General features: G+C 39.8%; 5 protein-coding genes and 4 long non-coding RNA genes across 9 annotated transcripts; 6 read left to right on the forward strand and 3 right to left on the reverse strand.

The window, feature by feature from the left end:
* The first annotated feature begins 3141 nt into the window (after nt 1–3141).
* Nucleotides 3142–4125, forward strand: LOC306996633. The gene is made up of 4 exons (XR_013797136.1): nt 3142–3331; nt 3492–3661; nt 3742–3843; nt 4089–4125. It is a non-coding gene; the product is annotated as an uncharacterized lncRNA (long non-coding RNA).
* A 466-nt stretch (nt 4126–4591) lies between these two features.
* On the forward strand, nt 4592–6344 carry LOC306996863 (uncharacterized protein; the record flags this gene model as incomplete). The annotated part of the gene is made up of 6 exons (XM_079609766.1): nt 4592–4684; nt 4827–4971; nt 5623–5760; nt 5837–5911; nt 6000–6103; nt 6225–6344. Exons 2-6 carry the CDS (start codon nt 4914–4916, stop codon nt 6342–6344), a joined length of 495 nt encoding a protein of 164 aa, XP_079465892.1. The 5' UTR covers nt 4592–4684; nt 4827–4913.
* A 4602-nt stretch (nt 6345–10946) lies between these two features.
* On the forward strand, nt 10947–11564 carry LOC306997657. The gene is made up of 3 exons (XR_013797422.1): nt 10947–11014; nt 11112–11292; nt 11450–11564. It is a non-coding gene; the product is annotated as an uncharacterized lncRNA (long non-coding RNA).
* Nucleotides 11565–11595: 31 nt separating this feature from the next.
* Nucleotides 11596–12842, forward strand: LOC306996690. Its single transcript, XR_013797150.1, has 4 exons — nt 11596–11696; nt 11785–11956; nt 12387–12539; nt 12709–12842. It is a non-coding gene; the product is annotated as an uncharacterized lncRNA (long non-coding RNA).
* A 3602-nt stretch (nt 12843–16444) lies between these two features.
* On the reverse strand, nt 16445–18325 carry LOC306996864 (uncharacterized protein; the record flags this gene model as incomplete). Its single annotated transcript, XM_079609767.1, has 7 exons — nt 16445–16645; nt 16716–16832; nt 16935–17154; nt 17245–17388; nt 17478–17641; nt 17993–18140; nt 18249–18325. 7 exons carry the CDS (start codon nt 18323–18325, stop codon nt 16445–16447), a joined length of 1071 nt encoding a protein of 356 aa, XP_079465893.1.
* A 29084-nt stretch (nt 18326–47409) lies between these two features.
* Nucleotides 47410–48717, forward strand: LOC306996865 (uncharacterized protein F54H12.2-like; the record flags this gene model as incomplete). Its single annotated transcript, XM_079609768.1, has 1 exon — nt 47410–48717. One exon carries the CDS (start codon nt 47410–47412, stop codon nt 48715–48717), a length of 1308 nt encoding a protein of 435 aa, XP_079465894.1.
* A 6639-nt stretch (nt 48718–55356) lies between these two features.
* Nucleotides 55357–57841, reverse strand: LOC306996867 (uncharacterized protein; the record flags this gene model as incomplete). Its single annotated transcript, XM_079609770.1, has 3 exons — nt 55357–56086; nt 56167–56526; nt 57832–57841. The coding sequence occupies 3 exons, from the start codon at nt 57839–57841 to the stop codon at nt 55398–55400; spliced, it is 1059 nt and encodes a 352-aa protein (XP_079465896.1). The 3' UTR covers nt 55357–55397.
* Nucleotides 57842–71769: 13928 nt separating this feature from the next.
* LOC306996817 (uncharacterized protein) lies at nt 71770–101725 on the reverse strand (the record flags this gene model as incomplete). Its single annotated transcript, XM_079609719.1, has 13 exons — nt 101663–101725; nt 100985–101563; nt 100653–100864; nt 100326–100544; nt 97764–98205; nt 80527–80846; nt 80289–80427; nt 79934–80125; nt 79303–79326; nt 77132–77328; nt 74070–74218; nt 73298–73436; nt 71770–71975 (listed from the first exon to the last, which is right to left on the reverse strand). Exons 2-13 carry the CDS (start codon nt 101056–101058, stop codon nt 71770–71772), a joined length of 2313 nt encoding a protein of 770 aa, XP_079465845.1. The 5' UTR covers nt 101059–101563; nt 101663–101725.
* A 16800-nt stretch (nt 101726–118525) lies between these two features.
* Nucleotides 118526–119647, forward strand: LOC306997625. The gene is made up of 3 exons (XR_013797408.1): nt 118526–118936; nt 119398–119429; nt 119548–119647. It is a non-coding gene; the product is annotated as an uncharacterized lncRNA (long non-coding RNA).
* Nucleotides 119648–121896: the final 2249 nt, after the last annotated feature.

A 121896-nucleotide genomic window follows, 5' to 3' on the forward strand; every position in this document is an offset into this window, starting at 1 on the left:
TGGTTGCAACGCATAAAATTAGACGAATTCGAATCTGTTTTGAGAAGCAAACTATTATGCATTATTAAACATTTACCGAAGTGTAGAATAATGTCAGAATAAAACTCCGGCCCCTCCCCACGCGCGGAATGGGCATACCATCACAGACAAAGGAATCTTGGCGCCAACAGGGTCCCACTCGTGATTGGCTCCCAGACTCAGAATGGGCGTGCTCCGGTTTCATTCATATTTTGGAGACGAGCCAAAGAAGCTCAGTTACCTTTTTCTCTAGTTCCTCATCGTTCCAGCTTCTTCGTCTTCCGCTCTTCAATTCTAGTTTACCACTCTAGTCTCTCTAACTCTTAGCTTTGACTCAACTTCAAGAGAGCCTTGCTCTCCGTTTACTTTCCGTTTCTAAGACTAAGTCTTTATTTTTATACAAGTTTAAAGCTACTTCCTTGATCCAGCGTTTTAACGAACGAAAGCTTAGCGTTTCCACCCTGCGTCAAAACGACCACGTGACCGCCACCCGGAAGCCCGCGAGATTCCAAAAAGAAACAACACGAGCACCAGACGACTTTTCCAACGACAACACAGTAGGCTAATTCTGATCTGATCTTTGAAACAAGCTAGTTAAGGTTGTCTGAGCATCCTCTGGTCTCTTGATTATTGAAAGTATCCCTTGAACTGTGTACTCTCTCTCTCTCTCTCATACCTCACTCTCATATCTCTCTCTCTCTCTCCATCTCTTTGGTTAATATCGTGTAATTATATATACACGCTACGTAATCGTTTTATACTCATTTGTTTTGTTTATGCATATTGTTATACTCTCGATCGTGTAACCTACGTACCTTTAAATTGTCTTTTATTAAACTTCATTGTAATCTTCGTCTGAAGTTGTGTTTTATGAATCCATAATCTGAAATCCCTGAAAATCCGATTTTCTATGCTACCTTTTAAAAACGCTCTACCACTATTTTAAACATTGCATAGTTTAAATATTCCCGATCTGATAATCTTGAAGGGTAAATTACCTCCATTAAATGGCCATGTGGACGTGTTTTGCTTGACAAGAACTAAACGGATCGAAGTGTTGATGTAAATATTGTATGTATACGCATTAGTGGTTAAAGTGGTATTTCCAAGTACGACTGATTAAAATCATTCCCCTTCCCTGTATGAATTAGTATCACGAGTAAATCGGATACATATTCATATAGGTTCAAGGCGGTACAAGCCCATATTTAGAACCATTTTAGAGCGTATGCAAATAATATTCATCAAAACCATGATTATTTAATTTCCCATTTGAGTGCTAATTTCCCCAATTTATACTCAAAGTCAGTATTGCTACACAGTCCTACAGCAACAGTATGTGTAAGCCCATCACCTTACCAATAATATAGAAAGTACGTAATGTACATGGCATACATTTATTCAATTTATTATTTTACTTTAAAAAAAGCTTTTTATTCCAAATAAATGCTGTTCTTTTGAACTTAATAATAATCAAATAATCCTTAAATAAATTGTACACAACTGTTGTCAACATTTGATGATAATAATAATGAATGTGTCATATGCAAATCAGAATATTAGAATGATTTCTGAAGGATTATGTGAAAAGATATTTAAACAGAATAAACATCTATTCAAATAAAAAACTTTAAAAAAAATCTAATTGTAAAAATATTTCACAATATTACTGTTTTTGCTGTATTTTGGATCAAATAAATTAAGCCTTGTTGAGCACAAGAGATGTATGATGTCTATACATAATTATCTGAGAGATTTGGGATACTTTTTGACATTTAAAACAGTAGCTTACCATATCAGCCTCTGGTGAAGATGCAGGTGACATGAAGAAACTTGAAATTGCTCCCTGGGCCCTTTGCTGTCGATCGTTCCGTTTATGGGTCTCTGTGGACGCGTGTTGTTTAACGTCGCAAACACCGCCATGGCTTATGAAAAAATCTCTCCTGCATAGTTTACAGTTTGCTTGATAGATATTTCCCCGGACTTCGCCAAGCCATGCGTTCTCAGTCTCCCATTCTTTTTTATATTTCTGTAAACGTTTTTTTCCTTTTACAAGGTGGACTAGTAAGAGTTGCCATCGTCGTTTTTCACTTTGAAGTTAAATATCCTGCCAGTGTCAATTCGCAGCCAGCCTTGATGATTCAGGTAACGTAGCAACAACCAATGACAGGGAGCTCTTACTCACTCTCATGTGATCATGCCGTTCACAGACTGCGCGCTCAGCACACAAACACATCTAACTTACTTGTGTGTTCATTATTTAATTCAGTAACTGTATATACCTTGAACAGAAATTACAAATTGCACATTTTAAAAGCCTCTCAAATCTACATGTAGCCAATACGGGACAAACTGCGTTCCGTATTGGTTTAATACGGAACATTGCTTTGATGTCTTAAATACGGGACGATTCCGTATTATACGGAACGGTTGGCAACCCTAGTTGGTGGTCTAACTTGGTTTTATTTCTCTGTGTGCTGTTGTAGTTGCACACAACCAGATCGGGAACTACCTGCTCACTGAAGATCTTCCTGCAGCCAGTCTTGATCCTCAAGTGGAATTTGATCAAATATGGTCAAATACATTTGAATTATTTTTAGGTAATTTTATGAGGCAGTTCTGAAAGCAGGGTTCACCCAAATCCTGGATTCATGTACAATTCTGGCATAAAATTGTTAAAACTCGAAAGCTTGCCAGACCTCCCGTGCCTAGTTAAGGCCTACTAAGGCATGAATTGGCCTGTGGCGGTATCGGGCATGGCTTAGCGAAGGGTCAGTTGTACCCACATCAACTCCTTATAAATCATCAAAGCCACAAATTGTGTCCACAATGGCCTGAGTCCTATTATTGAACCACTTTTTTGGTTGTTTTAATCACACATTTAGTATTTTCAATTTTGTCCCAACTTACGTCTGAATTTTCACGTTCATACAATTTACCATGATACATGTTTCAAAGTATGCTGAATTTGGCCCTAGACTGTTGGAAAGTTGATTTGGAAAAGTTCTGAAATTTATGTTACTTAAAGCATTGGCAATATATTTACCCATTATTATGAAATCATGGGTCTGCATAGAAATGGTCCTTTGTCAATTAAATTAATATTTGTCTTTGCAGAAAAAAACATGGAGAGCCTCTCTGCTATGTCTGACTCCCCTGAAATCCAGAGGGCATCATCATCATGGGCTTTCAGGCAGCAGCAAGCCTCACAAAGATGGAAGGAGGCAAGGCCATTCCACCTTAAATGCCTCATCCAAACTCAGGATGTTGGCCAACCATTTTGTAGCCATTGGTGCAAGCCTGCAGTTGTTAGGTGAGATCTCATTAATGTTCTTTCATACTTTGTAGGTTTTTAGAGTGCATCACTAATTGATGTCTTCATGTTTCGGATAAACTGCATGTTCATGGAGGAGTCAGGGCTGTTTTAAAGAGTTGGTTCAATGACTATATTGGTTCATTGATTTCGTTCCTAGATGCAGAGAGTGTCTGCCAGACCAGTGGTTCTGTGAAACCTGTGATAGCAAGACTCACAGAAGATGGCAACTCCACGATAGGGAGTCAGTCCTTGAGGGCTTTTTTAAAGCCATTCCCCCATCCACATATTTTGTTAGAGGGGAGGGAGGATACAGCTCACACGACCAAGGTAGGTAATTGCAAAACTCTTTTGTACTCTTATCTAATAAATCTAGTAGGCTAATTTTGTGTTTATCTTTCCTTTGCTAGCTTGTATTTTGCCAACGGTGAGAGTGACTCAAAAATGTCCCTGTGAAGTCCCCAGCATAACTGTGTCACCTGGCAAAGCGGTCATTTTAATTTCCATCAATGGTAATATTTCTAAACTCTGATCTTTTTTCAATATTCAGCTGTTTCCCCCTTTTTTTGCAATGAAAATAATAGTATTATAAAAACGATAGAATACATCTTGTCATTATGATAAACCAAAAAATATATACTTATTTGAACTATGCTGGTGTGATTCTACTCAAGATGTAGCCCAAGTGTCTTAAGATGTGCCAGCTGATTGTTTCTAAAAACTCAGGTATTCCATGGGTGTTTTCTTATTACCCAAGGGCGTTATGACATGCACCAGCCATTGTTTACATGCCAGCAGCAGTGGGCTCCAGAGTTCATGGACCTCATAAACAGTGGATACTGGCCAGCTTCCACCAGCTCTTCCACTTTGTATTCCCTCAAACTTTTCAGCAGTGTGAGGGAACTAAAAGTTATCGCTCAGGCACTGTCCAGACAAGCCTTGGCAAAGCTGCTGGAGCACCCTACAAAGTGTGGTGAGCGGGTAAGTGTTCACCATATTATAGAATTCTTTACCATATGTAGACATCTCCAAAGTAACATTTAATATAATGCATCTTTCAGTCAGGACCAGTGTGCGGGGTCACGCTGCAGCGCAACTTCCTCGAATTTTCATATTGTGCTTTTGAGGAAGACAGCATGCCCTGCGGTGCACCTTTCACCTGCCCTGCTTGCACCCCAGACATGCTGGCAATCTCTGTGGATGGCAACAGGAAGCTATACCGGTTTCTCCGAAGCGGAAGGTGATATTTTTTTCTTCCTCAGCTCTGACTCTTAGTTTTTTGAAGGAGCATTTATTGCAATAGACACATCTGTGTCAACATTTGTTGATGTCTTGCATAAAGCTGTGAAACAGGCAGGTTTCAAATTATTTCTTAATACAATTAGTGTGCTTTTACAGCCCAGATTGTATTTGCATTGGTGAAAAAACTGCCCTCAGCTTCAAATTACAAGGAGTATATACAGTATGTTTATAGTGTGTTTCATTTACATCACAGCTACCTGGACAAGGCAGATGTGGGAGCTCCTCGTGGACAGCAGCGAAGGAGACTTCTAGGAGGACCTTCAAGTTGGACGAAGAGGGCATGGAGGTTGCGGTGTGTCGGCATGGTTTCCTCCTTAAAGCGCTCAATATTTTCAGAGGTGAGATTATAATAAATTGTTTGCTGTTAAATGTAACTTTGTATTGTTGTTATTTGTGTATGCAGCTTATACCCCTGCTTGGTTGAGTTTCCCATTATGATGTTCTCTTCAGAATGTACAATAATAATTTTGATATCCCTAGGTGAAATCTTTTCCTACCCCATGTATCTGCACAAGGAGTTGATGAGTTTAAAGAGAACAGAAACTTATCAAAGGGAGAGATGGACGCCATTTTAGATTTACAAAAAAACAGAGATATCGTCATAAAACCTGCGGATAAGGGAAACTCTACAGTGATTCTGGACAGAGATCAGTATATTTACAAAGCTAAGAGACAACTAGCTGTGAGTGACCACTATCGGGTTCTTGAAGAACCGATATATACAGAAACCATCAGTGAAGTAAGAGAGATTTTAGAAGAAATGTGCTCTAAAAAAATAATTAATGGGGCTCAGAAAGAATATTTGACAGGTGATGGCCCACCTAGGCCCAGAAGATTTTATCTGTTACCTAAAATATATAAGGAACCCAAGAGCTGGAGTGTATCCCCTTTCAGATACCTCCAGGAAGACCTATCGTCTCAGATTGCAATAGCGAAACTTACTATACTGCTGAATATCTAGAGTACTTTCTCAATCCTCTTTCAACCAGACACCCTAGCTCGCCTGAGGGCAACTAATCCCGAGGCTCCAATGGTCAGCACGTTAGATGTCGCTGAGAGCCAGGCCCAAACAGACCAAGTGACAGCTTCCCAGGACCAAGAGGAGGATTCTTTTTTTCAATTGCTAGGTAAGTAAACCAACCTGCAATCTTATTTGAACATACGTATTTTTTTTTACAGAATTGTGAACTTTATTTTTTACAGCTTCCCTTGATTTCCCTGACAATAAAGATGGTGATCACCTCCAAGACTCATTGGAGGAGTCTTTTATGATGCAGGGTAAGTTTAAAATGGTCAGCACATTTGTAATCAGGCACTATTGTATTATCTAAATGGACCGTTAAAAGTGAATGGTTTGTTTTTACAGAGACAGATCCAGGGGCCTGTACCATGAAGGTAGCTGAACAAACTCGGGGTTACAGGATTAGTTTTGAGTTGACAAAACCAAACCGATGCAATCAGGCTTTATTGGTACCATGACGCAGCTCATCAACTTTCTGTCATGATGTAATCAAATATGGAAGCAAATGCAAAGTGAAATCTCAGATTTATTAAAGTCTCTTCAGTGATACAAAGTCTCTCACAAACTCAGTTCAAAGAGAAAAGCTGGGCGGGTGAATCAGGGACTTCGATGGTCGTGGGTGCAGAATCCAAGCAGGTGCAGAGTGCTGTGGTGATGATAATCCGTGTAATGAAGAACAACGAACAATAATCCAGGAACGGCGATCTCACAGGACAGACAGACAGGAACACCGGAACAAGGCTCAACGACATAGACAAACAATCTTATAGTGAAGAGAGAAAACTGAGCATTTATAAGAAGAGATGATGAGTCACAGCTGGTGCTGGTGCTGATTACAGATTGATGAATGAGCCTGATTGCTCCGGACACACCCACAGACACGTGGCAAACACAAAACAATAACACAGAGCACGAGACAAGAAGAAAACAGTGCATTCATGATTCGTGACAGTTTCTATGTCAACTCAGGCTTTGATCTTAACCCTCTGGGGTCTAAGGTGTTTTTGGGGTCCTTGAGATGTTTTGACATGCCCAGATATTTGTATTTTTTTCAGTTGCTTATAAACATATTAATGGCAAAGGTGTAATTACACTCTATTTAGCATGAACATGGCTAGCATAATATGTGAGCAACATGTATGTACATGTTTGCATTTTTGAGAGAATATTATTTATGCGTGGTTATTCAAAAAACTCAAACTTAAATTTTCTGATATAAGACCACAAACGACCAACTTCACATATTCCCACAATACTTTTGACTAATGGATCTTGTCGGCTAGAGTATTTACTTCAAAATGATCTGAAAATCATCCGGGCTAATCGTTCACATTAAACAATAGATTGATTTAAATTTTGTAAGACACTTTTTGTTTGGAAAGGCAATATGCAGGGGGGCGTGAATGATCCAACAAGGTCATGAATAATGTCCTCATTCACACCTGATGAGACAAAGAAGACCTGCTAATGCTGCATACTAATGACCCTTAGGTGTCACTGTGGCTACAAGAAAAAATGCAAAGACAACACACACACATATATACATACATACATACATATATGTACATGTACATACATATATACATATACCGGTATATATATATATATATATAGGCTATATATTACTACAGAATTGGAAACATCTTGAAAAAAGTGTATTTTTCCACAAACTGTATGCTTGCAAATTGTATAATATCCAAGGTAAACATTTCTAGTAATTGTGCAGTTAATTCTCATTCGTATTTTCAGAAAGTTTTGGATGTAGGCTATCCTCTCTCCAAATTTGTCACTAATAAAACACACAAATAATTTATAGAGAAGGCTTATATTGACCTTTTAAGATTTTGTTTGCACCTTGTAAATTAGGTTTTGATGTGGCAGTAAAAGCTTTATAAATAATCTATCCAAAACGAAATGTTGTCTTTCATATTTCGTCTGTAACATATGGTCTTTTATAATATATATTAGGGCATAAATGGTAATTTGCAGTTTAATATGTTGCTTATACAAATACATTTTATTTCAACGTATTCAGTTGATTTTTACTCATCTCAGTAGGCAATATAGTTTGCTAAAAGCGAAACTCACGCGAGCTGTAGTAAACAACAGCATGCGCCGTGCATTCATTCAAACACAGAAACGTGATTCAAATGTAAACAGTCTTTTGCGGTTTACAGACACCATTTCATATCGCGATTAGAACAAAGCACTTACTGATGATCTGCAGCTGGATCCGTTGTTCGGCTACTCCAGCACGTTTGAGGTAAAATTTCCAGGATTATCACGATATTATTATTCCTCACAGCGAGTGTGTTCTCCAGCTGTTGTGGGCGTTGACTGGTTTGCATGTGTTGCTTCAGATTAGAATTTGAATAGCGCGCGCGCTGTCGATGGGCGTGTCACATTAGCAGAGTAATGAGCTGGCAGAAAGATAATGAGGACGGCTGATCTCTCGCTCTTTATATATAGATTACATAAACAGAGAATATTTCTTTTAGTTTTGAATTAGAGGCATAAAGCACTCCCTGTTTACTTTCTTTATTTTACAAAAGCACAATGTTTTATTTCGATTGTAAGTGGACACATAAAAAAGTAGACATTTAACAGCTTATTTTTTCATATTTCTTAAGGCTGTATGACCAAAACTGACTGAGTATTTTAGGTCTATTTTGCTGCTATGTGAAAAAAAACGCGCAGGGGGTTAAAGGGGTGGTAAAACACAATGTCACTTTTTTAACTTTAGTTAGAGTGTAACGTTGCTGTTTGAGCATAAACAGCATCTGCAAAGTTACAACGATCAAAGTTCAAAGCAAATGGAGATATTTGCTTTTAAATAAATCCATTTCTAAGAACTACAGAAAACGGCCGCTAGAGACTACACCACATTCCTGTGGGCTTGCCGACGTCACTATGCCCAATATTTACATAAACCCCTCCTCCGAGAATATTAAATAAGGGGGGCGAGACGGAGAGTTGTTGTGTAGTAGGCTGGAGTGTTGTTGCCGCAATGCCGAGGAGACGTTGTTATTTTCATCCGGATTGCACGTCCACTTTGTTCAACCTTCCTAGGGACGAGGGAGTTAGAGAGCAATGGTTGAAATTTATTTTTAATTCGGTCCCTCTTAATTATTATCCAAATCTCGCTCTCTGTGCTGCACATTTTACGGAGGAAAACTTCCACAATCTTCGCGAGTTCAATGCAGGATTTGCAAAACGGCTTGTTCTGAAAGATGGAGCAGTTCCAACGTTAAAAACAGAAGCTGTTTACGGACCACAACCTGTAAGTACGATTTATTTTTCGTCGTTGTGTTTTCCTGTAATAGCTAGTTTGTATTGTTAATTGTACGTTGTAGCAAGGAAGTAAATAAATGACGCAGTTTGTTATATGCTCTTCATATTTAACGTTATCCGACAAACACCTAACGTTATAAACTTTTTTTAATCTCAACAACGAACTTTTAATTATTGTAAATTATTCTTTGATTATAGCTTTTATGTGTTTTTTTATCTACATGCTTTATCTACAGTTATGCTAAACAAGGTTCTGTGTTTGATTTGGCTAACGTTACTGTACTAAAGCCAATGTTTAGTGTTCGTTTGGAGGTTAATAGTTTTTACGACAGATATTTGGCTAACTTACAATCTTTCAAAACATACAGAAGTAACGGTGCCATTCAGTATTGATCACTATTGAGTATATACGCAGTCTTTACTCAAAGTAATACATTTGAGGACTGTAGGCTATTTGTTAGAACGGTTAGCCTATATTGAATTCTTGTTTATGAAGTTAATTTTTTGTGTTGTAATGATTATTACACAGTAATGATTTTTTTTAAACTCTTTTACAGTTCAAATGTATGTTTTACTCTTATTTGATCATTGATGACATAATGTCATTATTTCTTACAGACAACATCTCAGCAGGGTTCGAGTTCCCAAGAGATCCCCACTACATCTACACTCCATGAAGTTGGATGTCAGTCAGACCCTATAGAGACTGAAACTGTAGCCACAGAGATAAAGCCCAAGATGAGATCAGTGGGCACACAACTTTCAATGGGTACATTCAGCAATTTCCACTTCCGGAGCAAAGGTATGAAATACAGACATTAAATGTATATGTGTTACTTTATCATATGTAGTACTAGTACATAATTTTAATTCTAATTGTTATACAGGCTAATTATGTGCATTAGAAAGTGGCGTCACACTTAAAAAAAAAAAAAAGGTAATAGCATGGCAGATGTTTTATATTATTTAGATTAATTTTTTATTTGTTTTTGGACTTGTAGCCATTCAGGCAAAATTGTATGGTCATGATGTGGGCACTGAAACAACTGACATGTTTCCTGATGCACCACTGTCATCAACACCAGTAAGGGGCTCAATCTTTAGGCCCAGCAAGAGACCTCGTCTGGTGTTAGATGAGGAGGAAGAATCAGAATTACATGTCGAACCCCATGACTCCACATATAACCCAGATTCTGTTGTCACTCAAGAATCTGAATTGACGTAAGATATAAATACATATTTACATACATTTTAACTAATACATTTGTGTTTTCAAAATGTATATAAAATGAAAGCAACTTACTAATATTTATTCATTTTATATTGCATTAGGATAGATCCACAGCCCGACAAAAGCGATAACAAATACATTGTTTTTGAAAGCTGTCTTCGAGAGCTGTTTGTGTCATGTCCAATTTGTAAGACAAAGTGTGACGTCCAGAGCAGACGAAGGGGGACATTTGTTGCATTCACCCAGCTTTGTGAAAAGTGTAACTACCACAGACAGTGGCAGAGCCAGCCCATTGTAGGGAGTACCCCACTTGGAAACCTGCTATTGTCTGCAGCAACATATTTTACTGGTGGATCTTTTAAACAACTAGAGAAGGTATTACAATTACATTAAAATAAAAAAAAAGTACTGTGTTGTTTCAGTATAAGTACTGTATAAATGTTATTTATTTTCTATTTTCTTAGATTTTCAAGGCCATGAAGCTCCAGATGATGCATTATGTAACTTTTAGGATTCATGCCAGGAATTTCATTGAGCCTACCATAATACACAAGTGGAACCGAGATCAACTGAATCTTATTAGGCAGCTGCAAGAGGGAGGAAATGTTGCTGTGGCTGGAGATATGCGTGCTGACACACCAGGCACGTTTAGACTATAAAAAAATTCATGCTGTTTATTTTATAGTCTTTGATTTTTCATAAAATATTATGATATTGATGTTCTCAGTAACGTTATATAAATATATAATTATGATGTTTACAATAGGACACTCGATTTGGCAGCTACACCATTATGCACATGGAAACCAACAAAATTCTGGATCTTCAACTAGTTCAGGTTAATAATTCCTAAGTATATAAAATAATTTTGACACTTTCTTTAATCTGTTATTGTTTATATTCCTGTATTTGAATTGTTGTGTACCCAACAACAGAGCAACGAGGTTGGTGGCAGTTATCATATGGAAAAGGAGGGATTAAAGCGTTGTTTCGACAAGCTGGAGTGTAATGGTTTAGCTGTTGACTACATAGTCACCGATCGCCATCCGCAGATTCAGAAGTACCTGAGGGACCGCAATATCACTCAGTTCTATGACGTGTGGCACTTTGAGAAAGGTAATTATTTATCTTTGTGTATTTAATCAAATACAAATTTGATTCTTGTTAAATTAATTATGTTTAACTGTTCAACCTAACTTGTTCATTTTTATTTTTGGTGTAATTTGATTATTTTGAAATAATGATTGTACAACCAAGCTTTTACATTGTACAGGTTTGTCTAAGAAGCTTGACAAACTTTCAAAAAATAAGGACTGCGAGCTGCTGAAAAAATGGTTGCACAGCATCAAGAACCATGTTTACTGGAGTGCGAAATCTTGTTCTGGGCCCAGAAAAGGTGGCGAAGTGGAATTCACTGCACAACCACATACAAAATGTACATGTTCATGATAATCCCCTTTTTCCCAAGTGTGAGCACCCAGACAAAGTTTCAAGGGATCCAACAAAATGGTTCCAACCAGGTATGACTATATAGAGACACTAAATAAAATGACTGTTAAATCTGTTAAAATTTGTGTATTTTATTAATATTTTTTAATCTGGATACAGGATCAATAGCACTCCACAAAGTGGAAAAGCCATTATACAACAAGCGAGTTCTCAAGGACATAGAAAAGCTCAGCCACCACTTTCAGACGTCGTCACTGGAGACATTCCACAGTCTGATTTTGCGTTTTGCCCCAAAGAACGTCGTCTTCCCTTTCATAGGAATGTTGTGCAGGTAATAATCTTTGACATAATCAGTAATGCCTTATCTAATAAAACTATTTATATACATAGTTTCTAAGAATTGTGATGTAAAAAAATTTGTATTCATTATTTTATTTATATTAATGATCAATCCCTATAATAAATAATGTATTTTCCTAATAAGGCATAAAAAATTCAGTTGGCTAGAAGCATTGTCTGTGGCCCCATGTTATTATCTATGTTATGCGTAGCAGAGATATAAAGAGGTAGAGAGCCTCACCGTCTTGGTGCACACTCTCACATTTTCTTGACTGGCTGTGTGACTGTGAGCCTTTCTTGCAAGAAACTAACCATTATAATCATTGATTGAACATTTTTCTCTTATTCAGAATTTTTTATATATTTCCAACAATACAGTCTACTAATCTTTGCATATTTTATGGATTGTGCAATGGTTACAGGCTGTATCTTGCAGCAATGCACTTTAATGAAAAAAAATGCTAACCGTGAGCAAGCAACAACAACTGAAGGACAGGCTGTGTATAAATTCCTTTTTCCAAAGTCCAAAAAGGGGGAATGCACAGCAAAGCCAGTGAAAATAGACCCAACATACAGTAAGTTGTAAAATATATTTTATTTACAATAATATAAAAAAAACTATAATAAATATAAACATAAAAATATTTCTAAATATTACAGTATTTTAAATTATACAACAAAAGGAAGATTATTTATCAGTAATTCTGTAAAACCATAGAGTGTATCTGTGTTCTCTTATAACAGACTATGTCGATGACCTTATGAGCCTTCTGCTACATAAATTCTTTGTGGATCCCAAGCCATATGCTGACGAGCTGCACACAATCCCCATTCCACCTCCTCTGTCATCACAGTTTGAAAAACCCTCCAAAGAAGAGTGTTGATTGCCCACCGTGTGTCACGATTCAGTCGAGGGGTGGCCGGAACCCAACATACTGTCCAGCTGGATCAGGAAACTGCTGGCGTATCTGGCGCACAACACATGACGGGATGACAACCCTCACACTACGTCCTAGGTAGCCCCAGCACCAGCTGACAAAGCTACGATATGCCAGATACCGGAAACGCCTATGGCAGGAATAGAAAACCACAATATTGTAAATAAAACCAGTGGTATAAAGTAAACATGTATATGTGATGTGTAAATATGTTAGGTTTTGTACTATTTTGGTAGTTTTTGTCTTTAATACACAACAAATTTAGTAAAAATAATTTAATGATTATCATGGCTTGTGTATATATAATTTTGAATCTATTGTCTTTTATTTATATTATTTCACACAACATAATTTCATTAAATTTAATAAATACTTACTCCTCTTCATTTCTGCGCCTTACTGGTCCATAGTCGGCTCTGTAAATATTATTGATGTTTTGTAAAGTATACGGATTTAGGCAGTTTGGTTCGAAACCTGGATGGTCAACCATACATATAAGATGGTCTGGAATCTCCAACATTCGTTTTACAACCTAAACATTAATGTAAGACAATGAGTATATATATATACTGTACAACTAAAAGAAAAATTTCTTTTAAATATGAAAAAAGGATTTTACATAACTATAAATAAGCATATAGCATAATTTTGGTACTAGCTTATTACACTACCTTCTGTATTTCTTTGCAGCAGATGTTTTCCACTTCAGTTGGCATTTTTGCACAGTTATTACATGTACACCTAGTAGAGTAATATATATATATATATATATATATATGTATATATAAATTATTGAAAAGACTATTAATAGACAAACACTTATTATTGTTATAAATTAAACATCAACTATTATAATTGGTACAATTATATAACAACATATCTTTAAATTATGAGACACCAACAAAAAACAAACCATTCTGAAATGTCGTTTAACAGCCGTCTTTGAACAGGTTCTGCTCTGTCATCTTCACTAAAATTTTCTGGATCCGATTCTGGCTCAAATTGGTATGGTTTGATTGACGCCATTATTTCTAATACCACCACAGCGCAGACTACCGTTAAAGGTAAGGGGCGTGACGTTTCCGAAAAACGTGGGCTAGGCGGTTAGCGAATCACATCACACTGGGCCAGCTAACCAATCTGAGCCCATTGCGTATTTTTGAGGGACTGGCTTCATAGAACCCGGAAACTATCCGAGCGTTTTTACAAGGAAGGACAAAGCAGTGTGGAATAAAGGTGAAATATATGATAAATAACGCATTTTTAAAAAAACGAAGCATGAACACGTTACAGTGCACCCCACAAACACAATCAAGCCTTCGAAAAAGTCTGTTTTACCACCCCTTTAAGCTATGATTGATCCACGAGCGTGTGCACATACCAAAGTGACGTTGGCACCAAACAACCAGAGAGCGAGAGCGATATATTTTTTCCGCAGAGGAGCAAGAGATAATCATTCAGAATTAAGATGAATTTAAATATGTATTACAAGCTCGAAAAAATACGGTCTCTGCTGCCAAAGCAAGAAGACTGTTGAAAGATTGCCGATTGCGTTAATGTGTAAGCTAAACAAATACGTTCTACACTGGCTGTGCACAATTATTAGGCAAGTGAGTATTTTGACCATATCATCATTTTTATGCATTTGTTCTAACCCCAAGCTGTAAAAACTTGAATGCTAATTGGATTTAAGCATTTCAGGTGATGTGTTTTTGTGTAATGAGGGAGGGTGTGGCCTAAGGAGATCAATACCCTATATCAAGGTGTGCATAATTATTAAGCAGCTTCTTTTCCTCAGGCAAAATGGGACGAAAAAGAGATTTAACTGACTCTGAAAAGTCAAAAATTGTAAAAAGTCTTTCAGAGGGATGCAGCACTCTTGAAATTGCTAAGATATTGGGGCGTGATCACAGAACCATCAAACTTTTTGTAGCAAATACTCAACAGAGTCGCAAGAAACGTGTTGAGAGAAAAAAACGAAAATTAACTGCCAAAGATTTGAGAAGAATCAAACGTGAAGCTACCAGGAACCCATTATCCTCAAGTGCTGTCATATTCCAGAACTGCAACCTACCTGGAGTGCCCAGAAGTACAAGGTGTTCAGTGCTCAGAGACATGGCCAAGGTAAGGAAGGCTGAAATCCGACCACCACTGAACAAGAAACATAAGTTGAAACGTCAAGACTGGGCCAGGAAATATCTGAAGACAGATTTTTCAAAGGTTTTATGGACTGATGAGACGAGAGTGACTCTTGACGGACCAGATGGATGGGCCCGTGGCTGGATAAGTAATGGGCACAGAGCTCCACTTCGACTCAGACGACAGCAAGGTGGAGGTGGGGTGATGGTATGGGCTGGTATTATTAAAGACAAGCTAGTTGGACCTTTTCGGGTTGAAGATGGACTCAAAATTAACTCCCAAACCTACTGCCAGTTTTTAGAAGATTCTTTCTTCAAGCAGTGGTACAGGAAAAAGTCTGCATCTTTCAAGAAGACCATGATTTTTATTCTTTTTTTATGCTCAGCTTTATTATGAAGCAAAGCAAATGAAAATAGCTCACAATTTGACTGAATTAAAGATGTTTTATTGTGACAAGCCCTAAACAAAACATATTTAAGCTGTTCTCTGATCAGTCATCCAGCCAGTCGAGGGTCATTCAGAGTTCCACCAGTGCTGAAATTAAATAAACCAGTCAATGATTGTTCAAGAGTAATCATGTCTAATCTCTGCATATACTCTCTGTGAAGGATGATGTAAAACTTTACCTCTGATAGTACTCCTCAGAGCCTGTGGAGCACTACAAAGCACGCATTTAGATCCCTGCGTGCCCTTTTTGGAGGAGGCTGTTCAGGAGACACAGGGCAAGGCAGCATGTCAAACGTGTCCTGCTGGCTCGTGGACGCACCTGGCGCATGCACATTGTCCTGCCGGCTCGTGGACGCACCTGGCGCATCCACATTGTCCTGCCGGCTCGTGGACACACCAGACCCACTTCTAGATCAATGAAAAAGCAATAAAGAAAGAGCCAATGAATGACTGCTTTGAGTAGCAACATTACAAATGCTGTTTTAGTGCCTTGAAAACTCTTATCACTAAGAAAAAAGTTTACATAAAAAAGTCTTAGCAAATGCAGTCACACACAAAAAGCAAGTCACACCCTAGTTATGAATCTAATATTCTATACATTGATGCTAATGTTTCTCCTTCAGCTGCTCTTCCAAAACATTGAGTGTTCTAAGGTTAAATAATCATCTCGGTCATTAGATTTCAAACTGCTTACCGTGTATTTCCACCAATCCGCTCAAGCACATTCACCGCCCGCTTAGCATCGTTTGGTGTCCTCATCCTGTAGTGCTTTTCGGCTGTCTCCGGCGTGTGTCCTAACAGCCGAGCCACCGCATTCCGGTCCACCTCCGACAGGTTTTTGGAAGCGGTTTCGAACGCCATACGTGCCTCACCGCTGGTCACCGCTGGAATGTTGTATCTAGAACACAGGGCAACATTAGAATGCAAAATAACAAGCGATCCATGTGCACATTTGTCTACTTTAGATTGAGAAAAATAAATACAGATATGCATAATGGCACATACTTCGCATGGAGTCTGTACAGGTCATTGCAGGGATTGTGTATTGGCCTTCCCGAAGTCGATATAAAAAAGCGGCCCTCTGCCGCAGCGTCGTCCCCTGACCTGGGCCCTTGGAGCATCACCGGCCGAATGTGCCTGAAGTACAGGCTGAACCACTGGGAAAAATAAAAATATATTTAAAAACACACACACACGGTTATAATGTCATTCTGAATACAAACGTACAAGTTCCTGGTCAGCGGTCAGAGGAACTTCTGCGACTTGCGAGGCAGCCGTCTTGTGCTCCTTCACCGCCACAGAACAGCCGTCCTCTGTCTGGGTTCTCCCCTGCCATTCCTCAACCTGCAAACACACAAATATTCAACAACAGGTCTCACTAACAATCAAAAAACATGAGGCATTGATGAAATAAATAAAAAATTTAAGTCACTAAAACACACTCACAGTCATGATGGTTACGACACCGGGTCGCTGGAGGAGCTTGAGGATGACGACCGCCTCCAAATAATACAGCACGAGAAGGCGGTCGTTCTTCTCAAGCTCATCCCCTGGAATGGCTTTTGGACCCTGTAGTTTCCTCACAACCTCCAGGAAATCCTCAAGAGCCAAACCCATGATCGCCAAACAGTCTTCCGGCAGCTTTCCCTTCCCGTAACCATGGTACCTGAGAAATAAAATAGTAGTATTGAGCTCTCCTGCGATTTCCGTGTAATAGATCAAATGGGAGTGAAAAACATTTAATTAAAAAAAATACCTTTTTTGGGTCAACTCCTTGTTGACCTTCTTAGACATACCGGCTCTAATACCGTCCAGAGGACCCATAAAGTCTCTACAATCACTGTAGAGGCTTTTGTCCTTGGTGTGGAGGCTGGTAAACGTCACAATGTACTTCACGAACCTTAAAGAGAGAGAAAGAAATTACTGTTATAGCCAGAAGACAGCCTATCCGATAATTATCAGTTTACAGTTACATGATGTGTTTGATACGAGTACTGACCTCTTGAGACTTTTCCAGTAGTTAAGGACAGTCTGCTTGGAGAGTCGGGTCTCGTGAGTACATTGAAGTACTCTCTCACCTTCTCCACCTCCCGAACAAACAACAGGCTTGGCTCTTTGGGATCCATGTAGCGCAAGAAAGCCACATTTTCCACCTGTAATTATACATTACACATTAAAATCTGAATGTTGAACAGGTTAACGTGTGACCACAACACACATTTTATGGATAGGAACCAAAATACATTTTGGGAACAGTTTATTTAACATTCAGTACCAGTAAATTACGCATAATTAAATGCAAATAAACCTAAACTAAATCCAATACTATAGTAAGTGCATGTATTAATATTACACATTACTTAAATATATAATTACACTGTAACAATGACACCTTAAAATAAAATGTAACCTACTTTTTCTTCAAATGTATTTATTTAGTTGTCTGTGTGTGTGTGTGTGTGTGTGTGCGTGACGTTTAAATGCAACTTTTCTTTTAAAATTACCTCTTGTTTGCTTTTCATGTTGCCCAGGTCCACGCGCAAATAGTGGTAAAATCCTTCAAGAAGTGGGTGTTTGATTGAATGTTTCTTGTAAAGGCCTTTTTTTGTCATCTCCACCCGGACTTCAGAGGTCCACCTCGGTCCCCCAGTGCTGCAAAAATCAAATCAAAAAGGTGGTCAAATGATTGTGTATATGTTCAAGAGTAATCAAGTCCAATCTCTGCATCTGCTGTCTGTTAAGGATATAGTGAAACTTTACCTCTGATAGGACTCAAAAAAGCTCTCATCATCAGATGCTGGATCAGGTTCCGCTGGTTCTATAGCTGCCATCTGCATCTCTGCATCTGCCGTGGAGGTGTGAGGAACCGCACATGGAGCAGGAAGGATTCAAGGAATGTTCCTCACCACAAAACCTTTCTTTTCCATTTCCTCTAACATGCTAAGAAAAGAAAAACAGTAAATACACACACATTTGATGGAATGAGTATTGTACTGCAACACGACAAACCAGTGAGGCACAAAATAAATATTACATAAAAAATATTCACACCTAGCGAGAGGATCAGCCGCTGCAAAAATCTCCCGGATCCTCTGGTACTCCCAGAACCGTCCGGTGTGTGATAACTCGGCCATCTCCTTATTGGCCTGGATCATGGTGGTTTGTATCTCCTCCTCAGTTCTTCCCTCCATGCACGAGGTCCTGAGATGCCCAGGGAGAGTGCGTGGAGCCTTCCTGCAGAGTGGACAGAGGAAGTAGATCCTGCTGTGGAACGTGCTGTACAAAAAACAAAACAAAAAAGGTTATTTTACCACATACAAGTTAAATTAAATGTAATCAACTTAGTCTGCAGCAGAGGTTTTTTTTTCAGTCTTTATTTTTTTATATGTGATGATTTTGACATTTTATGTGATGATGATATGTGCAGTCCACCATTTTCCAACCACTTTTAACATATTGTTAAAAGTGTTTTTTTCTTTGAAACTCAGTAAAAATCTAAAGCTTTTTATCATGTTTTTTTGTTAAAATCAGAATAAAGCTCAGTTTAGAAAGATGCTGATGATTCAAAAACGTTTTCACAAACAAAGAGTTTGGCCACCATGCTTGTAATGGTGGCAGTTTTTGAATGAACAAAGAGAAGCTGCATGTAAGGACCTCTGAACTCAAATGATTATTCTTGAATAAAATAATTATCAAAATGAAAGAAACATCGTCCTCTGGCTTAAACACAAAAACACAAGCATTACCTTTTTTCACCTTGTCCTTCCATATTCACAGTATCAAATGAAGAAAATTTCCAAAGTTCCAAAACAGAAGTTGTTGTCAGCTGAAAGATTTTTAAGCTGTGTACCTGAGAAACAGTGAGTCAAAGCTTAATACTCAGTGTCTATTGTCAAACCATCCAATCAGATCTCAGCATTAAGCAGGCTCCCATCAACGTGTCAATGGCCCATTTAGATTCAGGGCAAACTGAGTTTTGTCTTATTCCTCAGAAATATATTATGCTTTTATAACATTTAAATTAGTTAGAAATTAGTAAATGTGACCAAATATTTGTAAACTGAACATAATGAGCTTCATTTAGATAGAGGCACGAAATCTCTCTCTCGGACCTTCACCATGACTGTTCCCTGCTGGTGGAATGATCTGCCTAACTCAGCCAGAGCTGCTGAGTCTGTAGCCATCTTTAAGAAACTGCTGAAGACGTATCTTTTTCGGCAGCACTTGAGCACTTGATCCAGTACTACTAACACTAACACTTTCTTTTCTATTCTAAAAAAAAAACAAAAACAAAAAACAACTTTTGATTTGTACTGTGAAGGGTTATAGCACTTGCATACTGTTGTCCTACTGCTAGTTTAATTGCTTCTATTGTTTCTCATTTGTAAGTCGCTTTGGATAAAAGCGTCTGCTAAATGAATAAATGTAAAGGTAAATGTAGATAGGAAACACATAAAAAAAAACTTGAGATTTGAATAGAAAAAGAGCAGCAGCTCTGCTGCTGGAATCATTGGCCAGGTATGTCTCTTCATTGAACCAGGGCATAACTCATCACAAACAATTTGTGTCATTCATCATTTCTTATATTATAAACCTTATATTCCTTACTTATGCAGCACTTCTGCGAGCGAGACATCAATGGCCACGAGCTCCATGGCCTCCACAAGCGGTGCAGCTCGGAAGGACTTTGCTGAGTTTGTGGCGAGATTTCCTGTTTCGCCGGAGGGTCAGCCGCCATCCAAGAGGCAGCGGGTCGAATCAGGGTTTCCTGATGACCGCATCTTCTATGACAAGTGGCGGACAACCCAGTACGCCAAGAGAGAGGAATATCTGCTGTGTAAGTTTCCGAATCCATCAATAATAGAGCATTGACACTCATTAACTCAACACAAAAACTAGGCCATTCATTTACAGTGACAAGTGATTCACATGAGTAACATTATTTAATTCTGTCTTACAGCACATTTCACGGTCCGCAGGCCTTCGGCCGCAAAGGTGGCACGGATCATCAAACAGGAGGGCTGGAAGGTGAACTGTCCTAAGCCAGTTCAAGAGGACATTGTAGGGCTGTGGACACCACCTTCGAAGGCAGCAGTTGAGGAGGACAGGTTCATCCTCCGCTGTGTGTCCGAGCAGACCTGGTCCGGCCTGGTCATCAAAGACTTTGGTGCCAAGCAAGGTTTAGGTAAGAAAACCTTTCATTTGTCTTGTAAGGGCAGAAAAAAACAATAATGTAAAATGTACATTTTAGCAGCCATGAACTGCAGCGAGAACTAAATTTACTAAATTTACAACTGTTTGTCGACATGTAATGTTTATTCATTAACTCAAAAATGTAATGTTTTCTTTATTTTAGGAGTCGTGGCAACACGGACGTTTTCTAAGCACGACGTCGTCTGTGACTACCACGGCCGGGTCATCTCAGCTGCAGAAGGGAGGGCGATGGTACAGGGGCTGCATGATGAGGCCGGGTACCTGTTCTTCTTCAAAGCTGGACAGAGAGATCGCATGCATCGAAGTACTCCAGAGCCTGGCTAGCCAGTAAAGGCCTTAAAGATGAAAGAATAATGACATGGCCCCCTTCCTCACCTGATCTAAACCCTATTGAGAACTTGTGGGTCCTTCTTAAACGGGAGATTTACAGTGAAGGAAAACAGTACACCTCTCTGAACAGTGTATGGGAGGCTGTGGTGGCTTCTGCACAAAAAGTTGATCATCAACAGACTCCATGAATGGAAGGCTTATAACTGTTATTGAAAAGAAGGGTGGCTATATTGGTCACTGAATTTTTTTTTATGTCAGAAATGTTTATTTGTAAATTTAGTTTTTTTGTTTTTTATTCTCACTTTAACAGATGAAAATAAACAAGTGAGATGGGAAAATGTTAATTTTTCATTTTGCTGCATAATAGTTCTGCACACCAAAAGTTGCCTAATAATTGTGCACACATAGATATTGTCATAAAAAGCCAAAACATAATTTTTATTTCCTAAAATATTCAGGTTTGAGGTTTATTAACAATTTGGATTGACTGAGAGAACTGTGGTTGTTCAATAATAAAAGTAATCCTCAAAAATACAACTTGCCTAATAATTTTGCACACAGTGTATATTCATGTAAAATTATGTATAGGCTATGAATGTATGTGTGTGTGAAATATAGCCTATATTTTTATAATACAAACTGCGCATGTATATAGCCTACTAATAAAGATTAATATTCATTGATTTTTAGATGCAACTCCAAACGTTCTTGGCAGCAGATAAAGACAAAATATAAAATATAATTCAAAGTAGTAAGTATTTACACACAACCTTTTATTATTTTTGTAAATATTTGATCACAAACACTTAATTGAGGCAAACCGGAAAAAAAAGAGTGAAATTCAGAAAACCAGTGGAGGGCCACTCCTCCAGAATACACTGAGTTGGCTCTGATAGGAATAAGGGACGGCCGATTATGGATGGGATTACAGGTGCTGTACAATCTGACCCTGTGCTGGCTCCTCTACGCAAGTAACACTGGGTACGTGTGAGATACATTACTATTTTAAGTTTTAAATATGGCTGACTGTATGTTCTGCAGTAGAGGGAAATGCAGTGTCCCTGTTGAAGCCAGCACACACACACAGTCTCCCACACAGAGGTCAGTTTGCAGCAGACAGAACACCAGAAACATACTTTACAACAGTTATGCTTTATATTGGCCTACTTTTATTTATTAGGGTGGAGGAAATGATGAAGACACTCTGTCTGTGTTCTGAGACAGTGGCTGAGGTGAATGCACTGGGCTTTTTATTAAGGCAAACATTTGAATGTGTGGCATAAAACAGGGACTGGCCCTTACACATTTCAGCTAGACTGCAAGGAGCCTATGGAGCTAGACTGCACACTAAATGAGCCTATAGAGACTGCACACTAAATGAGCCGGACTGTGAGCTGAGGAGGCTCCACATTTAAAAAATAAATAAATTAGAGATCAAACAGCTGGATAAAACTGATCTCAGTATGTGAACTTATTTAACCAAGTAACACTTTACCATGAATATTTATTAATGCAACTTCCTCTTGCTCTCTTCCCCCCCCCCCCCCCCCCCCCCCCCCCCAATTGAACTTGCTTTCCTCAAAGTGCTGACACAACACAGACTCGCAGAAAGTATTGTTATATCTGTTAATGTTACTATTAATTTAAAGATTCATCTCACAGAAAATAATAATTTCACATGTTCACATCATCTCTACTTGAACATTACCTAAGGGTGAAAGGACTTTCTATTAACATAATCTGCCTCATGTTCTCTAGAAGTGGAGATTGCAACATGTGTGTCTATTGCTCCAATCACTATAGGGAATCATATCATAAGATTAACCGAATAATAATAAAAAATATTTTAAATAATTCTTAACATGTACTGTATTGTATAGTAAATTTGTGACATTTGCTTTTTGAAAGAAAAAAAATGTGTTCATGTGATGTCACCCTATCAATATAGGCTATCTTAGCGGCAATTTTATAAAAGCCAGCTCTTTTATGGACATGGTGGTCGATATGTCCGGGGAACATTATTAATGAAACTATTACTCCTGCTGAGCGAGCACCACCTTGCGAATAGTTCGACAAATCCTTAGATTCTGTGCATCACCGATCGTGCAAGTATGTACCACTTGCAAAAAAACGCAACACAATACCATTTGCGGTACAGTAATAAATTCGACGTGTTAAATTCTTTATGTGCGGCTCAAGAAGTTCGCAAAGTTAAGATATTCCTTCCGCAGAAAATCTGTATCTTTCATACAAACTATCAGGAAAGGCAAGGGGATTTTGTCTGGCTAAAAACTCTTAACAATTTTCTAACAATTTGCGCTGACATGTCCACAGGATTTGGAAGAAAATGTAAAGCCATTGCAACAAACACTGGGAATTAGTTACGTCACCTATATTTTCTGTGCTTACAGCTGATTGGTCAAACTTCAGTCTGAGATCTCGAATCCAGAACTTAACCTGCCCCGGAGGAGGCTAGCCGTGCAGCGTAAGATACCATGGCAACGAACACCGATTAAAGCCGAGCTACTTTCATAGTGCCTAAAACCCAGGGTTGGCGGAAACTAAGCTGAAACATAGCTGGCTAGCCACCTAAACCGGCTTCATGGTACAGGCCCCTGGTCAGGGCATGGCTACATTGGACCTGCAAGACCTCCTGGATTTGGACTAGATTGCAGGGTAAGTGTTCATTGATCAGCACATTTGTAATCAGGCTCTATTGTATTATTATATAAATAGACCGTTAAAAGAAAATGGTTTGTTTTTACAGATCCTGCCCAGGACTCAGTGACTCAGACCTCCTGGATTTAAGTGTCTATGGGTGTATTCACACCTGCCTTGTTTGGTTCGATTTAATCGAACTCTAGTTCGTTTCCCCCCTTGGTGCGGACCTTTTGGGCAGGTGTGAATACAGCAATCGAACTCGGGTGCGGACCAAACAATCGAACCGAGACCCGGCTGAAGAGGTGGTCTCGGTACGGTTCCAAACGAACTCTGGTACGGTTCGTTTACGATGTGAACATGAACCGACCCAATTTCGGCCCAATATCAATATCGACCCAATATTGTTCATTCAAGTGTGAAAGAGAATTCCATTCCGGCGCGCTGTCTGGCCACACGATACTGTTGCGCGTCATTCTGCGCGTCGCGTGTGCATCATTGGCTGTGTTGTGCATGACACTGCATGTGTTGTTGTTGCATGTGTTGCATGTGCAGTGTTGTTCACTGAACGCGTTCATATTTTCGCTGAACTGAACGAATCACTTTTCATACAATGAACGTGAACGAGAGATTTTTCGAGAGAACTCATCTGATTTTTTGTACATAGCATAGCCTATTTGTTAGGATTTTAGTATCATAATGATTAGGCTAATAAATGCACGCAAAATTATCCGTGAACTTGATTTAAACAAATGCCTTTCAACTTGTGTGTGCAAAATTCAGAATTAAATTAATGTGCAGAAATTTGTACAAATAGAGAGTAGGATATGTAGGCCTACTATACTGTTGTTGCCATTAAAAAAGCGCGTTTCATATTTGTTAAAATATTATAATGTTATTTTTTTTTTCCATTTATGTTGATTTATTAAAAGTGAACAGCACGACCGAGATAGGATGCGCAATATGAGACATGGAGCGGGTCAGACATGATTTTGACCGTTGAAGTTGAAGTTGTCATAGAAAGCCTTTCTTTAAAGTGAATTTCGTTTTGTATAAATTGTATCTTAACCTGTTAACCTTCACCAGAGCGAGGACGCTCTGAAGCGTTTTTTTTTTTTAATAGTTCAAAGTTACTATCAGATTTAATGTTATTACCTTGACAAACTATACATCATTAAAAATATATAAGTCTCACGTTTCAGTATTTGACCACTATTGTATTCTGAGAAACTTATAAGTGACAGTTATGTCTTAATTTGTGTCAGGATTTATGTAATGAAAAAATGAGTCGATACCTTTAATATGAATTATGAGCGTCAGCTGCTCCATTCAGAAAAAAACTCCGGTGCTGTTGTCTTGAGAACGCGTGACAAAACAACGTTCCCCAGGGCTTTTGGCTCAAAAATGTGCAGATTTGGAGAAATATTGATATATTATCATAGGTTTACATAATATTTCTATAGACAGGAATAATATTTATTGAATTTATATCCAAATGCGTCGATGTATACATAAAGAGCGCTGGATACTCTGATGTACTGTGTTTTCAATCCATACAGCAGGCTGAGGGCGCCATTTGCACAGTTTTTTCCAAATATGAAAGCTCACGAAGAAGAAATAACCTGTGACCTTCCAGGACGTCACTGACATAAACAGCTAACGTTAGCTTTCAGAGATCGCTATAACATGCAGATAAAGATGTTTTGAAGACAATAAACATGATTGCAATGATATTTGATTTACCTGTGTTCTTCGAGCCATGTCAGGTATTTTTATAATAATAGATTATATGTATAATGTAGCAGTGCTAATCGGTATAGACTTTACAATAGTGCAGAATAATATCAAATCATATATTTTCTGTCTGATTTTCTTTTCTGAAGCCAAATAAGCTCATAGAAGATTATTTAAAACACTCGACTTGTACTATAAAGTAAGTTTGGAGCTCAAACAGGGTTTTAATCTCATAAATTGTCGTGTATTGATGGTGTGCTAAGCTAACATGCTAGCTAGCTCTCTAGTTGCACCTGCCATCTAGCTGTTATTTTTTATGATTTTTTTTCTAAATCGGAATGCTTACTGAAATATTTCTTTATTTAAGAAAGGCATTTGATACAGTTTCAAATGTGAAGTGAAGATTATGAAAGAAATTAGGGGGTGAAACACCGTGATTAGCCAGTCGTTAGCGATTATAATGGAGACAAAGGAAAATAATATTTATGGCCATAAGCCGGCTGGAAAGGTGTAAATGTGTGCAGGAGAGAGTGACACTGAATGGGGCTCGTTTGCACCACAAAACAATAGAGACAATAGACTGAATAGATGCTAATAGATGACAATAAACACAAGTTTGCATTTTAGAGTCAATTCAAAATAAAGTCATTTGAGATGATCTTGAAAAACATTTAACAAAATACAGAGTTTTAGACTTATCACCTTCAAATTTTAAATATAACATGGTCAGACATGTGTCTTTAGCTGGAGTGCATTTCTAGAGTGCTGACGGGCCAACTTCAATTTAATTTTCATGAAGATGTTTCATAAAAATAAATTTCTAATAACTTACACAACTTTGAAGCTATTCATAATTTTTTTTTCATTATGACAATAATTCATTCTACATTTCCAATAAAGTGCCAGGTGTCAGCTTTCAAATGAGACCATACTTGAGCTTTTAGGACCAAGGGTCAATTAATTGAATCTTCTTTAGGTTGGGTATGCTATTTCTGGGGATTTTTCAAAAGTGGCGCTGAAGGCTAACAGGTTAATTTTAATAAATTTTTCATCAACCAATTGCCTGTATTTAATGAATAGGCCGACGAAACAAATATAACGGAGGCGCCTGCGCACTCACTTGCATTGCACGTGAACTGAGCACATCCTAACTTAACGAAACTCAGTGCATGCCTCACACAGACATGACAAATACACCAAATACACAAAGCTTGAAATGTCTTTAAACGAAATAATTCAAAACGAAAAAAGAAAAAGTCTACTCTCTGATTATGTAATCCATTATTAGGCCTATTTATGTGCATTTCTCTCTATAAGCGCGTTCACACGGAGATGGCGATCGTCAACTTCATCTTTGCAGCCGAGTCGACACTTTTAGAGAAAACACTTGTTTATTAATAAAAATCAATACACGCGTCACCGGATTTACAGATGCACGCACACATATTATTTCGAAATAATGAGATATTGTGTTGAAATAACTTTATTATTAAAGGGTAACTAAACACTAAACCAACTTTTTTTAGTTAATGATCTGTAAGAATGGAGCTTCATAAATGCTGTTCATTGATTCGCGTACTTTTTTTAACATTTGAGTATAAAGTGTTTTAATTTTCAAATATATGGTGTAAAAACTACTACTATCTCTATTATTATGGACGTTTTATTATTATATGGATGTTTTATTATTATTTTAATTTAATACTGTGAAGCTGCTTTGATACAATCTGTATTGTGAAAAGCGCTATACAAATATTCTTGACTTGACGCTTCTCTGCCACGCCCCTGGTATAAAAGCATCTGGTTCCGTCAAAACCACTGTAGCGAGTCAGTGGTTGGAAATTGGAATTACGAGTATTGAAAACGATCAGGATAGCGTATTTTAGCATCTAGTTAGCGTAGCATTTACATAGTTATTTAGATTATTTCGTGTAGCCTAGGTAGTTATTTAACATAGTTGTTAGTGTTGTTAGACGCATAGTTAGTTAGTAGCATAGTATTGCATCAGTTAGAATAGTGTAGATTTTTAGCATCAGCTTTATCTGTATTTAGTACAGTGGTTAGGATGGTACGTAGGTGTAGTGTTACCGGTTGTAACAGCACTGCTGGACTGCATAACTTTCCACCAGACTTGGAAATCAGGCGGCAGTGTTTACATGCACTTGTGTGCCAAACGCTGCTCTTCCTGCGTGGACTCCACAACCGCCGGCGCGTTTTGCTGGATATTTTTTTTCACATAGCGGCAAAATATGCTTAACGTAGGTCAATAGTAATAATAATCCACTCAGATACTGGCCCCATTCTCTCTAGCGCGGCTGCTTCGCTAGCATCGTCGGATGCCGATCGCGATGCGGGAGTTAATGCGATGCGACACCGCAGTTTGAGCTAGCGGCTCGAATTGATATGGTTTTAGCTCTGTGTCCACAGACAATTCCTCCACTTCAGGGGAAGGTGGGGGAGAAAAGGCTCTGTTGCAAAGCTACTTGCATTTCTCCAGTCACTCTCCATCTTAGCGAGTCTGACAGCAGCTGTCAATCACTGTGGGTCTGTCAATCACCCGCTTAGCCCCGCCCTCGGTTCGTCCGTTGGGCTCTGCCCACTTTTCCAGCATTTTTCAAATATTGCCAGTGGGTGACCAGGGGTTTAGTTACCCTTTAATAATAGCCTACATCTTTGTTAAAAGAATTTAACAAATGAACGTGAACTTAGTTCATTTAAAAAAAAAAAGAACTATGAACATGAACTAGTTCATTATCATCTGTGTGAACTGAACTTTGAGCTAGTTCTTTTTAAGTATGAACTGGCACAACACTGATCATTGGAATGGAATGAATGAATGACTGTGTGCGCATCAGGACATTCACATAGGTACAGAGCGTTCTAATCGTGCATAAATGCTTTAAAAGCATTTGCATGAATACGAGCGAGTTCATATAATGTAACGATAGTTACAATACAAGGATGGTGGGTGTGGGGGGGTGCTGCGTTAATTTACGTTAAACTGGTCAAACTTAATCGCAAGCGTTAACGTTGACAGCACTTGTTAGCAGTATATACAATAAGAATCTCATTATTTGAATGTGTGAACATAGCCCCTCTCTATGAATCTAAACTTTATACCCACTGTCAGGATCATCCCATGGTAGGCGCACATGAGAGCATGTTCTCTCCGCCGGAACCTCTTGCAGCACATCGTCGTCTTCTCAAAATCCAAATTATAACATCGTATAGATGACATTGTGTCATATGATACTCATTAGTTTCTTCATATTGCGCTTGTAGAGAATACCACAAAAACAGTAAAAGAACAAATATTGCAGTACGAAATATCTCCAAATTTATTTTACTTTTTTTATTTTTTTTTTTATATATATATATATCTCCGAGCCTTTTTTTTTTTTGCACTTCCTGATTTCCCTACTTGAGAATCATTGTCCAATGAATGGACGACCTTAGCACACGTGTGGTTTTGTTGACACATTTTGGTTCACTTGCAAAAAGAGCAGTGTGAAAGCGAACCGTACCAAACAAAAAAACTAAAAAAATTATTTGGTCCGGACCAAAGCAAGTGAACTATCGGACTTTCCTGGTGTGAATACACCCTAACACTTTGCAATTTTTTGTGCACTTTTTATATACACCTTTTTATTATATTTATTTACTATTTACATTTTTAATAACTTTTTTTATATTTTTTTCTTGCAGATTTTGCATTTTTAAGATATCTATTTATATATGTAAATTTTTTGTGTGTGTTTAATATCACTAGTGTATACATTTTAACATTATTTTGTTCCCTATATTTGCACTATATTTACATTTTGAATAACTTTTTAAATATTTTTTGCAAATTTTGCATTCACTATATTTTGTTAACTATATTTTTATTTTGTTCACTATATTTGCACTATATTTACATTTTTGTGCAAATTTTGCATTCACTATATTTTGTTCACTATATTTTTATTTTGTGCACTATATTTACATTTTTTATAACTTTTTTATATTTTTTCTTGCACATTTTGCATTTTTAAGATATCTATACTTATATATGTTTAAAAATTGTGTGTGTGTTTAATATCACTAGTGTATACATTTTAATGTTATTTTGTTCACTATATTTGCACTATATTTACATTTTTAATAACTTTTTAAAAAAAATTCTTGCAAATTTTGCATTTTTAAGATATAATTAAGAAATAATTTTACTCCTATTCGACATGTCCAAGGCGGGTAAAAGTGTGTCAAGAGATTTATGCGCATTCCTCAAGAAAGAGCGTGAATATCCACGCTGTCTTAAGGCCTTGAAAAGAGTGTTTGTTGCTAAAAAGAAAAAAATTCTGTTCTGTGCAAATGCGTTTTAAATCGGAGTAATTGTGACTTCACAATCCCCCTAAAAGTGTGCTTAGGGTGGAAACTGTGTTTGTGTAAGAGTGAGTGTGTGTGTCTTTCCTGTGGAGAAGAAGTTGGGGCCCTTATAAGACACGACGTCCAGGAAATTGACCTCGTAATCATCAACTGTGAATTTAATCTTTAGAGGCCTGGTGTGCATTTAAGTGTTCAGTGAAAGTGACAAAATCTGCCATCGAGTGAGTCCAGACACCCCAAATATCATCAAGAAACCAAACGTTTTTTTCTCTGCTGAGGCTAAAGCAGACACATCCCAGTCTGCCATGAATATGTTTGCATACGAGGGGGAGAATTTTTTGCCCATTGCTGTGCCTTTTATTTGTAGATCAAATTTGGCGTCGAATTCGAAATCGTTTTTTGGTTAAATTAATCTCTAGTCATTTTAGAATGTAATCGTCAGGTCTTTTAGAATCAGGAAATTTTTTCAAGAACTTTTTGACTGCCTCCAAGCCAATTTCTGTCTCTATGTTAGTATATAGACTGTCGATATCAATTGTAAAGAGAATGGCACTTGGAGGAATTTTTAGTCTGGTAATTTTGGAAATGAAATCATACGTGTCCTTTAGATAGTTAGGGAACCTTGGCACTTCGCCGGACGTTGGCCCATTCAAATATATTGCTATATGACACATAGGCGGTGCGATGGACCGTACGCCTCAATTTGGATCCACTTTGCCACTTAACCGGATAGCAAGTTGGCGTTTTTTCCCTAAGTGCGTTTAGGGCACAATATTGCGCAATAGGCACTTGGTTGACACCTCCGGGGGCGCCCTTGAGCTGTGCCGAGGGCGGGGTCCGCGAAGCGTCACCTAAGCTCCTACTCTTCACCGTAGTCTTCCTCTCGTCCCACGGACGGCCTATTCGTCCACCTAAGCGCCTATTCTTCATCATTATGTCCACGAAGTGCCTAAAGTGCCACCTAAGTGACTACTCTTCACCGTAGTCTTCCTCTCGTCCCACGAACAGCCTATTTGTCCACCTAGGCGCCTATTCTTCATCGATTCGTCCACAGAGTGCCTAAAGTGCCACCTAAGTGACTACTCTTCACCGTAGTCATCCTCACATCCCACGAACAGCCTATTTGTCCACCTAGGTGCCTATTCTTCATTAACTCGTCCAAACTGATTTCTCTTCATCGTAGTCTTCCTCTCGTCCCACGAGCAGCCTATTCGTCCACCTAAATGCCTATTTTTCACAAATTAGACCCACGGGCCCCAAACTTCGCATGCTGGTAGCCTAGGGGCCCCACTGCCATATATCAGGAGGACAGTTCTCTAGAGTACAGGGAATTAACACCCACCTAGGACCCTGATATCCGGGATCCTGACTCGGGAGCCCCTGGACTACAACCGTGCCAAATTTGGAGCCCCTGCGACCTTTTGACCCGCTTTCCAGACGTCCGTCCTGCAACCTATTTGACATAGGCTGTCCGTGGACAATTGGGCCAATTAAGCACGAAAACGGGTCGAAGGGACACAAAGGTCCAGACACGGCCCCAGGGGCCCCTGACAAGACGTGGATGTCGATTTCGGGCCAAACGGACCTTTTGGTCCACTGTCCACGAACCACCTATGAAAACGCATGCAATAAGTTGCACGTGTCCTCGGCTACTGAACTACCACCACGTCAAATTTGGAGCACCTGCGACCTTTTGGCCCCTACTTTCCAGACCTTTTGTTCCACTGTCCAATGAACCACCTATGAAAATGCATGAAATAAGTTGCATGTGTCCTCGGCTACAGTTCGGCCCCCAGAGGACAGAGGGGCCCCAAACTTCGCATGCTGGTAGCCTAGGGTTACTGACACATAACTCAGGGATCAAGCCGACTTTGGGCTCCGTACTCTTGGTGTCCAGCATCCAAAAACCAGCATCCAACCTGGGCTCCATACTCCTGGTGTCCAGCATCCAACCTGTAGCTTAATAAGTTACTCACTGGCCTTCCACACATGTGTTGAAATCCCCAATTCTTTACAGGGATTCACCCGCTGAAAATTTCTAAGTCAAAAACAGCATCCCACCTAGGGTGACCACCATCAAACGAACCAAATGTGGGACGATTATAAGTTTGTGTGGGACAATGTGGGACATGTTACCAACGCTAAAACATAACATCTAACTTAATAAAAACATTTGTATTCTGCCTTTCAGCTGATAAAAATGATTTGTTCTTTAGTCCCTTCCAGAAAACACCACATCACAATGTAACATACATGTCTTTATTTTACATGTCATTTAAATTCAACATCACTGAGCCCAAAGGCATCATGCAGATAACTATTTTTGAAACAGTTCTGACCAAATTCAACTAAAATCCAACAAAATAAACAATGAATAAATAAAATATAAAAACAACATGAAATTACATTGAGAGTCTTATATATTAAGAATATATTAAACCAAAAACGTTCATATTTTTATACAACCACAATTAAAAATTTAAATTAACCTAATTATCCATTTGTTTTCTGACAGGGAACACATGGAACGAATCAGCGGTCCAAATTTTGATTGACAGCCGTCACAACCTACTAGTGACCGTGTTTACTCTTTTCTTCTCAACCATTGGATAGGATTTAAAAAACGCTGTTGAATTTGTACTTCTGACGAAGCGCTGTTAAATATAGGTGGAAAGCTATGCCGCAAAAATAATAAATAAAATGCTTTCTTAAAAAGGCAAAAGAACGCATGAACGTTTTCTTAATATGATCATTAAAAACCAACAGACTGATGAAAATGCGGGACATTTTCTCAATATGCGACGTGCGGGACAAAGGGTAAAAATGCTGTGCGGTACAACGCAAAGTGGGACGGGTGGTCACCCTAACCTGTAACCTATTTGACAGGTCCCCTATAGGCTGTCTGTGGACAGTTGAATTTTTATGCAAATTATGCATAATTAATGTACATCAGTGTGTGGAGCTGTGTCCCCTGTGTGGTGTACAGTAGGTTTCACCACATAAAACCACTGTAGTTATGAAATATGACCCATTAATGTACTGTCCGGGGGGAAGCCTATAGGGGTTCCGTCAAATAAGTTACAGGTGGGACTTCAACAAACACATCCCACCTGTAACTTATTTGACAGAAGCCCTATAGGCTCCCCCCCGGACGGTTGAATTTTATGCAAATTATGCATAATTAACAGCTGTAATGTACATCAGTGTGTGGGGCTGTGTCCCCTGAGTGGTGTACAGACAAACAGTTTGTATGTTTGTAAGTACATCAGGAGTTTATTGCCTGACAGCGAATGCTACTGCTGATGCGGATGTTGACGGCACTTCTCAGAGTTCCAGACTGCAACCATTTTTTGAGAATGTGCGAGTTAAAATTTTATGTGGTCGCATTTGTGCGAGTGCATGGTCATGTAGCCTACTCAGTTAAATTCACACATGAATTGTAGACGAACTGCTGCACTTGTGACAGGGCGCATGTTTAACTGAAAGAACGAGCAGAGAGAGAGCTGGCCGCGCACGCAGAAAGGTATATGCCTGTTTTGTTGACTTCCAAAAAGCCTTTGATTCCATCTGGCACAAGGGCCTCTTCTATAGACTACTTGAAAGTGGCATTGGAGGAAAAACATATGATTTGATTAAGACCATGTATACAAAAAGTGAATGTGCCATAAAGATTGGAAACAAACAAACAGCGTTCTTCTCTCAGGGCCGGGGTGCAATCTCAGTCCAATTCTCTTCAATCTATATATCAATGAATTAGCAAACCAGTTAGAGAGTTCCACGGCACCTGGCCTCACCCTGAACAACACAGAGATCAGAGCTCTGCTGTATGCAGACGACTTAGTGTTGCTCTCCCCTACTAAAGAAGGCTTGCAGCAGCACCTTAACCTCCTGCAGAGATTCTGCCAGACCTGGGCTCTGACAGTAAGCACAGTGAAGACTAAGATAATGATCTTTCAGAAACAATACAGAAATCAGGTTACACACAATTTCTATTTAGACACCACTAAATTACAACACACAAAAAACTACACTTACCTCGGCCTCAACATTACATACACAGGGAACATCAACATGGCTGTGAAAGATCTGAGGGAAAAAGCAAGGAGAGCTTTCTATGCAATAAAAATAAACATTAAAATCTATATTCCAATTGAAATCTGGCTAAAATTTTTCCAATTTGTACTAGAACCAATAATTCTATATGGTAGTGAAATTTGGGGGCCAAAACTTAATAATGAATTTGACAAATGGGACAAAACAATCATAGAATCTTTCCATACCGAGATCTGTAAGAGCATCCTACAGGTGCAGAGAAAAACACCAAATAACCTGTGCTGAGCAGAGCTCGGCCAATACCCCCTCTTACTAAAAATACGAAAAAGATCAATTAAATTTTACAATCACTTAAAATCAGTTAACCCCCAGACATATCATCACAAAGCCCTAACATACCAGGAGCTGAAGCCAGAGAAGAGTCCCCTCAGCCAGCTGGTCCTGAGACTCTCTGCAGTGACAAGTACCCAGCAGCCTCAGGACAGCAACGCCAGCTCAAGCAGACCAAACCACATTATCAACAAGCAGAAAGAAAAATATATTGAATACTGGAAAGAAACGACAAAAACACAAAGTAAAGTACAATGTTATCTGACCCTAAAAAGAGAATTCACACTGGCAAATTACCTGAGAACAATAAAATGCCCTAAACTAAGAAAAAATGTTGACAACATACAGACTGAGTGAACACAGCCTGGCCATAGAGAAGGGTCGCCACAGACAGAGCTGGCTCCCACTAGAGGAGAGACTCTGCTCCCAGTGTGACAGGGCACAGGTCAAGACAGAGCTGCACTTTCTAACATCATGCCCCAAATATAATACACTAAGACAAAAACACTTTGCAAACATTTCCCAAATATACCCTAAATTCGAATCCATATCAGACACACAGAAACTCCCATATGTACTGGGAGAAATGCCCAAATGTGAGATAATTGCTGCAAAATATGTATTTTCATGCCATGAAATGAGGACAACCAGAGGAACCTCAGATGGATAAATAATTGTATATTTTGATTGTTTGATTTTTTTTATTTTATATAAATGTATTCATGCATTTGTTTACTGATTAATTTTATTGATTATTTGTTCATTGCCTATGTAATGGCCAATGCTTTGGCAATACTGTACAAGTCATGCCAATAAAGCTAATTTGAATTTGAATTGCAAGAGGAGTGTGAAGAGGAGCCAGAGCTCATGACAATGTCAGCAAGTTCTGTCAGCAGCTTGGAGGAGGACAGCAGCAGTGTTGCTTCTGCAACTTGGCAGTGTCTTTCAGACCTGGAAATGAGGGAGACGCCCATGGACAAACCTGTGGATGAGACCAGTGACTCCTGCAGCGAGGAACACAACCCACAAGGTTCACTCAGGAACTTCTTACAGCACTGGGCCTTAAAACACCAGATTCAACACTTTGCTCTTGATGATCTCCTTGTGGGACTGAAAGCCAATGGACATCCAGAGTTACCAACAACAGCCAGAACCCTTCTATCAACCCCGAGAGATATCAGGTCCGGAGAAAGGAGAACTCTGGACGGACAACTCAACCAGTACCCAGGGGAGGCTCTGAAAAAAATAAACAAACTGGAGTTGTCTCTCAACATTGATGGACTTCCGCTATTCAAAAGTAGCAAGATCAGTCTGTGGACCGTCTTGTGTGCCATCCATCTAACTTCTGGTCCTTCAAAACCTAAGGATTTGGATTTTCTCAATGCTGTGGTAGCAGAAGTGCAGGATCTGCTTGTAAATGGAATTCAAGGAAAGAAGGTTTTGATGCGTTGTGTTGTATGTGATGCTCCAGCCAAAGCAATGGTCAAAGCAATCAAACTGTGCACTGGATACAATGGATGTGACAAATGTACACAGAAAGGGCAATGGGTGGATGGCCGTGTAACATACCCTGAGGTTCAAAACACCTTGTGAACCAATGAGATGTTTAGAAGAGAGATGGCTGCTAAGGAAACAGAGGGGCTTACAGTTTCCCCATTCCTGCAACTTCCCATTGATATGATCAAAATGTTTTCCATTGACTACATGCACCAAGCTTGTTTAGGTGTAATGAGGAAACTGCTGGTGGAATGGGTGAGGGGGAACAGGCAGGTCAGACTGTCTCTGCTGGACAAGTTCAAGAAGTCAGCAGAAGACTAGCTTGTTTGAGACAATCTATTCCAAGTTGCTTTACCAGGAAGCCACAGAACTTGGAAGAAGTGGACCGCTGGAAGAAGTGGACCGATGGAAGGCTACAGAGTTGCGTCAGTTTGCCCTGTACACAGGAAAAATGGTGCTCAAGGACATTCTGTCAAACCCACTGTATAAGCATTTCATGGCTTTCAGTGTGGCACTGAATATTTTGGTTTCACCCAATCTGGCACGCAAACATGCCGACTACAGCAGAAGTCTGATGGTGTATTTTGTGTCAAAGACAGCAGAGCTGTATGGCAGGTGCTTTATGGTGTATAATGTTCATGCCATGCTCCATTTAACAGATGAAGCAGAAACTTTTGGATGCCTGGATGCATGTAGTGCCATTCAGTTTGAGAACTACTTAGGACAACTGAAACGTCTGTTCCGATCGGGAAGACGACCACTAATTCAAGTGGCCAAAAGGCTCTCAGAGATTGAACAGTGTCAGAGCAACACCGTTCCAGTACAAAGAAGGAAAATCTCAAGACCAAACAATGCATACATCTTGGAAGGTGACAAATGCTGTGAGGTCATTGAGGAGAGGAAGGACATGGTTTTGTGCAATGTGTTTGAGAAGCTAGAGCCTCTGTTCACAGATCCTTGTGATTCAAGAATCACCAGGTGCTTCAAGGTGAAAAAGAGGGACTGTTTTGTGAAGCTGGTGCCAGCATGTGAACTCACAAGACAGGCTATTATGATTGAGGAGCAACAGACCAACATTTTCTTGACAGTCCAGCATGATTTTTAGTAGACATGCAATCAACTTCAACCCCATATCGTTCTATAGTCCAATCATAAACCTATATCTATAATTATTCTGTTTTTCTTATAATATATTACTGTTAAGTAAATCACATTTTTTTAATATTTTTTTTTTTCATTGTGTGTATTGTCAGGTGTTTGCTGTGCACACTTTCAATTAATCTTAATGCAATCTATGTTGCTCTCTTAACCCTCTGGGGACCAAGGTGTTTTTGGGGTCCTTGAGATGTTCTGGCATGCCCTGACATTTGTGCTTTTTTCAGTTGCTTATAAACATATTAATGGCAAAGGTGTAATTACACTCTATTTATCACAAACAGGGCTACCATAATATGTGAGCAACATGCATGTACATGTTTGTATTTTTGAGAGAATAATGTTTATGCATGGTTATTCAAAAAACAAAAAATTAAAGTGTCTGAAATGACACCACAAAACACATAGTAAATATGTGTTCAGAATACTTTTGAGTAATATAAGTTGTCGCCTAGAGTTTTTCCTTCAAAATGATCTGAAAATCATCCTGCATAGTCACTCACATAAAACAATACATTGATTTACATTTTGTAAAACACTTTTTGTTTGGGAAGGCAATATGCGCAGGGGCGTGACTGATCCAACACCATCATGAATAGTAAGTGGTTCACACCTGAGAAGACAATGGCCCGCTTAATGAGCCTTTCATTCAGGTGTGTCACACAAGAAAGATTGTGAGGACAAAATAAATAAACATATATATATGTAGTGGGACGTATATAGCCACGTTAATTAAATGAATGTGCGTGGGGTAGTGCGGTTCCAATCACAAACTTGGTGGTACCGTATAAAAGAGAGAACCTGTAGCCACTCTTGTGTGTGTGTGTTTGCCGGTTTGGTGTCGCGTCATTGCCTGGGGGAACACCCCTCTTTCTCCTAGCGTTTCCGCTTTCAGGTAGGCACTGTTTGAACTAGGGGGTAACACTGATGTGGGATTGTGTGTAAACCGTTTTATTCACTACTTCAGGATCGTTCGCTGCCGTTGGCGGCTCCTGTTGCATGCCTCTATTGCAGTCCCGTGTCTCATGATACTTTGAGCTGCGGGGATTGTTCGCTGTGTGAGCCTAACACCGTGTCCTAACTACACGCGATGCGATAAAATTCCAGCGACAGCAAGTGTGTCTGTCCACACTAGACGCGACGCGACTGTGGGACGCCACACGTCAATCAAAAATCACAGCCATTCAGAACAGCGTGTGGGCGGAGTCTCTCTGTGAAAGCGCTCTGCTGGCCCGCACTTGCATTGGAAATGGGTAAGGACATAAAATCAAGAAATAACATTATTAAAAATCAAAACATTAACAAAATATACTCATTGACTAATTTTTTTATGAAGTACAGTTGTATGTTTGCATAGAATTCAGTTTGAACGCTATATTATATGCTTTCAAAATCTGAGGTAAATTATCCATTATCACTTGTGGCACAGTGACCTATTTTTTACTAAAAATAAATAATGTGTACTCATAACCAGTGTAATTTCTTAATATGACAATCAGTTTATTCGATCTTGTTCATAGGGAAATCAGATTCTGGCTGATCTGTCAGCCGCGACATCGCAGAAATAGGAACCGTTTCTAAATTAGAAACTTCGCGTGTCGCCGTCGCGTCTGGTTAGGACAAAAACTCTGATTAACATGGAAAAGATACCTTTTATCGCGTGTCGCGGCGTCGCGTCGCGTGTAGTTAGGACACGGTGTTAAGCGGCGGCTGCTCTTCTTCGCCTGCCTCGCTGGCATTTCCGTGCTTCGGATGATGTTGTGTCCCGTGTCCTCTATACGCCGAGTTTGTGAATGAAAGGTATGTGAAACGCCCACTTTGTACAGCGCTCATTATTTTATATGTTGTAAGTTGCTGATGTTTTTTTATTCTTAGGACGAGTAGATGTTCTGTGATGCCTGGTGGGCAACGCTGACTTGACGCTGCTGCTTATTATAGAAGTTAGCCCACGATCCTTATAGTCAACTCTCCCTCCACACACGTGTGCGTGTAGGCGTATGTGTGTGCGCACTGTGCAGCCTAACGTGACGCCCGTTCTCCAGTATTAACCACTCAAAACGTTGAGTGCCTTCCACACTATACAATCAAAAGTTGCAGTATTTTCATTTATAATTGTTTGTGTGTATTGAGTGATCTGATTATTTATTTTGAGTGTTTTGTAGTGTTGTATTTATTTTGATTTGTGACTTCTACCATCTTCGATTTTCATATTTTCATTTCTTTTGTAGTATTTTCTTGTTGTTGATCTAAATGTTTATTATTGGCGCATGTTGAGTGAGAGTGTTGTATATCGAAACCATAATAAATTTTACACTCTTGTTACAGGAGCTGAGGCTTTGGCGGCAGACCACTAGTAGGCCCGTACGTGGTGGTAGAGAGCTCGTCACAGAGTGCTGTGTGATTATTTTGTGACTTTATTGCAGTGTGTGTGCTGTGACTTGTACACGGGGTGTTGCGAGTGATATTGAAGCCTTGGTCGTGTGTCTGCCATCAAGCCTCGGCCTCCTTTGGATTGCTGTCTCTCCTGCATGTGTCTATTGATGATTCTCAGCTTTTATACATTTTAACAGACGATTGTATTTAAATAAAAACTTTTGTATTGGTATCCACGTCTCTAGCCCTTCTTGTTAATTACGTTCCTGTGTATCCTTTATCAATTCTTAGTAGTAACATCTATATTTCCCTATTAAATAGGGTGGCGTAGTCATGTGACGCTAGAGGCAGTGTTTCTATATTTGCCCAAGGTGTGCAGGGCCAAGGTCCCGCTACATATATATTAGGGCTGGGGGAATTAACGCGTTAATTTTTGCGATTAATTTGAAATGTTTAACGCGTTAAAAAAAAATTACGCAGCACCTTTTTTTTTGCCTCGTTTTAATGATTTCCTGCTGCGTCTGCTATTAAACAGGCTGAAATATGCCGCCCCTCCGTTTTCGGCGATCAGGTTTGTATTCTCGCGCAGGTTTCATGAGCGGGTCTTTTCCGCTCAGTATGTGCGTCGCGTTCTGTGCTCCGCGCGCGCGTGTGTGTTGGCGCGCTCTGTCGTTAACGGCCCAGCAGCGGCGCTCTCTCCGTTCCGTGTGTGTGTGTGTCGGCGGCTCTGTCGTTAATGGCCCAAAGGCTTCAATCATGTTCCAAGCACTTGAAAAGTAAAGTCCACTCAAATGACGTGAAATTTCTCTGTAGACTTCTGTTTGCTGAGCTCAGCTGGTATAGTCACAACAATGGTAAAATGACCCGGGGGCTGTTCCATAAACCAAGATTAGAGTATAAGCCAGACTTATTTTGGTTAGTCAGACTTATTGTCGGTTGATTCTGTTTCATAAAGCAAACTTTAAATAGTTCAAACTCAGTTACCCTGGCAACTTATGCTGGGAAACTAGCCTGGTCCAGGGCAGGCTAACTGTCAGGCTAAGCCTCAGTTGTTACACAGATCCTCTTACACTGACCAATAGGAACACAATTACTGACAATCTCTCATACCATTATTTGACTTTATTAACCACTATAAGTCCAAAAATACATATACAGTAAAGAAAATCAACTTAAATAAGGCTACAATGATAATTTAGACAATATAGACCTACAAACATATATATGTCGGGGTTTATATACATATATAAATATATATAGGCTATATATATCCTACAGGTTTTCTTTTCTTACTGGCTGAATGTTTTGTGATTTTATTAGATAGTTTAAAAAATGTATTAAATAAATAATTACAAAAGCACAGTATACATTTAAACTGGTAAGATGAATCTGAGCTTAGTAATTGCTATATTACCCTACACTTGATTTACCCCATTACAATAGTCCCTTTACAGTTATTTATATCATAAAAATACACTAAATTGTAGGTTTAAAATTCTAAATAAGGCACATCTAATGTCCAACAACCAATATTTTAGCATTTATATTTTATGTACTTTATTATGTCTTTCAATTCAAATACAGTTGACACAATTATACAAATGGACAGTTCCTTTAAAGACATAATATTTCCCCCAATAAATCTTATTTTTCCTTCTACTTTTTTCTTTTGTGATAATACCCACCAACACCTAAAAACTATTAGAACAACAACCATTAAGTACATAGTTAGACACTTTTACATATGAAAAAAATGGAAAAAATCAAACATTCACATATTTATATCAAACTCTTATAATGACACATAATTCATAATAAGTTATTAAATTAATATTATTTAAATATCAAATATTAAATAAATAAATAAAATAACAAATAACTAGAATTAAGAGAGGGAAGGTTATTTAGTTATAGGCTAATGTATTCCTTTATTTTATGGAATATTCTTTGATTTTAGAGTTGCACATATCTTTTCAAAATGTATACTTTTGCTCTTAATTTCATGTTATCCTCTCCATAATGCACTGTATAAACTAAATCTAACCAAACATTCTTGCTTTCTCCAAAAAAAAAGAAGATTGCTTTAAAAGCTGTAATTCCTAGCATTCTAATTAAATAAGTATAAGTCATCTTTTTTAAGTAGCTTAGGTCCTAAACCCAAAACTATATTTTGTATCTTTATTATATTTGGTTTCTTAAAAAAAAATATTCCCTGAATTAGGCCTACTTCTGTTCAATTGTTTTATTATAAGTATAAAATTAGTGTAATGAGATATAAGTTCACTGCAACTGATCCAACATCCTAAAGATAAATTATTATAATCAGAAGATATTATCATAAAATATCGCATAGCCTATTAATTTTCAAAGCAAAATGTATATTAGTCAGAATTATTGCGCTCCTGCGCATGCGCGCAGCAGCGCTCGTTCAATGTGAAGTTTACAGCAAAATTGAACTATTTGCACGACTTTCTAAGATTTTCAGATGGAGAATATTCCTGTGAAATGTAAGTTTTGCAAACACTATGTCTCAAACGCATAAAACAGCACAAAATATATGCAGTTTGATGGTGGATCGATTTGATATATGATCGACCTCCAGGGCTGCTAAAGAAACGCGTGCACACGCAGTTATCTAGACTAGATTAGTGGGATTGCGCGAGTAGTTATTATGCGGGGGCTTGTGTCAAAGTGATTAATGGCTTTGACCTTTGACCTTAGGCGGGGGTTTCCCACCCCGCCCCCTTCCGTTATCTGGGATCAAAGGCTAACCTTTGACCTTGGGGGGTTTCCGCTTCCTCCGTTATAGGAGATCAAAGGGTTGACCTCTGCCCTGCTATCAATCCATCATGTAAATAGGACAGTTGGTTTGACCCGGCGACCTCGCTAGCCATTGATCAAGTGATATGTAGTTTGACCTTGTGGCCCTGTCTAATATAGATCATGGTTTTTGACAGAAGTTCTTTTAATTATTTGTGACGAATGGTTTTGAGATAAGGTCTTTTGAGATAAGAGATTCCAATTATTTTTGACGAATGTTTTTGAGATAAGGTCTTTTAATTATTTTTGATGAATGGTTTTGAGATAAGGTCTTTTAATTATTTGTGACGAATGGTTTTGATCGTTTGAAGAATGCGGTATATGTATGTCACAGGCCCCCCTCCCTCCCACACTGTAAGTGAGCGTATATAAATGGGTCTTGTGTGTGTTCTACAAAAACCAGAAAGAGAAATATGAGCTACATGACCATGGATGGTTTGAGCCCCTGTAAAACCCCAGAGCATGGGCTGACCAACAAGATACTGGAAAGTCTGCCTATGGCACCGAGAAAGCCTTATGGACACGTCCGTTTGACCAATTTTCTCCACGAAATCTCGGAATGGACTAAAGCTGAATTTATGATGTCTGATAAGCGTGTATTCGGATACATATTTCATAAATCAGCTCGACTTGTTGTGCTCTACACCGCTGATGCTGTAGGCGAGTTTCAGCCCGGCGAAGACGTGTGTGTTGTATTTCCTGAAAAAGACTGGGCTCTGTTTTACAAATTTGTCTGGAAGGATCTGAATGACGGCTGCGTAGAGCCTTTGTACGTTGTGGAATGGGACGGCGTAACCCCGAATGTCCGGTACCGTGTGGTAGGTGACCATACTAAAATGAACCCGCATGATTCTGTTTACATCTTCTGCTGTAAAGACAAGACAAAGCTCAAGGACAACAGGCAGTCAGCGGTCATCCTACCTAAAGAGCATCACGAGCTGTATGAAATGCAATTTTTGTTCAACTGGTGCGATCTGAATCTGATGAAGACTGTTTTTTCAACCATAAACAAAATGTTCAAATGGTGCGACTTGCATGATGGATACGACAAAATTAAATTGCAGCTGTTCCATCCTGAAAGATGTGTGCGCAGCAGCAAATACAGTAGGGACCGGTCCGCCGTCCCCATTCACTACGCCCATCCTGACCCCCGGCGATCAGAACCTAGCAGCAGACGTCGATTATAAATCATGACTGAACTGTTACGACATCCGCCCCCTTTGCTACGGCTATCATAAATTCCTGCGATCAGACCCCCCCAACCATCACTTTATAAACCATGGCTGAAGACAACGGTTCAGAACTCCCTCATGTGTGCAGCTGCGGTATCTCTTTCGGCAGTATTCTCGACCCTCCCGACGACAACGCCCGCGGACCATCGGACCTCCACAAAGACTGGGAATCGGACCTCCAAAACGACTGGGGACCCTATAACATCATCAAGCCTGAACCATCGAACCTTCACAAAGACAGGGCTCCGGCTAAAACGATCAAACGCCGCATAGCCTTGGCATCGCGTTTTGACAACAATCGCGGTAACATTACCAGCCCTGAACCATTGGACCCACAAAACGTCACTGGTCCGGTTAAAACTATCAGACGCAGCTTAGACTGGGATTTGGGGATCGAGTGCGACTGCGATTGTACTAGACCTTCACCACCTGCATCGCCACCACCAGCACCACCGCCATCCCCATCCGACGAAAAGCTTGGATCTCACGACCTGACTTACCTCCCTCTTGCTAAACCAGGTTTCGACGCTACAGATGGATGTTTCAGCGACGTTGGATTCAAAATCATAAAAGCAGCGACCGTGGTGTTGCTGCAGCATCTCATCGGCAAGAAGCTCAAGGACGACTGCGAGGGGTGTGAGATTGACCACCCCAGCCAGCTGCAACATTCCTGCCTGTTTGACCCTCCAAACTACTTCTTCGACACACACTTTGATGAACTTTCAGGCAAGCTGTTTAAGCCCTTTTTTCATTCCGTCATCGGTATCCTCCTGAACCGGTGCGGGTTAAAATCTCATCCCCACCGGATCGAAGGAACAGTCGGGACTATTCTGTATGAATTAAAAGACGAAAAATTCATCGCGGCAAAGCTAGAAGAAATCAGCGCGAGACTTCTGGACAAACCCTGCGAGGAGATAGTCAACGACGTCGTTGATCTCTGGGAAGGTCTTTCAATCCTGAATGGAGAGTGACCAAGTCAGCTCCACCATGGGTGCCGCCTGTAGTCTAATCAGCTGTATCCAATCCATGTTTAAAAATCATTACAGAGACCAGATGACCGAATTGTTCAATGATGCGCTCGAGCGCTATTCAGATGATGATGATGATGATAACAAACGTGTAACAAATCTCAAGAAACACATGGTGCATATGAGAGGTGTGTCTGATTCATGGGATGATTTGATAGCCAAATGCGTCAATGGGCCCAAACCACGATGTGAAACTATGAAAGGTGTTCTAGAAATGATGTACGAATTACAAGGCGCGATCGGGTTCGCAGACGTTCTCTGTATGTTTACCTATGTAGTTGATGTATGTAAGGAGTTGGCAACGCTTTCAAATTCTGATGAAGATGATGATGAGATTGCGAAAATTGGCGAAACATTTGTCAATTATGTCATAGACAAAGACATCGTGACGTGTCGCGACTTTCTTTTTTGGCTAGATTCCCAGTGAGGTCATTATTACTATCCAATTTACTTTAATGTAATACATCTTTTTTTACTTAGATTATGTACGTAGAGTCATTATACTTAGACTCTTTATGTAAAGTCATTATATTCTATTATACTCATTTTTTACTTAGACTTTGTATGTAAAAGTCATTATATTCATTTTACTTGGTTTCTATTATACTCATTTTTTACTTAGACTGTGTATGTAAAGTCATTATGTCCATTTTTTAATAAAAGATTGATTCAAACTACTTGTACGCGTTATTCTTTTACAAAGGTTGAGACGACAGCATGTCGGAGCTCATGAAAAAGGCATATTATACACCTTCCAACCCCGGCTCTCTAGGCGGTAAAAAACGATTAAAAGACGCCGTCTTAAAAGATAGCGGCGTCCGTCTAAGCGATAAAGAGGTTTCAGAATGGTTGGCCGGTGAGGATGCTTACACATTACACAAAACAGCGCCTATAAAATACAAAAGAAATAGAGTGGTTGTGTACGGGATTGATACGCAGTTCCAGGCCGATCTCGTCGACATGACCGCCTATGCCAAGGATAACGACGGTCATAAGTATCTCTTGACTTGCGTCGATATATTTTCAAAATTCGCCTGGTGTAGAGTTTTGAAGAATAAGAGCGGTATTGAGGTTACTAAAGCGTTCGAGTCTATACTCGAAGAGGGTCGTGTGCCGCAGAAATTACAGACGGATCAGGGCAAGGAATTTTTCAACAAACATTTTCAAGATGTGATGAAAAAGCACGACATTAACCACTTTGCCACCGCCACCGATTTGAAAGCCAGTGTGGTGGAACGATTTAATAGAACGTTAAAAAGTCGCATGTGGAGATTTTTAACGGCAACAAATTCCCGAAGATACATAGATGTTTTACAAGACATTATGCAGGGGTAAAACACCAGTTATCACCGAAGTATCAAAATGAGACCTGTGGACGTCAACGCTGTAAATGAGGGCCAAGTGTTTCAAAACTTGTACGGCGATATAAAGAAGACAGAGAAACCCGTGTTTCGTTTCAAAGTCGGCGACGTCGTCAGGATTTCTAAAGTGAGAGGCCCATTTGCCAAAGGTTATGAGCAGAACTACACGGAAGAATTTTTCACCGTGTCCTCGTGTATTCCGCGTCGCCCCCCAGTCTACAGACTCACGGATTACGACGGTGATGTCATCCAGGGGGTTTTTTATGAAAAAGAGTTGCAAAAAATAATTGTCAGTAAAAACAAATCTTTTAAGGTGGAAAAGATTTTAGGTGAGAAAAAACAGGGGAAATCTACGCTCGTTTTAGTGAAATGGCTAGGATGGCCTTCAAAATTTAATAGTTATATAGATAAAAAAACTCTGCTGGACTTACAATCTCCTTAAAACGCAGCGACGTTAAACGGATGAGATCATACGAGCGAAGGACAGCCATGGATGACCACGATTTCTACGTCACGTTACCGTGCAACGCGTCGGCTTCGGTTTACCCTGAAAATCGCATATCCAGCTATACAACCAGGCTAGCAAAAGCAATAAACTTGAAAGGACAATGGGAAGTGGGGCTCGCTGAAATCGAATATCCTAGAACTTGGTACAGCTTTAATGACGAAGACGGCCATTTCATCCTACATAAAGCCCCGGAACCCCCGGATCCCGGTTCCCCGAAAAACTCAGATGTTCGTTTTTCTACAATTACGAAATTAAACATACCCGGCGGTTACTACGCAAACATTCGTGCGATCCTCCGTGCTATAAATCAACTTATCACACCGGCGGGTGTTTTGCATCACGATGAATTAAAAAACAAACTGTTTCTGGTGTCGACGCCAAACGTTTCGGTGAGCTTCCGGGGGAGACTGGCCACCATTTTAGGAATGAAACGAAAACCTCTCGGAGGTGTAGACCAGCATAGGGGAGCTGATTTTTCCAAGAAAGTCACCACGTACGCTCCTCATCAAGCCGATATCGCCGCGGGGTTCTACACAATGTACGTGTACACTGACATCATCCAATATCAACCGGTCGGTGATTCTAACGTCCCTCTTTTGAGATGCGTACATATATCGGGTAAAGGCAACGACACGGTCATTGCTAGGTATGATAACCCGCACTACGCATCGATTAATAAAGAGCACATCACCGACATTACCATAGAGCTGAAGGACGATACAAACCGCGAAGTCCCCTTTTCTTACGGGAAAGTCACCGTAAAACTACACTTTAAACCAAAAAATAACTCTCTTCTTTGAAAAATGAGTTATTATAGTCCTAGAGAGTTCAATACTGCGGACTATGTGAGCTATTACCAAAATCAAGCCGGCTCTGGTTTACCGGGCTATGCGGGATCGCCGGTAATGTATGGTAATGGGTTAGGGGGGCTGTTCCGCGGGCTGTTCAGGATGGCCATACCTCTGTTAAAAAGAGGATTTAGCATAGCGAAACCTCACCTAAAATCGGCTGCTAAAAATATAGTATCCGACGTCGTCTCAAACGTACTGACGCGTTCGCATAACGATAAGGCTCAAGAAGGATCCGGACTCATGGTCATGGCCCGCAAGAGGATGTCTAAACCACCGGGTGTGAGGAGGCGTGGTCAATGGGTGGCTCAGAAGAAGAAGAAGAAAACAACACGGGGGTCAACTAAGCGCTCACTCGTCCGTAGAAAGCGTAAGAAGCCGGTCAAGAGAACCACAAAAACCATATTCTAACATGGCGTTACTGCATCGTATGTCGGGAGAGTGCATCAAGTCCGAGTTGGACCTGTTTACGGTTCCGATGACCCAAACGGTGATTGAAAAGAATAGCTACCTCGAAGTGGCTCCGCTGTCGGCCATTTCGGACTCGGCCCCTCTGGAGTTCTTTATCGCGGGTAACGGCGATGATTATTTGGATCTCAATAACACAATGCTCTATCTGCGGCTGAAAATCACGAGACCTAACGGGGACGCCATCGCGCACCCTGCCAAGGTAGCTCTAATAAACTACCCCGGAGCTACAATTTTTTCACAAGTCGACGTGACCCTCGGCGACCGTCTGATATCTCAAAGTTCCGGGACTTATCCCTATCGCTGTATTTTGGAGAGCCTGATCAACTACGGTAAAGCTTCGCTGGAATCTATGTTCTCCGCCGGGCTGTTTTACCGTGATTCGCCCGGGCATATGGATGTCAATGATCCTTTAGGCCGTAACACAGGATTGACAAAGAGATCGACCTTCACCACCGAAAGCAAGGAGGTGGAACTACTCAGCCCCATACACAGTGATATATTCTTCCAGGAGAAACTTTTAATTAATGGCGTTGATCTTAAGCTACGATTTATTCGAGCAAAAGATGAATTCTGTCTGATGAGGGCCGACGACGTGGCCTACAAAATAAAAATAATCACGGCATCCCTATTTGTCAAGAAAGTTTCTGTATCGCCGCCGGTGAGACTGGCTCACGCTCAAGCCTTACTGTCGACAACGGCAAAGTACCCGATCGATAGGGTCTGTCTAAAATCGTTCTCCATTCCGGTGGGGGCTAGGATCTCGAATCAAGAAAATCTGTTTTTAGGAACGTTGCCAAAGTCTATCATCATCGGTATGGTCGACAATGACGCGTTCACCGGTTCATATGAAAAAAATCCATTTGCATTCAAACACTATAATCTTGAATTCTTAGCCGTCTACGTCGACTCTCAGCAATATCCGGCCAAGCCGCTACAGCCTAATTTCGAAGCCGGTTTGGCAGTACGCGAATATTATCAGCTGGTGATGACGACCGGGAGACACCTTAAAGACCAACCGCTCTCTATCGACAGGAATGATTTCCTGAACGGATACACGCTTTACGCATTTAACCTGACACCCGACGAAGACTGCGGTCAGCACGTTTCCCTGGTCAAGTCTGGGAATATCAGAGTCGAAGCCCGTTTCAGAGAACCGTTGCCGAATACGGTGAATATTTTAATTTACTCAACTTTTGACTCCGTTCTGGAAGTTTCTAACCGTCGACAGGTACTGATCGATTACTATTGAGATGAACACCCTACAACTCACCGCCATCATGGATAAAATTACATGCAGGACTCATTTTCTCGGCGTTCTACCGAGCGATCAACTGCCCAAAAAACCCCTAAGGATCTTACCGTCTATGGGGATCATTAACACCCACCCTGCGCGGCTACCCGGCGAGCATTGGATCGCTGTTTATTTAACCGAAGACGGCCCGGCTTGTTTTTTCGACAGCTTCGGTAATCCGCCCACCAGCCCTCGCTTTCCAAGCAGCATCAATAACTTTCTAGCAGCCAACGACGCCGATGTATTATATTCCGACAGACGAGTCCAGGATTATTCATCGGACACCTGCGGACAGCACTGTCTGTTTTTTCTCTATCATTTAGCTAGAGGTTACGACTATGACCATGTGATGGGGCTATACACCGATGATTATATTAAAAATGATAAAATGGTGTCCCTGTTTGTGAGACGTTTAAGACCTTATGTTTGTAATGCTAAAATGTTATCCTGCGTTCACTGTGTACAGACGTGTTTGACCTATAAATAAATAAAAATCTTAAAACTATTACATTTTATCGTCTTTTATTGAATCATAAGATACATACATACAAAATATAAGCAATCATTAAAATTCCAACCATTGTCTTCGATCGATAGTCGGTGATTTAAACACAGAGTCTTCGGGCTCTGGATCCAGGGGGCGCGAATATCTTCGTGCTTTTTTAGAATGTCTAACACGGGCTGGGGTTTGGGAGACGGGTTTACCCTTTAGAGAGTTAATCGTGCTCCTGACCTGTTGATTCGGCACCGTAGAAAAAGGGATGTTTAATTCGGCAAAGGCGTGCAGAAACTCTGCCCATCCTACAGGTCTCCGGTCATCCCGAACCTTATGAGGGGCCGTGACATTTTTTAACAAATCGACCATGTGTGAACCTGGTACGGCTTTACCCCTGAACACAAATTCGCCCGATTCGTTCCACGAGGCTAGTCCTTTAGCTTTAGACATCTTGTCTAATATGTATCTGCTGTTTTTCACACTTCTCGAAGGCACATTCTTCAGAACTTCGTCCACCACAGCCTCCCCCGCTCTGCTGTCTTCGACGCTGGCCACGGTCTCTGGTACATTTTTATGAGCGGGCTCGGGTAACGAAAGCGTTAAAACACTGGTCTCACGTTCGCCTTGTTTAACGATGTTCAAAAACCTGTTCAGGGTATTTGTGTAAAGTTTGGCTTTTTCGTACGGGCTCAAATCAGCGCGGAGTAAAATTTTTCTCATGGCTTCGTCCAAATCGTTTTCCACGGTCTCGCGAATGGTCTCGCGAACATTTTCAGTTTTCACCTTATCCAGTTGATGGCGAGGGACTAAATACATCTTCTCTGCGTACTCCATCCTATCGATTGGCTATCAAGCTCGAAAGAAAGGGTACGGCTACGCTCAGGAGTGGTAAAAGGAATCCGCCCTTTTGGTTGAAGACTCGTTTCTTGGCCGCTATGCCAATTTTTTTATTGGCTACAAATTTAATTTCGGCTTTTTTCTTTTTCAGTTTTTGATACTGCTGTCGATTGACAGGAATCGTGCCGTAGAGGATGTTAAGAGCCAGTTCGCACAGCGATAAAATGAAATCGTCGGACGCCGATTGTAAAATAAGACGTCGTTGTTTAGGAGACGCTTTATGTAGCAGTTTTAACACCGGCAGATGCTTACAAAGTCTGGCGGACATGGTGATGGATCACGCTCTTCTTTTTTTCGGAATATAAACCACTTGACGGTCGGAAAGCAATCCTGTTCTGAGACGGTACTGCTCAGGAGTTTTCGCTTTATAGTCTACCATTAGGTAACCATGAGGCTGGTTGACCGCATCGTGATAACACTCCATAAAGTATTTTGTGTTTCCGGGGTACATTTGACGGCCCAGCATCGCTACTTGATTCACGTCCCGAGGATTTTTAAACAGAATCATGTAATTGGCGTTTAAGCTGATGGTTCGACTGGACTTACCCTGTACAAATAAATTTTGCACAATGTAGATAGCGCTCAGATTGCGATGGTGACAGTATTGGGTGAAAACACGCTGAAGTTCCATGTTGGCGCTAGCCTGCTCCATCAAATCGTCCACGATTAAAAGATTTGGTTTAGTAACAGGGAGTAAATCATCATCATTCAGACTCTCGGGTATTCCTTGGACAAATTTAATGTCGTACAATTTAAGCACATCATCGTACAAAGGTTGCCAACAATCATACAGCCATACAATGTTTTCAATTTTCTTGGAAATTAAATTCAAACCCTTTTCCAACAAAAGTTTTACAAAATAAGACTTTCCAGAATTGGACGGTCCGCTTATAACACAACTAAATGGATGTTGGAGTCTGAAATCAAAATCGGAAACATCCAGCGACCCCCTGTGCATCATCTGATCAGTACCCATAAGGAAGGGTGGTGAAATCGGGCAAAAGTCTGCGCTTATTATACACCACCTTAAACTTTTTAACGACTGATTTGTTGTGCAACGTGAGAGTCTTTTTATTCCTCACAATGTTTTCCGTCTGAGCCAGGATGTATTTGTCTCTATCATGCGACGTCACATAGCTGTCAACCAGACCAATCAGGGATTCGAGACAGATAGCTTCGGAATTTTTTGCATTCAGCGTTATTCCCTTGGCTTTCATACACACTTTACCTTTGGCCGTCCGAAAACCGTACGATTTTGGTCCGCTAGAACAAAATTCCGTAATAAAGTCCCCGTCGTCTATTTCGCTCGTCAGCTCCCCCAGATGAGACCCGAGAGGGGGCTCCCACTGCGTGCCGCTAGACACGAATACGACGCTGTCTGTGTCCGAGTATAGCAGTCGATCGCCGAGTTTGTCCATCAATTCGTACAATTCCAGTCGGGCGTGCGCCGTTGTAAACGCTCCTATAAACACGTTAACGTCGCGCGTCTTACAAACGTCGTCGTCGTTGGGTTTATGCTGAACGAGAGCCACTTGGTCTGAGACGAATGTGAAATAGGACAGCGTGTCGGTATTGCCAAAAACGATTCTGGTGAATTCTTCGGGGTCGTTCACGAGAGTCGTTTGAGGAAGCCGTTCGCGAAGACAGAATCTTCCCCAAAGCGAGTTCATAGCTAATTTTGTGATCGCCCTTTGTGCGGCGTTGTATTTGATCTTTTCGGGATCGAGTTGAATCCCCTCTTTTTCAAAGTAATCGCGAATGTAAGTCTCTTTCTCGGCGGCCGTGACGACGTTGGAAGGGTACCCGGACGCTTGCTGTTTCAACCGCAAAAACGTTTTGACGTAACCGGCAAACAACGTGTCTGATCGTTGCGGAAAATGCCAAACCTCGTCTATCTTGGCCACCACATAACCTTTCTCGATGGCTTTTAAAAGCTCTATACTGACCCAACAGCCTGAAAGCGCTCTTTGCTCGTCCGTGTGGGTACAGCTCGCGGTCTGGTTTTGCTCGTGACAGCAAGACCTGCATAGAGGAAACATAAGTTTGCCTTCGCATCTGTACGGGAGAACCGGGTGCAGTAATTTGCGCGGAGGGTAGACCGTCGCTTTGATAAGCCCGTAATAATTTTCAATCGGTTCAAAATCTTTGAAAATGATTTCTGGATGTTCGATCGGATAGCTTTTCCTAGCCTGACAAAAGGGGTAGAGACTGGTGAAATCGAGATAGCGTATATTCTCACCTTCGCAAACTTTGTGATAGAGTTTATAGGCGTTTGTTCTCCCTCCGTACAAAGCCAATCGGGGTTTCAGTCTCTCTGGGGCAGAATAATCGGACATAAATTCTATCATAGAGGGATCGGTCTTTTTCATGTTGTTCCATTTGCATTCCCAAAGAACCTCGATTTGCAAACCGTACGCGTTCTGCAGAATTTCAACCTTATCGTCAAACTGTCTCCTGAGGACCCCATAGGACACTCCCGACAAGGGATGTGTCTGATGAGGTTCGAAGCGACAGCAGTGTCCATGGAAGAAACAACCATTGTATTCTAAACCGTGCTGGACACCATTTTGCACGTAGAAACCATCTAGAAAGTACTTGCCGATCGAAACTTCACCGTGATTTAACGCATGGTGAAGGTCCACGTTTCGAGTCTTTTTTACATACTCGAGCCATTCGATCGAACCATTTGAGTAAGTTTTGCTCTGTTGCACATAGGCCTTGTTATGGGTCAGTGCGATCGTGTTTCTGTCGAGATAATGTGTTTTGAAGATCCCCATTGAACAGCTAGCGAGCGTCGTGAACCCGAAAGGATCTAATTGCGTGCATTCGATGAATGATTGTCGGAATTTCATGCATCCTTCTCGTAATAAGACCACGTCGTTAACCCCGTACGCGTAGAGTTCTTTCCTGAAGTCAAACCACTTACCCTGAACCGTGCTGTACCAAAGATCAAAGTCTTGTTGGGCTTTAGCGCTCATGTTATCGTACCCGTAGAATGTTTTGTCGGGGTACGGGCCAAAATATTTCTCATTTTCCAACGAATTGAAGAGATGCGGAAAGTACCCTTTTCCAGACGTATCCAAGTCTAAGGCCGCGGGCATTTTGGCGAGAGCGAATGGAAAAAATGAGTAGCTATCGATATAGCGCTGTGCAAACGGAGCGTCATACATGTGGATTAATTTACATCCCTGCATTATGACCTCGATCGCAATCCCGGCTTTGCAAAAGTGCTCAAGAAGCAAGAAGGAATCAAACCGTGAAGAAAAGTGCGCTATAAAGCAGTAGCCTTTATACCGCGGTTGTCTGAAGCGGCTGATTAGCTTAGCTATGCAGTCGGTACCCTCCGCCGTAAACTTCTCCCCTTTGAACGTGATTGCGCAAACAAAATTGGCCACGTGCCTGCCGTTTTGGTAACGCGTTTCAAAATCGTAGAAAATGTATTTCTCGCACATTTCTTTAGGCGCTAGGGGCTGTATGAAACATTGATGCTCGCCGTCATCGTGGAGAAGTTCGCGACAATGCACGCATTTGTCTGGGGCGCAGATGTGTGGGGTTTTCTTGTCACCCGGTTTTACGTCGTAACGTCTGTTACATAGTTTGCAAAATTTAATAAGATCGCAAAACGGGTATTCCTGACCAGGACCTGTTTTTTTATGCATTTCGAAGCAATAGCTCGATTTACAGTAACGCAAACAGTCGGGGCAATGTATGATTCTTTTAGGGAACCTGTGACAATCAGCGTCGAAACAGACATTGCAGGCGTGCTTACATTGATGATTTCTGCGCTTTGAGTACCCCTTATAGCAAAATTCGCACACGTAGTCCGAACCCAAGAACCCCGTCAGACTCATTATCAGAAAATAATGCGCGTTTTCATGAAGGTACAGACATACCGTTTTTGGATGGGGTTCATCGCTATTTTTGTACGTTTGTAAGATCATCGCATTAGATCTGTGAAATACGACGATTTTAATGCCTAGAGCGCGTTCAAACGAGGCTATGTCGCTAAGAGCGATTGGATGTTGGATTGAAAAGCCGGCGCTGTTTTGGATAGCGGCAGCCAGTTTTTCTAGCTCACTCTCGGGTAATTGAGGGTAAAGAAAACGCGCAAGACAAATAGAGAAACACAAATTATTTGAAATATTTGCGGGGCAAAATAAACTCGTCTTTTTTCTTTTGATTACCTGATCAACGGCCAGATCTGTGAGTTTACGACGAGGACGCCCTCCCCCGTAGCGGTTCAGCGCTAAAGATGCATCCAGGTGAATCGTGTCATCGGATAATAACTGCTCGTTGCTCTGTAAAACACGTTCAATTTGGTCGTAAAGCGAATCGATTTCGTAATTACCGGCGGGGGTTAAAACCCCGCTGATGGGTGTTTGTAGAGTGGGGGCTGACAAGGTTATATTGATCACAGGAGCGTGGCCGCCTATATCTCTAGCAAAGGTGACAATCTCGCTCAGCATATCGTGTAAGCGTGTGTGATAAGACGCCAAATCTGTAGAGTTGATCTCTCTCAGATTCATGGTCCTTCTCAACGACACACTATTGAAATGAGGTCGTGGTAAAACGTGATATCCGTTAACGAACCCACCGTCGCGAATCAGCGCATCAATGTCCGGACGATTCAATTGAGCCTCTGTAGGAGGCTCAGTCTCGCGTAAAGCGTTAGCATTACCTGATGGGACTGGCGCGTTGCTGGTCGATGGTGGTGAAGTATTATCGTCATTACCGGGAGGATGGTCTGGGGAATGGCTATTTAAAACACCGCCGTATTGTACAACGGGGTCGTACTGATTAACGGCTAATTCAAAAAGATCCAAATTAGGATCGGGTTGTGAATATTCTAGATTAAAAAAATACTGTTCTAAATCATCTGGAAGCGTTACAAGCTCGTCGGGTAGTAGACTCAGCAATTCAATCTCGTCCGGTGTCAGTTCTGTGGAGCATTGATCTGATTGACAACCGTGTGTATAAAAGCATTTGGAACCATCCATTTTTAAAGTTTCAGATCAAAAAGATGATAACATGGAATATAAGAGTATATGAAATCAAAGCATATATCAAAAAGCATACATGGAATATTACAATGTCATAGAGTATAAAAATCAATACATGATGAAGAAACATCAAAGCATGCGTGGAGTATAAAAAATCAATACATGAATGGAGTATAAAAAATCAATACATGATGGTTAAAGAAAAATGACTAGAACCATAAAAGTTTAATGAAATAGATCTATATTCAATCTATATTAATCTCGTCTATAATGGTGAGAATCAGATGGTGGAACATCAGCATTAATTCGCTTTGGAATTCGGTTAACAAGCGATCGCTTCTTTCAAAACCCTGATCCACGCTTGATTTCAAAGTATGAATGCGTCTGAATATTTCATTGAACACGTTCTGATTAAATCGGTCCTGAACATCGAATCTGCTATGGGTCTCAAGTTGTGCGGCGCGAAACCCCCCAAGGAGTGCTTCTAGTCTGCTACGGGTATCAATGTGTGCGTCACGAAACTGAGTGATCTGATTATCCTGGACATCGCGAAGTTCTATATATTTCGCGTCAATGGTAGTTTGCAAGTCACTAAACTCTTGAGCTAACGTCTCTAATTTCGCGTCAGTGCTAGCTTGCGAGTCACGAAACTGTTGAGCTAATGTCTCTATTGAATTTAGGACCCTATGCATTAGACCAACATCATTGAGTGATTCATCAACCGGTTGTGACACAGCTGGTAATTCTTCAACATCGATTTCTTCTTCTTCTTCGTCGTCGTCTTCCGGAGGTGAGGGAAAAGGATATGGGGTCTGCCCGGCGCGGGTGGTGGTGGTTGTCACCTCGTTCGTCCAAGAACTCTGTTCCCAAGCGGCGTGTTGAGGCGTGTCCCAGGTAGTCACGTCGTCGTCATGGCTTCTATCCGAACCCGCTGCTGTGTGTAGAAATATAAAAAGTATATTAATGGTATAACTCAATTTGAGTTTAAATAAAAAATAATTGAGTTTGTCTCACCATACAGAAATACGCTGTCAAGACTGGTTGTCGGACTGTTCGGTGGCACGGGGCAAAGAGTTTTCCTATCAGAACTGATCGCAGGTGTGACACGAGCTATTTTTCTCTCAGGACTCTCGAGGGAGGTAGAGTGATTTGTTTTTCTACTCTTCTTTCTCGACGGCTCCCCGCTTGGTCCGGGGGTCTGGTCTAAAGCCGAACCGGTAGGGAGTTTTTGATCCTCAGTTTGAGTCGGTGTCGGGTCTGACACGCCTCGTCTATCTGTTACGAGCAGGGTGGGGTGTTCGTCATCACCGTCGTCGTCTTTAGTCAAATCGACCACCGCCGTGAATCCCGGTTGTGTGACAAAATGAATAAAATCTAAAATAAATAAATAAATAAATTTAATTTCTCATAAGCGTTAAGAAGAAAAAAAAAAAACACTACGTCGGTGTTAGGGCTTGTTTTACCATCAGCGGCGCGATCTCCGTCCGTCAGCAGACTAGCTAATGTGAATAAAATAAAATAAAAGAGAGTAATTAAACAAGAGAATTAAAAAAGGTTCATTTTAATCATTTATAAAAGAATAGAAAAAGATCAGTAGCCTACTCACACGTGTCTAAGACATCCCAGGGCAGACTTTCAATGGTAGGACCTGTCGGGATAAAAAAATCCTATTATGAATGGTAACAGTTGTGAGTCTTTTATATGTATGAAAAAGAAAAAAAAATTATAATAATAATAATAATAATAATAATAATGTAATATCACCCCCAAGACGATAGGGGGCGCAATTTCATCATAGCAGCCGGTTATATCACCCCAAAACCGTTGGGGGGCGCAATTTCACCATAACAGGATGTAGTTTTAACTCCGGGGCAGCAGGTGGCGCCGGAGAGCTGGTCGAACTCAGAATCAATAACATGGTTTTCATAGTGTTTTAAGACAACGGTTAAAACACGATTTTATGGGTTAAAATACTCTATCAATATATCGAAACAGATCGATCGGGGTTATGACAAAGATACGTATCAAATTTGGTTTTGATAAACGATGTCAAACATATTTAAGAACAGTTAGCAACGTAGCACGCGCTGCTAAGCTAAACCGCATGTATTAGCACAAGCTCTGCTAAGCTAGACCATGATTAATAACCGGAGCGCTAACAGAAACAGTGCGCTGTCTTAATAAAGGTATATGGAGGGGCGATTTAATTCAGACAGATAGCAAACAGAATCGTAGCATAGCATGCTAAGCATCCGGCGGCCATTTCCTAAGGTCTAAAAATTTTTCATAATAAAAGTCCCCTTGTAAGAACGCAGTATTATCGTTTTTCTGAACATATAAGTTTCAAAATCATATTGATATAGCAACGTATGAATATATCAGATAAAACATCGTAGTTCAATGAATGTTTAAAATAGCAGAGCAGATTTTTAAAAATCATAGTTTATGATAAAAAAACCCTCTGCAGATAAACAGAGCATAATGGATTATAGCAACTTTTTAATTAAGTCAGTACAGTACATGAAACAGGGCAGTTGAGACATAATGACTCCTGAAAACATTGATGTAAAAACCAATCATATTACACTAATATTGTTCAGCACTATTGCATAATGAAGATGAGGGAACACCATTTTTAAAACCATTATTATTATTATGAATATAGAGAGGAAAACTTACGTTTTGCCATGATGAGGACGCTGGCCAGGGGAGAGACTGATTGTAGAGAGGGAAAGGGTTTGTATGATAGTCTTTGACATGTTGGGATCATTTATATACTATTCTGACGGGGAATGGTGAAAGAAACACTGTTGTGTGTCCAATAGATGGCGCCATTGGTCTATCCAATACACTATTTTCCTTGACCTGTCCTGACCTCTCTTCTCCCTTGAAAGGCTTTCAGACCAGTATTTCAGATAGAGGTGACACGCGTGCCGATACTCCTAAACGGCCAAAACCATTATAATTGGGAAATAAATTAGCAGATAGCTAAAGAATGTTTAGGCTGGCATTTTTATTAGCGAGAGAGCCTGTTAAACAGATAATATGGCTGGTAATTATGCCAGAGACTGTGAGAAAGGAAACAGGGTTCTTTGTTTAAAACTGAAAATCAATAAGATGTTTATATTTATATTATACATAGAATGTAGAAACTCTTTTCCCCTCTTCTGCTCATGATCATGGTGAGCAGAAGAGGGGCGCGCACAGCGGCCGGTCACGCGCAGCCCCATTTAGTGTTTTGAAACACACACACACACACACAGAGAGACGCGCGCGGCTGCTATAATGTTTTTGACAGGCAGACACAGAGAGAGAGGCGCTCCCCTATGATTTAAAACAGTGAGACGGCCTTCAGGAATGACTATATCCCGTAAAAACAAGCAGTCTAAACAATATTTTAACCCATTCGCAGCTTGTTCAACTCTCTCTAAAGAAAAAAGGTAAGATGATTTTATTTCTTATCTAGACTGATTCAGTAGATGTTTATTTTATATTTCATCTGCATGAATGCTTATCAACTTTAGTTATTTTATATTATAAGCATCTCATTTAAAACTTTGGCAAGTTATTTTATAATCATTTCAACTTTTTGTGTGAGGATTTTGTAAGATATGTATATTATTTATTTTATAGGCATTTATATTCTTTTTAAACAATAGTTGTTCCACTTTTGTGTGAGAGATATCGTTTACAGTTTCACATCACAGTACAACACATACACTCACTTACAGTGTGGGAGGGGCGCACAGACTGATATACCAGATTCTTCAAACGATCAAAACCATTCATCACAAATAATTGGGAGACAAACTTCAAAACACATATATTAAACCCATCTTCAAAACTATGACATAGCCCGATTAAAAAAAAAAGCTTATGCCAAATCATAGCCGATTCTTCAAACGATCAAAACCATTCGTCACAAATAATTAAAAGACCTTATCTCAAAACCATTCGTCACAAATAATTAAAACACCTTATCTCAAAACCATTCGTCACAAATAATTAAAAACCTTATCTCCAAACCATGATCTATATTAGACAGGGCCACAAGGTCAAACTACATATCACTTGATCGATGGCTAGCCAGGTCGCCGGGTCAAACCAACTGTCCTATTTACATGATGGATTGATAGCAGGGCAGAGGTCAACCCTTTGATCTCCTATAACGGAGGAAGCGGAAACCCCCCAAGGTCAAAGGTTAGCCTTTGATCCCAGATAACGGAAGGGGGCGGGGTGGGAAACCCCCGCCTAAGGTCAAAGGTCAAAGCCATTAATCACTTTGACACAAGCCCCCGCATAATAACTACTTGCGTGAACTTGAATTACCTTTTATGAAACCGCTTTAGCCCCAACTTATTTGTTAGGTTTAATCAAGTCGGGTTTTGGAGTTTAATCCCCGCTTTTCTTAGCATCTTTTATGGAACAGCCCCCTGCTCTGATCACATGCTCTGGTAATAATAGCTTTGTAGGACTATATTTTGTTTTGATAATTATTAAAATAACAATAATAATAATAACCTGTTAAATTGATTATGTTGATTATTGAAAAAGAATAATATATTGATATATTGATGTTTAATATTTTAATATAGGGCTATTTTCTGTTCCTTTTTTTTCCTGTGTTGTTTAATTAGGTGATTCTAAGTTTAAATATTGATGATTACAAGCTTGGGGGAAACGCAATTAATTGCAATTAATTACAGAAAATGTGCAATTAATTAGTTAATTTTTTTTAATCGATTCCCAGCCCTAATATATATATATGTGAGGACAAAATAAATATTATATATATATATATATATATATATATAATCCAAATATAAATTAAAGTCAAAAGCACATTTTTAGTACATAGTCATACCTGGAAACAAATCCTGTTCAAATAGGCTATATGGGCCATTCTACAGAATTGGTTCAAAGTTAGATTTGGAAACTTTTCTTTTTTTTTAAACATGCAAATTGTATAATATCCGAGGTAAACATTTCTAGTAATTGTGCAGTTAATTCTCATACTGTATTTTCAGAAAGTTTTGGAATACATCCTCTGGCCAAATGTGTCACTAATAAAAAACAATAATACATAATATAATGAGAAGGCTTATATTGACCTATAAAGATTATTTTACATCTACCTTGTAAATATATTTTTTGCTATTTTATTAAAAAGTGTTCAGATGTAAATCAACAACAATTACAATTTTAACAATATTTCAAGTGTAATCTTTCTTTTTTTTAAGTATCATACATATTTCAAAGTTAAGGATTCATTAGTTTGATATAGCCTAACGTTACATTGGAACAAACACTATAACATCTTGGTTGATGAGTTTATTTTTGACAAAACATACTATATATTTAACATATGAGCAGAAACTGGCTAACAAAAGCTTATTTGATGTCTACAGTAAAAACTTTATAGTCTATCTAAAACTAGTCACAACAGCGCGCATATATACCGTTCATTCATCACACACAGAAACGCGATTCATATTTAAACAGTATTTTTGCGGTTTACAGACACTATTCCATATCGCGATTACAACAAAGCATATAAGAATAAAAAACTTACTACTAATCCTCAACTGGATCCATTGCTCCTCGAAGTGAAACCAGCACTTCTGAGGTAAGTTTCCCAGGAATTATTCCTCACAGCCTTGCAAGATGACATTCATCTGATTAAACTTGGTGTGTTTTATCGAGCTGATGTGGCCGGTTTGCATGTTTGTATGTATTGCCTCAGATCATTTGCGTTTGAATAGCGCGCGCTCTCTGTGGGCGTGGTCACATTAAAGGCATACTATGCAGCTTTGTTTTTTTGTCAAACAGCGACCCCTAGTGTCGCTGTGGAATACTTGCACTGTCGTAAGAAGCGTCAGGCATGCAGGCACAGATAGACTCCGAAGATATTGACCAGGGGGCTGTTCCATAAACCAAGATTAGAGTATAAGCCAGACTTATTTTGGTTAGTCAGACTTATTGTCGGTTGATTCTGTTTCATAAAGCAAACTTAAAATAGTTCAAACTCAGTTACCCTGGCAACTTATGCTGGGAAACTAGCCTGGTCCAGGGCAGGCTAACTGTCAGGCTAAGCCTCAGTTGTTGCACAGATCCTCTAACACTGACCAATAGGAACACAATTACTGACAATCTCTCATACCATTATTTGACTTTATTAACCACTGTAAGTCCAAAAATAAATATACAGTAAAGAAAATCAACTTAAATAAGGCTACAATGATAAATTAGACAATATAGACCTAAAAACATAGGCTATATATGTCTGGGTTTATATACATATATATATCTTACAGGTTTTATTTTCTTACTGGCTGAATGTTTTGTGATTTAATTAGATAGTTTTAAAAATATGAAACACAACATTTAAAAGAAATAATTACAAAAGCACAGTATACATTTAAACTGGTAAGATGAATCTGAGCTTAGTAATTGCTATATTAACCTACACTTGATTTACCCCGTTACAATAGTCCCTTTACAGTTATTATCCTAAAAATACACTAAATTGTAGATTTAAAATTCAAAATAAGGCACATCTAATGTCCAACAACCAATATTTTAGCATATATATATTTTATGTACTTTATTATGTCTTTCAATTCAAATACATTTGACACAATTATACAAATGGACAGTTCCTTTAAAGACCCAATAAATCTTATTTTTCCTTCTACTTTTTTCTTTTGTGATAATACCCACCAACACATAAAAACAATTAGAACAACAACCATTAAGTACATAGTTAGACACTTTTACATATGAAAAAAAAAGGGAAAAAAATCAAACATTCACATATTTATATCAAACTCTTATAATGACACATAATTCATAATAAGTTATTAAAGTAATATTATTTAAATATCAAATATTAAATAAGTAAATAAATAAAATAACAAATAACTAGAATTAAGGGAGGGAAGGTTATTTAGTTATAGGCTAATATGTATTCCTTTATTTTATGGAATATTCTTTGATTTTAGAGTTGCACATATCTTTTCAAAATGTATACTTTTGCTCTTAATTTCATGTTATCCTCTCCATAATGAACTGTATAAACTAAATCTAACCAAACATTCTTGCTTTCTCCAAAAAAAAAAAAAAAGATTGCTTTAAAAGCTGTAATTCTCAGCATTCTAATTAAATAAGTATTAATTACTTATTACTTATTTCTTACTTTTTTAAAGTAGCTTAGGTCCTAAACCCAAAACTATATTTTGTATCTTTATTATATTATATTTGATGGTTTCTTAAAAAAAAATTCTTCCCTGAATTAGGCCTACTTCTGTTCAATTGTTTTATTATAAGTATAAAATATATGAGTTTAATGAGATATAAGTTCACTGCAACTGATCCAACATCCTAAAGATAAATTATTATAATTAGAAGATATTTCTGGTGTTATAAAATGTCGCATAGCCTATTAATTTTCCAAGCAAAATGTATAGTCAGAATTATTGCGCTCCTATTTGGCGCGCATGCGCGCAGCAGCGCTCGTTCAATGTGAAGTTTACAGCAAAATTGAACTATTTGCACGACTTTCTAAGATTTTCAGATGGAGAATATTCCTGTGAAATGTAAGTTTTGCAAACACCATGTCTCAAACGCATAAAACAGCACAAAATATATGCAGTTTGATGGTGGATCGATTTGATCTATGATCGACCTCCAGGGCTGCTTAAGAAACGCGTGCACACGCAGTTATCTAGACTAGATAAACCTGGATCAAATTAGTGGGATTGCGTGAACTTGAATTACCTTTTATGAAACCGCTTTAGCCCCAACTTATTTGTTAGGTTTATTCAAGTCGGGTTTTGGACTTTAATCCCCGCTTTTCTAAGCGGCTTTTATGGAACAGCCCCCAGGTGTTTCACGATTTCATACAAATATTAAGCTACTGGGGGGCGTGGCTTGGCCGCAATGGAGTAAGCCGTGTTTGACGTGAGCTCCCGTTAAACCTCTATTTTAACCAAAAAACGTAAGGTGTAATCGTTCTCATGAAACAGTAAAATATTTCTAAACTCCATCGGATAGTGGAACAAATCCACGGCGGGGCCCTGATGGACACGAGGCTGAAGAAATTTAAGTATACTGGATCCTCCAAAGCAAGGCCTAACACCTCTTCGGACCAGAGTACTGCCAAGAGCCCAGCTAAAGTGACCCCGTCCTCACCTGCTTCGGGAGAGATGGACGTTGAAGGCTTGAAAGCAGAGATTCTTCTCTCTCTGAAAGCGGACATTTCGGCGGTGATAAAGTCAGAGCTGAAAAATGCTCTCGCTGACGACTTCGAAATGCTCAAGAATGAGATGAAGGCGGTGAAAACGGAGATAATAAATAACACCGCGGCGCTGAAGTCCGAGATCGACCAGGTGAAAGGTAGCATCAAGGAGGTAGAGGGGGGGTTATCAGCATGGTCAGATGAAGTGGCTACTTTACAAAAAACTGTGAGTGAGATGAAGGCAGAAATGGCAGAACTGAAAACGAAGGGTGAGGATATGGAAGGGCGGATGAGGAGATGTAATATAAGAATCATCGGAGTCCCCGAAACACCTGACTCCAGTACTACAACCTCTGTTTCAAAGTTGCTAACTGAAGTGCTACAGTTGGATAAAGAGCCGTTGATCGACCGCTCGCACCGGAGCCTAGGGCCGAAGAATCCGGGCGGGAAACCTCGCGCCATCGTTGCTAAGCTTCATTATTACCAAGACTGTGTCCAGATACTACAACGCGCGCGCACTCGGGGTCCGCTCCGGCTCAACGGGGAACAAATTACCATCTTCCCGGACTATACGGCAACTGTGGCTAAAGCTCGGGCTGCATTCACAGAGGTGAGGAAGCTGCTTCGCGACCGACAGGGTGTCCGGTACGGGATTTTGTTTCCAGCGCGGTTTCGGGTCACGTACAGAGGGGAGGACAGGGAGTTCACTGACCCGGACAAAGCTATGACCTATGTCAAGAAGAATATTCTTCCTTCCGCGGAGGCCGCAGAATGTACATGAGACTGATCTTTTCAACTGAACATAATAACGTTACCTCTGCGACCAACGAGTATGGTGAACGTGTGTTTTTTATTACTGTGCCAGATGTCATCAGGTACAAATTCATAACACAATGTTTACATTTTCTATACTGTCCCAGTTTCTTATTGGTAATGATGTCCAGCTTGAATTGTGCTCACAGGCTAAACATACTATTTCATGTCCAGCTTAGTGTTACTACTAGTATTGGTTTGCTGCTTTTGCTTACTAGATATCCCGAGCAAAAACGAAAGACACTCAGTTTCAGTTTCAGTTTCAGTTCCTGATTATTATTATGGGTTAATTGGGTCAGCCATAGATAGTTTGCTATTTGTAAAGAGTCATTACACCTGGTGTAATGGTATTTAAGGAAGTTAATGCTGTATAGTTTTTTATACTTAGCATGATTAATATATTCTCTACCAAGAATTATAACTTAAGTTTACTGTGCATTGTTCCTAGAATTGTATTGCTTTACACTTTACTATTCCTTATTTTCTTTTTGTTAGAGGTTCGACGGGAGCCCGAGGGCTTAGCTTTATAGTTCCCAATCACAAGCACTTAATGTGTGGATTTTTTTCTGAGGGCTGTTGTGATCACCTTGTTCAGGTGGGTGATAGGGGGTGGGCAATTACTGGACCTATCTACGAACTGAGGCTGCTCTGCCAGACTTTTATCTTATTTTTGTTTATGTTTGTTTTTAATGTTTTTGTGTCTTTGGGTTTCATATATGGTGCTTACCTCTCTGTATACACAATATGGCCAATATAAATAATACAAGAGGTTATGATGGTTGCCCTGTTAACTTCATAAGCTGGAATGTTAAATCACTTAATCATCCAGTGAAATTTAAAAAAGTATTCTCACACCTAAAACAGCTCAATGCAGATATTGCATTCTTACAAGAGACCCATATACGTTCTTGTGATAGTTCTCGCCTGGTTAGGGGATGGGCTGGCCAGGTGTATCAATCCAATTTCTGCTCAAAGGCTAGGGGTGTAGCGATTATGATAAGTAAAAATGTACAGTTTACGGCATCTCATGTGCAAACCGATTCTGCAGGGCGATATGTCATTGTGGTAGGGAAATTATACTCGCTCCCAGTTATGTTAGCCTGTATTTATGCCCCGAACTGGGATGACTCTACATTCTTCACTAATTTTTTTTCTCGCTTACCAGACCTGTCTTCACATCATCTTATACTTGGCGGCGATATTAACTGTGCACTTTCTCCTCTTTTAGATAGGAGTATTTCTAAGAGGGCATCCCTGACGAAGTCAGCTTACGCTATTCAGCTTTTCCTGAAGACCTATGGTGTAGCGGATGTGTGGCGGTTTCGTAACCCCACCTCTAGGGCGTACTCTTTCTTTTCCCCGGTGCATAAGACATATTCCCGTATTGATTACTTTTTCCTGGATAAAAGAATTCTGCATCTCACGAAAGAATGTGATTACGGGGCTATGGTCATCTCGGATCATGGTCCCTTAATCATGAAATTGGACATTCCTAATACACAATCTGCATATCGCTCATGGCGGTTTAACCCTCTGCTTCTGTCAGAGGATGAGTTTACTAAGTTCATATCGTCTGAAATTAAATTGTTTCTCGATATCAATCAAACCCCAGGGATGTCATCAGCTACTGTGTGGGAGTCGCTAAAGGCGTATTTGAGGGGTCAAATTATTTCATACAGTGCAAGTAAAAGAAGGGCTAACACTGAGCGTATTAAAAAATTAGCAGATGAGATATTAGAGTTAGACAGGCTACATAGCTTTTCCCCATCAGCAGATGTAATTAAGAAACGCTTGTCATTACAGACAGAGTTTGATCTCCTGTCCACCCGGCATGCTGAATACCTTATTTCCAAATCAAGGCATGGTCATTATGAACATGGGGAAAAGTCCGGCCGAGCACTTGCTCACCAGCTGCGCCAAAGAACTGCTAATCAAACCATTTCTGAAATTAGTGATGAATGTGGTCAAAAATACACTGACAATGAGAAAATCAATTCCTGTTTCAGGAAATTCTACCAGCTATTATATACTTCAGATGGGCCCACTAACCCTGCTGTCTTAGAGGACTTTTTTAAATCCCTGAAAATGCCTTCTGTTGATGTAGAACTCTCGGCTGAACTGGAAAGGGATTTCTCAGTTAAGGAGATAGTGTCAGCAATCGGTACCATGCAAAGTGGCAAATCTCCAGGGCCAGATGGCTTCTCAACCGAATTTTTCAAAAAGTTTTCTGACCAGTTATCTCCTCTATTATTGTTAGTATTTGAAGAATCTTTAGTCACCAATTCCCTGCCCCCAACCATGCGTCAAGCAGTCATTTCTCTATTACTTAAAAAGGATAAAAATCCCCTTAATTGCAGTTCATACCGCCCTGTTTCATTGCTGAATACAGATGCAAAGATTCTTGCTAAAATGTTGGCACGTCGACTTGAAAACATTATCCCCTCTATTATTTCGTCTGACCAGACAGGATTTATAAAAAATCGTTTTTCTTTTTTCAATATTAGGCGTCTTTTTAATATCCTTTATTGTCCCACTCCATCAGATCCTGGGAATATCGAGGTGATGTTGGCACTCGACGCTGAAAAAGCATTTGATAGGGTGGAGTGGGACTACCTTTTCAAGACTTTAGAAACATTTAATTTCGGCCCTAAATTCATTTCCTGGATCAGACTCCTATACACGCTCCCAGTGGCTGCGGTACGCACCAATAATAACTTATCAACCAACTTTGAGCTGAAGCGGGGAACGAGGCAGGGATGTCCTCTTTCACCACTTTTGTTTGCCGTTGCACTTGAGCCACTTGCATTAGCCCTGAAGCAATGCCCCACCATCAAAGGGATACACCGGGCGGGTTCGGAGCATAAAGTGTCACTTTATGCAGATGACATGTTATTATTCATATCGGACCCCCTCTCAAGTCTTCCTGAATTATCGAGTCTACTCACAAAGTTCGGAAGTATATCCGGTTATAAAGTTAACCTTCAGAAAAGTGAACTTATGCCTATCTCCTCTGTAGACAGATCATTTCTTGGGTCAATCCCTTTTAAATTTAGTCCTAAAAAAATAAAATATTTAGGAATATGGGTCACACGTAACCACAAGGATCTTTTTAAGGCTAATTATCATCCCCTCTTAAGTAACCTTAAAAAAGACCTTGAGCGCTGGGACCTTCTGCCTCTCTCCTTAGGAGGGAGGATCAATACGATTAAGATGAATATTCTCCCTAAGTTTTTATATTTATTTCAATGTCTTCCTATCTATCTAACAAAATCTTTTTTTTCCAATTTAAATAGTCAGATTTCATCCTTTATATGGCATAAAAAGCAGCCCAGGATTAATAAAAATATATTACAGAGGCCTCGTGCAATGGGAGGTATGGCTCTTCCAAATTTTATGTATTACCATTGGGCTGCTAATATAAGAGCACTGCTGTATTGGTTGAGAAATGATTGCGCGGATGTCAATAGTACGGAATGGATGGTGTTAGAGAGGGCTTCCATTGGATCTAGCTCCCCAGCAGCTTTATTATGTTCCAAATTACCTTTCAAACAGCCCATCTCTGCCTTCACCACTAATCCAGTTGTTATCCATTCAATTAAAACCTGGAACCAGTTTAGAAGGACCTTTAATCTCACTGACCTTTCACTTCTTACACCATTGATAAAGAATCATATGTTTGTCCCATCAATAATGGATGAAGCTTTTAATGTTTGGGCAAGAAATGGAATAGGTACTTTATCTGACCTCTACATTGAAAATAGGTTTGCCACTTTTTTACAACTGCAACAGAAATATGGTCTTCATAAATCACATTTCTTCAGGTATCTACAGCTTAGAGGTTTTGTGACTTCTAACTCTGACTGTTTCCCGTCGAGCCCTTCTGAATCTCTGCTTGAAACGATTTTAAAGTGTAAGGTTAACATAAAACAAGTAATAGGCAGAATCTATACATTGCTGAATACACATAACATGAATAGTCTTGATAGCCTTAGAATCAAATGGGAAACAGACTTAGATGAAACGATCTCAGAAGAAATATGGCAAAAAATTATACAGCGAATCTATTCTTCCTCTATATGCCTCAGACACAATGTGATTCAGTTTAAAATAGTGCACCGTCTCCATTGGACTAAGGATAGACTGTCTAGAATTAAGACGGGTATTGACCCTACGTGTGATCGGTGCAGGCAGGCTCCTGCCACGCTGCTGCACATGTTTTGGTTGTGCCCTAAGCTACACAATTTTTGGCAGTCCATCTTTGAGGCATTCTCTGGTATATGTGGAAGAACAATACACCCATCTCCTCTGATTTCATTGTTTGGTGTGGCTCCGGTGGATGCCACCTTTTCTGGGTGCCACCTAAGCATGATGGCCTTCTGCTCTTTGTTGGCTAGGAGGCTTATCCTGTTTAAATGGAAAGACGCACTCCCTCCAACATATGGCCAATGGATTAGGGAGGTCATGAGTTATGTTCACTTAGAAAAAATTAGATATACTGTAAGAGGGTCCACTAGAAAATTCTATGTCATTTGGCAGCCATTTATTTCCTTTGTAGAAGGCATGGCCGCTACTAACTTATCTATGTAACCCAATTGTGTGTGCATATTTTTATTTATTTTTATTTTTATTTTTTTGACTTATTTTTATTGATGCTGTCTTTTTCCTTTATTTACATTTATGTATTTACATTACCTTTATATATATTTGAATTATATATGTATGAAACTGCAGACTCATATTTGAATATGTCAGGATGCATGGAAATTTGCTGGGGGTCCAGTATCTGTGGGTGGGGGGCACTGGGGAGTTGTTTTGTCTGTTTGTATGGACAGGAACTAGACTTGACTATTTCATGAGTGAATTGTATATCTTTTGTTTGTTATATTTGAAAATAAAAGAGACCTTGTTAAAAAAAAAAAATATTAAGCTACTGCATACTGCATAGTCAACTGAACTACTGATGATGGTAATAGTATAATAATAAGTTTGTCAAGTGTTAGACTACTTTATAATAATAAAGTAGCCCTTTATAATAATAAAGTAGCCTACTGCGTTTGACGTTTTTACATGATTGCAGCTAAATCACAAGTAAATAGCCTATAGTCTAGGCCTACTGTATAATTTCATTTGTGTTTTCTGATTGAAATGTAAACATTACAAAATGCCAGATGACATCAATAAAGTTAAATGTACGTCGCATTCATAACATTGGCCGTTAGGATGTCATAGACATGATTATTGCAATTTATCATAATAGTTTGCAAATTGTGCTCGTTTACACTATTTACAATCTCTAGGCTTATTTATGTCCTGATAATTATGTGAGATATCGACAACTGTTCTCATGATAAATCGCAGGAATCAACGTCAATGGATGAATGAACAGCATCATAAAAAATGACACACTACAAGCAAGCGCAACAACATACAACGCAAACAAGTTTATAAATAAGAGATTTATTTACTAGTCCATCAACAAGATCGACAGGTCAGCATCGCTGTTGCATCCAGTGCTGCTTTTTAGCTCGAGTGAAAGCCTGACCGAGTGACTCTTCTCCGGTTCCTCACGCGGTCAGATTCTCTTTTCCTTTTCCTAGTCTCTTCAGACCACGTTTTCTTTGCTTTTTCCATCGTCGAGTAGCCTATCACGTCTGAAATGCGCGCAAGTGTCTTCGTGCTTACAGAGCGGCCGGTGCTTCATATGTTGTTGATGTGTGTGACGTTGTTGCCGTAAAGCAAGTCGTGATTCTAGCGAGATTTGTCGGGGGCGCTCCTCTCAAACTTGCATTGCTGTTTTTTCCAGCGGCGTCCCCCCCAAGCTTTACTACAAGGATAATTCGCCCTACTATGAGTTTGTTTACCACCAAAATTACTTTGAAGCTGTTGTTTCAAGGTACAATTTCTACATAGTATGCCTTTAAAAGACAAAGAGCTATAATGAGCTGAAATGAGAACTCGCTCTTTTTATATAGATTACATAAACAGAGAATATTTGTTTTAGTCTTGAATTAGATCATTTAAAAGCACACACTTAAATGATTATAAAGATATATTGCTCATGCCTGGGTGAATAGTATTCGCTGAGTTTTGTTTAAGTTTAGAGACGTGGACTAGAAAAAAAGTTCACGGAGACGGAGAGGCAGAAAGCACACCCTGTCTATTTTCTTTATTTTATAAAAGCACAATGTTTTATTTTGATTGTAAGTGGACGCATAAAAAAGTAGACATTTAACAGCTTATTTTTTCATATTTCTTAAGTCTGTATGACCAAAAATGACGGAGTATTTTAAATTTTCTATTTTGCTGCTATGTAAAAAAAAAACGAGCGAAACGTGCCGGCGCGCTTGCGGTCCCCAGAGGGTTAACAGATGAAGAACTTCACGATTGATGAGTTTTCAGACAGTGCTATGGAGGTTGTGCCATCTTCATGGGTGGACAGATCTACAGGGGTATGCAGTTGTGTAGATTTCTTTTTCTTCACAATTTCTTTTACCATTCTAAATGTTCTCATCACCACATTGTAAGAAATGATCTGAAATAAAATAATTTTTTCCAAAAGGCTGTCTTCTGCTACTGGACTGCGCATAATGTGAGGGCCCAAGTCAGCACGTGCCATTTGCCCAACAAAAGCTGGGCCAAATATCCAGTCAAGAAAATCTGGCTGTGTACAGGTGACCTATTTATAAATAAATAAATAAATACTAGTTTTCTCTGTATGGAAATACTGATTTGTTCTGCTACTGGCTGACAAAAATGTTGTTCTCTTAACATAGATTCCTACGCCAAAGCCATGGAAAAATGTCAGCGGCTGATGGACATTTCCAGCATTGAGATGGAAGACGATGCAAGTGTCCACAAAAGGCAGTGTAGACGCCCAAGGAGGTTCATGACGGATTCTTCAAGATGGTAAGACCCAATTACAGACTACATTATTTACACAATTGAAATTTTCTTTTTGCAATCTGTACAAATTGTTTGGTCTTATTTCAGATGAATCTGTCCCACAAGTGAGAAAGCATTACAGGACGGAGTGTGTGTCTGGAAGCCCTGTCTGTAAGTTAACATTTATGCATCCATTTAAGAAACCAGAGTCATATTCCCTACCATGGAACTACTGACATTCAACCTGGTGCAAATCATGTGACTGTTCTGATGTGTTTCTCTTCCTGCCTTTTTTCAGGTGAGCCTTTCGCATACTACAGGTTTCTTGATGATATTTGGGGTGTCTGGTCTCACTCGATGGAAGAGTTCATCACTTTTACTGATCACTTGAACACACACCAGGCCTCCATAACCATCAAATTCACAGTTCATCCAACGGAGGTGAACTTTCTAGATGTCGTGTCATACAAGGGACACAGGTTTTCATCCACTGGAAGGTTGGATTTTAGAGTTTATTTCAAAGAGACTGATACTCACGCTTTGCAACACAAACACAGTTTCCATCCGAACCACACATTTCGTGGTATTGTTAAATCACAACTACTCCGTTTTAAGAGAATTTGTACAGAACAATCCTCCTTTTTCTCAGCTACGAAAACTCTTTTTTCAGCTCTGAGACAACGTGGTTACTCTCGCACGTTCCTCAGGAAAACACTCAAAACATTCGACTGTCCCAAACCTCCACCTGCAGCTGACACGACTCTGATAAAATCATCCCACTGGTGACACATTTCTCGAGTCTCAGTAAAGAACTCAATCAGGCCATTAAATCCAATTTTCAGAAGTTTCTCACACCCACCAAATACTTGCAAAATCATAGGCCAATAGCGGCCTACAGACGTAATGAGAACATTCTCGACAAATTAGTTCAGAGTAAATTTCCCTCACCATCAATGAGTAGTCGGGTTGGCAAATGCAAGTACTTCATTCCTCTCGGATGGGTGAAAAATAGATTTAATGGCCAGATCTTTAAGTTGTCTCGTACTCTTTCACAGGATTGTAGTAACTGCGTGTACTTGATCTATTGCCTCAAATGCCACAAGCAGTATGTTGGCCAAACAAAGAACCAGTTACGCGTCAGAGTATATCAGCACGCTCACAACATAGTGCATAAGATAGAAAAACGCAGACATTTGGTGCAACATTTCCTGCTTCATGGCCTTGAGGCCCTGAGGATCACAGGACTCCAAACCAACCCACTTAGTCCGGTGGCGTAGTGAAGATACCATTACCGAGGTGATAAAAGCACCACATTTTGCATGGTGTTTCTTTAGGGTCTATAGTGTAATTTTGGCCTAGGAGCCCTCAGAATTTTTTTTTTGTAACATGTCATATTAGAAGTATATCATTATCAATGCTTAAAAACTTCTCCGGTTACTTAACTGTAACCTTGTTCCCTGAGAAAGCGGAACGAGATGCTGCGCTGCTTAGCGCATTGGGAACGTCTTTAATCGTGACCTGCTGTGAATATAGTGTGTAAACACGTCGATGAAATCGACCGGAAGTAATATAGCCTCGGTCGGTGACGTCAACGGCGCGCACCCGCGACGCGAGGCTATAATTAGATGAGCCGCAGGTGCATCGTCAGGATATTTTGTCTGAAGAGCAGTCCTGGGACATCATCAGCACGGCAAAGTAGCGCAGCATCTCGTTCCGCTTTCTCAGGGAACAAGGTTACAGTTAAGTAACCGGAGAAGTTCCCTTTCGAAAGCTACAATCGATGCTGCGCTGCTTAGCGCATTGGGAACGAGAATACCCACGCCGCCGTGCTTGAAGGTGTCTGGACTCCCTACGGCTGTGTAGGTGTGCTCACAAGAAACGTAGGAAAGCCCTAGACATTAGCTTGCGATGTCGACTCAAGGACGTGAGAGCCCGGAGTGGTATGAACATCCAAACTATAAAATCTTATGAATGTGTGCGGAGAGGACCAGCCTGCCGCATCACAAACAAACTGCAAGGGGGCACCTCTTGCCAAGGCAGCAGAGGAGGCGACCCCTCTGGTGGAGTGAGCCCTTAGACCCGTTGGCGAAGCTTGGCCGCGCGCCTCATAGGCAAGAGCAATAGCATCCCTGACCCAATGTGACATGGTCTGTTTAGTGGCGGCAGCACCTCTGTTGCTGCCCCCATAACAAACGAATAGTTGCTCTGACTTACGCCACTGGCTAGTGCGGTGGACGTAGGCCTGAAGAGCACGGACTGGACACAGTCTGTGAGATCTCTCCTGCTCCAGCGTTGTGAACGGTGGAAGGCAGAAGGCCTCTAGATTGACCAGATGTATAGCCGAGAATGGTACCTTAGGCAGGTAATCAGGATGAGGATGCAAAATCACTTTCACCATTCCTGGGGCAAAGTCTAAGCAGGGTGGCGATATTGACAGAGCCTGCATGTGCCCGATTCTTTTTAGAGAGGTTATAGCCATAAGAAAAAAACATCTTTATGGTCAGAAGTTTATCAGACGCTGACTCTAGAGGTTAAAAAGGGGGTCTCAACCAGACCCTCTAGGACTATTGCTAAGTCCCACGAAGGGATCTTTGGTTCTTACGGGAGGCCTCAGTCATCTGGCCCCAATATTGAAGCGAGCGAGCAGAGGATGTCTCCCGAGTGGCACCCCGTCAACCAAGGCGTGGCAAGCCAAAGAGCGACCACATAAACCTTGAGAGTGGCGGGGCATGTACCTGTTGATAATTTTTTCTGCAGGAAATCCAGAACTGAAGCAATCTGGCAGTTGACCGGATCTGCATTATGTACAACACACCACCTTTCAAAGACACCCCATTTGTTGGCATAACTCTTTCTAGTGGAGGGAGTCCTAACACTTAGAATGGTCCCAATAACGGCAGGCGAAAGCCCAGTGTCCCTCAGTTGGTACCCATCAGGGGCCAAACATGAAGATTCCACAGGTTGGGCCTGGGATGGAATATCGTACCCTCCGCCTGAGAAGATCCCTCCTCTCCAGAATCGCCCATGGCGAGCCGTTGAGGAGAGAAATATCTCCAAGAACCATACTCTGTTCGGCCAACGCAGCGCTATCAGTAAGAGGCAAGAACCCTTGCTGGCGAACTCTGGCTAGAACTCCTGGGAGCAGAGCCACTGGGGGAAACGCATACAGGCGCATTTTGGGCCATGTGTGCGCAATCGCATCCAGACCCAGGGGGCTGGGTGACTCAGAGAGAAGAGGAGACATTGCGCTGTCCGCTGGGCGGCGAAGAGGTCCACCTCCGCTTCATAAAATCTGATCCAGATCTGTTTTACTACATCTGGGTGGAATTTCCACTCCCCCATTGGTAATTTCTGTCCGGACAGTAAATTTGCTCCCACATTCAGATGCCCTGGAAATGTACACTGCCCTGAGTGACAGGAACTTTTCCTGGGCCCAGAGAAAATCTGCCTCACTATTCTGTACAGATTGCGTGAGCGTAGACCTCCCTGGTGATTTTAAGTAAGAGGCTGCTGCTCTAGCACTAGGACATGACAGCCTAGGAGATGACAGCCTCTCAACTGAGGGAGAAAGTATTTCAGGGCCAGAAATACATATTTCATCAACTTGAGGCAATTGATTTGCTAGTCAAGATGATGCCTCCCCAAACCCTTGGGCTGGACGATCACTTAAGACCGCTACCCAGCCCGACAGGCAGGCGTCTGTCATTAGCATTATGCGACGAGAAGACGCACCAAGAGTGGGACCCAAGGTGAGGAACCGGGGTCTGAACCACGTAGAAAGGGAACGAAGCTACAGCGCGTAACCCTTACCATAAACATGGATTTTAGAAAGTACACGAAGCATTCAGCGCGTGACTTACCATAAACATGGATTTTTAGAAAGGACACAAAGCACCCAATGCGTGCTCTTGCCTCTATTTGCCCTTGGGGAATTTGAGCCACAAATGAAGTGGTCTCATGTGCTAAAGGCCCAGAGGGATCCCTGTGGACGCAGCTGCTATGAGACCTATCCTGACCTAGCCAGATGTTGCTTTAGGGTGTTAAAAAATGGTCTTGACAAGCGGGGGACAGTTGTGCCCCCGATGGTGACAGAGTCCCATTTAAACCCCAAGCACGTTGGAGAGTGAACGCTCTTCTTAGCGTTGCAACTCAACCCCATAGAGAGAAGCGTGGATCGATATTGATGTCGAAAGCGCAAGCTCCTGAGACTGTGCCAGTATCAGTCAATCGTCTATGTAACATGGCTAGGTCGAATGGAAGAACCCGATATTGGTAGGCTTCGCCCCCAAAAGCAAACCTCGGGAACTTCCTGTGTTGTGGCAATATTTCTATGTGAAAATATGCGTCTTTAAGATCGACCGTGAAGATCCAATCATGATGTTGAATTTGCAACACGATCTACTTGATAGTTAGCATCTTGAACTTGAGCGTTCTGACGGAACGGTTCAAGCCTCAAAGATCTAAAAACGGACGCAGTCCCCCATTTCTTTCTTGTGACAGCAGATGCGCCTACTTCTGTTTTATGGTAGTGGGAACACACCGTTAAAACGAGGGGGGCAACATATTCCTTTTACTGTCTTTAGGACACAAAAAGAGATACTCGGCAGTAGCTTTCACACTGCCAAAGTCTCTTAAAGGGTACCAAATTTAATACTTCGAATTGGGGGAATGTTAAATGTTCTGTGTCCTGGGCGATAACAGGAAACAACAGAACCTTCAACATTTCGCTGGACACCGCTACCCCCTGAATCACCAAAGGTGGCAGGGATGTAACAGTGGTTTCGTGAGGGTGTCAGGTAGGAGCTGATTGATGTATTTTACATGCCCTATCCCGGAGGGGCACACCCCCACAGACCTGGGACAAAAAAACTCAGGATTTCTGTCTCTGGTATATTATGAGGCTGCTGAGCACGACAAACCGGTCCCCAGTCATTACGAGGGGGAACGCAACTCGCCACACTCTGCTTTTGAGCCCTCTTTTTTTTTTTTTTAAATCAGATCAGCCTGGTACGTCTGCAACACTGCCATAGTGTGCAGAGCAGCACCAGTCTGACCCCCACCAGCGTGGATGACATTATACACGGCTTGGTGGGGAGTGCTGACTCCTTAAATGACGATGAGCCACAGAGAAGAGATAGCCAGCGAGCGTCTCTTCGGACTGGCGCATCATCGTATGCACATGCCCCCATGATAGTCTAATAAATTGACGTCAAGGGCACAAAGAATAAGGTTTTCCCCATGCACGAGTTAACGTCATGGAGATCCTCAAGGAGGACAGTCTAGCTGTAATCTGGCCACTGCACGAGTCACCAACTCGAGTAACCTCTCACACGCTTATCATAACGAGAGAAGTGCTCGGAGTCGGTACTCTCAAAGTCCATCATAATATATATATTTTTTAGATGGCTTTACAATATTTAATCCCTCAGAATTAAATGTGGCCAAAGAACAGCCAGACAATAAATTATTACAAGCATTTGATATATTGCATTGAATATCTGATTTTCTCATCATCATTCAATTCATCAGCAATAAATACAGCCAAATATCAATCAGACACTGTCTGGATGACAGGCTGTATTTAAATCTTTCATAAGATCAGCCTGGTATGCCTGTAGTGTACAGCGCAGTACCAGCCTGACCCGCTGAAAATGCATGTGATAATACGATCCCAGGGGAGAGAAAGCTCGCGCGCGTCTCTCCAATCTGAGACAGCATCATATAATCGTGTGCCTTTGCACCTGCGATAGTCGAATTGGTCGACGTCGAGGGCACAAAGACACGTCATGTATAAATATATATATTATATTTACATCTTTATTTATAATCTTTGAGTGTCTTTTTGTTGTGATCAGTGTAGTCTGGCCACTGCACGAACGATCGCCCCGAGCAGTTCTCCTTTTATTATCACGGGAGGAATGCTCGTAAGCGGCAAACTCACGAGATTAACATGTCCTCTGCCCGAGCCGAAGAAGCGCCGAGGCACGCTTCGGTAGTCAGGCAAAAGGACATCGCGATCTGGAGAGAGAGCAAGCGAAAAGGACGCACCCGTCTCTCGGTTCTCAGCCAGATCGACACGCGAGCCCCACAATCGCATTGTGGGTGCCACCCCTTTGAAATAAGCAAAGCGAACGCGAAGCACTTTAACTGTGAACATTCCACTGTGCTCGAATTCACCATGCTCAAACGCAAGGGCAGCATGCTCTTTTCCAAACAAACAAAGCAGTAAGCTTGTGTATCCAGTTCTGACATAGGACGAGAACATGGAGGGACACAGCGCTTACTCCGTCGACACATTTCTCATTCTCCTTTACTTTTTCTAAACTCCTTTTTAGATCGTAGAGAGATGAGAAAGAGAAAATCTGCACACTGTCAGTGATAAACTAAATAACTCCTAACAAAGATCTGTAGTAGATAGAGAGGAGATAAATGCTTGCACACCAAACACAGAGAGATCTCTGAAGACAAAAGACCTGACGATGCACCTGCGGCTCATCTAATTATAGCCTCGCGTCGCGGGTGCGCGCCGTTGACGTCACCGACCGAGGCTATATTACTTCCGGTCGATTTCATCGACGTGTTTACACACTATATTCACAGCAGGTCACGATTAAAGACGTTCCCAATGCGCTAAGCAGCGCAGCATCGATTGTAGCTTTCGAAAGGGAACACAGCGATTTTCAAGTTCCTGCACAAGATAAAGTATTCAAATGAATCCCAAAGTTATTCTACATGTTTATTTATGTTTATGAACTTTTACATAACAAAAGCTTCAATACATTGCTTACCCCATTGGCAGATAATTTTGCTTGTTTTAAGCAAAAATTACTTAAATTACTTTCTTTTTATCTTAAAACAAAATAGAATTTCTTATGTCATTTTACTTCTCTAGTAAATGCTTCTTGAATTAATAATTTTTAGATATTTGGACTGGAAACAAAACAAAAATACTAAGTAAGAAAAGCATTTTTTGCAGTGTGGTGACACATTTCTCGAGTCTCAGTAAAGAACTCAATCAGGCCATTAAATCCAATTTTCAGAAGTTTCTCACATCCACCAAATACTTGCAACATCATAGGCCAATAGCGGCCTACAGACGCAATGAGAACATTCTCGACAAATTAGTTCAGAGTAAATTTCCCTCACCATCAATGAGTAGTCGGGTTGGCAAATGCAAGTAATTTATTCCTCTCAGATGGGTGAAAAATAGATTTAATGGCCAGGGCCCGTATTCATAAAGAATCTTAACGCAAAGAGTAGCTCCTAGTGACGAAATTCTAAGAAAATTCTTAGAAATGTGGGCGTTTACTCTTAAAATTAAAGAAAACTCCTAGTAAAGAAAAAAGTAATTCAGAAAGAATCTTAACCCTTAAAAGAGGTCTTAAGGTCAAAATTGTTAGGAGCATGGATGAGGACTTTTAAGAGGCTTAAGAGTTTCTTTAGCAGAGGAGAAAATGGCAGAAAGACGAAGGAGAAGAAATGTGTTGCAGACAATGGATGACAGTGAGTTAAGAGGCTTAAGAGTTTCTTTAGCAGAGGAGAAAATGGCAGAAAGACAAAGGAGAAGAAATGTGTTGCAGACAATGGATGACAGTGAGTTAATGCGACGCTATAGATTAGATCGTGCAGGGATTATGTTTGTGACTGATCTTATTAGAGACGTGCTAACATCTCCGACATAGCGCAGAAATGCCATAGCGCCAGAAATGAAAGTTATCACTACATTACGATATTTGGCAACTGGGAAAATGCAACAATGCAGTAGTGATGATTTGGGTCTGTCACAACCTTCTGTAAGCAGAGTGATCACACAAACAATTACAGCACTTTCAGAACCTCTTATTGTTTCGCAGTTCATTTCGTTTCCACTGGACATTCCCACCTTGCAGGCTCAAAAAACTGCATTTATGAATATAGCAGGCTTCCCTGGTGTTGTCGGAGTAATTGATGGAACCCACATCCGAATTATTGCACCGTCGGAAGACGAGGATGTTTATGTTAATAGAAAGAGGTACCACAGCATAAACGTTCAAGTTGTTTTCGGTGCAGATTATAAGATTGTAGACATTGTTGCAAAATGGCCCGGCGCAACACATGATGCCAGGATACTGGCGGAGAGTGGCCTGAGACATCTGTTTGAAGGACGTCGTATTCCAGCAAATTGCCACTTGTTAGGGGACAGTGGTTATCCTTGTAAACCATGGCTCCTCACACCTTACCTCCGTCCTGACCAGGGGTCACAGCTAAATTACAACAGGTAACAGTGACAACACATACACTTAATGTGTGTGGACTTCAAATTTAGAGAACAACAAATGTGTTGCAGTAGTATTTGTAGGCTACTCTACTTCCCATAAATAACCTACCATTTTGTTTTGAAAATATCAACTGAATTCTGTTAATTTTCATTAACTCACAGAGCTCACAAGAAAACACGAGCCGTAGTTGAGCGGGGTATTGGTCAACTAAAGAGGCGCTTTCACATTTTGCATGGAGAGGTGCGACTGGCACCAGAAAAGGTCTGCAAAGTGATAACAGCCTGTGCAGTGCTTCATAACATCTGTAAAGCTAGACAAATTGCAGACCCTCCCACGGACAATCGGGCTGATGAAGAGGATGATGAAGAATACCCTCCACAAGGGAGGGATCTGTCCCAAAGTGGGAATCCTTACAGAGCTCAGTTTACTAATTTGCATTTCATGTAAGTTACTGTGAATGTAATATTAAAATCGTGACTAAACAGACACACCTTAGCCAACATTTTCATTAGAAAGATATTATGAAGACACAAAAAAATATTATTTGTTATTAGTTTTATTTTTGAGTAGCTCAATTTTTAGTTTGTAGTACTCCTCCTGTAGATGGAGTACTATTTTCTGCTGCTTTAGGACATCCATCTCCATCTCCAGTTTTTTGTCTACTAGGGATGGTGTTGGAGCAGCTGCGGTGGCAGCAGAAGGCAGGGAATGAGGCGCTTCGGGCTGAGGGTCGCCCACCTGCGATGTCGACGGTCCCCATTCCTCTGCTGAAGGCTCTGTGCTACTGAAAGGAGAAAACATTTAATCTCTGTTATTTAAAATAAATGTAGGCCAATTTTTATTTATTTTTTCAGTTCATAGAATGCCAGATAGAAATGGCCTTACCTATGTTAAATAAAAATGTGTCTTTATATTGTGTTACTTGGCTGTTGGTTTATTAAAATTACCATTTTTGTAGTTCCACCAGCTGAATCATTGAGCTGTCTGTGCCCTCCTTCAAACCGGTGATACTCGTTTCTGAGTGACCTAAGATGTTAAAAACGGTTTGGGCTACTTGGGACAGCTGTTTAGCAGGTGGTCCCCCCCCTAGAAAACAATACAGTGGACCACATGTACAGTAGGCTATACATATATAATTGTTAGAGATAAGTTTGCCAGCGTACAAAAAAGTGTTATAGCACTCACCTGTGCGTGAAGACTCCCGCTTGTGCGCTGCAATTTCCTCTCTGGCTTTTGATTGCAACACATACCAGCGTTTCTCACAGTCTTCATTGGTGCGCACAAGCAGGGGGAATGAACCGTTAATAGTTTGTGCTATACGCTCCCATGTCTGCTTCTTGTCCCGTGCTGTGACACCCGGCCCGAATTTTCCTTTAAGAATGGCCTTGTGTTCCTCCACTAACTGGGCTAACAGTAAACACTGTTCCTCTGTCCAGTTGGGCTTTCTCACCCTTCTTGGTTTTGATTCCATGTTTGATACATTCAAACCAACATTCAAACCACCACTTAAATAGACATGCCATTAATCAGTGTAATTGGAAAGAGTGGAACAATTTTTATCATTCTAAGCCAATCAAATACCTTTTTAGGAAATTAACAGCATGGTAAATAAAAAAAAGGATTTATATACACATATATAATGTGTGTGTGTGTGTGTGTGTGAGAACGGTCAAATAAGGAAAAATGACACATGTAATTTCAAAGTGAAGGCTTAGAATAGACCCTTTACTTAAAATCACTCTTTTTTTCCTTCTTGGACAACCAACCAATCACAGTCTTCAAAAGATTGTGTCATACATAGCCCCGCCTCCTCACTAAGATAAAAGTTTTTGTCTTTTCCTTACTCAGAGTTGCTCTCAGATCGTTCCCGAATTGCTCTTAGGCTAAGACTCCTACATAAAAGTTTTTAAGCTAAATTAAGAGTTTTCTGAGAGGATTCTTAGATTCTTTATGAATACGGGCCCAGATCTTTAAGTTGTCTCGTACTCTTTCACAGGATTGTAGTAACTGCGTGTACTTGATCTATTGCCTCAAATGTCACAAGCAGTATGTTGGCCAAACAAAGAACCAGTTACGCGTCAGAGTATATCAGCACGCTCACAACATAGTGCATAAGATAGAAAAACGCAGACATTTGGTGCAACATTTCCTGCTTCATGGCCTTGAGGCCCTGAGGATCACAGGACTACAAACCAACCCACTTATATACCATATAACTATGGTCCCTCCAAGAGCGGCTGTGGGCTGAGAGAACGTGGATCAAACGTTTGGATGTCCTGTATCCCAGAGGTCTCAATGAGACATAGGTCACTTTCATTTCTCAGATCTTCCTTTCTACATCTTTTCCTCTCTAAATGGCTACCCTTCTCTCTTTTCATAGTCGGAGCACACTCTTTTCACTATCCCTACACTCACAACTCCTCTAACCCCAACCATTGGTACCCTCTGCTTAACAACCCAACTGAAAACAGCCCTTACCCGGGCCCTGAGCCTTACCATCAGTAACCCTGGAAAGTAGGCTAATAGAAGGTTTGCTGAATATTATTTATTTAATTGAGAGCGTTTAATTCATAGTCAGTCCTCTTCTACCATGTCAACAAAGACATCGGCCGTGTAGCAGCATTTTTTTTTTTTTTTAGAAGACGGAAAAAAACTATTGGAGCCCAATGCGCACTGTTTGTATTAGTTTTGAGCCTATGCTTTATTTTTCAGTTATGCACTTTATTTAGTTTTTGCTCTTGATCTGGTTTGTTTAATACATTTTTTTTATTTTATTAAAATGGATGTGCCTTTTGTGTTTAGAGTAAAAGCTTTATGTTAATAGTCTATTCGTGTCTAAGCCGCGAAGCTGCGCTCCTGTGTTAAGGCCTCATCTTGTCTAGTTTCCCATTAACTTTGTAGAATCCGAAATGTGCCCAGATGTCCGCTTTTCCAAGCTTTGGGTGCGTTTTTAATTACCCGTCTATCACGGTTGTTGTTGTTGTTATGCCCACGGAAGTAATTTAAACTTCAAAACTTTATTGTCCCACTCAAGGCCAGAAAATAAACAGTGACATAATCGATTATGGCACTTTGCCGCATCGATGCTGAATCGTGCATGCCCCGCCGAATCGATTATTGTTGACACCACTAATATATACATATATAAATACATTATTATACAATAATGTATACATTAGGGATGTCAACGATTAATCGACGATCGATTAATTGTCGATAATACATTTAATCGATACAACTTCTCGATCATCGATTAAGCAGGTTCATGCGCGTGCGTGCTGCTCAACCGAGAAACAAAGTTAGTGCATTTTGTTTGGGACCATTTTACACCTTCATTATGACTAAGTTTGCGTGTTCATTCGCAGCCTTTTGTTTTGTGCAAATGTAAGTTGTAATATTGTGTTTATTTTGCGTATGCCTATATCTGATTTATCTTATATTGGATGCATCCCTTGAATGAACGCTGTAGTGCGCGTGATCAGCTCCAGCGCGCGCGGCTCAAACGCACTGCACGACTAATGAGTATTGGGAGGACTGTCATATTACATAACATTATAAAGAGAACAATATTGTAATAAAACATTGTGCATTGTTTGAGTTCAGTTGCCGTGTCGTGTTGCTCCGGGAAGAGCGCGTCCACAACATGATCATTCTGAATGAATGGCACGTAACTTAGTTCAAATTCACTTGCGCATTCGCGTCATTTTGTGCAGAAATAATTTGTAATATTATGTTTATTTTGAATTTATCTGATGAATCTCATATAGGATGCATTTCTTTGAGTTAAATAACACGCTAGGGTGCTCCAGTTTAACGGTAGCCTTCATTCAGCGTGCGCAGCTCAAACAGAAATGCAGGACTAATAATAACGATGAATAATTTGGGACTGACATATTACATAACATGAGAACACTATTGTATTAAATGGTTGTGAATGCATTGGGTTTAGTTGCCGTCTTCAGTGCGGTGTTCAGAGAGCACGTCCACAGTCACACACTCTGCATCTGAGGCGGGGCTGGTGACGCGTTGTATAGTAGTCATTATATTTGATAATTAAATAATCAATGACATCGAAACATTCATCCATCGATCATGGGAATTTGTGAAAATTGACATCCCTGAGCAATATAACATGCATTTTTATTCAGTATATAAGCAATATTTTGCTCTTTATGTTAAAGACACTATTGATACCGTGAGAAATTTACATTCTCAGGAAAATAGCTGCTTATCAGTTAATCGTTAATCGATCGATAAGGTCAATCAACTAATGATTAATGAATTAATCGATAATTTGCATCCCTAGTATACATAAATAAGTATCAAATACATCATCTGAAAATTCATTTAAGGAAAAAAAAAAACTTTATATACATATATATTTACAAGGAGACAACAAACAAGTTCACAGTTAAATAAATATATTTGTGGAAGTTAATATGTCATTATATTCAGATTACCAACTCATTTTATATCACATTAATTTTCTTGACATGCACTGATGAATGTACAACAACAAAAATCTACCTCATAATTCATAAACCCAGTGTTCTAGAATATATTACATACATTTACACACTTGGGTCTGAGGTTACCTTATTTAAAAAAAAATTAAGATCCAAAATATTTAAAATCCAAAAGGATTTAAAATTAATATAAGACTAAAAAAATTATTTCATAAATATACTTATACAGATATAGATCTCTTCCTATTCAGATTCACCAATTGGATGTTCATTTATGAATATTGATTCTTGTACATTCATCCATCCACATGTCAATTTCATGCACACTATTATTTTTGAGGAATAAATGGGTGTTTCTGCAACTATGGGCACTTTTGACTATTCCAATTTTAAAAAAAAATCAACCTCTATGAATTTCAATTTGAATCATCACAGTCTGTGATACATATAAAAATGTGCACAAAATTTAATGTAGTCATTAAGAATTTAATCCGGAACATGTTTTTTTTTTTTTTTCAGGTCATCTTCTTAAAAAGTGTCCTTACCGCAACGTTACAATGATGTTCATTTTATACATTTTTCTTTATTAACTTCTATTAAAATGTAATATTTAAATAGCTTTTTAAAATTTGATGCAGTTTTGTAAATACTGATAAAAAATTATAATATACAAAATAGAGAATTTCATGGTTTTTTTCTATGCCATGTAAAAAAAAAATACAGTAACCTTAGATGTCAATTGTTTCCATACACACAAAATATAACATATTTAACTTTTTATGACAGATGTTGCTATTTCAATGTGTAAATCATCTCAACTTAAGTGCAAAAAATTTTTTTTGCAAATGAAAATGTGAAAAAAAAAAGAAAAGAGAGTAGTGCTGCGGTAATGACATGTTGTGTCGGTAAGGACACAATGTTAAAGTCTCATCTAGGGTTAAACAATGGCATGTTTATATACTAATATATAATATATACTTCAGTACTAATAATATACTGAATATTTGTAATTGAATATACAGTAAACCTTTAATTTGTCTCTACCGCAAGACAAGGTCTTTACCGCAACACCTAAATTTGCTGCGGTAATGACATTTTTGCTAATATTTTAGCTAATTGGCAGCTAGCAAGGCCTACTACATTCGTTTTGACTCTTAGCATCTTAATATACATGAATTCAACAGTAATATACATTTATTTTTAAAATGTAGTTCAAAATACACAATTATTAAGCTAAATGGTAAGGACGCACAATAAATACTAGAGCAGAAAAGATGTTTACCTTATATTCTTGGTATCTTGTGAGTGAGGTAGTGTGGTGGCCCAGTCTGTCAGCAATGTGCTCAAGTGATCATTTCTGTTTCCATAGAAATTTGACTTGTTTGTGTTTGATAAAATTTCATAATAAAAGCTTTTTTTCATAGTTGTGGTAAGGACTCAAAAGTGTGGGACAGGCACATTTAGTTAAAAAAATCATAAACATTATCAGTAAATAATACAAATAATTTTAAGATGCTGTAAATGAATCTGCATATTAAACAATTACATTTGAAATATTGTCATTAAATTAGCTTATTTTATGTATCTCAACATTGAGACCACAGGTGTGGGACATTAACAAAAATGGTGTTTTGAGCTATAAATGCTTCATAATATTATATTAAATCACATTAATCAGTAATTATATTTTTTGTCAAGGTTTGTATTGGTACTGTGCATATATTTATAAAGCATCATATGACAAATTTTAACATAAATCAAAAATTTCACTGCTGGGAAGTAAAAGTGCATAAAAGTACCCGCAGTTGCAGAAACACCCAAATATGGATCTTGAGAATGATTTAATGCCTATCATGTTTATCTGGTAACTGCACCTTATTCAATATTTATTAAAAGAGGAACATATTTTCTAAAAAACAACCAGTCACACGACGAATATAACCATCAGGACAGTACATCTTTATTATTAACATTCACAACACAAATAACATAGTTTTGGCCCAGATGGCAATTCATTAAGAGGTTATTTACACATGGGTCATTCCTGGGATTCGGTAATATTTCAGTCCCCTAGATTTTTGAAAGTGGTGGTTCACCAAAATTAAATGTTAAAAGCTTTTCACAATAATTTGGTATGTCCTTTATACTGAATACAAATAATTATTGCATTTAAATCATTTTTATCATTAAAAAAAATCTTATTTATGTCTTACAGCAAGCATTTTGTCATGTCCCTGAGGTTCTTCGCTGAATTTTTACTTGGAAAATAATTAATAAAATGTGCTCAGTGTCTATAATTTTCGGCAATAATGCAAGTATTTATTTGAGTTCTTTGCTTTTGAAAAGAATAAAAAATAAAAAAAAAGCTAGATATTTGATAAAAAACAACTTATAAAGTTATGTCCCTCAGCCTGAACTCAACCCCGTCATGCCAACCATTCTCCGCCCATAATAATTTAGACTCCACCCATATGTGACATCATTCACAGGAAGTTGCATCATTCAGCTCTCTTCAACAACATGGTGCAGAAAAAGGTGAGTGTTATCACACTTTTTATTCATTTTTTGAGGTGTATTATAGTCAGGGAGGGTACTGTCAAGCTTAACAACTCAACCCCATCACATACAATTAAGATGGAAAATGATGACTTTTTTAAATTTTATTTTAATCCATAAAAATCTAAAATATACTTATTTAATTGGCTGCCATGTGGCCCACTCTTCTACACCACATTAAGAGCAGTGGCCATTTTGAGCAAAAAAAATCAACCCCATCACACTCAACCCCGTCACATATGTCATTGTTTCGGGGTTGTAAACTTTGTGACAGGGTTGAGTTATTCCCTTAATTTAATCAATTATTTCAATTAAAACATTTAATTTCAGTAAATATATTACCAAAATCATAACTCATATTTTTGTTATAATCAAATATTTTATGTAATGGGTCCACTTAAACTTCAACAGGCATCCTAGTCAGAAATGGCACCCACATCAACAGCAGAGAGGCAAAGGCAGTTTCGTTTTATTTACGTTTCGTAAAATTAGTTTAGAGCATGTGTAATTGTCTAATGCACGGTTCCCCAAACTGGGGCTTTTAAACCCATGGGGTATGTGAAGGAACTGCAGTGAATCCCTTAATGTGACATACTCAGCATTTTCATGCAATGTTGGACTGACTAATTTGTTTGATTACTTGTTTTGTAGGCAAAGGGTGGGAGGAAGGCAAAAGACGATCACGAAAACAAAGAAAGAAGCTACATAATGAAATGAAACAGCTCCAGAAAGCCCTGCACAGGCAAAAGCGGTTTAACAGAGAAGTATAAAAAGAGAGTCCAGCGACAGAAGAAGTCCTTAGAATCTCTTTACTTTTATCTGCTGCAGTTGTGTTTTATGTTATTATGAACTTTTATCTGCTGCAGTTGTGTTTTATGTTTTCTTTGTTTAAATTCTCACTGCAGTTCAGATAATAAAGTAAAAACGAAAGAAACTAAATATCAGGCATGAAAACAGGTCAGGGGTAAAAAAGGTGAGAAGGATGCGGCATATATACCATCCCCCGAACCCCCCCCCCCCCCCCCCCCCCAAAAAAAAAACCAAAAAAAAAAACAACAACAACAAAAAAACAACTTGTAATCTGCATTGGCATTGTAGTAGGCTACCAGTGTTTCTCACAGGATTTTTGGATCACTGTGATGAGTGGTCCTCTGCCACTCTAGGGGGGTTCGGGGGCATGCTCCCCCGTAAGAAAATTTTGTGCTTTTTAATGTGAAATTCATCAATCTGGTGCAAATTAAACAAAGAAAATTTCAAAACTCTTTTAGTTACAGTGTCTGTCTACATTACTACTACAATAATAGTTATAATATTAATCCCATGATAGTAATAGCCATATAGCCTATTGTAAAACAAATGCACTGATAAATAAAGGAAACTTTCATAATTAGTTTTGTACTAATTTCTATACTTGAAAGAGTATATTTCTATACTTCACATTAAAGATGTGATTGGGCTAGCCCAGTGTCAATCAAGAAAAGAACCAATGGGCCGCTGATCTACGTATTTCATCGGGTCTCAGAGAAAAAAAACTATTTACTACTACTATTTATCCCAAAAATGCCCCAAACCAGTCGTCTGTATGATAATCTGAAACAAGCACTGGTGAGCCGTTGTCCTGCTTCACTTCACAGATGCTGAGTGAAAGGAGAATTATAGAATGAAAGGATATTCATTTATATGACACTTTATTAATCAGGAGAACAGCTTGTTCAGCGCGTCATACGTCGTCCTTTCAGTTTCGGTTTTCAATCGATCAAGTTTTTTCACGTTCTCTCGATAAACCACCCCTTTCAATCCGATCGAAATAATTTGTAATAGAGCTGACACTTTGAGTTTTTAACGGGTTATGTTAAAGCCCTACTTGTTATGTTTTTATAAAATATCTATAGTGAATGCATTATCATATCACCGTATTATTTACCGCCATGCAACTGCGAGCCACAAATTAAAGCTTGGCGAGCCGCATGAGGAGAACGCATGAGGAGCCGCAATGAATACTTGTTCCTGCTCGCTCAGCGCTCACGGCGCCCGCGCCCACTCGCGATATTATCTCGCCCACTTCTATGTCAAAATAAAAAATAATGACATTGGCAACATCGCTGTCTGTATCTGACAGGACAGTTAACATTGTAAGCTAACTTACCTCAGGCTTGCTTTCCGACGTGCGGTTCTTTGTTCGGCAGTGTGTCCAGTTCTCAGACTCGCGGTGTAAAAGACTTTGAAAACATTTCTGCCCTAACGTTACTCTGACTCGTATTGGCTGTCATGTTTCGGCATTCGGAATGATGATTGTTTTTTAAAGCTTATAGTTTTGTAAAGTTTATGGTAACTTTATAGGGGATAAATGCTGGCCTCGACCTCGAACACCCCCCCCCCCCCCCCCTCCCCCCCCCTCCCCTCTAAAATATTTTCTCATCGGATCTGCACAAATCACGTAGGTGACCCTTTTAGGTTTTAAAACGGCGAATTTCGCCGAAAGGTGAGGAGTTTTCATGCCTGAAATATGACTGTCTTTATTACATGGTTGCCTAAAATAAAATAGTGTTTTGTTTGAGTCTCAAAGAGGGATTTTCGTATTAAACAAATACAAATTAAAAGTAGGCCAATGTGTCCTTTCAACCCTGTTACAGTATTCAACTCCATCACAGTATTCTCAACCCTGTCACATTAATATTGTAACTTCCATCACATACAAATGTGAAAATTATCATAAATGTTACATTTGAAGTCATTGAATTGGTATGAGGGACACATGAGCAGTAGGTAGATGTTTGTTTTATAGCAAGTTGTGTATAAAATTGTAGACCTTATGCCTTGTGCTTCGGACTCTGGGTCCGGATGAACTAGCTCAAATGATCCATAGGGAATTTTAATAGCTAATCATGAATATGATTAATATATTGCATACTACAGTTACATTAAATTGTCGAAAGTGAAAGTGGATTATATGAATATATGAATAATCAATCACAACGAATTATAATTCCTCATTCATATATCAATAATCTTACTTAACTTCGATTATGAGATAATCTTTAAGGGAAATCAATGTACTTATCAAATCGTTGTTCGTCCAGCGACCAACCGTCAGATTAAGTAATTAATTTCTCAATAAAGTTATCCTTTCTTATAAACTCCAAGAAACATTAACATTCTGGCCGTGAACATCAATATTTCTGGTGTTTATAAAATTAAAACTACTTAATGTAGTAAACAGGGAGCGCGGTAGCTCTGATCTATCTCATTGACGTTTGTATTTTTACAAGCAATTTCACAGAAACAGTTGAATATATTGTTTTAATAAATGCAAACTACAGAATATAACGGACTATTACACAAGATACACGTTTTATATGTCTATGTACATTTACTTACAGTTAACACACAAGACAAAACGGGTAACAGATGATGAGAGAGAAAGTGAGAGAGAGAGAGAGAGATATTGCTCTGATTTAAGCTGGTGCTATTTAGAGCAGTAACGCACACCTCGCACGCGCGGGGAGCGATTTACAGAGGTTTTTGGTCGTGCGTTTGGGAGAGAGAATAAGAGAGAGAGAATGAGATCGAGGGCCGGAGCGCGCTCGATTTGAATGCGGAACAGAGAGAGAGGGAGGGAGTGCTCTGGGGCACGCGCTCGATTTGATTGCGGGACAGAGAGAGAGAGATAAAGAGAGGATGAGAGAGAGAGAGAGAGATCACGTAATGATCTCATGTAGCAAAAATCACAGAAACCTGGAGAGACATCAATGCATCGAACCTTAAAACATTAAAACTCATTAGAGTTTGATACTTGCAAAAGGATCGTTGTGTGAGTGTGGAGCGCAGAGCGCGTGTTCTCGTGCTGAGGCGCGTTCTCCGTGAAGCTTCGAAAGCAGGGCGCGTGCTCGTTGCCAGAGCACGTTTTCGCGGGAGCTTTGAAGGCTGGTTGCAAGTGAAGTTGCTGAAGGAATTCAGGCTTCGTTCGTTCGACTCGTAGGTGGAAACGAACAAAGGAGAATTTGAAAATGAAACAAAAGAAACTTTATAAAGGAAATAAAAAGGACGGACTCCAGAGGAGTCCGATCGCGGACTTCACATGATGAGCAGACGACGATGAGTAGCAGGAAGGGAAGGGCAGGAAGAGCGTTTGGCTTTTAAGGAATTTAAGGATGACGCCTTCTCCTGGTGGATGGTCCAATCACCTTCAGTGATTTGAGAGCGGGAGACTTTTCCTTTGTCTGGTCAAGAGGAGCGGCAGCTGTGTAGATTTATGACAGAGATTTGGGGTTTAGTCCAGCCGCGGCGCTACCATTGGGCCCGGGTGGGCCTGGGCCCACCCATTTTAGGTCCGGGCCCACCCATTTTGACCCAGTTCATCCAATAAGCAGCCAGAGGAAAGCTTTGAGTGAAAGCGCCAATCAGCGGCTTCTACCCCACGTGTGGACTCTTAAGCCTGCCCACAGGCTGCATCGTCACCATCAAGCGATCCAATGAAATGAATGACTTTAGCGCGAAAGCTTTTCAAGCAAGCTCAATGAGACAGACACATACAGTAGCTAATATGAAACGCAAAACAAAACAAAGCAGCTTATTTTCATTTCAATTCAGCAAAAAATGCTCAGAGGAGCTGGACCAGGAGGAGGAAACTCCGTCCTGCTCGGCCGCCCTTTCCCCAACAAGTCCTCCAGTAGCCACCCCCTCACACCAGCAAGGCAAGTAAGGTTAGGCCGCCCGCAAAGGCTGTCTGTATCAGGGATTAAAGTTCTCCGCCGCTACGACGGATTTCTGTTAATTGCAGGGTTCCCGCCTGTCCTAATTTTTTTTATTCACTTTTCATAATTTTAAGGCCGTAAATATGCTTACGTTTCTCAAATAGTGTAATAAATGTCTTAATTTCAGTTTGAATAGGTCTTAAATTAAGGAAAGATGAAGTGTAGCCTATTTACATTACTGAGGGGGATGTGATCAAAGCCTGGAGTGGAGCGAAAACACTTTCCTCTCTCCACTCTAAGCGTTCTGTAATCACTCAGCTCTGACTCCACTCCGGGTTTTCCATCCCCGTACACGGGAAAAACTGCTCCATGTTCAACTTCACCTCATTTTAAAAGTTATTCAAATATGTTTGTTTTTTATCTCATGAATTTCTGAATTTATAATAATATAATATTTATAATATTGTATGTAACGGTTTGGAAAAGTATTCTACACGTTTAATAAATAGAATAATATAGCAGTGAATGCGCCTAGGCCTAGAAATGCACATTTGGATTAAGAGAGTCTGTTTCTATTCGTATTGAATAGTTGTGCATTGATTTGTATCGAATTTGAATTTCAAGCTTTATAGCTAGTCTATTTAGGATATAGAATGCCTGTGAAGTAAAAAAAAAAAACATTTTATGAGACACGCTCCAGTTAATGTGCAATCCAATGTCGCGCCGGCACCTCGTCTTGATATGTTACTCATTTCATTATTCTGAAGAAATAAGCTACAGGATAAATCATTTTTGATCGTTTTTTCCTGCTGTTTGTGTTTAGCAGCTGTGTCAGTTTCAATGCTGCTGTTATTTCATGTCGACGATATGTTCTTCTGTCATTCTGAATTTATAAGAAAGATGATTGGTAAATAAATGGAGAGAGAGAAACAGACCCTCCAAATATATAATTCCGTTTCAGTCTTTTTGTGTAGCCTATTGAACGTTCAAAAGAGATCAATGAAGTTATGTTTACTGCCAAGACAAGAGGACAGCGACACAAGAGAGTTTTATTTCTCATGCCATTTAATCATGTTTTTGCGTGCATATACGCACTGTAAACCCCTTGGGTAGGATTAGGGGTGCGGAGTGCCTGCCTATTACACGCCATAAAGTGCGTACCATATGCACGCGAAAACTGTGTGTCATGCGCAGGCAAAAAAACCAAAAACATTTTTGGCGTATAAATGACACGAGAAATACAATTCGTGGTATAGATACGATCATACGCACTTTCATTAGAACGTGTTGCGTAGGTAGGCTACGTGGTCGCTGTCCTCAGAAAAGCGCTGAAACGGAGATGAAGGGGACTATTTGGCTTATTTTAACTGGCCCATCCAGTTTTCTGGAGGCCCACCTACAATCAAAATCCTGGCGCCGCTACTGGTTTAGTCATTTCTACGACTGAAAAGGATTCATATAGTAATAATCATATCATTGCAGTCTATTATCGAGATTCAACTCCGTTAGGTCTCAAGATTTAAAATGATATGAAACACATCAGGTTTACGGTTAGGAATACAACGTTTGATTATTATGCATTAGTATAGACATTTAAAGTTCGATTAATGTTACACTTGGACATATATATGCTTTCCTATGGTTTATACACACATCTTAACACAAAAGGGATATATTTATTACATTTAAGAGTGACTATTTAGCAGTCCTTTTTCTCTGTGCAAGACACGGGGGGGGGGGGGGGGGGGGGGTGTCTTGGTGTGTGTGTGTGCGAGTCTCTCTGGAGACGTGGGTGTCCAGTTACATAAATTCCTTGGTGTGAGGAATTTGGGCTGGGTTCTATGGGGAGCCACCAAAATGTCTTGTCTTTTTCAGACAAAGAAGTATGTGTTCTTAATTCACCAATTGGCAGACCAGATGTCAATAGTCAATGTTGCTACAAAATCCTGTTTAAACTACTTAAATTTGGTCCGTTACGGGGTTGAGAATAAAAGGTGTACAAATCTGAAAAAAACTGAAAATAATAAAAAGTCTTTAATGCCTGAGATGGGAAAATATGATTTTTTGAAGGTTTGATATGTGCCTAATAATGTGGGGTATTTAGAAATCCCAGCAAACAGGGGACGTCCCCCGGACGTTGCGAACGTCTACTTTGGTCCGCATTTGGTCCTGTTTATAACGTTCGCTTGAGGACGTTCCGATGACGACGATCCACACGTTGTTTTTTTGCATTTTGACATTAATGGTTTTACTGCAAATAAACCATAGTAAAAATATAAAGAAAACATGGTTATTTGTGGATATGGTTTTACTAATAAAAAAATAAGTTCTATAGAACAAATCATGTTTCTTAAGATTGGAAACTACTCAATTTTGTCAAACGTGGCTTTAATATTGATCCTTTACTGATTTGTATTACAAGGAACCAACTGAACCAGATTTGTAGACGTGATCTAAAAAAAAAATTTGTTTTGAAAAAGAGCGCTAAATAAGCTTTAAATAATCGAATCAAAGAGTGTGGTTCGGCGAAATAAGAGTGAATATGATTCTTGTGGACTGTGTAAAAACATTTTTGTGAAAAGAGTTGTATTTTTGGAGTATTTTTAGTGTAAGTAGGTCACTCTCTCCTCGCGCACATGGTAGAGCAACAATGAAACAACGTGTCATACGACGAAAAGTGGAATATAAAATCGAAACAAGGTCGCAGAGGTTTGGAAAAGGTATATGAATATGTATATGAACTTATTTCCCTTCACAACAACACTGTTTTGTATAGTCATGTGTCCTTCACTTCTAAATGTTATTTTATTTTATTTCGGTAATCTCGTGGCGACGACTATCGTCGATGACGTCATCAACCATCGTTTTTCCACTGAAATCACCTCAGGAGAGAAAATATGTTGTTTTAAACTTCTATTTTGATGTAACAGTAAACAAAAACCCTTGTATATGTAAATAACCTCTTAATGAATTGCCATCTGGGCCAAAACTATGTTATTTGTGTTGTGAATGTTAATAATAAAGATGTACTGTCCTGATGTTATATTCGTTGTGTGACTGGTTGTTTTCAGAAAATATGTTCCTCTTTTAATAAATATTGAATAAACATGATAGGCATTAAATAATTCTCAAGATCCATATTTGGGTGTTTCTGCAACTGCGGGCACTTTTATGCACTTTTACTTCCCAGCAGTGAAACATTTGCCCATTAATTTAAGCTGCCATTGGACGCTTAAGCACTCGGAAGGATCGCTGCACCAAATGGACGCCCATTTGCCGCTTAAGTCAATGGTGAAATGGAGACTTTGCGTTTTTGAGGGGTAAGGCGTAGCAATGCACTGCATTGCCCATAGGGCCCTGTATGGACACCTCTAGGGGGCGACCACGCTCCATCGGGGGTGTCCACGGATGGCCTACGAAGTCCACGGGGCCCCTGTGTCCAAGAACTGCACATACCATCCCCCTAACAGCCTATTCTTCATCCTTTCGTCCACGGAGTGCGTTACCATCCCCCTAACAGCTTATTCTTCATCCTTTCGTCCACGGAGTGCGTTACCATCCCCCTACAGCTTATTCTTCATCCTTTCGTCCACGAAGTGCGTTAGGTGTCCCCTGACTGCTTAATACCTACCATAGTCTTCCTCTTGTCCACCAAGTGCCTATTTGTCCCCTAACAGCCTAAAATGTCCACGGACAGCCTAAACATCCCCCTTACAGCCTAAATGAAGCCAGGGGGGCGGGGATCGATCCCGGACACGCCCCCTGTCCACGGACAGCTTAAAGGAACACTCCGACTTTTTGGGACTTTAGCCTATTCACCTTATCCCCCAGAGTTAGATAAGTCCATACATACCTTTTTCATCTCCGTGCGTGCTATAAGTCTGTTTGACGCACACACCGCTAGCCTAGCTTAGCACAAAGACTGGATGTGAATGGTTGCAGCTAGCATACTAATCCAAATAAGTGACAAAATAAAACAAACATTTTCCTATTTACATGTTGTGATTTGTATAGTCACAGAGTGTACAAAAAACAAAGTCACATGAGACACAGACATATTTTAACCGTATAAATACTGGGAACTATATTCTCTGAAGGCGAAGCACTGCTACTTGGGCGGAGTGATAACCGCAGCACCTGAGACGCACCGTGGTGAGGAGCAGAGAGTTCGTTCAGAGTTTGGGTAATAGAGTCAGCAATTTATAAATAGTAAAAGCGTAGTTTACAATCATGGATTTTCGCTGTAATGTAAAGAGTTGTGACAATAAACAGGGGAGACCAGGTAATACCATGATGTTTCATAGAATTCCAACTAAAAACGCTGACCGGATGAAGAAATGGCTAACTTAGAGTTACTTGCTCTGGATATTGATCAAAACACACCTAATGAGATTATCAAGGGGCATTATGTTTGCTCGGTACATTTCACTGAGGACGACTATTTTAAAAAAATGGAATTTGCCACAAGGACCATGAAACGTGTGCTGAAGGATACAGCCATCCCATCGATATCACATACAGGACAAAGTGGAGCGGCTGCGGTAAGTGTTCCGTTATATTTTTTAAATGTTTAGCCTAACGTTACTGTAACAGTGCCATTAGCTAACTTAGATCTAATGTAACGTTAGTGACACTATTATATGAATAGGGTGGTAACTACTATTGCAGTTGTTTACGGGCTCCATGTATCCCCTGTAATGTTAGTATTGTTGCCTCGAACGCGCTCTGTCACTTGAGCGGAGCTAGAAGTCACGTTGGTTTTGTTGACAGAAGAAACAACGGCGCGTCTCAGGTGCTGCGGTTATCACTCCGTCCAAGTAGCAGTGCTTCGCCTTCAGAGAATATAGTTCCCAGTATTTATACGGTTAAAATATGTCTGTGTCTCATGTGACTTTGTTTTTTGTACACTCTGTGACTATACAAATCACAACATGTAAATAGGAAAATGTTTGTTTTATTTTGTCACTTATTTGGATTAGTATGCTAGCTGCAACCATTTACTTCCAGTCTTTGTGCTAAGCTAGGCTAGCGGTGGGTGCGTTAAACAGACTTATAGCACGCACGGAGATGAAAAAGGTATGTATGGACTTATCTAACTCTGGGGGATAAGGTGAATAGGCTAAAGTCCCAAAAAGTCGGAGTGTTCCTTTAAATGTCCCCCTAACAGCCTAAAGTGTCCACGAGGAGCCTAAATGTCCCCCTAACAGCCTAAAGTGTCCACGGACAGCCTAAACGTCCCCCTAACAGCCTAAAATGTCCAAGGGGAGCCTAAACGTCCCCCTAACAGCCTAAATGAAGCCAGGGAGCCTAAACGTCCCCCTAACAGCCTAAAATGTCCACGGACTGCCTATCCGTCCCCCTAACAGCCTATCTTTTATGCAAACTTTGAATGGCTATAACTCGGGGGCCCGACCACCTAGCAACACCAAACTCGGGTCAAAGTAAGGTCCCGAGGGGCCCTCTCCAACGTGCCCTATCCCGTGCTTCTAGCGCCCCCACAGGCCGAGATACGGGGGCCAACAGGAAAGGGTGCACTTCGGAAGGAAGGGTCCCAGAGGCTCGGGTCTCTGGGGTCTGAGAGGGTCCCTGGGGGACCCTCACCACCCCGAAGGACGACCCGCTGGGACTCGTCCTTTCCGAGATATTGATCGTTTTGTCCAAAAGTCCCCTATGTAGGGCCCTTAGGGCCCCTTCATACCCCACCGTCCCTAGCTCCTGGGCCTTTCCGGTTCCGAGATACGGCCACTTCCTGTCCAGTTTTGACCGGGTGTATCTCGGAAACCAAGCCGACTTGGAGGTCCATACTCCGGGGTTGGGGGGGGTACCCATAGGCCCCCAATGACCCCAGAGTATGGAGCCCAAAGTCAGCTTGGTTCCTGAGATATGCCCGGTCAAAGATGGGACTTTGACCGGGTGTATCTCGGAAACCAAGCCGGCTTGGAGGTCCATACTCCGGGGTTGGGGGGGTACCCTTGGTCCCCCCATGACCCCAGAGTATGGAGCCCAAAGTCGGCTTGGTTCCTGAGTAATGCCCGGTCAAAGATGGGACCAGAGTATGGAGCCCCAAGTCGGCTTGGTTCCTGAGTTATGCCCGGTCAAAAACAGCATCCCACCTGTAACTTATTTGACGGTGCCCCTGTGAGCAGTTGGTGGACAGTATGATTTTATGCAAATTATGCATAATTAATGGCTGTAATGTACATCAGTGTGTGGGGCTGTGTCCCCTGTGTGGTGTACAGAAGGTTAAACCACATAAAAGCACTGTAATTATGAAATATGACCTTTTGATGTATTGGCATCCCACCTGTAACTTAATAAGCTACTCACTGGACTTCACCACATGTGATGAAATCCCCAATTCTTTACAGGGATTCACCCGCTGAAAATTTCAAAGTCAAAACAGCATCCCACCTGTAACTTATTTGACGGTACAATTTCAAGTAATCCGTATACTGTGTTTAGTTTGTTAAGTCTGTATAGTGTGTTTATATTGCAATTACTGTGTGGTTTGGATTAGGTCTTACCCAATAAAAGCATATAATGTAAAGATTAAACTTGCCAACTTTTGCAACTTTTTTTCATGACAGCAAATTTTATTATGAATTAGAAGAAAATACAACTGTACAAAACTATTTACAATCAACATAAAGATAAAAAAAACTAAAACAAGTAAAGAACAAATTATTAAATGAGTAATAAAAAAAACTCTGTGTGGTAAAAAAAATATGGCAAAAAAAACACTTCGTCTAGGCATTTAAGGGCCATGGCCTCTGCTTTGAATGAATGTCTCCTGACTCCATAATCATATTTTAGTTGAGTCCCCACACTAATGTCCCTGTTAGCTTTGAACAGGATGACATGCTGGTCCTGCCCATGTACATTAATCTTGCAGTGGAATGGCTTGAGGTTAGGGTTCTTCCGAGAATGGTTTATCAGTCTTCCAAAGGTTTTTGTGTGAGGGTGGCACGAGCAGGTGGAGGTCTGTGCATCTATGCAAAGTTCTTTTCCATCTGCTTTAAAAAAATACACATATCCGGGCTCATTGTGCTGGCTCTCCACATTGGCCCTCCCTTCCACAGCTGTGACTACCTTGCCATGGTAGTCACACAGGATATCGTCTTTGGCAAAATGTCTGGTTGCGACGACCCCTATAATAAAGAGAACATCACATTTTTTATTTAGTGAAAAAACCTTACATGTAGTTCATTGTTGTTGAAATGTACATTTTAAATTATTGTTTTTTTGTTCTGCCTTGACAAGATAAATTAAATGTGTAGCCTATGTCATATGAACCATGTGCTCCTGATTTAATTTAATCAAATCTAATTTACCCACGACTCTGTCCTTCCTGGATTGCAACACAAGAGACACCATGGCGCCGGACATGTGACCCACTCACAGACCGCTCTGTAAGAAATCAACAAACCCCAGTCTGTTTCACGACTCCCCTATGGGGGTCCACAGCGATCAGGGGATCATTAACAAATGATTAACCATTTTAAGACAACAGGACATTGTTTTGTGGTACGCTCACTGCTGATGTCATCAGCTCAGACACACATACATACGCACACTCAAAAAAACACCTCACAAACTCTGGATTGTTAGCAGATGGTGACCCCAAAGTCCACAAGTTGCTAATTACATCAATTTCAGAAAACGCACATACATTGTATTTCCCCGAAGCTCAGGACAAAAGTTCAAACACGTGGTCTGAACGAACTCTGAACAAACCGTACACACACACACACATACATACACAGACAATCTGGTCCATGGACACTGTGATCAAAAATCAATCCTTTCAACGTATTTGAAAATGTATTTGTGTGTATGTCACGGTCTCTATACGTAGACCGATTATAACTAAGTGTATTGTATGATCAAGAATGGAAATGTTTATCTTTAGTCTCATGTAATCATAGAATCATGTAATTTCGTGCTAGCAAATCACAGAAAAGCAATCTTTGATATCGTTTTATTCGAGGAAGACTACTGATTTCGAATCTCTAACTCAAATTATGAAATTATGCATTCTGCCATTTATGTCAGAGGTTATAACAGATTTAATCTCCAACGCGCATCCGCCCAGGAGGCGTTTTCTTAGCAAACCACGAGAGTTTTGGTCACGCCTGCCCCAAAGCCATTGGTCCTTACACAGGAGGGAGGCGTGACTTTAATCTCTTCAAAATGCCGCGCGGAGTTCTCCTCTGTGTGCAGTGTTCCAGCAGAGAGACCCTTCCTCACTCACCGCAAGCCTTCTTTCGTTTGCTTTCATTTCGTTTTATTCTAAGTCTTTATTTTCTTGATACTCTAACTCAAATCGGTATTTTTCCTAAAAGAATACCAGCCTAAGCCTAAGTTAACTTGACAAAATACGCGTACGCTCCGAACCTGAGTTACTCCTCACTTTCGCTTTGAAGATTCCTCCACGTGACCGCACACGTCAGTCCCAGACAGACGCACCAGAAAGGGCACGGACAGAGTAACGTATTATTCTTAAATTTGCCATCTGAAAGAACTGCTGTTAAGATTGTCTAAATATTGCTAAGGTTTGGGGTCTCATTTTGATGTAAACTGTGTAAAACCTGTTTTGTCAAAAGTTCTCATTTTTCTCTGATCTCCTCACAGAAAAACTCCTCCTAACTCTAACTCTCTCTCTCTCTCTCTCTCACCATCTCTCTCTCTCTCTCTCTCGTTTCTTATCTCGATCATTTTAGTTTGTTTGTTTATTATGCATATTTACTTATGTGTGTTTTGATTTAGTACATTATAACCGTTAGCTTGTGTTACATTAAATTCCATTAATCTTTTGAATTGAATCTGCCTATGTTCCATTATTGAGTCCCTGAAGGCGTAAGATCAAGTTACCAAGCTCTACCCTATTATAATATAATACTTAAATTGTCTAGAACACGAAAATATGATTTCTAGTGGCCACAGAAATAATATTTGACGGTGTTACAGACTGGTGATTCCCTATGCAAATTTCGCGTGCACGTCTGCTGGACATACGTGTGCAAAATAACTGAATGGTGTTTCTACCTAAATTCCCTTTGATTAAAGATAAATTTACCTACCTATATTAATGGTTATTATGAGTAATCGTATTAATTATTAATATAAGGCGACGTTTGACTCATTCCATATTTGGAAATAATTTAATATATGTATGCAACATAAATATTCATATCTCATGAATATTGTATCTCATTTGAGTTAATAAATCCCCTAAACAGAGTCATTTCCGCTACAAATGTTTTCTTACCTAGACCTTCCGGTGCGCCAAAATCCTTTATGGCCAGCCCCGTCCAGGTCTGCTCGGACACAGACCGAATGACAAAATCGTCAATTTCCAGAACTTTATTTGGGGCTGGTTTCCATAGGCGCACGATGTCCTCTGGCCTCGGACAGTTCACCGTCCAACCCTTCTGGGCAATTAATCGTGCCACCTTTGCTGCAGACGGTTTGCGGAGTTCGTAGAATGCTGAAATACAGAATGAAATAAATTTACTCATGTGATTCACTTGTCACTGTAAATAAATGGCCTAGTTTGTGTTGAGTCAATGCTGTATTGATGGATTCAGAGACTTACACAGCAGATGTTTCTCACGCTGGGCGTACTGGGTGGCCCTCCACTTGTCGTAGAAGATCCGGTCTTCTGGGAAACCGGACTCCATCCTTTTCTTTTTGGATGGCGGCACACCCTCCAGCGTCACCGGAAATCTGTCCACGAACGCCAGAAAGTCTCTCCGCGGTCCTCCAGCTGCGCCACGCGTATCCAATGATGTCTCGTCCGCAGACCTGCTGTGTTAGTGAGGAATACAAGGTTTATAATATGCACAAAATATGAATGAAAACTTGCTAATCTGCTCTGAAAAATATGTGCTGTGATGAGTTATATCTTGTTTGGATAAAGAGACATACCTGGCCAATGATTCCAGAAGCAGAGCTGCGTCCGAGACATCCTGGAGCTGGAAAACACCAGCACTGAGACCCATGTAGTGAAGAAGGGCCCCCTTTTGTTCAGCTGGGAGTTTCTTGGCAGCTGTTTCCACAGCCCTCCTCACACAATTGTCACAACCCACACACGAGGGAAACAGGGATAGATCCAAATTGTAGTAATTTAATGGGGTAATCCGAAAATCATCATCCAGTCCATGCAAGGGTCAAAATCCAAATAGCAATCCAATACAAAAACAAAACAAGATACAGGCAAGAACAGACAACCGAAGTGGTGTGATACTAAATAAGGAATCCGTGACAAATAAAGAAACAACCAGGGTATATAAACACACAGAACTAACAATGATAACAAGAAACAGCTGGGAACAATGACGGGAACAATGACGAGAACAGCTGAGTGCAATGAACAGATAAGTGCAGACAAGGATTGTGGGGAATGTAGTTAACAATGACAGACACCGTAGGGAACGAGGACCTCCAGTGGACACCCAGGGAAACACAACCAGACACCGTGACAACAATGGCTGGGCCATCTTATACCTGCAGAAAGAAAATGAAAAAGGAAATGTTAATTGTGGTGTGACTGACAAAATGTGGATCCATTAACACACATGCACATGAATCTGTGTATGTACTTACAATTCATGGAGGCGGTTCATGTCCCGTGATACACAGTGTTGCCGTCAGAGGAAACAAAAAAACAGTTTGTTTCTTTCTGAGGCTGCAGGTTCTCAGGCCTGATCTTTACAAAGTAAAGCTCCAAGAACTACAAAAAAGGACAAACAAGTTATTAATCGTAAAAGGATGGTGGTAAGAAATCTACTGTTTGCATCAAATTAAAACTTACAGCTTCCTCCTCTTTGGTCAGAGCTATTCTCACACTTGAGGCTCTATCCCCCTGTACACCCACCACGACCCTGTCTCCCAGCTCTTTTCTGTTTATCCACTCTTGGTCCTGACAACATTGAAAATGTTGTAGTTACTAATATGTGCAAATATTACAGTATATCACAACTATATACTCATTAAAATATATGAACTTACTGTCAATGCTTCCACAGCTTGTGGACACTGTATGTGCTTGAAGACCAAGAGGGCTTCACAAAAATACCGGTACAGGGTCTTGTCCGTCCGTGGGCTCTCCTTGTCCGTGTCCAGGTCCCTCTGGATCCTGAGGATGTCAGACTTTGCCAGCGTTAAATATTGTTCTACATTCTTCAATGTAGAACAATAAATTATATCCTTTATTATAATGTAATAAACATGTAATTAGTACACATATTACTGCACTTACTCTGGAGGATCAGCAGCAGCAGCAGCAGCAGAGGCAGGGCGAGCTTCTTCATCTTCAACTTCCTGGGGCTGGTTTTCAACAAAGAAACCACGCCGAAGAAGCTCCTTTAGCATGGCCATGCGAGAGCGTTGGTCAGGCAAGATCACACAGAGCTGGTTGTAGTCCCAGCGTCTGTTGTGGCGGACCCACTCCCTGTGTGAAACTTTTGCTTTTTTGAGCTCGGCTTCTCTTTGTTCGGGCGTGCTATTTTTCATGCACACCCGGTTCAGGTGAGCAGAAAGGTTGTCCTGCGGCTTGTGGCACAGCAGACAGTACAGCACATGGCGATCAGCAGACCTTTAATGGAAAATGAAACGATATAAAATAAATTATACAAACAAAGATCTGAAAGAATGAGAATTTTTTTTTTTTAATTATTTAAAATAACCTAACTATGTCAACATGTGTTTGTTGTTTTGCTATATATATCATTTAGAGTAAGAGACTATGTAATTAAGTCTTAAAACACAATCAAAAGTGAGACAAAAACACCCATTCTTATGCAATCACCATTACCTCTGACCTTAAAACTTATTATTTTTGTATAAAATACTTCTCTAAATGAAGGAAACATCTTCTTAAGGAAACACAAAGTAACACAAAGCAACAAAGAAAACACAATCCTTACCTTTTCTGAGCTTGTTCAGCCATTTCAATGTTCAGTGTTCTCTTCCGATGTTGTCTGTGTAAGAAACTGTTGAAAGTTTCCTGAGCAGACAAATGAATAAAGCAATGAAATTAGTACACCCCCACAAGCCCCCAAGTCAACTTGACAACCAAGTTTCTGAATCAGATCCTGGCTAGGCTAGGTGTTAATGGCCCATAAAGGTACACTGGCTTAGATTAGTCGAGTTTATGAAGACACAACCATGTTCCTGTAGAGTTCATTGTGTGTATTGAGGATATTAAGATAGATAAGATTAAGAATCCATTAAGTGAAAACCAATTTTTGAGGTTACAGTGTTCAGTGTGGACTGTATTGTGTTTGGGGCCCCTTTGATGAAGATGACCCAGGTAGCAAACAGACGTTGGGCCAACGTCAATATTGGTTGGTTACGTTGGCCCAACCTGTCTGACAGAAATACAATGTTGGGCCAACGTTGGTATGGTCAGCTGCAATTGCCCACCACTTCCCTCAAATATATGCATGCAGCATTTCATGTTTTACCATTCTTCCCAGTAAACATGTGGAATAGAGAGTGTCTGGCTCCTTTTTATGACGTTTCCAAGCAATACAATGCGTCAAATGTGTGAAATCAGAACAATGTATTTATTAAAGATTACAAAGAAATGATTTCATTCCTTTGTTTTTCCTTGTAAAATTTTCAATTTCAGGAATCCTGATAAATCCTGATAAATTCATTAATCTAGTGCACTTTGAGTCAAAGTTTTAGCTTAATACGTGTTTCATACAATACATTTCCGAAAACATTTACTTGTTAATCATTGTTTTAGTTGTCTAACGACATTTATAAACAAAGCTCCCCCAGCAGGGCTAGGAGCAGGTGCTTCAGCACCCCCCAAGAAGGACCAAAAGCACCCCGATAGAACCCCCAATATTTTCTGGACTGGAATCAATTATATTCAGGCTGTATTGAAGCACTGAACCGCATGGTGAAAGAAAAGAAAAGAAAACTGATCTTGTTATTTCGAGATATTAAGTCGTTATTTCAATGTAATATCTCGTTATTTCGACATAACAGGTGTCCTGTAGGCTATTGAATTTTTTTTGGCGGCCGTCAAAGCAAATTTTTGTACCGCCAAAAGCCTTTTTTGATCGGTGAGTGATGTATAATAGAATGACTGCTGCGCTAGTGCGCTTGACAGTGCGCTTACGAGCAGATCGCCCCAGCCGCGCGCACACGCGCATTATTTAGAATTACCGTTATCTTCCGTTATCTTCTAACCGTTAGCCTTCTTTTAGACTTCACTTCAGCCGTTAACCCAGCCAGTCCAAGGTAATCTGCTCAATTCAGTATATTGTTTTAATCAATCTGTTATCTAGTAAGGCATTGTTATGGCTTCACGTTATCAATCTGATGTAAATGCAGCCTTATAATTTAGCCAGCATAATTGACATTCAATGTAACGACAGCTCTACCGTCAGCCTGCTAGATTCTAACAGTTAACGTTAGTTAGCTAGCATTGTAGCTTTCTTAGTCTAGATTAAAAAGAATCGAAATCAACTGTAACTGTAATTAACGTTATTTGTTTGGCAGCATAGGCTATACTAACTATGTCTGCAAACAACATTTATTCAGACAGAACACTTAAACGTCAGGCAAAGCGGAGGGCTTACAATATCCTCAGTGAGGTTAATATCGATGCTGAATCTGACGCAGCCGTAAACATATGCCTGGAAAAAAACACCCCTGCTGATGATGTGTGGTCAGATGCTGCATCTGATTGGCCCATGTCCTATGAATCAGACGAGTTAGAGACTGAGTTTAATGTTGACGATAACGTGATTGATGGATTTTGGTCAGATGCTCTGACAGAAACTGACTCAAGTGATGACGAATTTGTTGAGTCTGCGGAGTGTCTTGAGCAGGAGCTCAGAGATTGGGCAATAGACAGCCAAATAACACAATGCCATCTAAATGGGCTGTTGGGCATTCTGAGAGAATATCATCCATATCTCCCAAAGGATGCCCGCACTCTTTTAGGCACTCCAACTAATTATGAGGTCCAGCAGATTGCTGGTGGTACCATGCATTATTTTGGAGTTGAGAAAGGCATTAGGCATGTGTTAAACCAGATAGACCCTCTCCCAAAGGCCATTCATTTACAAGTGAATATTGATGGACTACCTTTGTTCAAAAGCAGCAATAAGCAGTTCTGGCCCATTCTAGGCTTGGTAGAGGAAGACAAAACAAAGCAACCATTTGTCATTGCTTTATATCTTGGATCTAAAAAAACAGAGAATGTCAATCTGTTCCTAGAATCATTTGTGAATGAATATGGAAAGCTTAAATTAGAGGGTGTGGATGTAATTGGTAAATGTGTAGATATACAATTTCAAATTTTGTTTGCGATGCAAGAGCGAGGGCTTTCGTAAAAAACATTAAAGCCCACAATGCATACCACGGCTGTGAAAAATGCACACAGGAGGGAACATGGGCGGAAAATCGCATGACTTTTCCTGAAGTCAATTCACCTTTACGGACAGATACGTCTTTTATTAATAAAGACGATGAGTTTCACCATAAAGGGACCAGTGTGTTGACAAGGGTTGGAATTGGTATGGTCTCCCAATTTCCATTAGATGTTATGCACCTGGTTTTTCTTGGGGTTGTGAGAAAGTTGGTAGGGTTTTGGATGAGGGGACCACTTCCAACTCGCTTAGGTGCTCATCAGATAGGCCTAATTTCTGCAGTGCTTATGTCCTTTGCCATGAGACTCCCCAGAGAGTTTTCACGGAAAGGGAGATCCCTTGTTGAGGTAGATAGGTGGAAAGCAACTGAGAAAATATTAGAAAAAGTTGTGTCCGCTCAACTGAGCTCTTTTTTGCAAGAAAATGACATCTATGAAAAGTTTCAGTCTGGATTCAGGCCGCACCATAGCACTGAAACTGCGCTCGTTAAAATCACTAATGATTTACTTTTAGCTTCGGACCAAGGCTGTATTCTCAATATTAGTTTTACTTGATCTTAGTGCTGCGTTCGATACTATAGATCACACAATACTCTTAGATCGACTACAAAATTATACTGGCGTTCAAGGACAAGCATTAAGCTGGTTTAGATCATACTTATCTGACCGCTACCATTTTGTTTATTTAAATGGAAAAAAATCGATCATATCTTCAGTAAACTATGGAGTGCCGCAGGGATCTGTGCTAGGCCCTCTATTATTCTCAATATATATGCTGCCACTTGGAAATATTATAAGGAAACATGGAATTAGTTTCCATTGTTATGCTGATGACACTCAATTATATATTTCATCACGGCCGGATGAAAACGCTAAATTATCAAAATTGACAGAGTGTGTTAAAGATATAAAAGATTGGATGACGCGTAATTTTCTTCTATTAAATCCAGACAAGACGGAGGTACTACTCATCGGTTCAAAAAACCGCCCACAAAACCTCTCACAATACAACTTTAACATAGTAGGATGTCCTGCTACTTTATCCTCTACAGTAAAAGACCTGGGTGTCTTACTAGACTGCGACCTGTCTTTTAAAAATCATATTTCATATGTTACAAAAACGGCATTTTTCCACCTTAGAAACATTGCTAAGCTACGTAATATGCTATCAGTTTCTGATGCAGAAAAGTTAGTTCATGCATTCATGACCTCGAGACTAGATTACTGTAATGCTCTATTAGCTGGTTGTCCTGCATCCTCATAAACAAGCTACAGTTAGTCCAAAATGCAGCTGCTAGAGTTCTTACCAGATCAAGAAAATATGATCATATAACACCGATCTTATCATCTCTACACTGGTTACCTATAAAGTTCCGTATTAATTATAAGGTATTGTTACTGACTTATAAAGCCCTAAACGGCTTAGCTCCAGTTTATTTAACGGATCTTCTATCGCCCTATAATCCATCGCGCTCTTTAAGATCGCTAAATTCAAGGCTTTTGGTTATACCTAGGATATCTAAGTCCACCAAAGGAGGGAGAGCATTCTCACATTTAGCTCCAAAACTCTGGAATAGCCTTCCTGATACTGTTCGTTGCTCAGACTCGCTCTCCCAGTTCAAAACTAGATTAAAGACGCATCTCTTTAACCAGGCATTCATATAAATGTTAATCTTACAGTCAAATCCGGCCTCTAGTTCATAACCGCCAGAGGAGAACTGGCCCCCGACTGAGCCTGGGTTCTCCCAAGGTTTTTTTTTTCTCCATTAGGTCACCTGATGGAGTTTTAGGTCACCATTGGGTCACCTGATGGAGTTTTTCGTTTCCTTGCCACTGTTGCCTTTGGCTTGCTCAGTTGGGGATATTCAATTTAATGAATCAATCAATATTACTATTGATTGGCATTACCTAACATGGACGTTTTATTATTATTTTAATTTAATACTGTGAAGCTGCTTTGATACAATCTGCATTGTGAAAAGCGCTATACAAATATTCTTGACTTGACTTGACTATTCCATACAATGTGACATCTCAGCAGTTTACACAGTATAAGAAATATGTAAATGGTGGAACTTCAATTAGTTTATCAGACGGAGACAACTATATTCTGTTCAGTGGAGATATGTATATAGTGAAAAACATTTTAAAAGACAAGGAAGCATCGCATCTAGTCTGTCTTAAATTCCAAAACAAGTCATCTTTTTTCACCTATCCAATTGATTCATCAAGTCTTCATATATTCTTTGTGAAACAACCCAGGCAGTCATTGACTATTGTTCCTACACAGACTGTTTCAAAAGTCCTTCTTTTACAGTATAAGGATGGGTTTGTGGCTTATCCTTTACTGCATACTGCTTGATTCCCACAAGCCCCCAGCTTAAAAAATGAAAAGATGCTCCTTGTGAGTTATGCCAAGCAGTTCTTTTCAAATGTTCAGATAATAGGCTTGATGTTGATGTGATGTTGTTTGTTTCTATGTTTAGATTCCTATGAAAAAGCCAGAAGAAAGCTGGTGAAGTTTTGTAAAGGCAACAGTTTGGAGTCTACAGATGAGGAAAGTGTACGGAAAAGAGTGTATGTTTCCTCTAATCTCTGTTCTCCTTTTATAGCCTACTGCTTACTTGCATTGCACTTTTAAAACATTGATTACCTTTAATGTGTCCAACAGACCATCATCAAAATATGTAAATGGATTTACATCTGATACAGCCTCAGGAAGACCTCCAGTGCAGGCCTCAACAAGCTGGCTCCACACAGGTACAGACAAAAACATACAATATAATATAGTCCCCTTAGAATTAATGAAAGTAATTTTGTGTGAATAAGCCACAGGAGAGTGTTTTATGCAAGTAAAAAAAAAACATTAATACCATATTAACTGCTCTTGTGTATTAACCTGAAGAAATTTAGCAAAATAAATGTATAAACTGCGACTAATAGTTGGGAAATTACAGTACAAGGTTATATCTGACATTTCTGTCAAAATTGAGTTGTAGTAAACTATATTTAATTCCAAGGGGACGATATGTTGAAAGGAACTTTTGAACATTGGTAACTTTCTTGTTGTATAAGATTCGCAGCGAAACTCTGGATGGGAGTAAATGTTGTGATGTTTGGCAATGTATTGTACATTGTACTGATTCTGTTTCTTACTGTTCCATATGCAGAGACAATGGAAAGACCAAAAAAAATAAAAAATTCTGCAGTAATGGAGCCTGAACTTGCCAGCCATACCACCATTTGCACCATCAGCACCTGCTGTGACAGTCCCTGAACCAAGACAAGATGGTACGTAGAATTATTCCAAACCTTTTACAATAGTTTTTTTCACAGGAGTTTTTAGTAATTACCTTTTTAGTCTCTAACATGGATTAGAAACTGTTCAAGGAACAAAATAAAATGTATGTAATGTAAGCAAATAGGAGAATAAAACCAACTTCGCCTTGCTAAGTTGTACTATTTTCAAATTATAAACCTTTTAAGCCCTGCCCTATGTAAATTGCAAAATAAAAAAAAAATTTCAAATCTTGTAAAATCATATTTAGCTGAAAAAAGGACATAGACAACATATCGAAAATGTCAAATTTTAATATTTTATGGGAAATGTAAGCACATTTTGAATTTAATGCCAGCAACACGTCTCAAAAAAAAAGCTGGGATGGATTCAACAAAAGGCTGGAAAAGTTATGTTATGATAAAGACAACAAAAGAAGAGATGCAGTCTCTCTCTTTATACGTTCAATTCTGTGTAGTTATAATGTTGTATCGTATGTTTGTCTGATTCAGACAGAGAACTCCGGCTCTACCAGATGCTGGAAGAGATAAAAGGTCAAGTCAGGCAGAATACGCTCCTCCTTTAGGCCATTATGCGAAGAGAGAATGCAACTGAAGTTGTAAATGAGGAGTTTCAGTTTCCATTAAGGAGCATGACGGGCATAAAAGATCTAGAGGATAAGCTGTCAAACAGAGACACACAACGTTCCCTGGTAAATTCTAATGATGTTCTGTTACTTCACTTAAAAGAATACTAACATGAAGAGATCTAGACCTGATTTACTGTTGCTTAACACATGATTTTTTTCATAGACAAGATATCTTACCAGCTTGGGTGGAACATCTGCCAAAGACATTGTCCACAGAATCATGAGGGAAATAATAACCAACGAGTTGGCCAACAATTTTAATTGGCAAGGGAGAGGACAGAAGAGCCCATTTTCTACACTCTTGCTAGCAAAAGTTGTCATAGGTGATATGTTTTAAAAAACATTCAAACTTTCAAAACTTAGACATAACTTTGAAATAGCAAAAGAGGAAACAACCCCTTACAGTCTCACATAATGGGTCATTAAATGAAATACAATGCAAGTCAATGAAAGAATGCCAATTATTTCAATCATCTCTACAAAACTCTACAAAATACACCTCAGATATGATCTGTCTGCTAACCCTTTCTCTGTTTAATTTTCTTTAATTTCATGCTGACAAATGCAGCCAAAAAACAAGGAGCAAAAGTGGTGGAAGCCGAGGAAAAAATAAAAACCTGGCTGAAGTATAGTGGAGACCGAAATGGAGGAAGAAAAAAAAAGAGCAACAGAAAAAGGTACACAAGCCCTTTTTAAGGCTGATCAAATATGTTATTAATTATTATATGCAAGCAATAAGGTGAGAGAGGCTGTGCTGTATCGTGAATAAGTCACGGCTGAAGGGCGTTGTTAGGCTCGATGTGAAGCGGAGTTAGCCGTGACTTATTCACGATACAGCATTAACCTCGAGTACCTTATTGCTTTTATAAAACGGTTACCACACAATACAACTATTAAAGCCGAAAAATATGTATCTATGCAACTTTCATGAAGTAAAATCACTAAAAGCCTTCCTTCCGCTGGAAAAAATAGTCCCTGACCGTGAACAGCAACAGAAGTTACATACATTATTTCGCCAATAGATGGCGGCAGAGACTGTCTTTATGAGTGAGTCAGTCGGTAGAGAAGACTTTTACACTGAAAGGACTCAAACTTGTGACCACGGAGAAGGAAGACGCAACTGACAGATGACTATAGACGTTTATATACTGTCTATGCTATAGACGGGCTCTGGTTTTATCGTGAATAAAGCACAGCTATTGACCAATCAGAATCAAGGATTGGAACTAACCGTTTTATAAATATTAATATATAAGTTTTAAGTCATTTACATTTTGATAATTACTATATTTTTTCTTTAACACAGAAAAGCAGATGCCTCAAGCGGATTCCAACAGCTGTGAAAGTGAATGTAAGTGTCCAATGATTGTTTTTTCTTCCTCTGTCTAACCCCACCACTAAACATATGGAAGTAAATAATGTCAAATGTTTTTTTAAATAAAAAGCCTGTTGAATTGCACTTGCTTGCATTTTAAAGCATTGTATTTTTAGGGCTTGCATTTTTATGGGCTGAAATTCAACATGGTTGTATATTTAAGCTGTGAATATTTCAATTCAAAACATTTCAAACACTTTTTTATTAATAACAATTCAATAATCCATATTCACCTTTCATATTTCACTTCCAAAATTTTCAAACTGTTTAAAAATCCAACCTTTAATATTCAGCAGGCAATTTTTGGTCCATTTTATTTCTCTTTACAAATTCGCTTCCACAAATTCAGTGGTTCAAATTCGACAGTAAATTCAACATTGACATCCAGGAACTGCAGGAAAAGCAGTAGATTACCGAGCATAATCTCCATCTGCTGTTAGTCTCCTCACCAGCAGGGAGCGCAAGCGCGTGTTGTTGACGAAGAACAGAGCAACAGTTAGAGCAAGCCATTCATTCATTCATTCATTCATTCTTTCATAAAAACTGATTTATAGAAATGTAAGTGTATTTGTGATTATTGTGAGGGCTTTTTTATGTTTAATTCAGTGTCTTCACGGTCCCTGTGTAGCCTACATGCATCTTTCTCTACCGTGAACGAGATTATAATGTTATTCCTCCGATGCTGATGAACAGAACAAATATTACATTTGAGGTAGACATATATTTCTCTTGGTTGTTTAGTTGCCTTAACTTTATACAACACGCGCTTGCGCTCCCTGCTGGTGAGGTCGACTAACAGCAGCTGGAGATTATGCTGAGATTATCATGGTTAATGCACTGCATATTGTTTTCCAGTGCAATTTAACAGGCTTTTTATTTCAAACACATTTGAAATTATTTTACTTCCGTATAAACAGAGGTGCATTTCATCTTTACACTACATTAAGATAAAACATTTGCTACCCCAACATGGTGAATTTCTTGCAGAAAACGTTTTGGGGTTGTGTAATTAAAATAGAACGACACATCTTAAATGTTCTAAAAAGTTGTTTGTATGTTTGTGTGTTTTTTACTGGAGTATATGCTGCTACTTCTCCTCTTCCGCTCCGTCTTCATCATCAGAGGGAATTCGCTTCAAATCTGAAAAAAACTGCAGAATACGGAAGAGAATCTGCACATGTTTTTTTGTTTGTTTTTTTTGGCCTTCTTCCGCATTTTCTTTGCCGCCTTTTTTTAATAACTTTTTGGTTCCTTGTCGATTTCTTTGACTTTGTTTTACTTTTCCTTGCATTTTTTCCGCTGCCTTTGTCTAGTTTTTTTCTACTTTTTTGTCCATCGACTCATCGTTGAATGAAAATCTGTCTATATAATTGACTGTGGAGATGTTTTAACAGTTATTTATCTATTATCTGCTGTAGTTTTTCCAACAACAGCACCACAACATTAAACTGCAATAAGTTAATTTTGTTACCATTAAATAGGTTCATTTTTATAACCAATTCAGTTTGTCTGTTGTTCTGTCTTAATGCAATTCAACAATGAATAGGCCATATCACAATCTTAAAATTTGAGTGAAAGGTAAAGCCTATTTATTTATAAGATTTACTATTTATGAAGTTGGCAGATGGTTAAAATAGGCTATATTTTTTATTTGCTAGAAGGTCTGCTGGCTGTCCAATGACATGGTTGGCCCAATGTTGTTTTAGTGGTTTTTAAGTTGGCAGAAGGTTGGTAAGGTATTTTTAGGTTGGCAGAAGGTCTGCTGGCTGTCCAATATCATGGTTGGCCCAACGTTGGCCCAACGGACAAAATTACGTTGGGCCAACGTCAGCACCCAACGTTGGCCCAACACAACAACAAACGTTGGGCCAACGTCTGTTTGCTACCTGGGGAAGGCCACAATTATTTATAAAATATTTATTATAAATGTTTATTTATGAAAAAAAAGATATTCAGTCATCTTCATCCTCAGTTCTTTTTATTTGTATACCTTGACATTAGACGAATTTGTCTAAGATAAAACTATTATTTGGTTTAAAACAAATGAAAGAAAATAGCCTATCTTAAGATTTGAAGAGTGAAAAACCTATCTCGACGAAAACTCAACAGATTCGAATGCCACAGGGCTTGTTGGAAGCGTCTATTCCAACTGAAAATAACTATATTTTTGGCTGAGTTTTGGCAGAGAAATCAGCAGAAAAACAACTTGCACGTTCCATAATGGCGGCCGCGAGCAGAGGCGCCGGTGACGTTACTGTCTCAGCAAATTTGCGCCCCACATATCTCAGTCAGACATCGAATAAATAAAATATGATCCTTTATAGACATAGGTTTTAGTACTTATTCAAACACAAGTATATTTGCTTACCCTTGTAAAACGTAGTTCAGATGCTGTGCGGCTCTTGCAGAACTTCGCTTCAGTCAGTCACGATAGAGGGGGTGGAGCTCTTCATCCACGAGCACTCACTATCAGAATGCCTGGGACCAGTAAGGTAACAATCATGTCTTCTTTGTGGCAGTAATCTGGGGGAGTTTTCATATGTGCGGGACCCTTTTGAAAACTATTATTTGTTTTTGGAAAAAAAATATAGACCTAGGCTATACCTATCTAGCTATAGGCTATCTTTGAAGAGTGAAAAACCTATCTCGACGAAAACTCAACGGATTCGAAGTGTCTATTCCAACTGAAAATAACGATATAAGTTTCAGAATTTTTGGCTGAGTTTTGGCAGAGAAATCAGCAGAAAACCAACTTGCGCGTTACATAATGGCGGCCGCGAGCAGAGGCGCCGGTGACGTCATCTCAGCAAATTTGTGAAAAACCTATCTCGACGAAAACTCAACGGATTATAATGCCACAGGGCTTGTTGGAAGCGTCTATTCCAACTGAAAATAACGATATACGTTTCAGAATTTTTGGCTGAGTTTTGTCAGAGAAATCAGCAGAAAAACAACTTGCGCGTTCCATAATGGCGGCCGCGAGCAGAGGCGCCGGTGACGTTACTGGCTCAGAATTAAATCGCTCCTAAAACCTAGAAAAATAAATTTGACAATATAAATCTGTTCATGTTCCCCAGGCAGCCTATGGCTCAGACATGTTTTCGCAGATATGCTATAATGAACAGTGATGATAAATCTACTGGTTGTGTTAGAAATATATATTTAAAAAAATTAAAAAGACCAAAATGATATATAAAATAATTGTTAGAAATGTTCATTTATAAAAAATAAAAAAAAAGATAACCAGTCAGTGATAAGTTGAATAGTCTTTATTTGAACCTTGGGAAAGTTCAAAACGCGTCGCGAGAGTTTGCCTCATTGACACAATAATGTAAAAATGAGTACAGCTGACATCATTTTGTCTCTGGGTGATGTTTTCTCGTAGCCCATACAGGCGTAGAGTTGGTATAGACGGCCTCCATCATTGTGGTGGGATGATGTTGAAGAGCCATATGAGTTGTTGAGTGTCTGTCATGATTCTGTCCTCTAGTCCTTGAGTTCTCTAGTTCTGAGACAGGATCATGGCAGACCCATGTTTGTGTACAACACATGGGGTGCTTCTCAATTCTTATTTGTGCATCCTCGTTTCCTTTCCTCGCGTCTCAGCTCCACCCCCTGGAGGACGCGAGGGAAGGCTGCAAGGAAAGGAAATGAGGACGGAGGAATCGAATGAAAGCTTTTTTATACATTGGAATACTTGATCACTCGAGCGTCACTTTACAGCGTCATCAGCTGCGCTGCTCAAGAGATCTGCCCTGATGTTGTTGAAGTTTGGTTATTTAAGAAATTCATAATAAATAATAATAAAGCAAGATACCCTGTTGAAATATGTGACGTGTGGTTTATATAAACTGCAATAAAATTATATACAGATGGTACTCAACCAGAATGAGACTTTTACCGCCGCCGTTCCCGCGGCGGTAAAATTGCGGGGGTGTATTTGCTGCCTTTGACCGCTAAGAGGCGCTACAATCGCAGACTTTGAAAAGTGTCAGTTTATTCTCTCTATTGCGTAAACTGCCGCCGCGCCGCGGCTCATTGAGAGTGTTTGAAATGTGGTAAAACAGATCAATTCAAGTTAAACATTTAGTTAAATGAATTCATATAATCACAAGACTGAAATTAAATGTAGGCCTAATACATTTAATAAATAATGAAAACATTTCAACACAAAACATTGCAATAGAAAAATATTAGGCTACATCAATGAGGCTTTGCAAGAGCAACGTCTTATCAGCGGACCGACGGTAGCGCAGTGGACAACGCAACAGCATGAGCTTCACGGAGCTACAAGCGATGCGAGATCGAATCTCACTAGCTTTGGCTGACAGTGTTAAATGTTTTACCATTCTTGATGCTTAGATATAACTGTTTATTTGAAGTCAAGCGTTTTGTTTAATTATCAATGGCACATTACAACATACTTTTGCTAGATTCCAGTAGAGCCGCTGCACAGACGACAAAACTGATGAAGGAAAGATTATCAGCCGATCGCGTCAGAAAATGAAAATGACGAAGCTATCTTTAATCTGCTAAATTATTGTTTTGTGAATCATCCACGAAATTGAGATGACTGACAATTGATACCCGCCATAGCAAAGGAAGAAATTTTTAAAAACAGATCCTGGACATTTCAAGGTTTAAATAAAGTGTCGGGGGCAGTTTATTTATTTAAAACAGGGTTGCATCGAGTTAGAGTTTATTTTCTAAGTAAGAAACAGAATCTTATTCTTGCGACATTTTAAATCTGTATTGCCAAATAAATTGCAGCTAAATAAACAATTAAAACAGTAAGCTAGTCTACAAAACGAAAATAGTTCAAAGCAACATAAATTAAGATTTTCTTTGCTTCTCTCGCGCTGGATCTCTTTTATTTTAGTTGATTTAGTCTCCCTGCACTGCGCGCGCCGGGTCTCTCTCGACATTAAACAAGATTTCAGGGTAAAACCCCATTATACAGCTGATAATAGGCTACTGTGTCGCTGTGTGTCATCCATACAAATCACGAAAAAAAAAAAACTGTAACAAATGATTGAGTCTTGCTTCAAACAGAATGCCTGGTTGAATTCACCGTACAATAAAACGAGGTGGATCGCGAATAAAAAGCTCTGTATCTGCTGCTCACTTGCATTCGTTTAGTTGGCAAGAACGCGTTTCGTCGATAGTTTATGTTTAGATAATGCCAGATTGTTGACAAACACACTACTCAAACGTGTTAAAATTCTACAAAACCAGTTGAAACAAATGGATTGAACACTTCAACTGAAAGTGTGTGTGAAACCCCTTTAAATACAATACATAAAACTACAATATTTATAATTTAAGGGCCTACATTTGGACACATCGAGAGATTTATCTTTAAAAGTATTTTGCCTTTGCCTGGTCATCAGACTCACTCTGCATATGAACAGAACATTTAACACCTCCTGAACCCCCAACCCCCCACAGGCGATCTGAGTCTGAGACCGACTCAAAACAAAGAGAAGTCGGAATTCACACTAGACATTAGCATTAGGCTATAGTAAAGTGTTGATAATGAAATAATTAAATTATTTAGGCTATGTAGGCTAATGTTTCTGTCATAAAAGTTTATTAATAAACATTTAATTATTTCAATAATTTAAGAAATAAAACACTACCTCGGTTTGGGCCAGCTTTTTCCAAGCAAACCTAAATACAAACGCATGTTCATTTGTTGTCATGAATACAATGTTCAACTCGATGTTAAATTCCATGGGGATCTTTGGATCCTTACAACCAGGGTGCGCGATTTGTGAATTAGCTATTATTATTTTTTATATATATAAATCTCGAACCACAGTGCTTGCTGCTGCTAAACTAAATAACATTTATATAATAATTATGAACTTAAATGAAACAATATCGCAACATTTCGACAAATAAATTATCTGATCTATTTTTACAATTTAATTCAGGGTGATTTAGCCTAGACTACATTTAATTATAGAGAGATTTTCACCCTTGTCCGTTCATCATTGGGAAGCGCTCACAGCTAGTTTGAGTAGATAATCTGCACCTCTCGGTTTCATACGGATTACCTAATCAGATAACATTTATTAAATATTTAGACATTTAAAGGCTTTAGACATAGCCGATTTCTTATCGTGACTGAGCGGAGGAAAGTGGCTTTCGGTTCATTTTTGTGACGCGCAGTTCCTGGAGACAGAGACGACAGATAAACTTTTGAATAAAAGTTTGAATATGAATAAAAGTTTACAGTTTTGAACGATGTAGGATACTCTACTCTGATCTGTAGCCTAGGACTAAAAAACTACGGAGTAGCCTATTAGGGCCTAAGTAATTTTTAGCTGTCTGTTATGAGAAAAATAAATCCAAATGAACGCGCAGCCGCGTCTGTCGAACTAATTCAACATGCCAGAATAAAACCCGACTTTAGAACAATGGATAGCGCCACTCGGCGTGGTGTGCCAAAATACTTTATTATAAACTTCAATATTTCATTCAAAATAATCTCAAAAAGCTTTGTGACATTTTGAAAGCCGTGCGGCCACTGGAACCATGAACTGAAACTGGTTCTGAATTTATTGTTTGTCGTTTAAACGTGCCTGTTGCATATCTTTACATTATATATTTTAAATGGTCTATTGGTGAAGTAATTTATAGCATTGGTTACTGTGGAGGGAGGGGGAATTAAAATAATTCAGCAGAAGCAGGGATGTTTAGACCAGAAGGAAATCCCGTCCCCCCTGGCAAATCGTACCTTGCTTAACATGTTTTACAAACTCTTTATTAGAACAAAAAAAAAAAGGCAATCCTGTATAAAAAAATTTTGTTTGTTTGATTGTCTGCATTAATAATAGGCTATGACATGCATTAATAGTCTAATATAAAATCTAAAATAGTCTATGTTTGTTCGGGATTCGAACCCGTGTCATCCAAATGACCGATACGTCAGTTCTACCATTCGGCCATGAATGTACTCATTTAGAAATGCCCTGTTTATCCACTCTTCTCCAGAGAAGCGCTCATATTCGTCTTATTCCTCAATAGAGTAGTAAACAAATAATCAGCTTCTTTGCACCTAATTTATTTTTGTTCGTTATTTCTGTTATTATTATTATTTTATCACGCTGCTCCCAACGGGCAATAGGCTTATGTCGCCCACCGACGTCTAGGCTACAATATGAAATAAAGGCTATATTGTTCTCGTCTCTATTTTTAAGTTATGATTCTATTTTTCTGTCCTAAACCATGTTCTATAGTAGCCTATTTCATCTGTTAATTGACATTAACCCCGCTTACATTTCAAAATACGGCAATTGCACAATGTCCCCCTGCGCCACCTGGCGGTCATTTCGCGAATGACTTTGAAATGCGACTGGATTATTTTTGCCGCGGTAGTTTTGCCGCGGTGCCTGTCGCGGCGGTAATAGGCATTCTGGTTGAGTACCATCTGTAGCTATAAAATTATTGTGACCGATGTGAAGAGGGAGGAGAATTTACACGTGCGTCACGTTAAGTCAATAAAACACTTCCGCATAGGATATACCTGTGTATCCTCGCTCATAGCTCCTCTGGAAGCCTCCTCACTCCTCGATCCTCGCCTCCTCACGGTGCAATTAGAGAATTGAGATGTCCTTCAAGATGGCTGAGCTCGATCGGTTTCCGGGTCATAGGATGGAGGACGGAGGAGCGAGGAGACGAGGAGGGATATTGAGAAGCACCCATGAGCTGTGTCCCAATGTGAAGGCTACAGCCTCCGAAGTCCGTATTTGAAGGCCGATTGGCCGTATTTGAAGGCCGATTGGCCGTATTTGAAGGCCGATTGCGTCACAGCGGCACGACGAAACGTCACAGCGGCGCGACGAAGGATGTCCCAATTCAAAGGCTGCACACCTGGAGGTCGCATTTTAAGGCCGATTGCGTCACCGCGGCGCGATGAAGGCTGTCCCAATTCAATTCGGCATCATCCAAAGGCCGTATTCGAAGGCCGGTTGAGTCATCGCGGCGCGACGAAGGCTACCCTGATTCAAAAGCGACGCCAAATGCACCCTTCATTTCCCCGTGAAAGAAAGGATGCATAAACGGATCCTTGCGGCCTGATTCTATCCCATAAGCCATCGCGCGCCGGTGACGACAGCATTATTATTATAAAAAAATGACGGCCGAGAGTTCGGTGGTGGACGGCAAATTCACATTTAAATGTAAGTATTATGTTTTCATTTACTCAAATAGCTAGTGAGTTAAAAGCCACAAGTTTTTCTTTCTTATAAACTTCATCTTAACTCATTCATCACCATTGCGTGGCTTCATTTGTAAGGTGGTATACAACTTGTCCTAATATTTAGTTTAATAATTGTTTCAGGGAGAAAGGAGCAGACAGCTCAATTTATTAAATTGCAATTAAATAAATAAATTAAATTAATTTTTATTGTAATATTTGCACTAGTCTGTCTCACTTGTGTATTATAAGAAATATCACTCACCCTATAAAGCCCACAACAATAAGAAAAGCAGTAGACAAGGCAATGGGGTTTTACTTTTATGTGTTTTTGTAGTGGTGTCATGCAAGCTACGTCTACAAAGGTTTTAACTATAAGGTTAAAACCTTTAACTATAATTTAAGGTTTTAATTTTTCATGTACCCTTTTCTGCTTTTTTATAGCAATTCTGGAGAAAATGGGTCTGCTGGGGAAGGTAACTCTCATACAGGCCAAAAAAAAAAAACCAAGTAAGAAAGTTAATACACACATCTTAGCTGAAATGTATTGTGCTGTTGTTGTTAACAAGCCATGGTTAATTTGCTCTGCCTTAGGATTGCAAGTGTCCTGGGACAGGTGAGGGTGTGAGTGGGAAACCCACTGCTGAAACTTGGCCCTGGTTTGTCCTCATGGATGAGGTGTTGGGACAGAGGCTCTTCTTGAAAGAATGATTGAGAATATTATATATATTTGTTTAACTTTTTTTAACTTAAACAGATTTTTTTCCCTTTTAAAAAATATATTTATTTATTTTTATGCAACTTTAAATGTGTAAATAAAAGAAAATTCATTGCTCTGGACATAGTTTATTTTTGTAATGACAGTCATCATTTTTACATGAAACAAATGATTCTATACCTTTTTTCCTCCAACTATTTACAACATACGTTAAAAAATCTCAAAATCAACATACACATTTAAATTTACAGTACATAAAATAAGAAAGAATGATGTAGACTTGTATTGAGCTGAGTGGGAGACCCTGGTGAGCTGCTGGACCGCGACGGGCTCCACAATAGAGCCCCTGGTAAGGCCTCCTGCTGGTGGGACATCATCTGATGGTCTCTGAGTGTTTGAGTGCATATTTCCACTATCCACTGGTTTCTACCAACCGGTTTGCAGGGCTGACTCATGAAATAAATATTGAGATACTTTATTACGCTTTATTAATAACCACTAATACCGCATTGGGGAAAAACTACTAGTCATATATTTCAAACCTTAGTAAAGCAAAATGATCTTGCATAACGTTACTCTAATGTAGGCCTAAAGGTCTCTAGAGTAAAAGTGTATTCTGCAGGGAAAAAACCTCCTTGTCATGAACGAAGTTTGTAGTTCCTTACTTACCACCACTGGTTATTCTGACAATGAAAGTAACAACATGTAGGCCTATTGTCACAATATTAACAAGTTGTTGCTAACTACAGCTCCGTCCCATTTCAAAGGGCGCATCTGAAGCGCTCGGACCGGTGTAGCTTACGGACGATTGTCTTCAGTGACAGCTGCCGATGACGAGCGGGAGTAACATTCGCACTAGACTTTTTTATATTCAACTGGGTTTTATATTCAAATAGCGTTGAAAACCTGTGTAAATGTATGTACCAAGGTCCATTTATGTGCATAATAAAAATAATACACTAGCCTATAAAATCGCATCAAAGTAATTATAAATGAACATTTGAACCTTCGTCTAAGCCGAAAGTACAAGACCTGAAACATCCTCACCATGTTCTCCAATGAAATATAAAACATAAAAATGGCAATAGCCAATTCTGGGTCCATAGCTGTGTACTCAAATATCAAATGAATTATCAGGATGGCTGTACTCTCGCACCGTTGCTTGGCGCCTGGAGCTGTAATCGGGAACACCTGGTTGCGCAATTATGAAATTCCACGAAGGCTACAATCAAAGGACGCATAGGCTGCATAATTTGAAGTCCGCGGCCTTCGATTGATGCAGCCTTCACATTGGGACACAGCTATGGTCTTTGGTTTGGGCCATGTGCTTGTGTGTCTCGTTACTTTACCCCGCCCCCTTGTTATCCTCGTTTGTCATGATTGTCTAGTTAGCATCACCTGTTCCCTTTATTAGTTCTCCTATTTAGTCTCCTTGTGTTTGCTGTCTTGTCTCGGTTCATTGTGATCCTTACATCCCTGTGATCATTGTGAGTTTTGAGATCTTGTGATATCCTGTGAGTTTCCTGTTCCTGAGTATTGTCTAGTTATTGTTAGTCATAGTCTAGTTTAGTCTCTTTGTGTTCTGTCTACGTTTTGCCCCCTCGTGGGTTTTGTTTGCCCTGTTTGTTAGTAAATAAACTATTTGTTATACATCCTGTTTGCGTTTGGGTTCATCCGTATTTATCGTGACAGTGTCTGAGTTTGCCTGAATGACAATACTGTAAAATTGAGTACAGCTGTCATCATGATTCTTTTTAAATGAAATAACTTAATTTACACATTCATAGATGGTGATGGAATGCCCCCTGTGCCCCTCAAATGTTGCTCATTTAAGGCATCATTTGAGGTCTGCACACAAAATTATAAATCTGAAGGAGCGTCAGATTTTAATCAGATGGGCCAGAGGTAGTGTTAAATTGAGGAATTTGAGCTGTCCTGTTTGCTCAAAGAAGTATGCATTCATCCAACTGCATTTAAGCAAGCGACACCAACATCTAACGGTAATTAGCCTCTCAACTGTTCCTCTATCCAAATAAGCTTGTTTATTGTTTTAAGAAAGATATTCAAAAAGTTGTTTAATGTAAACCTTTCTTTAAACATTTCTTCACTGTGTTGTTACAGCGTGGTTGTTGTTTCTTTACACTAAACTGTTTTTTTAGGCTCCTATGGCTGCCGAAATGATCAAAGACCTGAAGTGGAAGGTGACTCTGGAGCAGCTGAACAGG

This window comes from Phoxinus phoxinus, assembly GCF_949152265.1.
Source record: "Phoxinus phoxinus genome assembly, chromosome: 4".
NCBI lineage: Eukaryota > Metazoa > Chordata > Actinopteri > Cypriniformes > Leuciscidae > Phoxinus > Phoxinus phoxinus.